General features: G+C 43.9%; 8 protein-coding genes, 1 long non-coding RNA gene and 1 pseudogene across 25 annotated transcripts in view; 6 read left to right on the top strand and 4 right to left on the bottom strand.

Moving 5' to 3' along the window:
* The first annotated feature begins 6,042 nt into the window (after window positions 1–6,042).
* On the top strand, window positions 6,043–11,481 carry LOC135541709 (guanylate cyclase soluble subunit beta-2-like; annotated as a pseudogene).
* Window positions 11,482–29,318: 17,837 nt separating this feature from the next.
* LOC135541708 (putative potassium channel regulatory protein) lies at window positions 29,319–31,289 on the bottom strand. Its single transcript, XM_064968019.1, has 2 exons — window positions 30,061–31,289; window positions 29,319–29,574 (listed from the first exon to the last, which is right to left on the bottom strand). Exons 1-2 carry the CDS (start codon window positions 30,636–30,638, stop codon window positions 29,319–29,321), a joined length of 834 nt encoding a protein of 277 aa, XP_064824091.1. The 5' UTR covers window positions 30,639–31,289.
* A 495-nt stretch (window positions 31,290–31,784) lies between these two features.
* On the top strand, window positions 31,785–46,766 carry LOC135542736 (importin subunit alpha-4-like). Of its 2 annotated transcripts, none has more exons than XM_064969903.1 (16): window positions 31,785–32,002; window positions 34,356–34,400; window positions 36,124–36,213; window positions 36,351–36,380; window positions 36,478–36,626; window positions 38,439–38,524; window positions 38,804–38,890; window positions 38,971–39,140; window positions 39,900–39,944; window positions 40,038–40,169; window positions 43,195–43,323; window positions 43,551–43,655; window positions 43,775–43,846; window positions 43,995–44,157; window positions 44,306–44,400; window positions 44,707–46,766. In XM_064969903.1, the coding sequence occupies exons 1-16, from the start codon at window positions 31,934–31,936 to the stop codon at window positions 44,803–44,805; spliced, it is 1,566 nt and encodes a 521-aa protein (XP_064825975.1). In that variant the 5' UTR covers window positions 31,785–31,933; the 3' UTR covers window positions 44,806–46,766. The 2 variants fall into 2 exon arrangements, with proteins under 2 accessions (XP_064825975.1, XP_064825973.1); XM_064969901.1 differs by having other exon boundaries at window positions 38,439–38,526; window positions 38,800–38,890.
* Window positions 46,767–49,204: 2,438 nt separating this feature from the next.
* On the top strand, window positions 49,205–52,719 carry ebpl (EBP like). The gene is made up of 4 exons (XM_064969904.1): window positions 49,205–49,754; window positions 49,844–49,913; window positions 50,241–50,379; window positions 51,248–52,719. Exons 1-4 carry the CDS (start codon window positions 49,560–49,562, stop codon window positions 51,483–51,485), a joined length of 642 nt encoding a protein of 213 aa, XP_064825976.1. The 5' UTR covers window positions 49,205–49,559; the 3' UTR covers window positions 51,486–52,719.
* On the bottom strand, window positions 52,001–53,981 carry LOC135542738 (ADP-ribosylation factor-like protein 11). The gene is made up of 3 exons (XM_064969905.1): window positions 53,755–53,981; window positions 52,759–52,774; window positions 52,001–52,294 (listed from the first exon to the last, which is right to left on the bottom strand). The coding sequence occupies exons 1-3, from the start codon at window positions 53,979–53,981 to the stop codon at window positions 52,001–52,003; spliced, it is 537 nt and encodes a 178-aa protein (XP_064825977.1).
* A 398-nt stretch (window positions 53,982–54,379) lies between these two features.
* On the top strand, window positions 54,380–63,169 carry LOC135542735 (RCC1 and BTB domain-containing protein 1-like). Of its 11 annotated transcripts, none has more exons than XM_064969891.1 (14): window positions 54,380–54,855; window positions 54,999–55,028; window positions 55,734–55,953; window positions 56,134–56,284; window positions 56,432–56,598; window positions 57,178–57,336; window positions 57,478–57,585; window positions 57,748–57,890; window positions 59,953–60,030; window positions 60,165–60,358; window positions 60,543–60,669; window positions 60,846–60,997; window positions 61,129–61,259; window positions 61,771–63,169. In XM_064969891.1, the coding sequence occupies exons 1-14, from the start codon at window positions 54,773–54,775 to the stop codon at window positions 61,909–61,911; spliced, it is 1,884 nt and encodes a 627-aa protein (XP_064825963.1). In that variant the 5' UTR covers window positions 54,380–54,772; the 3' UTR covers window positions 61,912–63,169. The 11 variants fall into 11 exon arrangements, with proteins under 11 accessions (XP_064825963.1, XP_064825962.1, XP_064825961.1 ...); XM_064969890.1 differs by having other exon boundaries at window positions 55,719–55,953; window positions 60,168–60,358; XM_064969889.1 differs by having other exon boundaries at window positions 55,719–55,953.
* A 575-nt stretch (window positions 63,170–63,744) lies between these two features.
* On the top strand, window positions 63,745–73,544 carry cdadc1 (cytidine and dCMP deaminase domain containing 1). The gene is made up of 10 exons (XM_064969887.1): window positions 63,745–63,999; window positions 65,167–65,270; window positions 67,017–67,194; window positions 68,441–68,803; window positions 69,016–69,243; window positions 69,730–69,779; window positions 69,962–70,131; window positions 70,639–70,828; window positions 71,076–71,133; window positions 72,750–73,544. The coding sequence occupies exons 1-10, from the start codon at window positions 63,876–63,878 to the stop codon at window positions 72,848–72,850; spliced, it is 1,566 nt and encodes a 521-aa protein (XP_064825959.1). The 5' UTR covers window positions 63,745–63,875; the 3' UTR covers window positions 72,851–73,544.
* cab39l (calcium binding protein 39-like) lies at window positions 73,471–79,366 on the bottom strand. Its single transcript, XM_064969888.1, has 8 exons — window positions 79,265–79,366; window positions 78,424–78,588; window positions 78,188–78,306; window positions 77,907–78,075; window positions 77,594–77,653; window positions 76,817–76,882; window positions 76,545–76,688; window positions 73,471–76,378 (listed from the first exon to the last, which is right to left on the bottom strand). Exons 1-8 carry the CDS (start codon window positions 79,364–79,366, stop codon window positions 76,199–76,201), a joined length of 1,005 nt encoding a protein of 334 aa, XP_064825960.1. The 3' UTR covers window positions 73,471–76,198.
* Window positions 78,070–80,254, top strand: LOC135542734 (uncharacterized). Its single transcript, XR_010456125.1, has 2 exons — window positions 78,070–78,156; window positions 79,295–80,254. It is a non-coding gene; the product is annotated as an uncharacterized LOC135542734 (long non-coding RNA).
* A 14,648-nt stretch (window positions 80,255–94,902) lies between these two features.
* LOC135542731 (guanine nucleotide exchange factor DBS-like) overlaps window positions 94,903–121,822 on the bottom strand; it is an 80,136-nt gene continuing 53,216 nt past the window's right edge. Inside the window, exons 5-28 of one of the 6 annotated variants that reach the window (XM_064969880.1) lie at window positions 116,402–116,521; window positions 116,175–116,291; window positions 114,066–114,215; window positions 113,681–113,805; window positions 112,762–112,876; window positions 112,469–112,588; window positions 111,467–111,658; window positions 109,597–109,788; window positions 109,166–109,325; window positions 107,150–107,294; window positions 106,436–106,502; window positions 104,635–104,750; window positions 104,245–104,407; window positions 103,880–104,098; window positions 103,510–103,731; window positions 103,109–103,280; window positions 102,910–102,982; window positions 102,709–102,809; window positions 102,361–102,453; window positions 101,804–101,878; window positions 98,282–98,362; window positions 97,382–97,491; window positions 97,027–97,252; window positions 94,903–96,830 (exon numbers count right to left, since the gene is read on the bottom strand). In XM_064969880.1, coding sequence (XP_064825952.1) covers window positions 96,751–96,830; window positions 97,027–97,252; window positions 97,382–97,491; window positions 98,282–98,362; window positions 101,804–101,878; window positions 102,361–102,453; window positions 102,709–102,809; window positions 102,910–102,982; window positions 103,109–103,280; window positions 103,510–103,731; window positions 103,880–104,098; window positions 104,245–104,407; window positions 104,635–104,750; window positions 106,436–106,502; window positions 107,150–107,294; window positions 109,166–109,325; window positions 109,597–109,788; window positions 111,467–111,658; window positions 112,469–112,588; window positions 112,762–112,876; window positions 113,681–113,805; window positions 114,066–114,215; window positions 116,175–116,291; window positions 116,402–116,521 — 3,234 coding nt within the window. In that variant the 3' untranslated portion in view covers window positions 94,903–96,750. Of the gene's footprint in view, window positions 96,831–97,026; window positions 97,253–97,381; window positions 97,492–98,281; window positions 98,363–101,803; window positions 101,879–101,917; window positions 102,454–102,708; window positions 102,810–102,909; window positions 102,983–103,108; window positions 103,281–103,509; window positions 103,732–103,879; window positions 104,099–104,244; window positions 104,408–104,634; window positions 104,751–106,435; window positions 106,503–107,149; window positions 107,295–109,165; window positions 109,326–109,596; window positions 109,789–111,466; window positions 111,659–112,468; window positions 112,589–112,761; window positions 112,877–113,680; window positions 113,806–114,065; window positions 114,216–116,174; window positions 116,292–116,401; window positions 116,522–121,822 lie in introns of those variants that run through there. The other 5 variants (XM_064969881.1, XM_064969882.1, XM_064969884.1 and 2 more) reach the window with 5 other exon arrangements.

The following is a 121,822-nucleotide window of genomic DNA, read 5'->3' as shown; positions in this document are numbered from 1 at the left end:
GTGTATTTCAGAGGTAAGATTAGATAACATTAGGCTCGGTATCAGTCAAGCAAGACCTGATTAGAAGTTTGTATTTTTGAAAAATTCTATTCTGTTTTTTTATGCCCGCCACAGCACAGAGACAGTTTTAGTTAAAGTGGTAAATGATCTTAGCCAACACAGATGCCAAACAACTTTCTGTCCTTGTACTCTTAGATTTAAGGTGCTGCATTTGACACTGTTGACCATGATGTCCTTCTGGAAAGACTAGAGAGGTGGGTTGGCTTCTCTGGTCCAGTTCTAAATTGTTTTAGGACCTATTTAACCAGTCAAGTGTTTCTTGTAAAATAACTCAAAGAAAATACATATCACATGTGCTTTCCACATGGTTCGATTTTGGGTCCGGTTGTCACGACTCCCACCGAATGTGGCTCCCCTGCCTGTTCAGGCGGCGCTCGGCAGTCGTCGTCACCGGTTTACTAGCCGCCACCGATCCCTTTTTACTTTTCTGTTCGTTTGGTCTTATTGGTTGCACCTGTCCCTTATTTTGTTTCCTGATTTGTCTATTTAAGCCTGTTAGGCCCGCCTATGTTCGTGCAGGATTATTTTCTGTTTTCTGTGCCCTGTGTTGGGTCGGACTATTTTTCTGTCTGTTTATAGCCTATGGTTTTGGGCATTGGTGTGGGAATCCCAATAAAGACGGTTTTCCCCAGTATCCTCTGCTCTCTGCAATTGACTCTGCACCCACCACTCCAGGCGATTGTGACACTGGTACTGTTCAATTTATATATGTTACCCATTGGCAGCATTATCAGAAAGCTCAGGATTGATTTCCACTGCTACGCAGACGATACACAATTTTAGCTCCAAGGATAAATTATTAGACTGTATTAGTGATTTAAATACTTGGATGGCTCACAACTTCCTCCAGCTAAATCATCATAAGATCAAGGTACTTATTGTTGGAGCCAAAGCACAAAGAGAGAATCTTGCCGCACATTTGAATTCATGGGCAATAAAGATAAAACACCAGGTAAAAAACCTAGGTGTTATTTTAGATTCTGAACTAAGTTTCTCATCACACATTTGGAATGTGACCAAAATTCATTTTTACCATCTGAGGAGCATTGCCAAGGTGCGTTCATTTCTCTCTTAGGCTGATCCAGAGAGATTCATCCTTTCTTTTATTACAAGCAGACTTGACTACTGTAATGCTCTCCTGTCTGGTCTACCCAAAAAAAGCCATTGGTCAACTGCAAAACATACAGAATGCTACAGCATGGGTACTGACAAAGACCAGACGGAGAGAACACATTACACTGGTTTTAAGGTCTCTGCACTGGCTGCCTGTGAGTTTTAGAATACATTTTAAGATTATTCCATTGGTTTTTAAATCAATCCATGGTTGTGCACCCCAATACATGTCAGACATGCTTTTAAGTTATTTACCCAGTAAGTCTCTGGCACTGGCCTTTTAACTATCCCAAATCCTAGGACTAAGATGCATGGAGAGACAGCCTTTATGTATTATTCCCCCAGCCTCTGGAATAGCCTGCCAGAGAACCTGAGGGGGGGCAAAACTGTGGACATATTTTAAAATCTATATTTTTAGCTTTGCTATCCTTAGGGTTCTTTCTAGTTGTTCTGTTGGGTGTCATTATTTTTTTCCTGTAAAGCACATTGCATTGCATTCCATGTCTGAAATGTGCTGTATAAATAAAGCTTGATTTGATTTGACCTATTGGTAGATGGGGGGGGGGGGGGGAAGCAGACATAGAATATCCCTTTGAGTATGGTGAAGTTATTAATTACACTTTGGATGCTGTATCAATACACCCATTCACTGAAAATATACAGGCCTCCTTTCTAACTCAGTTGCCAGAGAGAAAAGAAATCTCTCAGGGATCTAACCATGAGGCTAATGGTGACATTAAAATAGTTACATTGTTTAATGGCAGTGATAGGAGAAAACTGATAATGGAACAACAACATTGTAGTTACTCTACTAACCTAAATGACAGAATGAAAAGATGGAAGCCATTACAGAATAAAAATATTCCAAAACATGCATCCTGTTTTGCAATAAGGCAAAAAAGTACAATTGCAAAACATGTGGCAAATACATTAACTTTATGTCTGGAATACAAAGCGTTATGTTTGTAAATGGCTGTGTAACAATGATCAACAACCAACTTGACAGAGCTTGAAGAATTTAAAATAATAATAATGGGATAATGCTGTACAATCCAGGTGTGCAAAGCTATTAGACACTTACCCAGAAAGACTCACAGCTGTAATCACTGTCAAATGTGACTCAGGTGTGAATACTTACGTGAATTAGATATTTCTGTACTTAATTTTCAACATATTTGCAAGAATTTCTAAAAACATGTTTTCACTTTGTCATTATGGGGTTTGGTGTGTAGATGGGTGAGGATTAAAAAAATATTGAATCAATTTTGAATTCAGACAACAGACTTTGACAACAGACTTTCAGCACGCTTATAGGGAAGGACACTCAACAAGCACAGCACTTACACAAATGACTGATGATTGGCTGAGAGAAATTGATGATAAAATGATTGTGTGGGCTGTCTTGTTAGACTTCAGTGCAGCTTTGAGTCTGCTGCTGGAAAAGTGTATGTGTTATGGCTTTACAGCCCCTGCTAAAATGTGGATAAAGAGTTACTTGTCTAACAGAACACAGAGGGTGTTCTTTAATGGAAGCCTCTCAAGCATAATCCAGGTAGAATCATGAATTCCCCAGGGTAGCTGTTTCGGCCCCTTGCTCTTTTCAATCTTTACTAATGACATGCCACTGGCTTTGAGTAAGGCGTGTGTCTATGTATGCGAATGACTCAACACTATACACGTCAGCTTCTACAATGACTGAAATTATTTAACAAAGAGCTGCAGTTAGTTTCGGAATGGGTAGCAAGGAATAAGTTAGTCCTAAATATTTCTAAAACTAAAAGCATTGTATTTGGGACAAATCATTTACTAAAACCTAAACCTCAACTATGTCTTGTAATGAATAATGTGGAAATTGAGCAAGTTGGTGACTAAACTGCTTGGAGTAACCCTGGATTGTAAACTGTCATGGTCAAAACAGTTTACAACAGTAGCTAAAATGGGGAGAAGTCTGTCCATAATAAAGCACTGCTCTGCCTTCATAACTATCAACAGGGCAGGGCCCACATGCCCTAGTTTTGTCGCACGTAGACTACTGTTCAGTAGTGTGGCCAGGTGCCACAAAGAGGGACTTGGGAAAATGACAGTTGGCTCAAAACAGGGCAGCAGGGCTGGCCCTTTAAAGTACACCAGCTAATGGAGATCCCTAATAAATAGAAATACAACAAAACGTGAAATAAGTCAAGGGCTATGAATAATTTCTGAAGGCACTGTATGTTGTGCCCATATAAATGGTAGTAATCATTGAATAGTCGAGACTTGTTTTCTGGTGACAACAGCTACTTTCAAATGAAATAAAACAGAGAATATTTTAGCAAAATATGGTGAACATGACTGAACAAAAAAAATGACTGAACATAAATGTACAACTAAATTTGACTCTCGTAAGTGCTTCCTTATAAACCTGGATCTGAGGTAATTTATGGTAACTAACATCTACAGTATTTTCATAGACCTAGATAGATATTTTATAGACCTAAATATCTATCTTCACTATCTGGAATGGACCTATATTGAATGGAAAGGAATAATGATAAGAAACAAGCGCAGGCCTACTCTATCCCTTTTTGTTAATAACGTCAACACAGAATAGAGTACAGGATTCATTCCATGCCATCCTGTTACAGTGTTCCAGTGATGGTGAATGTTAAGGCTGGCTTCGTCTCCATCAATAATAAATAGTTGAAAGAACAATGTATAAACAGTGCACATTTAGTCAATAAATGAACATTCTTCAATCAAAAAAATGCAATAAGCAATAGGCCTGTAATGCTATTTAATTCACAGGAAGGGTTGAACAGGATATCAAGCACAGGTTATTGTAATTTTTGTTTGTACTTTTTACACCTTTTTCTCCACATTTTCGTGATATCCAATTGGCAGTTACAGTCTTGTCGCATCGCTACAACTCCCGTACCGACTCCAGAGAGGCGAAGGTCGGAAGTCATGCGTCCTCCGAAACAAGCCACACTGCTACTTGACACACTGCTCGCCGGAAGCCAGCCCCACCATTGTGTCGGAGGAAACACCGTACAACTGGCAACCGTGTCAGCGAAACAGCATAGGTTATGAAGGATAGTGAAATGACAAACAAAATAAATAACATTGTTCCATAAGCCACTGTTAAGCATGTCCATGGAGAATGAAGAGACAAGCTTTACACTACGTAGTTTTTTGTGCGACTCTGCGAGAGGCTTGGAGATGAAGTCTGACAGGGTACCAGTGTCCGTCCGGCTCCTGATGACTTCCCTCTCCCTGTTGGTCCAAACAGCTCTGTAGAATGGGGTGATGCCATATTCCTCACTAATTGGTCTCCTGGGACCAGTCCATTTTCTTGATGACCCGATCTCTGTTTCACCGCCTCTTTCACTGTATGGTTTTCCATATTTTCCCTGCCATCAACCTCGATGTTGGCGCATTTGGAGAGATGAGGGTAGAAACTACCTCGGTCTGATGTTGGCTCTGATAGGGACGCGTGAGCAGGAGTGAGTTCTCTCTCCAAGTCTTCATGGTGATCCATGCCCCAGAGTGCGCTTTCACACAACATCCCTGTGTAGAACAAGACAGTAAATGTAGTATGAGTTTATACTGTATGTTCTGCTGTAGTTGAAGTGTTACTCGAATTACAACTGAAAAGCCTCCATGCTCTAAGCTGTATTTTCGCCGTGTTTTAGTATCTCTACCTTATCAGTTACACCATTGTCATTTCATTGCCCTCCATGTGAAATGACTCACGCTGATTACAAAACCCATATAACACAAAAAGCGTTGAGAATGGCTGTGATTTGTTGTCGATCGTAAAAACTCAGTATTTAAATAAATAAACGTTCAAGGTCTTGCCTGCTTCTCCTTTGGCAATGCTGTACTTGATTCAGCTGTAGGCTATTGATTCTTCTCCTCCTGGAGTTACACTAGAGATGGTCTGGGAATGATTTCTCTGCTGTCTCTGGTTATACACCGCGCATAAGCACTTTACCGATGGAGGGGATTTCTTTGGGAAAAGTACATTCAATTAAAGATTAACAGAACATACTGCCAACTGTTATGATCATTGCAAAATAAAAATTGCTGTGATGTAAAAGTAGTTCACGTGTTGATTCACTCCAAATCAATGTTTGTTTGATTCCAAATCATCTTAACATTTGACCCTCCTTGAAGGGTCTGGAAATTTCCGACAAACTGAACATGAACGTTACTTTTTTACAACAATGATCAAAGTAACTTTGCGTCAGTTCACACTTTATTTTAGGGAGCCATTTGTTTTTTGAAAGCATACCAGGATGTATCCGTTTTTACAATTTAGTGTCTAGTTTTGTCTTGTCTTGTGTTACACGTAATATGTTGTGCCACTGGTAAAACATTTATTGGGGGAACAACAGCATTTATAGCGAGTGGGAAAGCATAGGCAGCCCAATCATAATTGTTTCTTTCTTTTTTCTTTCAGAAAAGACAGACGTCTAAACTTTACAACTGTTTATGGTTTTTGCAGGCTATGTTAAGTAATAATTTATTAGAAAAATAAAATAGCTTCCTTTTGCATCCAAAGACTGAAATGCGTTATTTACTTCAAATACACCATATTCCTGTTCATCTCACATGCAGCCTGCAACATTGACCTGGACACTATTTCAGGACCATGGACAAGGACTTCCAACCAATTAAAGTTCAGGCAGCTGTGTGTGTTCTATACTACTGATATACTGACCTACAAAACATTAGAAACACATTCCTACTATTGAGTTGCACCCCCTTTTGCCTTTATAACAGGCTCAATTTGTCGGGGTATGGACTCTACAAGGTGTCGAAAGCGTTCTACAGGGATGCTGGTCCATGTTGACTCCATACTTCCCACAGTGGTGTTAAATTGGCTAGATGTCCTTCTGGGAGTGGACCATTCCTGATACAGATGGTAAACAGTTGAGTGTGAAAAACCCAGCAGCGTTACAGTTCTTGACACAAACCGGTGTGCCTGGCACCTACTACCATCTCCCATTCAGATAAATCTTTTGTCTTGCCCATTCAGCCTCTGAATGGCACACATGCAGAATCCATGTCTCAATTATCTCCAGGCTTAAAACCCCTTCTTTAACTTGTCTCCTCCCCTTCATCTACACTGATTGAAGTGGATTTAACAGATGACATCAATAAAAGAACATGGCTTTCTCCTGGATTCACTTGATCATTTTATGTAATGTTTTGTACACTCATTGTATATTGTATCCATGGGAGGTTGGTGGCACCTTAATTGGGGAAGACAGGCTTGTGGTAATTGCTGGAGCGGAATATAAAATACATCAAACGTGTGGTTTCTATGTGTTTGATGCCATTCCATTCACTCCGTTCCAGACATTATGAGCCGTCCTCCCCTCAACAGCCTCCACTGATTTTATCAACTACCAAGAGAAAGAATACACATTGCGAAAAATAAAATAATTTGAAAAATTGAAGACAGGATTCATGCAACAAGAAGATGGGACTGGATGCCCTGCAATGTCTAATTCTCACCATATGGTGGAAGAATAATTCCATCGTGTGTGTGTGTGTGTGTGTGTGAGTGAGAGAGGAGTTAGGGGTTCTGTACATAGAGAGTACAAACCAGGAGGACGAGGACAGAGAGATACCAGAGAGATGGTGAGTACCAAGATGTCTTTGTTGATTTTAACATCAAGTCATTCTAGTTTTGCCTTTGACAACTATGATATCTCATATCGCTCTCTTCTTGTTCGCTGTTTGTGTTCGCAGTACGGATTCATAAATACCTGTCGGAAATCTCATTGGTCATTGAGAAATTTGGTGAAGAAACATGGGAGAAACTGAGGTCTGGTGTTTTGTGTACTAAGTAAATGTTGATGTAAATTTGAAATGATTCAGGACATGAGTATGCCAATTCTCTCTATCTCTTCAGGACCCTAGCAGAGGTCCAGGACACGTTCATGACTTATGAGATATACGATGATGTCATTACTCTGCGTCTGGTGCAGGAGGCATGTACTATGCTGGGTAAGTACCAGTCTCTAAGTTCTTTAGAATTCTATAACAGTGTTTCATCTTGAACCAGAAACACAGGTCAGTGCTTTTGATACCCTTATATCAGTGGTTAGGAGTGTCTACCTCCTCGGGGAAGGCCAGGTGTTAACAACGTCACTGCTGAGGCCCCCCAAGTGAGGTCAGGTGTTGACAACGTCCCTGCTGAGGCCCTCGAGGTGTGGCACAGGTGACCCAAGTGTGTTCCAGGTGTCCTGTACCTGAGGGGTCACCCCAGAGCCTGTGGACATGACATGGTGTCAGGGTTAGAATTACGTGACAGTCCACAAACCCAAACTAAGCGGAGAGATAGGCACCATTTAGTTTGACGGTTGATGATGATATAGTGATGACAAGGATGATGATGTGGTGGTGTTGTGGCCACAGACATGCCTTCTGAGGTGGTGCTGAAGCTTTTCGGGGAGTACTTCTTCAGCTTCTGTAAGATGGCGGGGTACGACACCATGCTGCGTACGCTAGGGGGGACCTGGTGAAATTCATTGAGATCCTGGATGCTCTTCACAGCTACCTGGCTCTCTCCTACCAGGAGACCTTGTCTTTACGGCCTCTACAATGGGTAATCTATTATGTATTTCAATCCATTAGAGCCCAGATTTAAAATGTAAAAAATATTATGTATGCAATAAATATCCTTCTTCCAGGAGATGAACGCTCCCTCGTTCCGTGTGGAGAAGAACGATGATGGGAGGATGTTGCTTCATTACTACTCGGACAGGAAAGGCCTATATCACATTGTGCCAGGTACGGTAATCATCCATACCTAAAGTGTACCTTTAATCTAAGGAGGTTATCTCTTTTCTCTCTGTGCAGGCATCATTGAGGCGGTGGCCAAAGACTTCTTTGACAGCGAAGTGAGCATGACCATCCTTAACCAAGTCAAAGAAGAGGAGGACGAGCGCATAGGGAAGAAAGAACATGTGGTCTTCCTGGTGTCTCAGAGGAGCTGAGGGTCAAAGAGGGATTTCCGGCCCCAAAGAGAGATCAAGAAGGTAACCAAGGAGGATGAGGAGATTGATAGGAGGGTTGAGACATTTATTTTTAATTTAAATTTGTCATGATTCAAAACAAGAGTCAAGTAGCAGTGTTTAAGTATTATATGTTTATAATTAAATGAAAGTAGAATGAGGTCTAGAGGGTTAAATAATAAGAGCAAAGTAGTCTACACCCAGCAAACACTGTGGCCTCCAGGGGTTCAGTGTGAGATCTCTGGTGTATTCCACTGTTCTGGTAACAGCATCAGGCAGAGGCATTGGAGAGGATGAGAGCCAGGTGTGCCAGTCTGCCCCACTGCCCTGCTGGGAAAAGATCACGCTGGGACATGGTTAGGAGCATTGTCATGTTTGGAAAAGGTTGGGCACTTTCTTTCCTTTAAGTGTTCACTCCAAAATCAAAGTTTGTTGAACGCTATCATGTTGATATGAGTACATCTAATGAGAACGCTTGAGAAGCTTCTGTCACCCCCCCCCCCCTCCACAGACAACCTTCTGAAATCATTCTCACCCTGCTACCCAGATAAACTGTGGATGGAGGAACAAGCATTCTGCAATGCCTTCCCTTTCCACATTGTCTTTGATAAACAGGTAAGGCAACTTGTATATTTCTAAGTTTATGCAAAACAATAATTAAGCAGCTATTAGTCCTATTGGTACATTGTTACCAGTACTCTTCTCTATGTGTGCCCAGCTCAAGGTGAAGCAGACTGGGATTAACATCCAGAAGTTTGTCCCTGGGCTCCAGACGATGGACAGCCGTCTGGATGAGTACTTCAGCATTGTCCATCCACAGGTGACCTTCAACATCGAGAGCATCAGGAAGTTCATCAACAGCCAGTTTGTCCTGAAGACCAGACGGGAGATGGTGCCGCTGGCCTCTCAGCATCAGTCCATGCTCAAACTCAGAGGTTCAATCAAACTCCCCTTCTCTGATCCGATGTCTGATTGTGCAGGTAGGCTCTGCATTGTGTCCATGGTATGACTGAATAACTCCCCTGTACCCAGGTCAGATGATGTGGATGGAGTCTCTGGGCTGTATGGTGTACCTGTGCTCTCCGAAGCTGCGCAGCCTGCAGGAGTTGGAGGAGAGGGGTCTGCACATCTCCGACATCTCCCAGCACGACACCACCCGGGACCTCATCCTGCTTAACCAACAGTGTCTGGCCGAGATGGAGCTGTCCAATCAGCTGGAGCGCAAAAAGGCACATACATCTCTCCTTCTTTGTCCATTTCTCATCTCACTGTTTTCTCATCCTCTTTGTCTATAATTTTGTAATTTCATAGGAGGAGCTGAGGATCCTCTCACGGCACCTCGAGGCGGAGAAGAAGAAGACGAGATTCTGCTCTACGCCATGTTGCCTTGCCACGTAGCCAACCAGCTGAAGGTGGGCAAGAGGGTGGAAGCAGGTACAATGGCAATGTCTGCCAAATTCCATATCTACCTGGTCCTCCAGACAGGGCCAGCATATCTGCTGCCTTTTTATTTTGTTCTACTCTTCAAATGAGCTAGAAGACCTGTGTAATGAAAAGTGTGGCCGTTACAAACATCTCTGCTTCCCCTTTCTCCCTCTATTTCAGGTGAGTTCCAGGTGTGCACCATCCTGTTCAGTGATGTGGTCACCTTCACCAATATCTGCGCTGCCTGCGAGCCCATCCAGATCGTCAACATGCTCAACTCCATGTACTCCAAGTTCGACCGCCTTACCAGCATCCATGACGTGTACAAGGTATACAGAGAGAAAGAGAGAGGTACATAAAGGGGTAAATGAAAGGTTGACTGAAGGAGAGGAGATAAGGGAAGGAAAATTCTTTCAGCTATTGAGATGCAGCCAACCTTTCAATGAGTGCTATGTACGCCTCGGCTCTTCCAGGTGGAGACTATTGGAGACGCCTACATGGTGGTGGGTGGGGTTCCCATTCCAGCTGACAGCCATGCAGAGGGGGTGGCCAACTTTGCCCTGGGTATGCGTATCGCTGCCCGGGAGGTGACCATCGCTATCACTGGGCAACCCATCCAGGTGACTTTATAGTCCAAAATTAGCTGCTCTTTAATGAAACTATGGAATTGTGATTTGAAGTGGCTGTGTGTGTGTGTGTGTGTGTGTGTGTGTGTGTGTGTGTGTGTGTGTGTGTGTGTGTGTGTGTGTGTGTGTACCAGATTCGGGTGGGTCTGCACACAGGTCCAGTGCTAGCTGGTGTGGTAGCGGACAAGATGCCTCGATACTGCCTGTTTGGAGATACGGTCAACACTGCCTCCCGCATGGAGAGTCACAGAGTGCCTGACCACATACACCTCAGCCCCTTCACATACAGGTAGTGCCAACATGGCTCCCATTCAGATTTGCCAATAAAGTTGGCCGAATAACTTAGGTATAGTTAGAGAGAATCAGAACCAATAACTATCTGCAGTACGCTGGAAGATAAGGGCTTTGACATCCTGGAAAGAGGCGAGATCCAGGTGAAGGGGAAAGGCCTGATGACCACCTACTTCCTGCTGCAGAACCTGTGTGTGTCTGAGGACACCATCATGGCCAGAGGGACAGGAGAGCCCTGCGTGTACAGAGACAACCAGCAGGGGGCGGGAGAGCGAGAGAGGTGAGGCAATTTGGGTTTGTTCGAATTGCTAGCTTGTAGGGAGGAAAAAAAGGTTATTAAACAACTAAATGTGTTTATTATTGGACAAATTATACAGCATTCATGACATATCAGAAGATATGAAAGATTAATTTTCATATGATACAGCCAGATAAAGGAGTCCTTCTTGTCCCATTTAGACACAGACGAACCAGACTGTGAGAAAAGAGGAAACGAATGGCCAAACCATGGCATCTGCTTCTTCTTCCAATGACCTCACCAACGAAGACACACCTTTTCTGGGAGACACTACACCATTTCAAAAGGGCCACCTCAACTATGTGAACTTACGATTCTGCCAACTGCTCTAAGTATGTGGAGTTGGACTCCATTTGGAAGCACATCATTTGAAAATCACCATATTTGGTAGTGAGTGGAAACACCAACTTGGCCAACTTGATACTTCACATTTATACATCCGGTGAAATATCTGTCTCATTGTTCTATCTGTGCCTCTACTCTCTCCACCTAGGTAAGCATAGAGCTGAGGAACATCTGTGTGCGCATGGCATTGAGGGTCTCTGACTGTCAGAAGACCTGGGACCTTAGTGATCTGCAGGACTGTTTAAAAGCCATGGAGGACATCAACATGGACCATCCCGTGGCCAATCAGACATCACGCTTGAAGAGATATGCATGAGCTTCCCTGAAATCTGAATAGCTAATATCTCACTTTACTTAATCTCAGGATTGATAGCCTACTGTTTACTTGAATGTATTTTTAAATAATTTATTTGATTTAAAATTATTGGAGGTGCAACTATTTAGGCCTCCTTTGTAAAAAGGAATGTTAGAAGAAATGATACTGGGACAAAAATGTGTGTTATGCAAAGTGTTTTATACACATCCTCCTTAAAGGCCTGAAGTTTCTGTCAGTTTGAAAAACCTACCAGGAATCCCAGTTCCCAACAGTTGTGTACTGTAGACCTGCCCATGGTGGGTTGGCCTTTCCTAAGTCTAATTATGTTTCATTGGGTAAGTTCCCAACAGTTGTGTACTGTAGACCTGCCCATTGTGGGTTGGCCTTTCCTAAGTATAATTATGTTTCATTGCGTAATAAACATTGATTGAATCGTTGTATGAAGTTGTTACTTCACAATATCGTGGATATATGTTTAGATCTGACCTTTAATACAAGGTGTGACTAAAAGGGCTATGTGGATGAATGAGAAGCATGGGGCATGCCCGCACATTACAGCTGTTGTCACGCTATTTATCAAGGATGGCGCTATTTATCAAGGAAGTAGTTCCAATCCATTATCTCAGTATTTTGTGCTCGCCCAGCACTGAAGTACCTGATTCAACTAATTTAATATACATCAAGCCCTATAGCCTTTGTTTAGACTTTGTGGATCCCAGGACCGGGATTGGAGATCACTGCTCTTAAGAAATAGTGGTTCTTAAAAGGCTACAAGTTGTGAAAATGTTTTATAGTTAGACAGGTTTTCTTATAGTACTACATACTCCTACTGTAGCTAGATACTGCATTAAAGTAAGTTAGTCAACAGCCCTATCAAATACAGTTGTGAACACGAGTTCTAATATCTGATCGGCCGTTTCTGGGTGGACTCCATTACACGGGCACATACAGAACTCTAAGCTTGTGACACATCCTGTTCTCAGGGTCTCAGACAGTCCTAGACGACTGAGTCAGGAGTCAGGGCTCGGGTCAGGGCCGACCATGTGGTGCGTGGGTGTCTAGAGCAGTCTGCAGTCTGGCTTTAGAGGTTGTCCCAGGATGTATGGACCCCCATCCCACTCGTTCCACTCTAGCATGTCTCCATTGTTTCCTAGGAGTTCTAGATAAAGTGCAAGATGATTCATTCAATAATTAATTCATCCATTGAGTCATTGTCTGTAATCTGAATTTCATTTATTACCAGTTGTGGCTAATTGAAGACAATGTAGCCTCGCAGGTAGCCTAGTGGTTAAGAGTTTTGGGCCAGTAACCAAAAGATTGCTGGTTTGAATCCCCGAGCCATCAACAGTGCGAACAATGTGCCCTTGAGCAAAGCACTTAACCCTAATTGCTCCTGTAAATCTCTCTGGTTATTAAGAGTGTCTGCTAAATGACGTTAATGTTCTGTGTATGTGTGTTGTCTTTATGTACACTATGTATTTGACTAATAGGTAATGACAACCCTCTGAACTCTGATCTAGTCTTTACTGCAACTCTGGAAGTATTACAAAAAGGATCCTTTCTTTTCAAATGATATTCTCTAAACCCTGCACCTCTATGGAGTGATGTGATGTGTGTATACTGTGTCTATGTCCATTTGAATGGTTCCAGACAGCACCTGTGTGATAGCGGGAGAGCCATGCAGTGACTCACCATTGTGGGAAAACTGTAGGCTCAAGAATCTGTCCCACAGCAGCATAGGACTGTGGAGGTGCTAGACAGTGGGAGGTAGGTAGGTGGTGGTCAGAGGGAATTTCCCCCCTTGGTCTGATATGGGTCTAGGTAGGCCCTGACCGCTGTTTGGACCTGTAACATGGTCTGTTTTGGTAGTTCAGTGTTAGCACTGTAAATCACATAGAGGGTTGTTGAAACGTCCTTGCAGTATCGGTACCGTTATCGAGTCTAGCTGAGTGAAATCCCCGGGAAGAGAGTCACCGACTGACAGACAAGTCACGAGTCACCTTCTCATCTCCTGGGGTGGGAAGGGTGATGTCATGGCTTAGATGTTGGTCGCCATGGTTTCTGCACACAGAGCGTATAGGTGTGTGTGTGTGTGTGTGTGTGTGTGTGTGTGTATAAATGTATGCGTGGGTGGGGAATTGACTAGTGGGTTTTCGTCCATGTCATTCTTGCAGGGTGACTTTGGCATGTGTGAATATGTGACTGATTGGGATCTGCTCTTTACCCCACAGAAGCAGTCCAAGAAATTACGTGCCTGCTTCTTGTGTACCCTCCAGAGAGACTTAATAATGATTTGATTTATAACCCAGAGATGGTCATTTGATCAGCCGCACACCCCAACCCCTCAGGTCTCTCTCCCATTCCTCCATCACTCTTCTAAGGCACCGTTCACAAAGGTACCCAATTCAGATTTGTTTTTCTCACTAATTGGTCTTTTGACTAATCAGAGCAGCTCTGAAAAAGAGCTGATGTGAAAATATCTGGTTTGATTGGTCAAAAGACCAATTAGTGCAAAAAATACCAGAATTGGGTTGTCTCTCAATTCAATTCAAAGGGCTCCATCTCTTCATCTCTCTCTCTCTCTCCCTCCATCTCTCTCTCCATCTCTTTCCATCTCTCTCTCATCTCATCTCTTTCACTCACTCTCTCCCTCCATCTCTCTCTCATCATCTCTCTTTCCACCTCTCTCTTTCATCTAGCTCTCTCTTTCCATCTCTCTCTCTCATCTCTCTCCCTATCTCTAGCTGGAGGGTAGTAAGGCTAGTACAGAGTCAGTGTACACTTTTAGGAAGGAATCACATTCATTCTCATTAGATCTGGATTATTGCAGATTTTAAGGAATAACATTAATTCTCATTAGATCTAGATTATGTCAAATGGAAGGAATCACATTCATTCTCATTAAGTCTTGTTCATGTCATATGGAAGGAATCACATTCATTCTCATTAAGTCTTGATCATGTCATATGGAAGGAATCACATTCATTCTCATTAAGTCTTGATCATGTCATATGGGAGGAATCACATTCATTCTCATTAAGTCTTGATCATGTCATATGGAAGGAATCACATTCATTCTCATTAAGTCTTGATCATGTCAAATGGAAGGAATCACATTCATTCTCATTAGATCTTCATCATGTCAGATGGAAGGAATCACATTCATTCTCATTAGATCTTGATCATGTCATATGGAAGGAATCACATTCATTCTCATTAAGTCTTGATCATGTCAGATGGAAGTGGACGGAGCATGACAGCATCCATAAAACCCAAACCGCCTCCAGGCTTCATGATGACCTCATACAGATACAGAACACCCCGATGCCATCAGTCTGTCAGTCTCACCTTCAGTTATTGAGGGGCAGGGCCGGCTCTAGCCTTTTGCGGGCCGGGCCCTAAGCGAGATTTGGTAAGTATTAGATTTAATTTCTTGCAATTCTACACATTTTGCCATGGGTGTAGAGAAAATGTTGCAGTTTTATAACAGATTACCTGCAATTCTACCCATTTGCCATGGGGCAGAGAGAAAACATAGCATTTTTATGACAAATTTCATGCAATTCTACCCATTTCCCATGGAGTGGAAGGAAATGGTTGCAGTTTTAAAGCAAATTTCCTCCAATTCCACAATTATCACGCTAACATGATTTCTGAGTGAGAATGACTAACAAAATGAATGGGGCCTCCTGGAGGTCAGGGCCCATGGGGACGTGCCCTGTGTCCCCAGTCGGTATTCGGCCATGACTTACTACAAGTTCAGATACCATTCAAATCATTGTTAGCTGACATGACTAATGGAGTGACTGACATACAGTAGCAAGAGGAAAAACTGCTGATGCACAACTACATTTCCAAATTGCACCTGCTGTATTCTAGTATTCTAAGTATATTCAATAGTAAGTGGAGACCCCGGGGGCCCTAAGCAACCGCTTATGTCCCTTATCGCTTAGGACTTTGGCCCTGTTGAGGGGAAACGTCTAATGAACATGAAACAGCTAGAGACGGTACATTTAGATGAGGATTTAGAATAGACTACAAGGGAATCAGTCAAGTTTCACTGGGGGGGTTTTCCGTTTGTGGTAGTGTATTAACAGCAGTAGTTCCTTATGTTTAGTTGAATACACTGCCATTGCCAGCCAGGCAAAACTTTAGAACTCTTATAGCACTTTGTTTTCCCAAAGCAACTGCAAGATCAGATCCCTGCCTTGAAAGAACTCCCAGCCCAGGTTTCTAGGGACTCACTGGTCTCAGTCTTTGTTTAGTCTACTACTGCACAACAGACAAAACACACCACTGGGGACGAGATGATGAGACGATCACTCGTCACTTCACTTCTGACCTCTCAGCTCTCTCAACACTGTCTTTACCAACCGATACTGAGCCTAGTATCTGTGTTGACATGACAACGGTATACGCTTACAAGAGATTTCCATGTCAACGGATGAATATGTGACAAGAAGCCTCAATGTGTATCTCTGTGTTTAAAAATCCAGCAACGGTCGCTTAAGGTCGCTGCAATCATGAACCTTTGTTGCAATCATGATTTTTGTGTGACTTTACAACATATAAGGGTTTCTATGCTGACCCCAAAGACATCTGTGACACAGGAGACCAGACCCTGTCCACCAGTTGGAAAACTCACTCACTGCACTACAATGCCTGTCACACAATCCAAGTTTCCAATCAGAGTGATTGATAACCTTGTCTATACCAATCACCCTGAGGGGCTCATTGTCTCATTCAGCAGATTAAAAGTCAGTGAGATGATACATTTTCTTATCACTCAGTCAGTCTGCAAAGCGATGATATCATCCTATAGAATGAGTGGAATAAATGCTATGACAATATAGGTCCAGTATTCATCACATTAGCTCTACAATATACACTCGTGGCTCATCTTCTGTTTTGATAAGCATTGAATTGCTTCAGAACACCCATATTGATTTGAAAAGCATGTTGAACTGTTGTAAAAGGAACCAATGAAATGTTTGACTGGGGAATAAAAGAGCAGCCATCCAGGGAGATAATCAATGTCAGTTCTCTCAGTCTGAGACGTGATGATGTCACCCTGTTCTGTAGAGTGCAGTGGGAAGGATAAACTGAGGCAGACTGATAGACGGTATTTATCTCTTTAGCTGTTTTTAGACTCATGAATCATTTCAGACTCTGGGGATCAGGGTGAAATACAGGGGCATTCCCATTAAAACCTCAGACCTCAAAAGAACCTTCAAATGCATACACACACACACATACGCAGATGCACACACACACACACAAACACATGTTTTTTTAGGTCAAACTGAGTACATGTGTATGAAGCCCAGCTTGGGACATCATACCAACACTACTACCCTATATTAGCAGATAAACATTATTCCTTCTCTTTGTCTGCCACAGACTGACTGTATTTTCTCTCCCAGTGTGTTTGTCACAAAGGATGCTCATTTAGACATTCACAGTATATACACCAGGGAGGGGTGAGTTAAACTAATTTAGATAACAGTGCTAACTAAACACGCTTAATTGTACCATATATATACTGAACAAAAATATAAACGCAACATGAAAAATATTGGTCCCATGTTTCACGAGCTGAAATAAAAGATCCCAGAAATGTTTCATACGCACAAAAGCTTATTCCTCTCAAACTTTGCCAAGAGAATCCATCCACCTGACAGGTGTGACATATCAAGAAGCTGATTAAACAGCATGATCATTACACAGGTGCCTCTTGTGACCAGATCCTGAGGACCATTTGTTTAAGGTATCTATGACCAACAGATGCCTATCTGTATTCCCAGTCAAGTGAAATCCATAGATTAGGTCCCTCCCCAATTTTTTCTCAATTCACTGATTTCCTCGTATGAACTGTAACTCAGTAAAATTGTTACATGTTGCGTTTACATTTTAGTTCAGTATATTTGGGCGAGGACATTCCTGGGATGCTTTGTGGCTCTGTGTCATCACACCAGGAGCAGTTAATTGTTGGGAATGACCTCATCATAATGCTGAGGTGATTGTGTTCCTGTTTGACTGTCTTACGTTCTTGCGGTCAGGAACGTAAGACAGTCAGTAATGAATTCCGAGGTTGAGGAATAAATGGAGAAATACAGGCTTAAAGCCCCAGACTGCGACACAAATGGAGACAGTCGGAATGAACGGCAGGATGTGTGGGTCATGTTTCATTAGACATTGCAGGTTAGTATGACTCACTGAGACCCCAATAACCACTCATACACACATGGGCACACACACACACACACACACACAACACAACACACATACCACTGATATACAGACAGGGTATTGTGACCTGTTGCTCTTAGGTGACGTGAGACTTAACCAGTAACATGTCTTCCAAGAGGCCCAGACGTCTAACTGATTTTATTTTATATGTGGCTGTTTGCTAACAGTGTCGTATTCTAGGTTTGTAATTTCTGCAAGTCGTAATTGCGGTTGAGAACCGTTTATGTAAGAAGAGACATGGAAGAGTTTGTGGAAAACAATAATTATCGAGGCAGTTTGTAAAATGTAGCGTGAGATAGTTCATCTAACAAGGCCCATCTTTGATGATGTTCTCTCCTTAAAGTAACTGTTCAGTGTTTCCAGATTTCTATGCAATATGACCTAAAATGAACTACAATATGAGTGAAATCGTTTTCCTTTCAAACAATTGTAATGAAGTATGTTAAAAGATTTATGTGTTTGAGTGGTGTGGGCGTACCCCAACAACAGAAATGTGTGGGCGAATACCGATCATTAAAAATATTTACGTGAGTAAACCATTGATTGGCCGGCTCAGCCAATGAGCCAACATGACATCATGTTCTATGAGGAAATAGCAAGCATTTTTTTTAAATGTTCTGTTTGAGATACAAGTTTGAGGTGGAGTTTTTGAAGTGTTTTTCCTCCAATTTATGCTTTGGCCACAAATACGAGTATAGGAAAAGTCAACAACATTATTTGGGTATGAGTTAACAGAATATGAACTTTTATAAGTTTGATTTTCACTCCACAGTTACTAAGGAACTAAGCTAAGGAAACATGGAAACCTTAATGTACTGTAACCAACCAAGCCTTTTGGAAATGTGCTGAGGGCTTATGTCAGCATTCATTTAGTTTTTTGGTTGTAAGTCACAAATTGACGCTGGCCTGTTTTTCCAAAGGAAATATCAAAGGAAATGTGTTCTGTTCTTTCAAAATAAGGATGTTGTTCAGTACTACAAGTCACAGGTCACATACATTTGATCCATCATGAAACAAAATAAAAAAGAATGGAAATAGTTCCACAAATGACTGCCAGTTCTACAAAACATTTACTGTAAAGGTTGTGGGTCAGAAAAACATACCAGTCTTTAGGTATGAGAGAGAAAATACCCCTGTGATGATTTACAGAATACCAGACATTCCATTCACGCTTTCCATTCATTCCTTGGCAGAATGTTGAGGCGACATTAAACACGGGCCCATCGTTACGAATGCACACACACACACACACACACACACACACACACACACACACACACACACACACACACACACACACACACACACACACACACACACACACACACACACACACACACACACACACACACACACACACACACTGGATCACCCTGCATTCTTTCCTAAAACTACAGTAGGCCATTCTTCCTGCCTATATTTGGTAGAGTGAAGAAGGGAATACCCTGTGATGACATCATGACTTTCTCCTGCCAAAGGGGAGCTTACAATCCAGAGGAGGACTTCGTAAAGTGAACTACATCTGTGTGTTTTTCCACCTGACATTCATTTGAATGGTTATCAATTCAAAGTTGCTTTTCCACTTAAATAAACCATGTTGATCTGTTAGTCAGAATGAAGCATGAAGCAGTGTATACTGCAGTATTATAGATTCGCCATGCATCTCAAGAAGACAGGTCATCGACCGTGCAGGGATGTTTTGGTGGGTTATTCTTTTAGCTCTGTCTTGGTCTTGGCAGGCATTTTCCACACTTCAGAGCTCCTAATGTAAACCTTGGTGGGTTTGAAAACAAACAAACAGCAAAGCCAGAGATTATAATCAGGGTGAATGTGGAGTTTAACAGCACTCAGATTCAACTGTTGTTTTTCTGGACACGCCCAATCCCAGAGGAATATAGTGATGCTGGCTCTTTTGTTGTGGGGTGGGTGGTGGGGAGGTTTGGAAAGCGGGGTTGTCTAGGGAAGTTTGTGGCCTGTCTGCCACTTTTTGGGGCACCGGCCAATGGAGCCGACCAAGGGCTGCCTGCCTTTCAATGCCAAAGAGTTTCCCCCTACACTCTGCTACCTGCCCTTTCTCACTTCTTGTCACAGATCTGGCTAAAACAAATAGGTGAATTGCAATATAGCCTCAGCTAGGTGGACCTATCGCTGACTTACTTGAAGGGAAGTGACGGAGAATAGAGGGCATAGGAGGAAAGGGAGCGACTTTCGGGATTGAGATGAGGCCCTGGGCTCTGAAAGTGAAGAGAGAGAGAGAGGGCTGTTATTTCCCTGGCGCCCACGGGACTGAGCGGTGTGAGGGAAGGAGGGAGGAAATGACGCCTGTCCTTTAATTAACTTCTACTACTACTACTTCATCCACTGGAAAGCAGCAGCAGCAGGCTGGCTGGCTGGGTACACAGATCAACAGAATATGGCTATAATAACATTGCTATGAATTTGGTTTATTTGCTATTTAAAAAGTACTTTAAACACATAAATTAACAATCATGTGGATTTTAGAACTGTGTACACTTCTATTGGTTCTATTTCTATATTTGGAGTTCCCAGCCTCTCTAACCGACTCTCAGGATAAAGACTCCCTTTGTTCTCTCACAGACATAAAGAGAGAGCGAGAAAAAATATGCAATTTTTTTAGGAGAATATAAAAAGGAAAGCCTCCCGTAGTTCCTCTCAGACAGCTACTGTCACGGCGCATTACTAGCTTTCCCTGAAGATGAAGACATCGGGCCAGCATCAGAGAGAGAGAGAGAGAGAGAGAAAGAGAGAGAGAGAAAGAGAGAGAGGTGGAGAGAGAGCGTCCACCTACGCCTCCATGTACAGTGAAGGATCCACTCATCCATGGTGTGAGTAGCTCTTCAGAGATATTGTAATAGAATGACTTCAAAGCTGCCTTGATCATATGGTTGCCTTTCCCTAGCCTTGGGGTAAACAAGTTAATTAGCTAACACCAAGTTAATAGGCCATGCCATTGAAGCCATTAAGATTAGTGGGCTTTACACAAGGTGTTAGGCAATGGAGAAATGTGGTAGTACAGTTATGTCGGTGGTTAAGAGACAGACACTTTGGGCTGTGGTGCACCTAAAGTGGTGGACAAGGGGGGCGATGATGACACTGCATGGTGAAGTCATTAAACATGACATCATTGTCTGGACAGCAGCCAGGAGAGATGGTAGGCTTTCATCTCTCTCTCTCTCTCTCTCTCTCTCTCTCTCTCTCTCTCTCTCTCTCTCTCTCTCTCTCTCTCTCTCTGTGCCCATTTCTCTTAAGACAACACAGACTACCTCTGTCAATCAGTCTCTATTTTCTGTCTTTCTTTCTAACTCTTTGTTTTCTCTCTCTTTCTTTCTTTTTACGTGTCTATTTTCGGTGTAGCCATTTACCTATCCAGGCTGCCTGACTGCTTCTACATTCAACAAGGAGTTGGCCCAAACAGAAATGGAAAATACTCTCAGGAAACCAGGCAAGCTACTATTCATACTTCTCCTCAATTCATACAAAGTGGGGTTCACCCCTGAGGGCAGATTGTGACTGTTGGGCCTCTGGACTGTGTTCAGAGTCACGCGATGGTGGCAATGGTCCGCTCCAGAGGCCAGTGGCCCACCTCTATTTATACAGAGCCCTGTTCTGGTGTGACGGCTGCTGTTGTCTGTGGCCGGACTCTCTGAATAACCAGCTTTCTCCTCTGTAGGACCACCATGCTAATAGGGAGCATGGGTTATAGGGGGACAGAGGGGCACTGTGGACTGGGTGCAAATGGAACACGCTAACAGAATGTTAGACTGACTCTCTTTCTCTTTCTGTCTCTTACACTCTCAATAAAGCTTTTTCTTTCTCTTATTATTCTCAACCACACTCTCTCCCTGTCTTTCTTTCACTTTCTGTCTCTGTCTCTTTCTCCCTCTCTCTCTCTCTCTCGCTCACATTCTCTCTCTCTCTCTCTCTCTCTCTCTCTCTCTGTCTCTCACATACTCTCTCTCTCTCTCTCTCTCTCTCTGTCTCTCACATACTCTCTCTCTCTGGCATGTTATCCTTCTTGGATGTCTGCCGACATACAGTATGGTTGCATAGGTTTTGATGTACAAACACACACACACGACTAATGCCACTAACGCGTGCCCAAACTTGCGCCATGTTTCAGATTACTTCGACAGGGTGGAGCGTTGGCTGAACGAGGGAATATTCCAGAAGTCAGAATTTCAGGCATTTGCTGTCGTTTGCTCCGGCACCTTGGTTATGCAGGCAGGGAGCAGCTGCTGTCATTACAGACACTGCACTGTGTGTGTGTGTGTGTGTGTGTGTGTGTGTGTGTGTGTGTGTGTGTGTGTGTGTGTGTGTGTGTGTGTGTGTGTGTGTGTGTGTGTGTGTGTGTGTGTGTGTGTGTGTGTGTGTGTGTGTGTGTGTGTGTGTGTGTGTGTGTGTGTGTGTGTGTGTGTGTGTGTCCTACCAATGGCTTGGGAGAAACACTCTTGCTGCATCAACCAGCCACTCCCACACAGGGAGGAATGGGAATAGGACGATGTTGACCCCAAGCCACTGATCTATGTGTTTTATAGAGTTTTTATTTACGTACATTTCTACATGAAGTAACAGAAAACTAGTACTGAAAAAACTCACCTCATTGGTCCATAAAAATGTACTCATAACAGAATACCTGCAGAATAACTACAGGTTTATAACCATAATTAAAACTAAGGTTTGGCTTGGACTACATAGATATGAGACTACTTTTAAAACCTGACGATGTTCTCAGTATCAACACACAGACACACGTTATTCCCCATATCGCCTCTCACAGCCCCACACTGCACTTGCTGGCCATTCCCCAAACTTAAAGAGTTAAGACCTGGTGACAACTTGTTCTGGCTTTATTTCTGTACATCGCGTTTGTCGGCCATATTTGTTTATGCTGTGGTGTCTGGTGATCACAACCCTGGATCTGGATTCTGTGTCCTGTCTTGTGTTGCATTGACGGGTTGGGCTACTGCTACTGCACAGATACTGTTAAGCCCAGTCCTAAAAGAATCTCTAGAACCTTCTCTCCCTACAGATGTAGGATCTTAAATGGATCAGCCTGTTGCAAGAGAACCTTCCTGTAATGCAGGGGGAATTTAAAACTTGTGGTGTATTTGAGGTTTAAAAAGTCTTCTGAAGTTTGTAATTTCCACTGTTAAATGTCGGTCTTGATTTTCCCTTCTAAAAAATGTATCAACCCCTACAAAAATGTATATTAATTATAATCCACATAATAATTCAAATGTCCTGGTGCTGCAGGATTATTTTCTGGCTCAATTTAAGATCCACGTCTGTAGTTCCACCCTATGGTGTTTGTAGATCTGAGGGAAGTGGATAGTTGTAAGCAACATGGTAAAAGTTACCAAAGTCCATTTGGAAGACTGTAATAAAATCCTTACTTTATTGCTTAAACCTATCCAGCCCCTTCATATCTGAAATCACTAAATGGGAAGGGGCCTATGGCTAGAGGATAGGTCTCAGTATGGAAAGGGATGGGGACTAGTGTAATCGAAGAGGGTAGCAACTAGTCCTTTATAAATAGTCAGGAAGCAAGCACACGTGGAATGATTGCTCAGAAATGCAGACAAACATTTAACCTGATGGGACATGAAGAAAGATAAAGATAGACAGAGAGAGATAAAGATAGACAGAGAGAGGGGTTGAGATGTGCACAGGGGATATAGGACACCTTTTGCTCCTGTGTTGTCTTGTCTCCATGGACTTTAGTCCACCATTTTTACCTCATCAGTTGCCATGTAGATATTGCTTATACAGAAATTAGCTTCATTGTCTTCTTTAGTTTTAATGAACTAATCTATACTGAACAAAAATATAAACAAAACATGTAAAGTGTTGATCCCATTTTTCATGAGCTGAAATAAAAGATCCCTGGATACCTCGAAATTGGGGAGAAAAAGAGAGAGAAAAAATAAATAAAATATATATGTTTTTATTTTTACATCCCTGTTAGTGAGCATTTCTCCTTTACTAAAGATAATCCATTAACCTGACAGGTGCGGCATATCAATAAGATGATTAAACAGCATGATCATTACACAGGTGCACCTTGTGCGGGGGACAATAAAAGACAACTCTAAAATGTGCGGTTTTGTCACACAACACAATGCCACAGATGTCTCGAGATTTGAGGGAGCGTGCAATTGGCATGCTGACTGCAGGAATGTCCACCAGAGCTGTACTGTAGCCAGAGAATGTAATGTTAATTTCTCTACCAACGTTGTTTTAGAGAATTTGGCAGTACAATCAACCGGCCTCACAACCGTTGACCACGTGTAACCACGCCAGCCCAGGACCTCCACATCCGGCTTCATCACTTGCAGGATTGTCTGAGGAGGGGGATGGGGGTGCTGAGTAATATTTCTGTCTGTTTGTGGGGAAAAACTCATTCTGATTGGCTGGGCCTGGCTCCCCAGTGGGTGGACCTGGCTCCCAAGTCGGGAGGGCCTATGCCCTCCCAGGCCACCCATGGCTGCGCCCCTGCCCAGTCATGTGAAATCCATAGATGAGGGCCTCATAAATTTACTTCAATTGACTGTTTTCCTTCTATGAACTGTAACTCAGTAAAATCTTTGAAATTGTTGCATGTTGCGTTTATATTTTTGTTTAGTATATACTATATTCATTCAGGGGATCCCCACTCTACCAATTCCACTGAAACATGGGCTTTCAGTTGTCCCTGTAAACTGGGTAAATTTGAACACCACCGAATGTAGGCTATGTTTGTTGATAGGATCCACTGTCATGTTTTCTTTCACTTATGGGACATCAACTGTTTCTGAGGTTGGCCTTTTGCAGACACTGTGGGTCTTCTGTTGCAATAGCAAACACGTCTGTCATCTCTGATGCCTTTTGTCGATACAGACACATCAGAGAAAGTGATGCAACAGTTTGTCTTTATGCCATGCTGTTACTGTACTTTGGTAACAATGTAGACAATTATTCAGCTGTAGTTGCAAGTGAGGTATAAGACAATTGTAAGAAAACTGGACGAATTTATGATTCAAATTCGTTCCATGTAAGAGTAAATAATATTAAACATGAATACAATCTTCGGTCGCACGAAGACGTCAGGTGTCACAGATTAATGCATGATTTAGTAATAGGCATGATATTTTACAGTATTTTATCCATAGACCTATAATGAAGATTTTGATAAATGAAAAACACCTTTGTAAGACCAATGTTCCATTACATAGGCCTCCGATACATTACATACATTATTTCAAGGATTAAAAGGGTTCATAGACTATAAACTATATAATGCATTCAAAATATTAGCTCATTGCTATTCAAATGAAGACGACAAATTCAGAGTTTTGTTTTCCAACACATTTTTCTTTTCGATAATCAGAATGGGCTATTCCAAGCAGAGTCGATGATCGTTTGTTGAGTAGCCTTACTATGTCTGACTGCAAATATTTTCGAAAACGAATTGTTTCTATTTGGTGTATATTCCTTTCAGAAAGACTTTCAGCCTATAGCTATAGCGTGTACATTAATTGAAAATTGAACTGTAATTAAACAAATTATGTTTTAATTGAACAACTAGCTAGACATGTACTACATGTTATGTAGCCTAAGTAGTGTGACATCAAAATGTAACATTAAAATAAATTATTTCAAATAAATTACTACACTAAGCCTGAAACTAAGCGTGAAAATGTATATAATTTACGACTAAAGACATGCACCTTCAAAATACACTATTTTGCTCTTACAATTTTGATCACAGAAAACGAGAAACAAAGTGATGATATTGAAAATGTGTGCTACATGAAACGAGAAGGATGTGGACAACAATGTAAAAATGTAAAAGATTAAGGCAATTCCACCAACAACACTTTCAACTGCTCATTCATTGTATGAAGCAACTTTAAAACAACATTATCAACGAATGGAATATTTCCATCATCATTGCAATGCAGTGCAGCCAGTATTAGTTGGCGTTGACGCGCGAGATACAATTCCCCACTCTCGGACCTTCGTTTATCCAACCACGCACAATTACGCCCCAAATAGTTCATAATATAGAGTTAAAGAAAAGGCCTGACAGCTCCTGACGACCAGCGGTGGAAAAAGTACTCAATTAGATACCTTAATGGAATATAACTCAAGTAAAAGTGAATATCACCCAGTAAAATACTACTTGAGAAAAAGTCTAAAGGTATTTGGTGTTAAATATACTTAAGTATCAAAAGTAAATGGAATTGCTCAAATGTACTTATTAAGTATCAAAAGTAAAAGTACAAGTATAAATAATTTCGACTTAAGCAAACCAGACGGCACAATCTTCCTTTTTTATTGGATAGCCAGGGGCACACTCCAACACTCAGTCATAATTTACGCATTTGTGTTTAGTGAGTCCGCCAGATCAGAGGCAGTAGGGATGACCAGGGATGTTCTCTTGGTAATTATGTGAATTTGACCATTCTTGTCGAAATGTAACGAATACTTTTGGGTGTCAGGGAAATGTATGGAGTTAAAAGTACATTATTATCTTAAGGAATGTAGTGAAGTAAAAGTAAAAATGTTCATAAATATAAATAGTGCAGTACATATACTGAAAAAAACGTCTTAAGTAGTACTTTCGAGTATTTTTACTTAAGTACTTTAAACCACTGCTGAAGACTATAGTCATCACTTAACCGAACTTCGAAAGGCGACTTCTTAACTCCCCGAGGCGCACGTCTTTGGAAGAGGGCTCGCCGATTAGGGTTTTATAGAGATGGGGGGTGGTGGTCGCGCTCTGTCTATATATAAAGTCGATGGAGGATGCGTTGATCTATTGGTTCGTGTGTATTAGCTCTTGTGTCGGCTGAGGTCAAGTGATCTCCCTTTTTTCTTCAAATGCTTTCGCCCCGCCTCCCTCGCAAAACTAGCGCTATGGGGTAGCCTATAAATAGGCTACTACAGTAGTAACAGTAGTAACAAAAGAATAGAACCTCCTTGAAGCGTGATGACCGGCTGGTTAAACTCACTGGAATATTATGTTGTTTCAATCTGCAGCTTCCTGTGCACATAGGTAAGAGTCTAAACGGGATCATTGGCTATAGGCTACAGTCTCCAGGTGTCATACGCGCAGGTAAGTAGCACGATGTCTACTCATTTATTCTCACTCAGTCGGTCTGTAACATTCTTTTCGTGAGGTCGTTGCGTGACAGTTGTTGTGACCGTTATACTCACTTCAGTCGGTCTGTAACATTTTTTTTGTCAAATCGGTGTGTGCAGTTGTTGTTATGATCGCCGTGTGCGTTCCTCAATAAATACATAGCTTGAAATAGCCTACCTTAAAATATTAATAGATTTCATAAATTACAATTATACTATAGCCTGTACACTTCCTTATTTGTATTTGATTAACAGGTACATACTAATGCTTGATGTGGAGGGTCGACTGTTTACAATAACAATGACCTCGTGTAACAGACAGTAGACTCAGCCACTGGAGAAAAACAACTTTTGAGGCATCAACAACTAGATCAATTTAAAAACGGGTTACATCATCAACTGTAACCAATAAAAGGCGGGACTTCCGTTTCAATTGCGGCGAAGTTCTCCACATCAACTGCTGTTTTATCACTGCCAGACCCTAAGAAAATATGTAATAAGTGATAGAAATAAATATAAATGATTAAAAAAATATATTATTATATTAACAATGCATGGGCTTTGTTAAATGTGCTAAATTAACACTTTTGACTTTTACTTATTTCTGAAAGGATTGTTTGAGTTAGATGAATAATATTTTTATACAAAACACATGTCTCAGCTACCATTACACACTGTAACTAAGTTTCTATGACATACAGACGTTTACAGTTCAACGAGAGTGGCGGAAGTGAAATACCCCGTCAGCAGGGTTAAATATAACAGGCTGCAGGATTCAATGTAACACTCTTCAATTTTAAAAATAAGTGGTAATTGAAAAATGTTATGATTTGAAACTGATGTTTAGATGGAAATACACTAAGTTGACAAAAAAATATTTTGATTACATTTTTTTGGGCATGTCATATTGGCCAAAAACGATTTATCCAAAATTAATATAAGCATTCAAAAAGGTATTATCTTAGTTGTACTGGGAAACGTGATGTAAAGAAGTGAAATGTTATATCATTATGTGAATGTGTCTAAATACCATATAAAATACCAAATTATAAAATGTGTTTAATTTGACCCCCAATTACTCATTTGAGTCTTTTGAAAAAAATACTAGAATAATTATTGTCATCAACTAATCAAAAGATCTATTCTTACAGATACATTATATATGATTAGATACATGGGGAATGTTCCACTGGTCATTAAAAAATGGAGGCATCAAGACTATTCATGTTAGGCCTCAAAACACTTTTATTAGCACATTGAATAACAGCTTTCTAAGTGGTTTCCAATTTGTAGGTGTTACAACTGACCCTGTGCATACTACCACTTGTGCCATAAAGGCCCACACCTCATGGCAGAGGATGCAGCATGCTGTTATTGTTCCATGACCATACTATCCCAACCTCATTGGCTTTTCTTGTCTTGTTTCAGATAGAGGAGAACTCTAGCCATCCTTCATACCCAGCTGATGGGTATGTGTGAATGTGTTAGTGTAGATGTGTCAGGCCTTGCAGTGCTGAAGCAGCACAGAATGGTTTGTGGGTAATACAGGGATACAGGCTGTACTGTGCTGTTGCAGTAACGCCTGGAGAAACATGGAAAAAAAGTTTTGGAAGAGTGAAAGCAAAACACAAATAGTTCCACCTGCTAGGCTATGTCCTGGAGGGCCACGGTGTATGCAGCCTTTTGTTACAACCCAGCTCGAACACACCTGATTCCACTCATTGTGGTTTAAGACCACATTCAATTAAATCAGGTGTGCCGGAGCACAAGCCTGCATACACCATGGCCCTACAGGACCAGACTTGCCCAACCTGTGCTTACACCTATCCTATCCTCTCAGACCTATGATAAGTGTCTAAGGCAAGGGCTTGAGAGTTCAGCCTGGATACAAAGGAGGATGGCTGTGGTGTAATGTGCATGTCTGTGACAACGTGAGCGAAGCCTGGACATCCGAGGCTTGTGACCGCCATTCTGTGACTGGCTGCCTTGCTGTAGCAGCACGTAAATATTGGAGTTCACCACTGCTGAAGCCTCCAGTATTGACGGTGCTGTTGAAGCAAAGCATTGCCGTTCGACATCAGTCTATGGGCTACCTGGTTGAATAAAACAAAGGTTATTTTTTTCATTGTTTTATTTGTGTTCTTGATCAAATACATTCTCAATTCTATTTCAATTTAGAGAATTGTACTTTTGGAAATATACTTTAGGACACAGGAAATTGATGTCAAATAAAATATACTGTATAAATTGAGACTAATGGTGAGGTGAAGCATATTGACATTATGGCCCTCAACATTATTATCCTTTGTCGCCATCTGCTGGTCAATCCAGTCTGACTCGCAGAGAATGGATCCATCTCAATAGTCTGAAGTCCACTGATATTACAGAACTGGACATGGAAAGGGAACCACTTCCGACTTTTGAGATGCACCCTGACACTGAGTTCACTTTTTCTTTCCTTCACCAAGCTGGCTCTGTGTGTCCTGTCTTCTGAGATGTTCTGCTCTGGGGGTTTCACTCAGTACAACGATCTGGGTATTCCTGCTCCTTTCAAACATGTAGCATTCAGTCTTCTCCTCTTGGGAAACTGTTCTTGTGTCAATCAGGCGAAACCCATCCTTCAGAAGGGTGTCTACCAGCAGGCCCAGGACGTTGGTGCTGTTGAGAAGCTTTCTGTCATCCGGCTCAATAGTTACAAACCTGTAAGAGTAAAACGATGCAAGTTTGGTCTTTAAAAATTCTGCATAATATAGTTCTTTGAATAAACATACAAGAGTTATTAAGGATCCAGTGTTTCCCCTAACATTACACAGGTGAGTGCCTATACACCAGGCAGCTACCTGCTCCCCCCGGCTGCTCCCCCAATGGACAATCCCTCAGGGACATTCTACCTGCCCCAATGGACCTTTACCCTGCCCCCACCCCCCAATGGACATGTATTAGTGTTACAGTTGTAAATATGTACACATTTTAATTATTATTTGTATTGTTTCATTCACTAATCTTTTTGACCTGCACTGTTGGAGCTCGGAGCTTAAGAATTTCACTGTACCCAGCAATTACATCTGCAACTCTGTGCATGTGACTAATAAACTCATCATACAATATGGAGCCCTTGAGGAATTGGCCAATGGGAGACACTGAGATGGGTATAATAGCCTACGGGTGAGTGTAACTTCCCCTCACCTGGCAGAGAAGTCATCCCTGGCTAGTTGGTCAGTCCCACAGTGGAACACCATGTCGTGGTGAGAGGGTCTCTGGACCGGTACAGGATGAGGTGTGCTGGAGTTCTGAGGCAGGTGTGGGAAATTCCCATTCAGATTTGGATGTTCCACAAAAATGGATATCCTTCTCGCCAAAGCCTCCAGAGTTTTGTTGTTGGAGCAGAATATTTGGAAGAATCCGTGAGTTTCCTGGACAGAGAAGCGCAACTCTAGAACCTCAACTCTGGATCGATGGCTGTTCCTCTCAACCCAAAGTGCCAAAGGATGCAAACCATAGAACTGTGCTTCTTGAGCCAAGCCATTGTAGTCAGAGAATTCTGCTGGCAAGGTGATTTGACCTGTCCTCATATAATCCAGGATGTATTTAAAGAAAGTCCCATCTCTATCTACAAAAACTTGTCCACTGATAACTTTAAAATCTGCGTCTTTGCCATCCAGGATCCTAGCTATTCTTGAGTCTTGGTGTCTTCTGAGAGTTGACAGAGTAGTGGTGAATGTTTGACCTCCAATATTGAATGTTATTAAGTCCTGGGCACTCATGTTTAGATGACTGACAGTTTAAATCATTGCAGACAAGAATGGGTCTAAGGAGAGGAGTGGTATTCAGTGAACATATCCTGGCAACACCAACCGTAAACAAAACAAATTTCATGCTAGGTGAGTGCAGTCACATAACTTCAGTTGGAGAGGCTGGTGACAGTACAGAATGCTACCACTAGGGGCTAATATGAGCCACAAATTGAAATTGATCATTGAGCCCCAATGGAGTAAATTGAGTAATAAAACACAGGAGGTTGGAGGCACCTTAATTGGGGAGGACGGGCTTGTGGTTATGGCTGGAGCGGAAAAGTATCAAATACATGGTTACCATGTGTTTGATGCCATTCAATTCATTCCATTCCAGCCATAATTATGAGCTGTGCTCCCACCAGCGACCTCAAGTGGTACTAAAGTTACTAAATGGAGTACAGAGAGTTTGGCCCCCCCGGATGGTTGGTTTGGCTCCTGACAGTAGACATTGGTCTAAAGTTACATCTACATTCAACATGGGATTAGCATTATCCTTTTTTTGTTGCATTGTTTTGTATGCTTTAGCTTTGTGTCTCTTTTATTCAGTCTACCCTCCTGTCCGTTTAGTCCAATAAATGACAGTGAGTGGCACTTCATCTGAAAAAAAGAGGATGGGTAATATGTGAGCATATGTTTATGTAGTTTCCTCAAATTCAATGTGATAATGTTTATTTAGTTGTAGGTAATACATTAAAGCAATGCTAAACAAACTGTAATAGTGTTTTGATTGTTTTTCTGTTCAAATATTAGTGTAGCTACATGTGTGTGGATTAACAGTAAAGTCAATTAATTTCTTGTTTAATTTGTGAAGCATTGATCTTCAGTGATTCTTCATAATGAAGTCCTCCCTTTGGGCTCAAATCCAACCTATCTGTCAACAACAGCAAGCCGTGTAAAGTAGCCAGCCATAGCATAGTTGATTAGTAGCCAGCCATAGCATAGTTGATTAGCAAGTCGTTTGGTAATAATGTACAGTATCTTCATTGGAGACAACAAAAACGATATATTGCAGCAATTTAAGGGTATCAACTAGTTTCATTGCACAACAATGTTGCAATGAAGTGGGTTCACCAGGGGTTGCACACATACCAGCCATAGGTTTCCTCCCCTAATTGACAGAATTCCGTGGCTCCTCCCTGACGAGATTATCCCATCGCGGTGTATCACGTCTGGACAGCCACCCTCGGCAAAACAGCAGTACGTTTTCTCTGTTCCCACCGGATCTCCAAGCGCAGGATAGCCAAACATCCCAAACACAGACAGCCATGGCAGAAAACGCCGATTTGGATAACCACCGAATTAAGAGCTTCAAAAATAAGGGGCGCGATGTCGAGGTGAGAATCTAGCTAGGCTAACGTTAGCTGGCTGGCTAACTAGCCGTTAGCAACGAGTGCTTGCGAACACTCGGGGTTACCTAGTTCTCAATTCGGTTTGGTTGCTGCAGTATTCATTATCCATCCGTGTTTAAGTTTTTTTCTATAATGTGTCGCCGATTATGATATTATCCACATTCACTAACTAACTAAAGTGTATCATGCGGAGCGGGCGCGGCTTTCGCAAGGCCTGCTAGTTAGCCATGAAAGTTGCTAACTCTGTGCTTGCTAGCAGCTAGCTAGGTTGTGAGGAACATATTTTTTGGAAATTAACTATTCTGGCATCAACTAAACTAAATGAAAGTAATAGTTATAATTGGTAAAAGGCTCCAGACAACTAACTATCTTGATGTTGGTCATGGGCATGACATTTGATATTTCGAGTTGGCAAGTCAGTCACTGTAACTTAACTGAGCTAGATACGCTTACCAGCTAACCAAACCAGCTAATTATAGCTAGTTGTATGTGTCAAAATGGGCGGATGATGCACATTAACTGTTACAAAACAACTAGCACAACTCAACTTCCACGGCTGCAACAGTTGAGATTCGGCGTTATTAATCAGTTTATAATAATATACCCAGCTAACTAACTCATACGTGAATGAACTGCTTGCAATTCAATGTCCCAGTGACCGCAGGGTGGGTGTTTAACAAACAGTGAGTTAGAGCAGTTGCACCATAGCACATCTGGAACGAAAGCTAATGATGCTACTGTCACCATGCTGATTCAATACACCTCTAGAGTGGCGCAGCGGTCTAAGGCACTGCCTCTCAGTGCTAGAGGCGTCACGACAGACCTTGGTTCGATTCCAGGCTGTATCACAACCTGCCGTGTTTGGTGCACGATTGGCGGGGTAGGCAGTCTTTTGTACATAAGAATTTGTTCTTAACTGACTTGCGTACTTAAATAAAGGTACAATTAAAACCTCATACTCTGATGAGGGACACACATTTAATTCAAAGGGACATGCCATTTCCCTTGTATCTGTATTGATCACACATCCTTAAGATAAATATTCCACTTTTGGGACGACATAACATGTTGACTATCCCATATTCTTATGTATTACAAACACAGTAATCTCGGATGGAGGGCATGATGGATTACTGTCCATCTGGTATGTGCTATATTGAGCGAAGAGGAAACAGAAGTGCGGCATGGTTGTTTTGGGGCCAAGTGCCAGTGTGACTTGCACATGTCTGACGACCCACCAGCCCTGCTGATAAGCTTGCAGCAGCTAAGCCAAGAATACGAAATGGATCACTTGTCAGAGATGAAAGGCCTTGTCCAGATACAGCCCCTAGCCTTTATGCACAGTAACCTATCAGATCTATAGAAGTGCCCCAGGGCAACACACTCACCCTGCTCCTATAGTGCTGAATTCTACTGCATCAGAGAGGACACACACAGCATCTTCAGTGAGATTTAGGCTGTGTTTAGACTTCATGGAATGTTAAAAGCTGTAGGATACAGAAAATGTATCCCTTTCACAAGTTCTCACCTACCTCACCACAGAGGGCCACAGTGACTGCTGTGTATGACGTTGTTACAATACAATACTAATCCCAACATATAACAGGATACTCCACAATCAACATTGGCTATGCAGAATAAGTAGTATTCAAATGTAAAGAAAGGTTGAAGACCTCTGGTGTGTTCTCCAGGAGCTGAGGCAGTCTTCCCTCTCACAGGAAGTCGCCCTCTTGTCCCAGCATGGAATGAGTGTCCCAGAGAAATGCTTGGAATTCCATAAATTTGATCGATCGTTGTTGAGTTTCAGAGGTCTCTGACTTCCTCCTCCCAGCTGGCCAGCTGAGCCACACTCAGGCTTTCTCTCATGGCTGATTCACTATCCTCCCTAAACAGTTCCCACAAAAGGCAGTGTTGACAAACATTGTGTTCCGTCTTCAATAGATGGAGTGTTTCAAACACATACGGAACCACATCTGTTTTTTACTGTAACCTTGAGTTAGGGTGTCAGATCAGGGGCAGGGTTTTGCCAGCAGCAGGGGGTCACACCTTTGATTTGGTGGATAAATGTAAACAGAATCATTGCTTGCATGAGGGAGGTTACACAGCGTTAGTAATATGAACCAGGATGCCCCGACTGGCAATCAAGTTAACATGATCCTCTGCCGCCAGTTGCCAACATGCAGCAGTACACTTGTAATCTAAAGCCCAGTCTGTAAACAAAATGCAGCCAGTTCCAATTGACTAACATTGCATGGGGTTTGTTTGAGTGTATGGGTTGTCTTTTTAAATGCTCCAGTAGTTAGGCTCATCTCTGACTGTGCTCCTCTCTCTCTTACAGACTATGCGAAGACATCGCAATGAAGTGACAGTGGAGCTGAGAAAGGTGAGCCTCAGCATCTCTATTGACTGTTTATAGTTCAGTTGCATCCAGTGGACTAACCCATTAGCCTACTTCTGCTCCTCCCCACACTGAAATTAGAAAGGCTAAATCTCTACACTATCCTCTTGAGTTTCACCCTTCACCTCCCACCCTACCACACCTCTCTGGTCTCTGTTTGTGTCCTGGCCGACTCCACAGATGCCATTCCAGCGCTGCCGTGTCTGTCATGTACCTCTTATTTTGGTATGCGTGGCACAACTGTAAATTGAATTGATACATGCAGGCCCTTTTTCCAACCTGTTAAGTCTCTCTGGGACTTGGATGTTCGGTTGAAGCAGGGTTATAGAATCAATTCACCTTTATTTTGACGGGAAATGTTGCAGTCTCTGTTGATCCAATTGGCCGAGACAGAGCAGCCTGGTCCATACCCCTGCCCCTTATGGGCTGTTCTATCTGCTGAGTCATTTTGTTTCTAAATAGGTGTTTGTGAGGAACCCCCCCCCCCCCCTCTTACGCTCAGGTTGTTGTTGAAGAGTCAGGGTGCCTTGGCTGTATTTAGGTCATCCCTCCCTCGCTCTCCCACCCTGTCAGAGAGGCCAGTCTGGTCTTACCCCTCAGCCTTGGGGAGGGTTTCCCTTTCCTGGCCTGCGAAAGTGCAGAGCTCTGGCCAGGGGCCATTAAGTAGGTTCGTCAGACACACAGGCTTGTCTTGGACGTATGACTCTATAGCAGCTGCTCTGGGTAGAACCATGACCATTCCTCTGCATGTATGACTCTATAGCAGCTGCTCTGGGTAGAACCATGACCATTCCTCTGCATGTATGACTCTATAGCAGCTGCTCTGGGTAGAACCATGACCATTCCTCTGCATGTATGACTATAGCAGCTGCTCTGGGTAGAACCATGACCATTCCTCTGCATGTATGACTCTATAGCAGCTGCTCTGGGTAGAACCATGACCATTCCTCTGCATGTATGACTCTATAGCAGCTGCTCTGGGTAGAACCATGACTATTCCTCTGCATGTATGACTCTATAGCAGCTGCTGTGGGTAGAACCATGCCCATTCCTCTGCATGTATGACTCTATAGCAGTTTCTCTGGGTAGAACCATGACTATTAGAGGGGATGGTGCCAAACTGAACTTAGATCAGCATCTGGGGGGGGTCAGTCTATGTTCCAATCTTATCATTATTGCATCAATTCAGACAATTTAGCGCGGTGTGGATTTTTTCCATATCGCCCAGCTCTACTCTGAGCCCTTGGTCTTTGCACTAAGGCCCCAACATGTCCTCTGAATGCGGCTTGCAGAAGTGTTTCAGGAAGTCTGAGCTGACCAGCAGTTTTGTAGAAACACATCCAGTAGGCCTGTATGATTTGACAACAAGTGTGAGAGAACTTCAGTTTTTTTCTGCTAAAAAGCCATGTCCTACCCTTACAGAAGAGCAAACCACTAATGTAGGATGAGTGACACAGCAGTTCTCTCACATAACAGTATGTGTGCTGCAGAAGAGACCCGTCTGTGCAGAGATGGATGCATTCCTCCCTCGTGCTATCTGCCACTAACATCACTGGGAGGTTATGGGAGCAGTCTTAGCCTGTAGGAGTCAAGCAGGGAATCTATTTGCTCGCTGTGTGGGTGAATGTTTCCAATAGCATTCACTCCTATATTCCTTCTAGGATTCAACACTTTAAAAAAAAAATATATATATATTTTTTCCCCCCAGAACAAACGAGATGAGCACCTTCTGAAGAAGAGGAACGTTCCACAGGAGGAGAGCCTGGAAGACTCAGACATAGACTCAGACTTTAAAGGGGTGAGTCAGTCCTCATTCTCTCTCACACTACGACTTCAAGTTCAGGAATGATAGGAATATGTTTCCTAGCTCTAACCTTGCACCATGTAAACGCGTAGCTACAGCAAATCTCACAACTCTAGTTTTTTGTTTTGCAGCAAAATGTAACACTGGAAGCCATCTTACAGGTAAGCCTGCATTCTGTCGGTGTTGTTGAGGCCCATCCCGTACATACACCTTGAGCTGTTGGAGCTAACCTCGTGTTCTCGCTCTCCTTCCTGTCAGAATGCTGTCAGTGACAACGGACTCATCCAGCTCAGTGCCGTGCAGGCAGCCAGAAAACTCCTGTCCAGTGACAGAAACCCCCCCATCGACGACTTGATTAAGTCCGGCATCCTGCCCATCCTGGTCAAATGCCTAGAGAGGGACGACAAGTAAGTCTGCTTTATGGGGTGGAGGAAGAGACTGTATGGGTCATGGGGCACATTTGCCCTGGAAGAGTAATTAAAAGATGGGGGCGGTAAATTACCCCTGTGTTAATTCTGTGTGATGCCCCCGTTCAAAAGTAGAAGTGCGAAAGGAGAGAAGGCTGAAAACCGGAGTGTGAATGAGTGGGTAGACTAGCCCCATATGTGTCAGACTGCTCTCTCTCCATTCTCTCTCTCCATTGTCTCTCTCTACATTCTCTGTCATGCTCTGGTGTGCCCTCCCTCTCCTCCGCATGGCTGGGCTGATGTGAACACTGTAGCAGGCTACAGACGGATAGGAGAGAAAGTGTGTGTTCCGCTCTGCTGCACTAGTGCTGCCCCACAGCTGACAGCTCTGTCTCTTCAGTGATGGGGGTGGGGAGCGATTAGGGGGGACTCCCCTGGACATGGACTGGTGGGTGGGATGAGACGGGGGGGCAGGGCTTAATGTGCAGGGTGGGGTGTCATGCTTGGACAGGCACAGGGCTGCTGGAGACATGGGGGGATTTATGTGTTGTGTAGAAAGGGGAGGTTGGGTGATGGAGGCAGGAGCTTTGAGGCAACGATTGGTAGATATATACACATACACACCCACTACCGTTCAGAAGTTTGGGGTCACTTAGAAATATACTTGTTTTGAAAGAAAAGCACTTTTTTTGTCCATTTTTAAAATAGCATCAAATTGATCAGAAATACAGTGTAGACATTGTTAATGTTGTAAATGACTATTGTAGCTGGAAATGGCTGATGTTTAATGTAATATTTACATGGGCGTACAGAGGCCTATTATCAGCAACCATCACTCCTGTGTTCCAATGGCACGTTGTGTTAGCTAAACTTGGATGATCACTTTAAAAGTCTAATTGATCATTAAAAAAACTTTTGCAATTGTTAGCACAGCTGAAAACTGTTGTTCTGATTAAAGAAGCAATACAACTGACCTTTAGACTACGTGAGTATCTGGAGCATCAGCATTTGTGGGTTTGATTTACAGAAACAAAGAACTTTCTTCTGAACCTCGTCAGTCTGTTCTTGTTCTGAGAAAAGAAGGCTATTCCATGCGAGAAATTGCCAAGAAACTGAAGATCTCATATAACGCTTTGTACTACTCCATTCACGAACAGTGCAAACTGTCTCCAACCAGAATATAAAGAGGAGTGGGAGGCCCTGGGTCACAACTGAGCAAGAGGACAAGTACGTTCGTGTCTAGTTTGAGAAACTGACGCCTCACAAGTCCTCAACTGGCAGCTTCATTAAATAGTACTCACAAAACACCAGTCTCAACGTCAACAGTGAAGAGGCGACTCTGGGATGCTGGCCTTCTAGGCAGAGTTGCAAAGAAAAAGCCATATCTCAGACTGGCCAATAAAAATTAAATATTAAGATGGGCAAAAGAACACAGATATTGGACAGAGGACCTCTGCCTAGAAGGCCAAAATCCCGGAGTTGCCTCTTCACTGTTGACGTTGAGACTGGTGTTTTGCGGGTACTATTTAATGAAGCTGCCTGTTGAGGACTTGTGAGGCGTCTGTTTCTCAAACTAGACACTAATGTACTTGTCCTCTTGCTCAGTTGTGCACCGGGGCCTCCCACTCCTTTCTATTCATTTACATACATTACATTTAAGTCATTTAGCAGACGCTCTTATCCAGAGCGACTTACAAATTGGATTCTGGTTAGAGGCAGTTTAGAGGCAATATTGGTCGTGTTTTGTTGTCTGGGGACAGCTTCTGTTTGTCTCGTCATATAGCCAGCCTCATTTACTCTCCTCTTCCCCAGTCCCTCTCTCCAGTTTGAGGCTGCCTGGGCGTTGACCAACATAGCATCAGGGACGTCACAACAGACTCAAGCTGTGGTCAAATCTAGTAAGTAGTTTCTAGTTCTTCTGTGGCCCAGTTTCAAACTGACCCATCAGGCATACATAATGGACCGGTCTATTTGAGCCAATCTATCCCTCTGGTTCCTGGTATAGAAACACCTGTTCTCAACTGTCTTCCCCATCTCTCTGTCTCTTGTCTGCCAGACCCTCACTCTCCCTCTGTCTAACTTATGTCTCTTTTTCTACCTGTCTCTAACTGATGTCTCTGTCTGTTGTCTGCAACGTTGTCTAACATATGGGTCTGCCTTTCTCTCTACATGTCCAGATGCTGTGCCTCTATTCCTGCGGCTGCTACAATCTCCTCACCAGAACGTATGTGAACAGGCCGTGTGGGCGCTAGGCAACATCATCGGTGAGTGATGGCTCACACACATGCATACACACACACACTGGCCGATGCCAGTCAATGACACCTGTGTTCTTCCCGTGCAGGCGATGGACCGCAGTGCAGGGATTACGTAATCTCCTTGGGCGTGGTCAAGCCCCTGCTGTCGTTTATTAACCCCTCCATCCCCATCACCTTCCTCCGCAACGTCACCTGGGTCATCGTCAACCTCTGCCGCAACAAGGACCCACCGCCCCCCATGGAGACAGTACAGGAGGTAAGACAGACATTCAATCTAACTGAATTTCGATGATATCCAATTACGATCTTGTCTCATCGCTGCAACGGGATCGGGAGAGGTGAAGGTCGTGTCATGCGTCCTCCGAAACATGACCCGCCAAACCGCGCTTCTTAACACCTGTCCTCTTAACCCAGAAGCCAGCTGCACGAATGTGTTGGAGGAAACACCGTCCAACTGACGACCGAAGTCAGCCTGCAGGCGCCCGGCCCGCCACGAGTCGCTTTGGCGCGATGATCCAAGTAAAGCCCCCCCAGCCAAACCCTCCCCTAACCCTGACGACACTGGGCCAATTGTGCGCCGCCCTAAGGGACCTGTGGTCACGGCCAGTTGTGACACAGCCTGGAATTGAACCCAGGTCTGTAGTGATGCCTCAAGCACTGCGATGCTGCGCCACTCGGGAGGCCAATCTGACTGAATTATGATCTTCACATAGATGTTTGTGTCGTCAATATTAGCTGAACCCTTTGCCCAACAGCTCTGGCTGTGTTCCATGTGTTTGGCTCTGAGGACAATCAGACGATGGGTGGTTTGATTAGGGAAAGTGGTCTGGGACTTTGGGTGCTGCCTAGAATTCTGCTTCCCTGTTCCCAACCATCTAGCCTGGTCCTGGAAGTCTGCAGTGTCTGCCTGCTGAAACAGAAAACACCCTGGGTCCTGTCTGTTGCTCTGCTCAATAGTCGCTTCATTGTACGCCTCCAATCATTATGTCTGACTCTCTCTCCTCTCCTCTTCCAGATTCTACCTGCTCTCTGTGTATTGATATACCACACTGATATAAATGTAAGTATCACCCTACTATCACAACAGCAAAGCTAGTTGCTTTGCCATTCCCTATGGAAATTCCCTAGTTCTAACTCCGTCCTCTCTGGTCAGATCCTAGTGGATACAGTGTGGGCCTTGTCCTATCTCACAGACGGAGGGAACGAACAGATCCAGATGGTAATCGACTCGGGGGTTGTCCCCTTCCTCGTCCCCCTGCTCAGCCACCAAGAGGTCAAAGTTCAGGTATGTTTGCTTCCTTTCCCCTGATTGGAAGTAGGATTAGGGCTTTTACGGTGACCGTATTACCGCCACATCAATGGTCATGAGTCACGTCCACAGTCAAATGCCACGTGACCGTTTAGTCTGGGTAACTAGGCTTCTATAGCTCTGATGCTGCTGCTGATGGTCATTAGTAGTCTACCAAACTTGCTAACTGCCTGGTACTCAGCACTCTATTGTTTCTCTAATCACTCTGAAATCAATGCAAATGTATTTGAAAATCTAATCACACTTCATGAGAGCTCATGTTGGGCAACATTTTAATAGGCTATGCAATTGTGTGAGAAAACAGTGATGGCTTTATTAAAGAGGAGTATCCCATCAGCTTTCTATTGGCTAGGCCTACTATATTTTATTTTTTAAACTTTCCTAATATTAAGCACATTGCTTATATTTACAACAGTAGTATAGCCTACTGGCTGGCATGAAAATAAACCACCGCGTCCTCCATTCACTATATAAGTGCATAGATCGCATTGTTTTTTTCCCTCCCTACACCTGTTCCGAGACAGCATTAAATCAAGAATAGTCTGATGGGTGCCAATATTATTAGCCTATCACTTGTGAGTGATGTATTATCACTTGTGAATGATGCCCAGCGTGTGCAGTAAGACAAACGGCGCATGCCTTGTTTTGCCCGACTTTTTCCAATCACCTCATGTAGACTATCCCATAGGCCTATATGTTTTAAGGTTTGTATCACAACTAAAGTGGCAAAATAACTTCTTAAAATGAAGCACATGAATCCGCTAAACAACCGGTGTAGTGCCTAACTGGCATACATAGGTGGCGCTTGAGTTTCAAGTTTGAGGAATTACATTTTTACCATAGAAATGCACCTTTTTTTAATATTAAAGCATTACACGCAGACTCTCATTTACGTTCACTTTGAGAACAGTGTTTTCCTGCTAATTGATTGCATTTTGGAACATTCATGCTTATTGCCGTGTGCGCGTTGCTGCACTTATGTGATGAAATAGCCTAATAGTTGATCAACATTTTAAGCTAAATGCTCTGATCTGTTGCGTCAGCCTCATGTAAAAAAAAAAATTCCGATGCGAGTGGTTGTATTAATTTGGGCTTTATCGCATTCCACAACAGACCCAGAGTATGTTTAGAATAATTATTTATTTCACAGAAGGACAAACTGACCAACAGAATAAGGATGTTTTTGTACTATGGGGGATAGTAGATTGACATACGCTAGTGCTATTGCTGTTCGTTAGGCCTACTCATCTGGTTGGCTGATGAAAAGTAGGCTAAATCTGGACCGTTCTAACATAAGAGCGACGCGCATCGGTCTTCACTTGTAGCCTACTTCTTAGCTGAGATACCTGTGAGAAGGACCTGATCACGTGACAGGCATTGGCTAATTAATAAGAATTGAAATATGAGAGAACCACGTGAGAGGTGCTTTGGAGTACGGCAGCCGGGAGAAAGGAATTATAATTATTATATTCAGCCCAAGGGCACAACGGCCACTTTAGTTGCAAACGGCATTGATTTTTTTTAGGGGATTAAGGGGATGCTGCTGGGAAATTCGAGGCCCGTTGAGAATATTATCAAGTGCTTGTCAACTTGTGAATGAGAGACTGAGGGTGTGCAGCCTGCACCAGAAACAGTGCTCATGCCATTCATGAGACTTTATTCAAATCATCATTAGTCGCATCATGCAGCCCTACAATGTATTAAAAATGAAAACATATCTCCCAATGTTGGTGTATCAACTAAAGTTGCATAAATAACTCAAACATATAAAGCTGGGTGCATCAAAGCTGGGACCGAGAGACTGAAAAACAGCTTCTATCTCAAGGCCATCAGACTGTTAAACAGCGACCACTAACATTGAGTGGCTGCTGCCAACACACTGACACTGACTCAACTCCAGCCACTTTAATAATGGGAATTGATGGAAGGACAAACTGGGAAATGATGTAAAGATATCACTAGCCACTTTAAACAATGCTACCTTATATAATGTTACTTACCCTACATTATTCATCTCATATGCATACGTATATACTGTACTCTATATCATCGACTGCATCCTTATGTAATACATGTATCACTAGCCACTTTAACTATGCCACTTTGTTTACATACTCATCTCATATGTATATACTGTACTCGATACCATCTACTGTATCTTGCCTATGCTGCTCTGTACCATCACTCATTCATATATCCTTATGTACATATTCTTTATCCCCTTACACTGTGTAGAAGACAGTAGTTTAGGAATTGTTAGTTAGATTACTTGTTGGTTATTACTGCATTGTCGGAACTAGAAGCACAAGCATTTCGCTACACTCGCATTAACATCTGCTAACCATGTGTATGTGACAAATAAAATTTGATTTGATTTTGATTTGAGTACCTGTTTTTTTTGTTTAACTGCTCAACACAGAATAGCCGCATTTGCAAACTTCTTAAATTGTTTGGAGAAAATATCCTTTATTTAATTTTGCTATGTTCAGTTGTATTCTTCATAATATAAAATAATGCCATGGAATTCTAAGTAAATCTTGTCTGCTAAACTAGTGTAGCCCACAGCCAAATGGCATAGCCAGATCAGGACCTATCATAAGGAAACTCGGTATGCTATTCTGTTCTTCTGAAATAGACTACATTTTCTTTAGAGCTGTCTAAACTAAATAGTGGATTTATTGTGAGGGTGTCAGCTATATTACATGTATTTATTAGATGTTCCTATGGTCTACATCGGTGACTTGTAGGCTGTGTGGAAGCCAGGAGATGCTAAACGTGTTTATGTTAACTGTCAATTACCATGTGAATGACAGTTTATTTGCTTGACAATCACCTGCTGAAAGGATTTCATGACCCCTACTGTGATCTAAGGTCCGTTTCCAGTTTTCCCACTAATGGTTGAGGTTAGGCTTGTGGGAAGGGTAATATACCTGGAACTTACTGTACGGAATGTGTGACTTCCTATGACGTCATTAACCACCTATGATGTCATATCCTGTAGACTGCAGCTCTGAGGGCAGTGGGGAACATTGTGACGGGGACAGACGAGCAGACACAGGTGGTGCTCAACTGTGACGTCCTCTCGCACTTCCCCAACCTGCTCACACACCCCAAGGAGAAGATCAACAAGGTAACAGGCACACTTTTAGATGCTATTGGTGGCATATGTATGTTTTGCTGTAACTAAGTCCTGTAGCGTTGAAATGGGATGGACCCCAGTGTCGTTTATTTCCAACAGTATCTATACCTCTGTGTAACAGGCTCAGTCGTACTCATGTGGTCCATGGTGTGCGTGTCTGTGGGTTTCTCTCAGCTGAATGGCTTCCTGTGTGTGTGTGTATCCCTCCCGCCCACTAGGAGGCCGTGTGGTTCCTGTCCAACATCACAGCAGGCAACCAGCAGCAGGTGCAGGCCGTCATCGACGCTGGCCTGCTGCCCATGATCATCCACCAGCTGGCTAAGGTGAGTCACTGAGCCCTTATGTAGCCCTACGAAGCATTATGTAGCCCCTATGTTCTTGTGGAGATCTGTAAGGAACACTACCCTAACCACTGACAACCTCTCTCTGTGTTTGTCTGCAGGGAGACTTTGGCACACAGAAGGAGGCAGCCTGGGCCATCAGCAACTTGACAATAAGTGGAAGAAAAGATCAGGTATGTTCTACCAGGGCTGTTTCCATCAATACCCAATCCATACAGCGTTGCAATTTGTATGGTCCTGATTGGCTGGTTAAGTTTACCCATCTGTAGGCAAAGCAAGGCCCTCATAGGCTGATCTGCTATGTTCTACCCGACCCTATAGGTGGAGTACCTGGTGCAGCAGAATGTGGTTCCTCCGTTCTGCAGCCTGCTGTCTGTGAAGGACTCCCAGGTGGTTCAGGTGGTCCTAGACGGCCTCAAGAACGTCCTCATCATGGCCGGGGACGAGGCCAGCACCATCGCTGAGATCATAGAAGAGTGTGGAGGTCAGTGTGTGTGTTAGAGGGGGGAGTGCTTGTGTGTCAGTTCACCATGTTGCCATTGTATGACAGTGTCGTGTTGCTATTGTGAAGCACACATTCTAGATTGATTCACTGCGATGGTCGTTCATGCTAATTTCTCTCTACCCATTAGGTCTAGAGAAGATCGAGAACCTTCAGCAGCATGAAAACGAGGACATCTACAAACTAGCCTTCGAGATCATCGACCAGTACTTCTCAGGAGACGATGTGAGTACCTCTGCTCTGACAGAAGCCCTACAGTTTGCACACCGTTAGAACCCAGCGCTGTCCTGACAGTGCTGTGCTGGGTGTAGGATGTGTGCTACAGAAACGCAGGGCCTTTTTCCTCCACTTCCTCTGTCAATGGGGTAAGACGGATGAATCGGCTATAGGCCTTGCTACAAAATTCTATATAAAAGCTAATGAAAAATTGACCTATGTTTTCTGTAGTGACAGTGAATCTAGTCTCCACTTTGTGTGTTTGTTCATCTATGGCACCACCCTGATCCATTTATTTTCCTTCTCTCTTTTTAGATTGACGAGGATCCCAGCTTGATCCCCGAAGCCACTCAGGGCGGAACCTTCAACTTTGACCCCGCCACCAACCTGCAAGCAAAGGAGTTCAAGTTTTAAAGGCAAACGGCCACCTAGTAGGTCTAACTCTCAAGCTGCTCTGAATCCTCAAGTCACCTCCTTCCCAACATCAATCACTGACTCACTAACAACAGTTCAAGCACTGAAGGAAGGATCATTGTTATCCATCTCTTTTCAAGCATCTCACAGCGATGCTTATAAATGTTCCAGAAAGAGAGAACGCCTCGTCCGTCATTCCTGCAGTTGCCAAAAAGTTGCTTTTATCCTCTTACTCAGACACGTTCACACACACACACATACACACTGAAGAGACTGAAGTCATCTGTGTGCATGGACCAATGATCTTGTTCTACCAATCATCATCAGCAAAGAAGAGGAATGGTCTCATTTAAAGGCGTGCTCTTCTCTGTAGTCTGGTCTCATGGTCTGGGATCAGAGCACGTTGGACACAGCGACTGAAGACACTCAACCTCCGAGTTAATTGACTCTTTTGAGGAGTAAGGACGGCATCTAGGCTGTCCTTTGTTAAACATTCTAATTGATGACCTCATCAAAGGGCTGTTAATTATTCAGTCCTCATTGAACTACAGTTTTTTTGGAACAGAACACTGAGAATGAATGCTCTCAAACCACTTCTCAGAGTGTAGAGAAGTGAGCAGTCGACAAATTCCCATGTGAACTGAACAGATTTCAACAACCACCCACCACTATAATATTTTTCCTTTTAGTTGTGAAATCATCATGAAAAACAATGGATTTAAAGTACAAAAAATATATATTTAAAATTATGCAACAAGGAAATTCTGAAATTAATAACAAGGAAGACTTTGCAGCATTGATCTATGGATGGCTTGCTGGTGGAAAGGTTTTTGGGTTGAAAGGAGGGGGAAGGGGAGTGGAGTTGAGCTGGAACCAAACGCACCTCTCCTCAGAACCTCTAAACTGGGTTTTGGATCAGTCCCTCTTACCAGGTTCTATCCTCTGAACAAGAAACCCCTCAACAACAAATAAGCCTTAAAAACCAGGCTTCAACTGGGTTTTTCCAAAAGACATCCATCTCCTCTTGCAGGGGAGATATATCGTCGGACATTGAATTTAATGACTCAAGAATTTGAGGAAATATTTTGGATAGATATATTGGTAGAGGGACAGAGAAAGACGATGCAACACTGATTTCATCTGTGTAGATTCCACATCTGCAGTTTCTATTCAGTCTTAAGCACACTTCAGAGTCACCCCTCCCTCTGCTTAGTGTGTGTGGAAAGCAATGTTTGCTTCAATAAGTCAAAGTTATGGTTGCATTGCAATGGTCCATTGACCATAGTTGTTCCATATTTTTCTCTTCTATATGCTACATCTAATTCTACAATTTAAGAGTATTTCCCCAACTGTCTGAAGTTTGGTCTGTACAAAGCAGCTGCATTTTGCCAGTCATCCATCGATCGGTTCACTCTGCGAGGCTGTAATGTTTTTACTATTGAAAGATTAACAGGGAAGCGTGATCGATGACTTGATTGAAAATTCTCTTGTGAACTGGACTTTTGTCTTGATTTCCCTCCAGCATTTATTTGTGAAGGGACTGGGGAAAAAACAAAAATTACATTTGGACTAATGTAGTTATGTTTTGGCTGCTAACTACTGAGAAGGAATGGGGATTATTTCAGGGGAGCGGCCCACGCCTTTTTGGACTAGCCATTCACAACCGATGAACAAAGTCTAGCTGGTGTACAGTCATTGATCTAGATTCTAGAGACATAGAATGAGAGCCACTTTAAAGAATGGAATTTTTGTCTTGTATCAGCAACTGATACAAGCTTATGCTTTTGGGCAAGATTTTTACTTGCTAACGAAACATGTACTAAAGACGAAAAAGCAACAGATAGCATTTTGGCCTCTGTCTTACTTTTTATACATTTTAGAATCCATATCTCTTTAAGGTGGCTCACAATGTTCCTTTCAACTCTTGTGCATATTAAAGAAAATGAGTTGAAATCCATTTAGCTATTTGGTCACTTGTGTTTTTTTTCACTAGGTTAACTGAGAACCATGGCAAATGCATTGTTTATTTGGATCCCCATTTAGTTTTTGCAGAAGCAGCAGCTACTCTTCCTGGGGTCTACAAAACTGATAGACAAGGGCAGTCGCAACAATGTACACTGCTCAAAAAAATAAAGGGAACACTAAAATAACACATCTTAGATCTGAATGAATGAAATCTTATTAAATAGTTTCTTTACATAGTTGAATGTGCTGACAAAATCACACAATTTATCAACCCATGGAGGTCTGGATTTGGAGTCACACTCAAAATTTAAAGTGGAAAACCACATTACAGGCTTATCCAACTTTGATGTAATGTCCTTAAAACAAGTCAAAATGAGGCTCAGTAGTGTGTGTGGCCTCCACGTGCCTGTATGACTTCCCTACAACGCCTGGGCATGCTCCTGATGAGGTGGCGGATGGTCTCCTGAGGGATCTCCTCCCAGACCTGGACTAAAGCATCCGCCAAGTCCTGGACAGTCTGTGGTGCAACGTGGCATTGGTGGATGGAGCAGGACATGATGTCCCAGATGTGCTTAATTGGATTCAGGTCTGGGGAACGGGCGGGCTAGTCCATCAATTCCTTCCTCTTGCAGGAACTGCTGACACACTCCAGCCACATGAGGTCTAGCATTGTCTTGCATTAGGAGGAACCCAGGGCCAACCGCACCAGCATATGGTCTCACAAGGGGTCTGACCGTTTGAGCAGACACATGCACATTTGTGGCCTGCTGGAGGTCATTTTGCAGGGCTCTGGTAGTGCTCCTCCTGCTCCTCGCACAAAGGCGGAGGTAGCGGTCCTGCTGCTGGGTTGTTGCCCTCCTACGGCCTCCTCCACGTCTCCTGATGTACTGGCCTATCTCCTGGTAGCGTCTCCATGCTCTGGACACTACGGTGACAGACACAGCAAACCTTCTTGCCACAGCTCGCATTGATGTGCCATCCTGGCTGAGCTGCACTACCTGAGCCTCTTGTGTGGGTTGTAGACACTGTCTCATGCTACCACTAGAGTGAAAGCACCGCCAGCATTCAAAAGTGACCAAAACATCAGCCAGAAAGCATAAGAACTGAGAAGTGGTCTCTGGTTATCACCTGCAGAACCACTTCTTTATTGGGGGTGTCTTGCTAATTGCCTATAATTTCCACCTGTTGTCTATTCCGTTTGCACAACAGCATGTGAAATGTATTGTCAATCAGTGTTGCTTCCTAAGTGGACAGTTTTATTTCACAGAAGTGTGATTGACTTGGAGTTACATTGTGTTGTTTAAGTGTTCCCTTTATTTTTTTGAGCAGTGTATAATGTATAATACCAGTGGTGGAAGAAGTACATAATTGTCATACTTGAGTAAAAGTAAATAGCTTAATAGAAAATGACTCAAGTAAAGTGAAAGTCACCCAGTAAAATACTTGAGTAAAAGTATGGGTAAAAAGTATAAATTTCACATTCCTTTATATTAAGCAAACCAAACAGCACCATTTTCTTGTTTTTTACATTTACGGATAGCCAGGTGCACACTCCAACACTCAGACAATTTAGAAATTAAGCAGTTGTTTAGTGAGTCGTTCAAATCATAGGCATTAGGGGTGACTAGAGTTGTTCTCTTGATAAGTGTGGGAAATGGAACATTTTCTGTCCTGCTAAGCATTCAAAATGTTACGTACTTTTGGATGTCTGGATAAATGTATGGAGTAAAAAGTACATTATTTTCTTTATGAAAGTAGGGAAGTAAAAGTAGTCAATAGTGAAGTACAGATACCCAAAACTACTTAAGTACTTTACCACTGTAAAATACGATATACAAACAGTATAAAGTTTGACTAATCAAATGTACTATGCTTTATTTATACTATTGTCAATCTGCTGTCCAAGGTCCTGATTTCGGACTTCCTCCTGTTTGATTCTACAATCGGCGTGGCAAGATGGTCGACTGACCGCTCTAACAATTTCTCAAAGGCGAAAGGCGGCAGGCGAGATCAGATGGGAACATTCTCGCCAATGAGAGAGCAGATACCCGTAAGAACTGGCCCAACCGATAGAAAAATCGTCGCAATGTCACGTGCAGGACATCACACTCTTAGTATTACACTCTTAAATATTATGAAACGTATATTTGATCAAATAAGCCTCACCTATAAAAATAGCAATTAACTTGTATCTTCACGAGATTCGACACTAATTGCTGCGTGCCCACAATACAAATACTCCTCACTTGGTATGCTTAAACGCTTATTTTCACGCAGACAGATTTTGGGCGGAGTCGAGACTCGCTTCGCCTCCGGTTCACCAACTTCAGCTCCCCCTTCATTTTCTCTTAGGAGGGCCCAGAAGTGTAGAGATTTATCCGACAGCCAATCATGTACTTCTCACAGCGTGACACTGGGGCAGGGGGAGACGACTACGGAATCCATTTGGGACAAGACCATAGAGAAGGGTAGAGGCCTCTGGTGGCAAAAAAAATATATATTAGGATGGGAAGCGCCATTGAGGGCTTCCACCATTGTAATGAAGTCAACTGGGTGGGACTTCCAACTTCATTGAATGATCCCGCCTGGTGACTCTGTTAGCGTCATGTCCAACCGGACGGATCAGCCAATCATGAAGAAGAAAATGTACTACTTCAAAATTGAGATTGACAGCATCGGCAGGGCAGGCAGACGCAAAATGGCATAGATGAGTCATCTATCTTGCTTTATGGACGAGATAATAGTTGCAAGTTCAAAGAGTAATTTGCATGGTTTGAGTCGAGTTTTCTATGAAAATGGTATCGGCGGCGTTTAAAGAAACCCAATCTTTCTTTACTCCAGTGACGGTTTATTCTCTGCTGGCCTGCGCCACTCAGTTCGTCGTGGGATACACCCTCGCGCAGATATGGGGAAGAAAATGCTCTGGAACTGATAGATGGGTGCTCGTGTGGCTTTTCTACGACGCAATTGTTCACATTACTCTGGTGAGTGTGTGATGTGAGTGAGAAGGCGTTGTCAACAGAAAGTTAATTTGCAGCTCTTAATTGGCTCTTTCTACTTCTTGTTCTTACAGGAAGGACCCTTTGTTTACATGTCACTTGTTGGAACCGTGGCAACTTCAGACAATATTTTTGCTGAACTTTGTAAGTAGGCTACCTTTACTGTGCACTAAAAAACAAATGGATTAAACAAAATGATTTATAGTACTGTTTATTGAACTTTTTTTTATCATGCAAAATATAAATTATTAACAATGGTGCGTGTGTTTGAGATGTGCTTTGGAGCCTGGTTGTGGTGAGACATCTAGTGGATTATAGTATTAAAATTCTCACATTAAACTGAATAATATACAGGAATGGAATATCAATCACTGTTAATGCTGGAGTTGAACAAAAACGTGCACCCTCTGGCCCTGGGGTCCCCCAGGAATATATTGAGATACTGCTCTAACAGATATCCTGTCCATGTAGGGAAGGAGTATGGAAAGGCAGACGAGCGCTGGCTCCACTCTGACCCAACCATCGTCTCCTTGGAGCTGCTGACGGTGGTCCTGGACGGCATCCTGGCGCTGGTGCTTGTCTATGCCATCGTCAAGGACAAACACTACAGGTAGGAACTCTGGTACTAAATATGCTTCATTGTGAGGATTTTCTCTTGCTGTATGCCGTTCATTTCTATATTGGTACCATATTTATTTTATAGAGAACACTAATTACAGTGCCTTGCGAAAGTATTCGACCCCCTTGAACTTTGAATCACCCTGAACACACCATCCCCACTGTCAAACATGGTGGTGGCAGCATCATGGTTTGGGCCTGCTTTTCTTCAGCAGAGACAGGGAAAATGGTTAAAATTGATGGGAAGATGGATGGAGCCAAATACAGGACCATTCTGGAAGAAAACCTGATGGAGTCTGCAAAAGACCTGAGAGTGGGACGGAGATTTGTCTTCCAACAAGACAATGATCCAAAACATAAAGAGGATCTGCAGAGAAGAATGTGAGAAACTCCCCAAAAATAGATGTGCCAAGCTTGTAGCATATCCAAGAAGACTCGAGGCTGTAATTGCTACCAAAGTTGCTTTAAAGTATTGAGTATAGTGTCTTAATACTTATGTAAATGTGATATTTCAGGTATTAATACATTTAATACATGTCAAACCTGCAAAAATGTGAAACTTGTTTTTGCTGTGTCATTATTGGATATTGTGTGTAGATTGCTGAGAACCCCCCCCTCACAATTTAATCAATTTTAGAATGTGGCTTTAACGTAACAAAATGTGGAAAAAGTCAAGGGGTCTGAATACTTTCCTAATTCACTGTACATGGAAAATATAGCCTGGGCGCAAGTTGGTTATCAACCTAAGTAAACGTGTCATTGTTTGTTTTGAATCTCAATGGTCAATGTGTGTTTTTAGCTTGTTTTGTTGTTGCACAGCCTGGCCTTCCGGGTGAATAGTTCTCCATGTTTGTTTTCAGGCACTTTGTCCAGATCACGTTGTGTGTGTGTGAGTTGTACGGAGGCTGGATGACCTTCTGTCCAGACTGGCTGGCAGGCAGCCCCAACCTCAACACAAACCACTGGCTCTACTTATGGATCTACCTGGTCTTCTTTAATGGGGTGTGGGTGGTGGTGCCTGGACTGCTGCTGTGGCAATCATGGCTGTCACTCAAACGACTTCACCCCTCCTACCAAGCCCCGAAGAAGCAGAAATAGACATTATTTTTGTATGTACATAGCAGGCATTGCCACGCCCACTACCCAAAAGCCTGGCTACGCACAAATAATATACCATTTAGCAGACAGACATTAGGTTTAGCATGTTTTATTAGTTTATCATTAATATAAATAGGGATGTATCTGCAAACAAAAATATTAGTTTCCCTAGCTATCTTTCCCCACATCTCCACAGTGTAACAATACCCTCCAGTCTCCCTTAGCAGGCACATTTAACTGCTGTGATGTTAAATCTCAACCATGTTGATCGCACAATCAAAATGCCCAAATATGGATCCTGTGCTTAGTTCATAATTGGATTGAGAATCCTGGCTCTTCCACAATCATTGTTCTGTTATAATCTGCATTTCAAATGGCACCCTATTCACTTTATAGTGTACTACTGCTGAGGTACTTTAATTTTGTTCTAGTTTAAGGTAGTGCACTATATAGTCAGTATCTCCGACTTATCAAGTGTCTCTCACACAGTGATATCTCCACTGACGTGTCTCCTCTCAGCTCTTCTTGATGAGTTTGGCCACAGAGAGGAATGCTTGCTGGAGCCCCATTTCCTTCAGGCCGCTGCATGCCTGGATCTGCCAGGCTCGGTCTTTGTAGCTGGGCAGCTCCAGCTGGTTGGACACCTCTCTGATGTTCATGGTGTTGGGGAGGTCCTTCTTGTTAGCCAGCATCATCAGAGGTATTCCCTTCATGTTGACGTCGAACAGAACATTCTTCATAGCCTTCTGAGAGTCCCCTATACTGGCCCGGTCACTACTGTCCACCACGAACACCATAGCCTTACAGCCCTTGTGGGAGTAAATGAGACACATAGATAACACACAGATGTATAGGACAGCTGGACACACTAAAGACAGAGACGACACACAGTCTGCTGATCCTAGATAAGAACACATACAAAGAACGCATTAAGCTAAGTGCAGGGCCAAAGCATAGGCCTATAGAATAGAGGAATGTATATTATTTTTAGGACAAAGCAAGGGTCTTGCCACCGTTATAATCTACCGGAAAGCAGATATGGGTGTGAACAAGCAAGAAGCCTGAACTAAAAAGATAATGGTGGCAGAAGAATTAGGGGAAGTATGTTTATCTGCATATGGGTTGGACTCATATGTGTATAAATACAGGAGCCGGGGCTCTGGGAAGCGGTGTGTGTTCCGCGGACCACTCCGGCTTGCTATACTTTGTATTAAAAGCCTATTTGATTTCACAAGTTCTTGTAAGCGTTATATTTGAACCGATTTTCCACGACACCCTCCAGGTAGTGTCTAGCTAATGATATTGCAATTTTAGCAAGTCATTAGTTGAGGATAAAAGGTTATTCCATTCCAGTACTCTAGTACTCTAACAACCTGATCATGGGAGATCATGCATCACCGGAGACAGAATGTGCATCTATTTGTTCTAGACTTTAACTGTCACACCTGATTAAACTACACTGAACAAAAATATAAACTCAACATAGTTTTGGTCCCATGTTTCATGAGCTGAAATATAAGATTAAATACATTTTCCATATGCACAAAAAGCCTCATCTCAAATTTTGTGCGCAACTGTGTTTACATCCCTGTTAGTGAATATTTCTTCCTTGCCAAGATAATCCATCCAGCTGACAGGTGTGATATATCAAGAAGCTGATTAAACAGCATGATCATTACACAGATGTACCTTGTGCTGGGGACAATAAGGCCACTAAAATGTGCAGTTGTCACAACAAAATTCCACAGATGTCAAGTTGAGGAAGCATGAAATTGGCATGCTAACTGCATAAATGCCCACCAGAGCTGCTGCCAGGAGTATTGAATGTTAATTTCTCTACCATAAGCTGCCTCCAACGTCATTTTAGAGAAATTGCGTCAAACTGGCCTCACAACCGCAGACCACGTATAACCCCGCCAGCCCAGGACCTCCACATCCGGCTTCACCTGCGGGATCGTCTGAGACCAGCCACCCAGACAGAAGATGAAACTGTCTGTAATACAGCCCTTTTGTGCAGGGAAAAACATTTTTGACTGGCTTGGCCTGGCTCCCCAGTGGATTGGCCTATGCTCTCACAGGCCCACACCCCTGCGTAGTCATGTGAAATCCATAGATTAGGGCCTATTTAATTCAATTGACTGATTTACTGTGATTAATTGTTGTTTATATTTTTTGTTCAGTCTAATAACAGGCATTATGATTAGTGGAATGAGATGTTCGTAGTACTGGGCAAAAACAGAAATAGAATAGTACAGAACCAACAACTCGCCTCCAGTTGGCCCTCATCTCCCCCTGTCTGCCCACATCCCACACGGTCAAGGCCATTTTCTTGTTCAGATCCAGGGTCACCACGTTGAAGCTCAAGGTGGGGGAAGTATCCATCACCAACCCTGCCTTGAGCCTGAAGAGTAGGGTGGACTTCCCAGATGAGCCCAGGCCCATCAGAACAACCGCGGGAGTCCTCTTGATGTCCTTCTTGGATCGAAGCAGCCCCATGACAGACACACTTGGCGAGGCGAGCAGGGTCTGATGTAGAAGGTAAATAGGAAGTATTGCAGTCCCACCTAGGCAGGGGTGTGGGCCAGTGCGTTAAATGGGCCATACTTCCTATTTACCTTCTACATCAGACCCTGCTTTGCCAAGCCAAGTGTGTCTGTCATGGGGCTGCTTCTATCCAAGAGGGACATCAAGAGGACTCCCACGGTTCTGATGGGCCTGGGCTCATCTGGGAAGTCCATCCACAGCTTCTGAACAATGTTGGTTTGTTGGGTCTTCCTCGGTAGTCTCTGATTTACATCAACAAAAGGAGATTCGTTGAAAGCGTCAGGTGTGCTCACTTGCTGCTGCCCTCCGGTGACTAGAGACTCACTCAACGAGAATAAAACTGAGTTTGAGTTTCAGAATATAAACATGGTCACATGAGAACCAGTCTTTTCACATTCTTCTTTTAGCGGTTGTACAAATAGGCTTTCTCATTTTCTCTATACTCTAATGCATCCTCCCTCATTGCGCAGATCTAGGGTTTGATTGGTGAAAGCAGTGGGGTGATTATTACCCCAAGGGAGGAAAGTATGTTTTTTATTATTTTAATTGGGCCTATGTTTTATTATTAAACACCAGCGGGCTGAAAACGGTTATTCTTAACTCCCATTTATTGCGTTAGTAGTTGGCAAGAGAACAATAGACTAGCACCCAGGCTAGGCGCATGTGTCCTAAAATCTTCTCACCCGTGGACTCTGCCCACCGAGTCCGCTGATGACCTAAACCAAGCGCACCTTCTTTAGCCCATGACGTCAGAGTGTCCATCTGGACCAACGATCTGGACCGGGCTCGAGCGCAAAACTATCGCTAAACTCAAAGCTGCTGCCTGGTACGTTTAGCATCCTTACATCAGCGACGACAACAACGAAGTGACAGCTTTATTCTGGTAATCGTGCTTTCAAATCATATTTACTTGAGGTAGGTTTATTAATAGTCGAGCTGTTAATGTGTCTTTCTTGTTTCTCTCCTCAGTTTTCTTGATGATATGGAGCGATGCTTTAGGTACAGTAACATTATAGCTTGCTAGCTATTAGTCAGCGCGGAATCTATCCAGCTAGGTGCTAGGCTAGCTTGCTTTGTAGATAACCAGAGAACGGTAAACAGCAAAGGGAGACTGCCATGGGTGCAGCCTTCAACGTAGTGCATCGCTAGCTTGACCAGTCACTGTTAGGTGACCGTTACCATGTCGCAAGCTAGTTTGCTACCTGGCAAGGTAAGCTAACTACTGTTAGCCAGCTAGGAGGCTAATGGATGCCGCATCTGTTGTGGCTGAGATTCACGATTGTAATCCCAATGGTAAACAGAGTGCATGGCCAGAGATGCGTTGGATCTGCAGTACTTACGTAGTTAGCTAATGTTACCTAGCTAGTCATCCAATTATTTAACCAACTGTATGAGACAGTTAAAAGATCTGGATGGGAACGTTTGCCAAATAAAGTAGCCATTCCATCTCCATCTGCATGTTGTCTGTATAGCCCAATACTATTTAAAACCATGTCGATATCACCGTGAGCATCCAGAGATGGCATTATAAAGTCCTGAAGTCATGTCTAACTTACTGCACAAGCCTTTGAGCAAATGTGAACATATTTATGAATACCTTAATTGAAACCAGGGTGCCTCACCACTGAGGTTTAGACTAAGACACAGTGTTTTGTACGTGTCTGTCTTTTGATGGTTGTCTTGTAACAGTGTTAGCGGGGACAGTGGTGGCCTCACAGCCCCTGCTTCTCCCTCCCCTGTGTCCCCCGTCCTCACTCCGACCCCCCCACCGCGGAGAGCCAGAGTGAGGTACCCAGCCATGGTGGATGTGGGGAAGTGGCCCCTCTTCACCCTGCTGGGGGCTCAGGAGGTCTCCCGCATCAGGCAGGCCTGTGTCTTCGGAACCTCGGCCAACGAAGCCATCTACATCACCCAGGACGATGAGGTGAGACTGGGGGTGTCTCGATTGTATAGAATAACTTTATAGTGTTTATGTAGTGCAGAACTCTCTGGAAAGCAGTGGAAATGGTTACTGAGTGGAGTTTCTTGGCTAAATAAATATACTTACATGTAATGGCATCCTCTCCTTGCCTTCTCTTCATCTTTGTCGCTGATCTCCCTGTAGGTGTTTGTGTTTGGGCTGAACTGCAGTAACTGTCTGGGGACAGGAGACAGTCAGAGCACCATGGTCCCTAAGAAACTAGACTTCCTCCGAGGCAAGAAGGTGGTCAGTCTCAGCTATGGCAGTGGACCACACGTCTTACTGGCCACAGAAGGTATGCTGCCCACTTGCCTTACTTGTTTTTACCACCACCAAATGGCAACGTTGGCACGTTACTAGAACTTTACCAAAAGCCAGTATAATTGTCATAGTGCAGCTTACTTAAATAGCTCCGTTATACTTTGGTGTGCTTGTCTCTCAGGGGGAGAGATGTTTGCCTGGGGACACAATGGATACAGCCAGCTGGGCAACGGGACCACCAACCAGGGGGTGTCACCCATCCTGGTTTCAACCAACCTGCAGAACAAGAAAATAACACAAGTGGCCTGTGGGTCACATCACTCTCTGGCCCTGACACATGATGGAGAGGTGAGGGTAAATTCTTGTTTAAGTCCTGTTACATGCACTTGTAACCCTGAAATAAGCCTGTTTCAAGATGTCAGCGTCTTAATGCTACAGTACTACTGCTAGGTACATAATGTTCAAGAGAATAAAAACACTGATGAACATGAGTGGAGTATTGGTGGAGGTTGTGTGTAGCCTGTCAGTGTGTGGAGTGGACTATGGAACCCTGTCAGGTTCAAGTTTTCTAACCAGGGCTGATCAGTGGTCACTTGTCTTGGCTGTCTGTCTCTTTAAGTGGTTTATGTTTGTCCCAGCAGCAGGTTAGGAAGGTATTATCTCAGTTCACTGTGTCCAGGCTGGCTGCATCTAACCCAGGCCCACTGGCCTGGTCTCACACACGATTGAAGAGCTGATGTCGAAATGACTTATGATTTCCAAAAGTAGCCCTAAATATACATCTTGGATGTGTTGAAATATGTTACTCAGCACTGTAAAGGGGTAGTTACAACATTACCTAATATCATGGTTACCTAGGATCACAGGTCACGAGGTGTGATTGTGTATAGGGTTGACAGTCGGTATGTATATGATTCTATCTGCTAGGTGTTTGCGTGGGGTTATAACAACTGTGGCCAGGTGGGTTCAGGTGCCACAGCCAACCAGCCAACCCCCCGCAGGGTGACCAACTGCCTGCAGGGTAAAGTGGTGATGGGCATCGCCTGTGGACAGACCTCCTCCATGGCTGTGCTCGACAATGGGGAGGTGAGAGACCAAGCCCTTGGGAAGGATGGGTTTATATTGTATAGTTCCCTCCGGTCCAGAGAAAGTCAAAGCAAAATGTTATATAGCAACATGTACATAAAGGAAGATATTGCTGACTACCGTGGCCTGTGTGTGTTGCAGGTGTTTGGCTGGGGCTACAATGGGAATGGCCAGCTGGGAGTGGGCAACAACGGTAACCAGCTGACCCCCTGTCGCCTGGCAGCCCTCCAGGGTCTCTGTGTACTACAAGTAAGACTGGACAGTAGTGTACACTACTACCGCCTGTATGTCTCTGTCTGAATCGTCTACTCATGTCTACTTCAACTCAAACTAATACAAAACAGAATTGAGCCCAGAGCCTTGTTGCTGTCCACTCCCACTGTGTAAAACCCTTAAGGACTTGTCTTGCAGATCGCGTCAGGCTACGCCCACTCCCTGGCTCTAACCGACGAGGGCCTGCTGTATGCCTGGGGGGCTAACACCTACGGACAGCTAGGTACTGGCAACAAGAGCAACCAGCTCAGTCCTGTACACATCATGGCTGAGAAGGAGAGGTAAGGGAGAGAACACACTCACAGGATTGAGATGTAACTCTGATGGCTGCTACTGCCCACTAAAAGCCCCAGTTGATACTGTCATCTTTCAGAGACCCATGGTTAGTTCTGTTTTCTCTTCGTCTTCTCTGTTGTATTCCAGCCAGTGTTTGTCCATACCGTAACACTGCATAGTCCAAACATTGGCTCACACACCAGATCTAGAATAATCTGTTTCTGAGCTTACATTGTCCCTGTCACAATGTAGCAAAACTAGAATGGAGGGGAGAGGAGGGGGCAATTATGTTGTGGGCTGGGGTACAAATGGTTTTGACACTTGACAAGCATGAACTTTTCACTGAAAACATGCAAACCAGTTATTGGGATTTAATTCGGAATAGATCGTGGACATTTGTCATGTTAATTTCTATCTCTGAATGTTGTGTAACATGTCAAAACACTCTTGAATGAGCCTCAGGCTGGCCTTGAGATTAAGCTACAAGACAGAGGGCACAATAAAACCAGCAACCTTCTATGTCCATGGAATACTGTCATGGCTAGACAGGATACAGTTTGTCAAATTGACGTCAAAGTATGATATTTTAGCTAACCCTAACCTAATACTCCTAACCTGCCTGGTTAATTATCTTAACCTGCTGAGTAAGTTCTCCTAACCTGCTGCGAAAAATCAATTCTGACATAAGTTACACTACATGACCAAAAGTATGTGGACATCTTCTCATCGAACATCTCATTCTGAAATCATGGGTATTAATATGGACTTGGTCCCCCCCTTTGCCGCTATAACAGCCTCCACTCTTCTAGGAAGTGTTTCCACTAGATGTTGGAAAATTACTGCTGGGACTTGCTTCCATTCAGCCACAAGCATTAGTGAGGTGGCCGATTAGGCCTTACTCGCAGTCTGTGTTCCAATTCATCCCAAACGTGTTCGATGGGGTTGAGGTCAGGGCTCTGTACAGGCCAGTCAAGTTCTTCCACACCGATTTTTGACGACATTTTTGTATGGAACTCGCTTTGTGCCTGGGGGTATTGTCATGCTGAAACTGGAAAGGGCCTTCCACTAAGTTGGAAGCACAGAATGGTCTATAATGTTGTATTGTAGTGTTAAGATTTCCCATCACTGGAACTAAGGGGCCTAGCCCCAACCATGAAAAAAAGCTCCAGACTATTATTCCTCCTCCACCAAACTTTACAGTTGACACTATCCATTGGGGCAGGTAGCTTTCATCTGGCATCCGCCAAACCCAGATTCGTCCACCTGACTGCCAGACGGTGAAGCGTGATTCATCACTCCAGAGAACGCGTTTCCGCTGCTCCAGAGTCTGACGCTCCAGCTGACGCTTGGCATTGCGCATGGTGATCTTAGGCTTGTGTGTGGCTGTTCGAAATGGAAACTCTTTTTTTTTCTTTTTTTCTTTTTGTTGAATTTGACCCCTTTTTCTCCCCAATTTCGTGGCATCCAATTTATTTTTTAGTAGCTACTATCTTGTCTCATCGCTACAACTCCCGTACGGCCTCGGGAGAGATGAAGGGTGAAAGTGATGCGTCCTCCGATACACAACCCAACCAAGCCGCACTGCTTCTTAACACAGCGCGCATCCAACCCGGAAGCCAGCCGCACCATTGTGTCGGAGGAAACACTGTGCAACTGGCAACCTTGGTTGGCTCGCACTGCGCCCCCGGCCCACCACAGGAGTCGCTGGTGCACAATGAGACATGGACATCCCTACCGGCCAAGCCCTCCCTAACCCGGACGACGCTAGGCCAATTGTGCGTCGCCCCACGGACCTCCCGGTCACGGCCGGTTACGACAGAGCCTGGGCGCGAACCCAGAGTCTCTGATGGCACAGCTGCCGCTGCAGTACAGCGCCCTTAACCACTGTGCCACCCGGGAGGCCCCGGGTGTGGCTGAAATGGCCAAATCCACTAATTCGAAGGGGTGTCCAGATACTTTAGTACATAGTGTATATCCCATATAGTTAAATTCATGGAACAGCAGTGACTTCAGCAGTGTCCTGTCATTCTTCCTTCTCTTTTTGTGTTTCCTGTCTTCGTCTTAAAGGGGAGAGGGAGAGAGGCCCACCGTAGGCAGCAAAAGGACAAGGGAAAACACTGAAGAGGCGTGGCACAGAGAGACAGAGTAGGGAGACGTGTAAAGAAACAATGCACTCAAGAATCACAGAATTTCTTATAGCGGTCAAAAGACACAGGAGAGTACCGTTACTTGGTAGAGTGTGTGTGTGTGTGTAACACACTCCCCCCACCCCACCCCAGCAGGATAGTGGAGATCGCGGCGTGCCACTCCACACACACATCTGCCTGTAAGACCCAGAGCGGCCAGGTGTACATGTGGGGCCAGTGTAGGGGTCAGTCCATCGTGCTGCCACACCTCACACACTTCTCCTGCACTGACGACGTCTTCGCCTGCTTCGCTACGCCGTCTGTCATGTGGAGGCTACTCTCCATGGGTGAGTTAAATTAATCATTTATTAAATGTTATTTAAAGGTGCAGTATGTAACTTGGTTATGTGTTTTTTTTTCTGATCTCTAAGTAGGAGGTTCCCTTAACCAATGGTCTCTCTCACACACACACACACACACACACACACACACACACACGATTCCCAGCTAAGGCGTTGTGTTCTGTTGTAGAGCATGATGACTTCCTGACTGTGGCCCAGTCTCTGAGGAAAGAGTTCGACAGCCCTGAGACGGCCGACCTCAAGTTCAGTGTGGACGGGAAATACATCCACGTACACAAGGCCGTGCTCAAGATCCGGTATGTGAATTTTAGTTTAAAATTGTATTTTATTATACTGCTGAAGCAAGCACACACATTTTCTTTAAGAAATGTAGCTTTTCTAGTTTTAGCCTTTCCAATAGGACCAACCAGAAACAATAAAACCTGTCTATAGATGTAACACGACAACATGTGTCCATCATTGTTTCTGTCAGGTGTGAACACTTCCGCTCCATGTTCCAGTCCCACTGGACAGAGGACATGAAGGAGGTGATTGAGATCGACCAGTTCTCCTACCCTGTCTACCGCTCCTTCTTGGAGTTCCTCTACACTGACAACGTAGACCTGCCCCCAGAGGATGCCATCGGTGAGTTGGACTGAAGCAGGAATCCTGCATAGGATCCATACGGGGCCCCAGACTCAAAACAAATGACTTTATTGGGTTAAAGTCCATCCATAGGAAAGCCGCTGTGTGTACGAACTGTGTCTCTGTTTCAGGCCTGTTGGACCTGGCCACATCCTACTGTGAGAACCGTCTGAAACGTCTGTGTCAACACATCATCAAGAGAGGCATCACCGTGGAGAACGCCTTCTCTCTGCTCTCTGCCGCCGTGCGATACGACGCTGAGGTGAGACACACTGTGACAGTGTCACTACTAAGGGTTAACCGCTCAGATGCTTACTGGTTACCACAAGCTTCTTGAGGCTGCCTTCTACGAGAGACGTTAGCCGTGTCATTATGGACATATTAGTCAGATGACCTCGTATTCCATCTTATACATATTTAGGTACTGTATGCCAGGGGTAAGCAACTAGATTCAGCCGCGGGCCGTTTTTTTTATGCGTAGCGGATGGTTGGGGTGCTGAAACATAATTATAAGTTGTACTCTACAAATTGGATACAACTAAGCCCCAAAATAGATTTGATTTGAAAATAACAAAGATACCGTGATTACCTTACGTTAAGCTGTTTTTTTGTTTGTTGCTGAATTCCTGGTGACTTTACAGTCTTTTCTGACTCAAAACTAAGGGGGCCCCAAAAGATCACATGGGGGGCCCGGTTTTGGGCCGCTTGTTGCTGACCTGCTGTATACTGTACCCGTGTTCATACTGTGACTGGATGTGATCGCTTCCCTGTAGGACCTGGAGGAGTTCTGCTTCAAGTTCTGTGTGAACCACCTGACAGAGGTGACCCAGACTGCAGCCTTCTGGCAGATCGATGGCAACATGCTCAAAGAGTTCATCTGCAGAGCCAGCCGCTGTGGGGCCTTCAAAAACTGACTGACCACTAACCAGCCCCGAAGGAAGGCAGAGGAAAGGGCTAGCATGAACTGGTTTGGCTTGACACTACTTGGCCATGGTAGAAAGGACAAAGAAAGAATTGGTATGAACATGGAAACGGCTAGCTTGAACCGGATCTCTAAATTGCCATATTATTAATCCATTGAGACAATGTCTGGCGTGTTCATCTGGTGAGGTCATCTGGTGACTATGGCTCACCTCCGGTTACACAGCCAAAGAAGCCAAAGCCAGTCCCCGCCTATGCACCTAGTATTCCACGCGGACAGGTGGCACTGTGGGGAGGAAGTTCCTTTACCAGTCAAGACAGTGACATCAGAGTTCATTGTCTGTCACTGCATGTTTACAAACCTGCTAAATGGCATCAGACTGCTCATTTAGCGTCAGTTTAATTGGAGGACCATAGATCTAGCTTAAGATGGACACGGTTACATGCCTGACGATGTCTGATGGCAGGTGATGGCAGTCAACCCCCCCCCCCCCCCCCCCACCAATTTGCAGATTATTATTATTATATATTTTTTTGCATCAAAGTTGTGTACTTTGCTCTACTGTTGAAAGGTTGGATGTAGTTGGCCAGAAATATATTTGACAGGGTTTATGATTCAGAGCCTGTGGATGTTTTGAGGAAATGACAGTTTCAATATGATTTGTAATATGCTGTGTACTGACAAAGTAGAGCAGAGCTTGTCATTTATTCATTCAGGCACGTTCATTCTCGAGACTTGAGATGAACATGGTGATGCAATGCAACAATGAGCAGGAAGTTGGTTTTCAACTCTTCAGTTCTTTTACCAGATAGAAAACAAAACATTTGCACCATATACAACTTGTTACTGTGTGAACTTTTTTTATTCTTACAAAAATAGATATTATCTACATTTTTTACTATTACTTATTTCATTCCTTTGGTTGAGATTACTCCACCCCAGCATTTCCAATCATTCTGCTGCTTTTAATATTGTTTTAATGGTTTAACATTCATTACTACATTCTAATTTACTTTGAAGCGAGTGTTTGTACTGAAATTTAAATTCAATGCATTGTACTCTTAGATGTATTTTTTCAGAAAAAATGTGTTGCTTATGTTTATTTTTGCAATTACATTTATTTTGAAATATTTACAATTATTTAGGATGGAAAGAGTTTATATTGGTGTCACAATTCAACATGTTTATCGACTTGCAAGTCATGAGATGCAACCACTTTGAAATAAACAAAACTACATTATTGTATAAAATGCTGGATGATGCATTAGAAATTACTTCATATTAATGTTTTGAACATTCATATGAGCAACGACAGATAATTACAAACATGTCCTTATGCTGCCATCTAGAGGCCATCACATACATTCTCTAATCCTAGAGACACTTGCCAAATGAATACCATTTTTATTTTAACCTGGAGGGTCAAGCCCTGAATGCTGATTGGCTGACAGCTGTGGTATATCACACGCTATACCACGGGTATGATAACATTTATTTATACTGCTCTAATTACGTTGGTAACCAGTTTATAATAGCAATAAGGCACCTCAGGGGTTTGATGTATGGCCAATGTACCATGGCTAAGGGCTGTGTTCAGGCATTTCGTTGTGTTTAAGAACAGCCCTTAGCCATGGAATATTGGCCATATACCACACCTCCACGGGCCTTATGTTTTAAGATTATTACGTCATGAATGAAATTACATACTTATAGTGGAATGCAGATGGATTCTGACAATTGTTTTTTAATTGCAACCAAGAATGCAGAACATTTACAACAAACAATGCGCTTGACAGTTCTGGGGGTTGGGTGCAAGACAAGCTCCGCCTATTTGTTCGACGTCAGAAGATATAGGAAGAAGCCTAGCTTAGCTGTTCAGAAACCAACAACATCAAATCATCATACGTATTTGCTTAGTCTGGAGACGTTCGCTACATTTTACATTCAATTGATTGAATGGCAACGACGGATACTGTACAGTCGAACCAATATTTGAAACCAACCTGTGCCGCTTCATGCAACTGTAAAGAATATCGCGATGTAAGGGAAGCCAGCACACAAACCGACACCAAAGTACAAGGTGAGACTACTGCGCTGTCAGTTACTGGCGAGTTGACAGCTTGACAGAAAATGCTGCGAATGTTTTTACTGTTCGATATAATATTGCTACTCACACGGAATAATGAGCTTTGAGGTATATTAAAAATAAAGACGTAATTGTGTCACCGTCTAGGCTTTTATTAGTTTGAACCCACACGTCTGTAACCGACCTAGTGACTGTCTAGAAACGTCCAAACGGGATCCTTGGGACGTCCCAACTGTCTGACGTCACCCCATTGATTTATTTTATTTACAAATATCCTCAAACAAAAGAGGAATAGTCACATGCAAACAAGAATACAAACTATTTACATTGCCAGGAATCCTAAACAAACAAATCATATCAATAATACAAATCAAAGTTTGAATTGCCTTTTTGTTTTTCATTTTAGTTAAAGTAGTGCCATATTGTTGAAACTCAAAGTGAAAAAGTTAGGTTTTGAACTAGACCATTTGTGAATATGAAATTTAATTAAATATACTACATCTTTATGTCAGAATTTCTGAAATGAATCATATCAAAACCATTAAATAGTACAACCGGTCCTATCTTTTTGTTGTAACAATTTTGTCACCCCATTGAAGTTGAAACTTAAATGGTAGCGGTTTCGAGTAGTGACGCAGCGTAGCCCAGTGGTTAGAGTGGTGGACTAGTAACCAAAAGGTTGCAAGTTCAAATCCCCAAGCTGACAAGGTACAAATCTGTCGTTCTGCCCCTGAACAGGCAGTTAACCCACTGTTCCTAGGCTGTCATTGAAAATAAGAATTTGTTCTTAACTGACTTGCCTAGTTAAACTGGTTCTGCAAAAAGGTCTTAAGCTTTATGGCACCAGACAGGTGAACTGGGCTTGCTCTGTAATAGTAGGGTTGCTGGATCAAGCATCCATTTGGTTGTTCTCCCCTATGAATGCCAGAGTCACATACATGTTTTGAAGAGAAATGTACTGGCCAATAGTTTCACATTCTATGTGAGTGCTCCAGAGTTGCAGTGGGAAGAGGAAGGAAATGTCTGCCCAATGTTTGCTTTAACCTAAATCATTTCTTTGAGCTCAATGTGTTATCACTTGGGAGCAGCAACGATCTAGTTGACAAAAAACTCACTTGCCTTCCCTGTTTGTAATCCCGTTTTTCTATGGTGTATATTTAGGTCATGGACCCAGGCTGTCCAAGGTTAACCTCTTCACCCTGCTGAGTTTATGGATGGAACTTTTCCCCAAGGAGGAACCAGAAGACATAAACCAGAATGACTTTGTAAGTTTGACCTACAGTGCATTCAGAATGTATTTAGACCCCTTCCCCTTTTCCACATTTTGTTGTTACAGCCTTTCCCCCTCATCAATCTACACACAATACCCCATAATAACAAAGTGAAAACAGGCTAAGAATTTTTGCAAATGTATTAAAAATAAAAAACAGAAATACCTTATTTATATAAGTATTCAGACCCTTTGCTGTGAGACTTGAAATTGAGCTCAGATGCATCTTATTTCCATCAATCATCCATGAGATGTTTCTACAACTTGATTGGAATCTACCTGTGGGAAATTCAATTGATTGGACATGATTTGGAAAAGCACACACCTGTCTATATAAGGTCCCACAGTTGACCGTGCATTTCAGAGCAAAAACCAAGCAATGAGGTCAAAGGAATTGTCCATAGAGCTCAGAGACAGGATTGTGTCGAGGCATAGATCTGTGGAAGGGTACCAAAACATTTCTGCAGCATTGAAGGTCTCCAAGAACACATTGGCCTGCATCATTCTTTAAAAAATCAATATATATTTTTACCTTTCATTTAACTAGGCAAGTCAGTTAAGAACAAATTCTTATTCTCAATGACGGCCTAGGAACAGTGGGTTAACTGCCCTGTTCAGGGGCAGAATGACATTTTTTACCTTGTCAGCTGGATTCGATCTTGCGACCTTTCGGTTACTAGTCCAACGCTCTAACCTTCCGCCCCATTCTTAAATGGAAGAAGTTGGGAATCACCAAGACTCTTCCTAGTGCTGGCCGCTCGGCCAAACTGAGCAATCGGGGGATAAGGACCTTGGCCAGGGATGTGACCAAGAACCCGATGGTCACTCTGACAGAGATCCAGAGTTCCTTTGTGGAGATGGGAGAACCTCCCAGAAGGACAACCATCTCATCAGCACTCCATCAATCAGGCCTTTATGGTAGAGTGGCCAGGCGGAAGCCACTTCTCAGTAAATGGCACATGACAGCCCACTTGGAGTTTGCCAAAAGTCACGTAAAGGACTCTCAGACCATCAGAAACAAGATTTTCTGGTGTGATAAAACCAAGATTGAATTATTTGGCCTGAATGCAAAGCATCACATCTGGATGAAACCTGGCACCATCCCTATGGTGAAGCGTGGATCTGCAGAGCAGAATGTGAGAAACTCCCCGAATACAGGTCTGCCAAGCTTGTAGCGTCATACCCAAGAAGACTTGAGGCTGTCAAAGGTGCTTCTACAAAGGTCTGGAAACTTATGTAAATGTGATATTTCAGTTTTTTATTTTTAATAAATTTTCAAACATTTCTAAAAACCTGCTTTTGCCTTGTCATCATGGGGTATTGTGCGTAGATTGATGAACATTTATTTAAAAATCAATTTTAGAATAAGGCTGTGATGTGGAAAAAGTCAAGGGGTCTTAATACTTTCCGAATGCACTGTGTAGCAGCCATTACATATTGTTGTTAGAACGTTGGGCCAGTAACCGAAAGGTCGCTCGTTTGAATACCCAAGCCAACAAGGTGAATAATCTGTTGATGTGCCCTTGAGCAAGGCACTTAACCCTAATTTGCTCCAGGGGCGCTGTACTACTATGGCTGACCCTGTAAAACAACACATTTCACTGCACCTATCAGGTGTATGTGTCATTTTTAATTTATTTGTATAGATAACATGCAATAAATTACCATATTGAGCATCATCAATTATATGATATGCATCATCACTTTTCTCCCTTATTTCCTGTCTGTTTCTGTGTGTCAGACGCGGGGTACAGGCCTGGTGGTGGTTCGGGACCAGAGGGTGGTGGGTCTCCACTGCTCCGGTCCAGAGCTCCACGTGGGGCAGGTAGCTGTGATCAGACACGGGCCCAGGCTGGCTGCCTCAGACCTCTACTTCTCTAGGAGACCCTGCGCTACCTGCCTCAAGATGCTTATCAATGGTGAGATCTATATATACACTGCTCAAAAAAATAGACGGAACACTAAAATAACATCCTAGATCTGAATGAATTAAATATTCTTATTAAATACTTTTTTCTTTACATAGTTGAATGTGCTGACAACAAAATCACACAATAATGATCAATGGAAATCAAATTTATCAACCCATGGAGGTCTGGATTTGGAGTCACACAATGTGCTCAATTGGATTCAGGTCTGGGGAACGGGCGGGCCAGTCCATAGCATCAATTCCTTCCTCTTGCAGGAACTGCTGACACACTCCAGCCACATGAGGTCGAGCATTGTCTTGCATTAGGAGGAACCCAGGGCCAACCGCACCAGCATATGGTCTCACAAGGGGTCTGAGGATCTCATCTCGGTACCTAATGGCAGTCAGGCTACCTCTGGCGAGCACATGGAGGGCTGTGCGGCCCCCCAAAGAAATGCCACACCATGACTGACCCACCGCCAAACCGGTCATGCTGGAGGACACCTGCACGGTGTTGTGCTGCTAGCACAACCCCCACCTGTGGACGTCGGGCCCTCATACCACCCTCATGGAGTCTGTTTCTGACCGATTGAACAGACACATGCACATTTGTGGCCTGCTGGAGGTCATTTTGCAGGGCTCTGGCAGTGCTCCTCCTGCTCCTCCTTGCACAAAGGCGGAGGTAGCGGTCCTGCTGCTGGGTTGTTGCCCTCCAACGACCTCCTCCACGTCTCCTGATCTACTGGCCTTTCTCCTGGTAGCGCCTCCATGCTCTGGACACTACGCTGACAGACACAGCAAACCTTCTTGCCACAGCTCGCATTGATGTGCCATCCTGGATGAGCTGCACTACCTGAGCCACTTGTGTGGGTTGTAGACTCCGTCTCATGCTACCACTAGAGTGAAAGCACCGCCAGCATTCAAAAGTGACCAAAACATCAGCTCAGAAGCATAGGAACTGAGAAGTGGTCTGTGGTTATCACCTGCAGAACCACTCCTTTATTGGGGGTGTCTTGCTAATTGCCACCTATACATAATTTCCACCTGTTGTCTATTCCGTTTGCACAACAGCATGTGAAATTTATTGTCAATCAGTGTTGCTTCCTAAGTGGACAGTTTGATTTCACAGAAGTGTGATTGACTTGGAGTTACATTGTGTTGTTTAAGTGTTTGAGCAGTGTATATATACACAGAGAGAGAGAGAGAGAGAGAGAGAGATCACTTGTAAAGTCTTGTCTCTTGTCTGTCATCTCCAGCTGGGGTGAGCCGCATCTCCTTCTGGCCTGGTGACCCTGAGATGAGTCTGCTAGCGGTCAGGCCTAATGGGACGGACTCCATTTCCCAGGAGGCCATGCTGGACGCCATTGCATCCGAGAAGCTGAAGTCCAACAGCCGGCCCCACATCAGTGTGGTGGTGCAGCCCGTGGCCCCTGGCCTGCAGCAGTTTGTGGAGGAGACCTCTAGGGGGTGTGACTTCATGGAGAGGGTGTCGGGGGACGACCCCGAATTGGACGCTGGGGACTTCTACTGGAAGCAGAGGAGACGGAACCTGGACACTTTCTCCGAAGAGTTCCTAATCCCACACGAACAGTGCCACCGTGACATTCTCACCAAAATTGGTCTGTAGTACAATCATTCAACCGTACTTGTTAGCTAGCTTGTGTTCACCGGTTAGCTGTATTTGAGCTATATTGGCTAATTCAAGATTGGTAGGTTTGAGGAGCTCCTTTGCTCAAGAGGCCACGTGCCACGCCATCTGTTGTGTAGATCCTGTTAAATGAATGGTAAACATACTGTTTATAGATGGGGATTTGACACTGTCTTGCTACAGGTCTGGAGAACTTTTGCATGGAGCCGTACTTCTCCAACCTGCGTCAGAACATGAGGGAGCTGGTTGGGGTTCTGGCCTCAGTAGCTGCTAGTGTGCCTCTTCTCCAGCATGGCTTCTACAGGAAGGACTCCCAGCCTGCAACCTCAGAGCAGCCCCAGCCTCAGGGGGTGTCCCAGGAGATTGCCAGACACTGCATCGTACAGGCCAGACTGTTGGCCTACAGAACAGGTACCTGAATTATCTGTTTAGTAGTCTATATACTAGCCAGATTACTCATTCAAACTAGGAAGTCATTTTGTAAAGGTGACATGTCACCACATTTTGTGAGGAATCACATAAAGGAGTTCCAAGCAATTAAAAATTGCAGGAGAGAAGACTAATTGTAATGACGAGACTATTGTTATGACATAACGTCCCACGGATGACTGCACGTTTGTTGGAGAGATGTGTTGCCCTGGGGGGGGTGTGTATCGGGTGTCCGATGAACAGAAAGTATCCCAAAAGACATTCTAGTTTCATTAGTGGTTAGCGACAGCAGCTATGAAAAGGAGTTCTCTGATTGGTTGGTCAGCCGATCACTCAAGAAATCAGCATTTTTATTTTTTGAAAGGGTTATATTATTTGTTCATGTTTTAAGGCTAACAGGACAAGCTGTGATGGGTGGTTCAACCTGTCTGAAGGTTTCTGACTGTTACTTGTTTGTTGCTATTCCAGAGGACCCTAAGGTTGGGGTTGGTGCTGTCATTTGGGCAGAAGGGAAATCGGTGAGTAAACCATTGAAAATACCGTTGTATTTTCTAAGCTCATAACTATACATGAATATTATGTATTTTGCCTCTGTAATATAATGACAAAAATAAAGTGGAAATGCTGGTAACAAAGATTTCAATGTGAAAAATGAATAAGGTCAAACTGCCATTCACTGTGTTGTGCTCAACTGTTTTAGGGTGGTTGTGATGGCACGGGGCGGTTGTACCTGGTGGGTTGTGGGTACAACGCCTACCCAGTGGGCTCAGAGTACGGACAGTACCCCCAGATGGACACCAAACAGCAGGACCGCCAGAGGAGGAAGTACCGCTACATCATCCACGCTGAGCAGAACGCACTCACCTTCAGGTCAGGAGGAGAGGGAAGACATGGGCTCCATCTCAATACTCTTAAGTGACTTCCTCCCTTATATCCACCCTTCCTCTCCACTGATATGAGAGGACAGGGTACAGATGTAGGAGCTTAATTGCAGCAACAGGAAATGTGAATTATGTGGATTATAATTCATGGACATTTTTGTAGGTTTTGATAAATTTTTCGTATTGACATTTTTAAAGTGGAATTGGCAAACTTCAGAAGCCTTTTTAAACCTCATACACTACACATTTTACATTTCTTGCATTGCAGGAAAGTTTTTCTGCAAAAGAGTGATCAAATTAAGATCCTACATCTGTAGATGAAGGAAATGCAGGGAATGTGTACATGGGTATATTTGCTCTCGACCTGTCTAGTCCTTACAGGTCAGCGGAGAGGAAGCAAGAAGGTACATCCGAGAAGTCGGACTAGGGGGCAGGAATTAGTAGCCGGGCATGAGGATTTATGATGTAAATAAATGTGATTGACTGTCGTTTCTAGGAGTGAAGAGATCCGTGAGGAGGAGAACACCATGTTGTTTGTGACTAAGTGTCCGTGTGATGAGTGTGTCCCTCTGATCCGAGGAGCTGGGATCAAGCAGATCTACACCACTGACTTGGACAGCGGCAAAGACAAGGGAGACATCTCCTACCTCAGATTCCACAGCCTACAAGGAGTCCTGAAGTTCATTGTGAGTACCTACATTGATTGACTGATTAATAGTTTTTCTATGGGTGTAGCAGCATCTCAATAGTCTATTCCTGCCATTTTTTTCATTGGTACTGATGAGGGAAAAAACTGGATGGATTCCTCGTAGATGCTTTCCTTTCAGCTTTTACCTATCCTTGTGTTTTCCTTGTTAGGCTATTGAGGTATACTTATTATAGTGCTTTCTACAGATGCAATTTTCTTAGTGTGTTTACATGTTTTCGTCACAGTGGCAGAAGTCCTCTCTGGCCAGGAGAGCCTCTGAACATGCTGGTCCTCATCTAGCCAGTGAGTTGTCCTTCTCTGTACCATTAGTTAGCATGATATTTGTCACTTTGTAGAGAGTGATGTCACGTCTTCTCCTCCTCCTCTAATAAACTCAGCAAAAAAAATAGTCTCTTTTTCAGGACCCTGTCTTTCAAAGATAATTCGTAAAAATCCAAATAACTTCGCAGATCCCATGCTTGTTCAATTAATGAACATGCAACTGTGGAACGGTCGTTAAGACACTAACAGCTTACAGACGGTAGGCAATTAAGGTCACAGTTATGAAAACGTAGGACACTAAAGAGGCCTTTCTACTGACTCTGAAAAACACAAAAAAAAAAGATGCCCAGGGTCCCTGCTCATCTACGTGAACGTGCCATAGGAATGCTGCAAGGAGGCATGAGAACTGCAGATGTGGCCAGGGCAAAGAATTGCAATGTCCGTACCGTGAGACACCTAACACAGCGCTACAGGGAGACAGGACGGACAGCTGATCGTCCTCGCAGTGGCAGACCATGTGTAACAACACCTGCACAGGATCGGTACATCCGAACATCACACCTGCGGGACAGGTACAGGATGGCAACAACGACTGCCCAAGTTACACCAGGGACAATCCCTCCATCAATGCTCAGATTGTCCGTTATAGGCCGGACTCAGGGCTTGTAGGCCTGTTGTAAGGCAGGTCCTCACCAGACATCACAAGCAACAAGCCTATGGGCACAAACCCACCGTTGCTGGACCAGACAGGACTGACAAAAAGTCACGGTTTGTCTCACCAAGGGTGATGGTCGGATTCACATTTATCGTCGAAGGAATGAGCGTTACACAGAGGCCTATACTCTGGAGCGGGATCAATTTGGAGGTGAAGGGTCCATCATGGTCTGGGGCGGTGTGTCACAGCATCATCGGACTGAGCTTGTTGTCATTGCAGGCAATCTCAACGCTGTGTGTTACAGGGAAGACATCCTCCTCCCTCATGTGGTACCCTTCCTGCAGGCTCATCCTGACATGACCCTCCAGCATGACAATGCCATACTGCTCGTTCTGTGAGTGATTTCCTGCAAGACAGGAATGTAAGTGTTCTGCCATGGCCAGTGAAGAGCCCGGATCTCAATCCCAATGAGCACGTCTGGGATCTGTTGGATCGGAGGGTGAGGGCTAGGGTCATTCTCCCTAGAAATGTCTGGTAACTTGCAGGGGGCTTGGTGGAAGAGGGGGGTAACATCTCACAGCAAGAACTGGCAAATCTGGTGCAGTTCATGAGGAGATTCACTGCAGTACTTAATGCAGCTGGTGGCCACACCAGATACTGACTGTTACTTCTGATTTTGACCCTCCCCTCCCTTTGTTCAGGGACACATTATTCCATGTCTGTGGAACTTGTTCAGACTGTCTCAGTTGTTAAATCTTATTATGTTAATACAAATATTTACACGTTAAGTTTTCTGAAAATAAACGCAGTTGACAGTGAGGACGTTTCTTTTTTTTGCTGAGTTTATATTGCTGGTCACACATATAATGTGCATGCCTCCACCTAATCACCACAATACTGATGACGGATCAGCCCTTCTAACCGTCTCTGATTTGACTCTGCGATGTGTCCCACCTCTGACCATGTCTTGTTATGTTTACAGATGGATGTGTGGGGAAGCATGGGAGACAGCCTGAACAGGCCCTTCAATCCAATAAGAGGTTACGGTTAGCAACAAATCCAGACCTTTCCCCTGTTTGTTGAACAATGGTACCTGTAGCTTTCAGTCTGGTTTCACCAGGCTACGGTCCCCAGGCTCTTGTTGGCATTGGAAACATTTAATTTATCCAATCGCATATTGATCAGTGATTCAAGGAAGGATGCATTTTAACAATGTTGGAAATTCAAAGGCCTCTTCATACTCTCCAATAATGGACAGTTTCAAGGAGTAAACTCCGTGATTTTTAATGGACTGACTGTATATTCAAAGGAAATGGTACTACGTAGATATTTAAAAAAACTTTTTTTTTTTAAAGTAATTCTAAGGCAAGTGAACTCTAAAAGCGTGTTTCCTAATTATTTGTCTGAAGAGTTTACTATGAAGGTTACTGTTGATTGTAGCTTTAAGTTTGCTATAGTTCTTCCAGACTTGAAGAATCCAAGACCCATCCCAGCCAGTGCAGGCTACCGCCACTATATTGCACTTTGCCTCAAAGGATACTAACTCCCAGACCCGTGCAACTGTGCTTTGTCTGTTTTTTTGTTACATGGTTGGCTCCTACATCCTTGAATTGTTTCATCCTGTTTTGCCAAACTGTTTTTAACTGATAACAATAAGCATCTAACAGCAACAAAAAAAACTATATAAAATGACAAACCGGGAAAACTATGTATGCATTTCTTTTATTGGTGTTGTGGTGCAGTAGTATCAATGTGATAAAAAAAAAATTAAATCCCATGGTTGAAAAGGGTCAATATTACTTTAGTACAGTATGTTAAGTAAATATGTTTTGGCTTAGGTGTAAGTTCCTTCTGATACAGCCTGAATCTTTTAAGTCTCTTTTGTTTAACATTTTAATCCAACAATGTCAGTTTGCCATTCGAAGCCCCGTTTATACCTGGCGTTAACATGGGTCCTGTGTCTTGATCTTGTCCATATTCTGATTGTGACCATTTCTAGACCCGTGTAGAATATTACAATTATTGATGGTGATTCTTCCTGACTACCTCCAGAGGCCATCGAGGACTAATTGTATCTTGATATCTTACAAGTGGAAACAGATCTGGATTGTCAAACCATTTTAAATAGTCCCTCAAATCATTGATTCAAGGGATCAATATGTCTTAACATTGGGAATCTCATCATTTGAATACAGGGAGGGACTAGGGTTCAAAATATAACTTGAGAAAGGTCATTGGCATGGCAAGACTTGAACCTGTGACCTTGTGGTCCTAGTCCACAGCACCAGCAGGAGGGAGGGCACCATCTAGAACAGAAGTATATGTTCAACATTCTGCTGCCCTGGGAGCCTACCTTTATCAGATGGACTTCGTGGAAATATTTTTTTTTGTTACACCATCTGCCCTCTTGACAGAATTCTTGAAGGATTGGGTGTACATTTTATAAAGATGTTCATTCCGTTAGTCATTTTAGAATGTCAGTAGATATGTACTAAAACATTTAAGTAGGTTGGACAATAAAAGCTGCATTTGGATTCAAACTGGCAACACCATCTGTCGCAACCTGTTCTAACACCCTCCCACAAGCACTCCACCTCCCTGAAACACGTCTTTACTTGTAAACTCCACCCAGTGACATGTCACACAGCTCTGCCCACTGAACTTTCATCTAATCAATTTGTCCCCGGCTACCTCGAGAGGTGGTCGGGAAGATCTGTTCACAATTAATTATTGTCTACACTGGTCTAGAAATGTGGTCAAGATTGCATGTTAGCACCAGATATAGAACAGGGCCAGAATGACTGAGTTTCACCAAAACGACAAGGGCATTGAGGATACTATCCCTTGTGTGTCAAGTCCAATCTAACACTTGAAAAAAAAAGTATTTGGCAATTTAAAGAACAATCACTTGTCTGTGGCATGGTGCCCATCACATGCATTATTCAATATTACATTGAAGAGCCATATTAATTAGTTCATATTTTCAATTTAGATGTAAGCTCAACCACCACGATTAAAATATGCATTGGCTCAATTTGTCTGAGGTTATTTTAATTTAGATTTCCCCCAAAACAAGCTACATGTCAAAAAATATATATATTCAGAGCAAGATGCTTCTTCTACCTTATCCAGTTTACTGGAATGTTAACTTTCCTGGACAATCATAGTCCTGAGTTTTGGCCTCCTGGTTCCTAGTTTTATGATGCGATCAATGAGCTGCAATAAGTTTATAATAAAATATTATTTCAACTGCACAACTCAAATATAGTGAGTTCAAGGTTCATTGCTTAATCACGACTAATATGTTCAACCAGACCATATTTTTCAAAATAAGAATTAAGCTCCTCCTAGAAAAGTATTTAAAATACAAAAAAGGGAAAACAAAAGGCACCTATGTACCCCTACTGCTAATGTGTTCCAACCATCCCCCTCCACCATCTAAATAAGAAAACAAGTTAAAGAAATCACTATTGTACAGAAAAAAATCTGGATTTCTGTCACCTGCAATGGCACTTACTTATGGGTTAAAACCAGCTATTATACACAAGACAAACTTTTTTAATCATCACGATAGAATCCTGTTGAACAGGAAACTACTTCATCAGCTTAAAATAAACCAAACAAGGAATCGCTCCTTTAGCGTTGAATGATACAGAAAGTGCTACCAGCCATCTGTGGAGAATCAATTATCAAAACTATTGATAAGTCATATTCTATATGAAGGTTAGCAGTAAAATAATGGTCCTGCTGATCACCAGACATCTAATATGTTCCTTGTAAGATCAAATTTAGAGTTGTCATGTCAGAGGACCTACTACAGCGTTGAAACATAACTTAAGTGTAAATAGTGGAAGTACAACCACAGGAGTAAGACTAGCAGGGAATATGAGTCTGCAGTGGAGTTCTACGGAACATTTGAGAATACCATTTCGATCCTCTAATAGAGAAATAGCAATTCCTTCTATGATTCTGGATACTTCAGTTGTATTGTGGTGAGATTAGGAGAGTATTAGAAAGAAGTCAGAACTATCTAGCTGGCTCGTGCCTGCAAGTGGCAATGAAAAGAGAACATGTGCGGAAAAATATTTGCACAATTAAAGTGATGACCAGTGGTCTCCACAGCTCACTCAGCCAATCACCTAGAGGTCTCTAAGCATTGGTTCCCCCCAAGAGAGGAAATCCCCTTCCTGTTTTGGAACACTACACACTAATAAGAAAAGGGTTCATTTAAAAGTAAAAACAATGAAAAAAAATCTGATTACGAACTATTCTCTGCAAAGTTTAAGGAACCAAGAAAAAGACACAATGTCTTCGATATTAAGAAATTGAATCATTATTGTCAATGTATTTTTTGTCGACAATAAAAAGTAAAGGTTAGGGTAAAGGTCATAGCTAAGGGGAAGGGTTTTGGGGACTAATGGGGGTAAGGTTTTAAGAGGCGGGTTTCTTTAGGTCTCGGATCTGTTTGATTAGGTAGGTCTTCTCGTCGTTGAATTGCTCGTCGTCCATGCGGTCCTTCTGGAAGTTGCTAAGGAAGTCGATGAGTTTGGGCTGGTTCTTCAGCAGGATGTCTATGATGGGCTGTGTCTTGTTGGGGTTCGCCACAAACACCTGGGTGGAGGGGTTAGCCTGTCAGCTCTGTACATTACATTGATATCGGCAATTACATTCTAGTAAGAACCCAATGGTAATGCCATGGAATGTTTGGGGCCAACATGGATGCCAGTTTGCCAGACCTTGTATATGAACGGTTCAGGGAACGGCTTTTGTTTCCTACCTTGAAGACGTGGAAGGCCTCAAATTGTATGTTAGGGCTCTTATCCCTCAGTAGGTTCATCATCAGCTTCAGGTTCTCAGGCTTGCTGATGTACCGGGTCATTACTGTGAAGTTATGCCTGTCCAACAGAAGCTCTCCCAACAACTACATAAACACACACAAAGACCAGAGTATGCAAATGTTTACTACGAAGCAAGATAATCAACACCATAATAACATGCAACGTTTTAGTCTATAAATAATCCATGTAAAATGTGAATAATAGAACACACCTTTAATGACTGTCTCTTTGTCACATAGTTATCAGAGTGTAATAACTTCTCATACTGGTCAAAGATCTGCAAAGATATAAAGGAACAGGCTGAGGGGTGGCTGCATCTCAACAGTCAAAAGTGGCTCAAAATAAATTCACAAATAAAAAAAATGTTCATAGAATTTCAGATAGTTAAATGAGATGGAATGTCTGTTGAAGTTGATATATTCTCTAACATCTCTGTCAGGTCTGAAAGGACCCTTATCAGGGGTGCTGTTTGGGCCAGTGTGTGTGTGTGTGTGTGATAAGCCTCCAGCGGCCTTTGGCATGAAAGCAGCCTTCTATAAACTAGTGCGGCCCAGTGTAGGGTAGTGTCTGGCCTGTAACCCGAGCAGCCTCCAGCCGGACTGTCTGCTCTCCCCTGGGGTCTTCCCTGAGCCCCACACTACAACCAACACACAAGGTGGTCTTATGCAAGCGGGGAAAGCCAGTGACCACAGATGCCTGGAGTGTATGTGGCTAGTGTGTCAAGGGTGGTATAAATGCACTCATTCATTGTAGAGCATGGGTCATCAATCAACATGTTTTGTTTATCGGCACACACGCACTTCAGTGGATTCATCTGGTAAGTGGAAATGAGAGTAGGAGTGTGTGACGTCATAATTGCATTCACCCTTTCCTTTGTGAATTCTATCAAGAGGGCAGATGGTGTAACAACAAAAAGTATTTTCTTTCCATGAAGTCCATCTGATAAAGGTAGGCTCCCAGGGCAGCAGAATGTTGAATATATACTTACTGCGTCATAATTCTGTTCTAGATATTCAGCTACCAGGACCTTGTGTCTTGTGAGCAGGTCCTGTGAATGGGGGAGGAAATGTGCTCACTTTAATTCACACAAAAACAAACATTGTATATTGCATATCATCTGCTGCATCGAATCATTTCTGATCTATACAATTTGTCAACTCTCAAACAAATGGGCATGGACAGATACAACAGTAATGTAAAGATTAGCATATCATCTCGGCCCATCCTAGTCTTATTAACATGGGTTTAATACAAGGTTTTTCCAGGACCCAAAGATGCTTTCAAATCTTGTGTAATCTGACCTTGAAGGTGGCGAAAGCGTCTGAGGCGATGTCGAAGGTCTCCATCTCTACGTAATTGAAGAAGTCCTGGAAGTGTTCTGAGTGGAGAACCAGCTTGGCCAGTGGCTCGTGTCTGATACACTCCCTCAGCATGATGCCACAGTTCAGCGCAGACCCAGGGGTTTCATACCTGCAGGAAGAGGGACACATGCAGACATCACTGAGTATCATACCAATGGCTGTGGTCAGACGTGGTACATGAAGAGAGTGTGTGAGTATGTGTGTGTGTGAGAGAAAGTCACCCTTTTTGCAGCACAAACAGCACCTCTTGGTGAGAGCAGAAGTACTCGACGGTGGGGCTGCGGGTGCCGATCTGCCTCCGCAGGATGTTGTTGAAGATCTGACACACGTCCTTCTTCCCCTGGGGACATGCAATGGAAAACGTTTAAAAAGGAAAGCCTCCTTGTTTCAGACTGTTTTCTTCCATTTGGTGCCTAATGAACACGACCCTGATGGTCCGGCTTTGGCTTAGTCTCACCTCAAAGTCGATGACCTGCAGGTTTTCCACCAGGGAGATGAGCAGGCCGCTGTTGTAGAGCTCCTGGGCCAACTGGGCCACCGTCTCTGTGTGAGGCTCCTTGTCACCGGTCCCATATAGTATCTCCTTCATGGCCACAAGACACTTAGACACCTCCTCTGATGCCTGGGACAGGGACACCAGTTAGACACACAGGCACAGTATATACTTCTAACAGTATTGCTGCTAACAATGTTATGCTGTTTATAAAAAAACTGCCATGGTATTATACTTGAGTTGCCCACAAGAGGGAGACATTTAATCGACTACCTATGGAGGTTCAGCTCTGTATACACTTGTCTCAGCCTCAGGCCCAATCAAAAGACACATTATTATTAACTTTCTCTGGATATCAGCATTGCATATGACAGGAGTGGAATGTATTGAGATCACTATAGCCTGGCTGTGTGTGGAAGCAGCCTGGTTAGAGCTGAAGCAGTTCCAGCCCAGAGCCAGGTTACTGGGAGTTCTGTCTGTGAGTTCTCTCTAACAGTCCCATGGTGGAGAGGGCCTTTACAGCTGGGTGTCAATGAAGGAACGGCCAGGCAGCGATGCTACTTTCACAGCCCAGTGTCAGCTAGAGGCGCACCGTAATAATAACCACACCAACTGACAGATCGGATCAAATAGAAGAGGTACACCGAGGCCCCAACAGCAATGTTACACAACACCTGCTTGCGGGCCTTTTCTAAGGGAAGTACGTACTGGTTTGTGTGGTGAGGACTATAAGGACTTGTGTTGTAAGGATTTGTTTAGTGAGGATTCGTGGTGTAAGGACTCATGTTATGAAGATGCGTCACACCTTTTCTGTTTTCTTGTCTTGTTTGACCAGGATGGCCATGTTCTCCTTCAGAGTCCGGACGATGTCGGCGGGATTCTTGTGGGATTTACCGAACAGCGGCATGGTGGCTGGGCCTCTCCTTGGTTCTCTCCTGGCAGCCTTAAAAACACACACATTATATACCCTATCTATCGATAGCATATAAATTACACAACTGGGTGGTTTGAGCCCTGAATGCTGATTGGCTGACAGCCACGGTATATCAGGCCGTATACCACAGGTACGACAACATTTATTTTTACTGCTCTAATTACGTTGGTAGCCAGTTTATAACAGCAACAAGGCACCTCAGGGGTTTGTGATATATGGCCAGTATACCACAGCTAAGGTCTGTATCCGTGTTGCGTCATGCATAGGAACAGCCCTTAGTCCTGGTATATTGGCCGTATACCACACCCCCTCAGGCCTTATTGCTGATTTATACCGTCCGTCGGATTGAAACTCAGTTTTTTCATGCTACAAAAAAATTACTATCAGAGGCAGATAATTTATTTAAAAGTCCCAATTCAGAAAACATTTATTGGAAGATGTAATGCTTCTCATTTCCTCAGATCAAAACCGTGTCCTATCCTTCGGGAGAATACATACACACACACTACCGTTCAAAAGTTTGGGGTCACTTAGAAATGTCCTTGTTTTGAAAGAGAACACATTTTTTGTCCATTAAAATGACATAAAATTGATCAGAAATACAGTGTAGACATTGTTAATGTTGTGAATGACTATTGTAGCTGGAAACTGCTGATATTTAATGGAATATCTACATAGGCGTACAGAGGCCCATTATCAGCAACCATCACTCCTGTGTTTCAATAGCATGTTGTGTTTGCTAATCCAAGTTTATCATTTTAATAGGCTAATTGATCATTAGAAAACCATTTTGCAATTATGTTAGCACAGCTGAAAACTGTTGTTCTGATTAAAGAAGCAATAAAACTGGCCTTCTTTAGACTGGGTGAGTATCTGGAGTTTGATTACAGGCTCAAAATGGCTAGAATCAAATAATTGTCTTCTGAAGCTCATCAGTCTATACTTGTTCTGAGAAACGAAGGCTATCCCATGTTTACAAACACCACGGGAACAAGTGTCCGTACCCATTCAATGCAGTGATCACAATATAGTGGCTATATCCAGGAAAGCCAAAGTTCCAACAGCTGGGCCTAAAATAGTGTATGAAATTGCTTCTTCCAATTATTGATAGAAACACACTTGTTAAGAAACTGACTTAAGGCTCCATGGTATGATGAGGAATTGAAAATCCCTATGGTTGAACGAGATGGTGCAAAAGGAGTGGCTAATAAGTCTGGCTGCACATCTGACTGGCTGCCTTACTGCAAATGAAGAATGTGACTAAACTCAACAAAAAGAAGAAGAAACTGTATTATGAAGTCAAGATCAAAAATATAAAGAATGATGGAATAACTAAATTAATTTATGGGCAGAAAGACAAATGCAACTCCATCTTTCATCGAATCAGATGGCTTAGTCATCGCAAAACCATTTAATTTAGCCAATTATTTTTAATCATTACTTCATTGGCAAAGTGGGCAAACTTAGGTAGGAAATGCCAACAACGAACAGTGAGCCATCATATTCTTGCATAAAAAAAACAAATAATGAAAGAAAAGCATTGGAAGTTTGAATTTTGTAAAGTTAGTGTGGGAGAGGTGAATTTTTTTAAATCGAACAATAGTGACAAACCACATGGCATTGACAACTTCGATGGAAAGCTACTGAGCATGGTAGAGGACTCTATAGCCACTCCTATCTGTCACATCTTTAATCTGAGCCTAGAGGAAAGTCTCCGTTCTCAGGCCTGGAGGGAAACAAAATAATTCCGCTACCCAACAGTGGTAAAGCGGTCTTTACTTGTTCAAAGAGCAGACCTATAAGCTTGCTGCCAGCTCTTAGCAAACTGTTGGAAAAAAATTGTGTTTGACCAAAAACTATGCTATTTTTCTGTAAACAAAATAACAACAGACTTTCAGCATGCTTATAGAGAAGGAAACTCAACATGTACTGCACTGACAAATGAGAATATGAAGATTGTGGGAGCTGTACTGTTAGATTTCAGTGCTGCCTTTGATATTATTGACCATAAACTGTTGTTGCACCTCAGCTCAGCTTTCAACCTCCTCTCTAAATCCACGATATGGCAATCTAATATAAAACAAGGCTTTTCTTTAATGGAAGCTTCTCTAATGTCAAACATGTAAAGTGTGGTGTACCGCAGGGCAGTTCTCTAGGCCCTCTTTTTTTGAAAATCCCAAATTGTTTGCATAGTTAATTTACACAAGCTCTGACACACACACTTACCCCACCAGACATGCCACCAGGGGTCTTTTCACTGTCCCCAAATCCAAGAAAACGTACAGTGTTATATATAGCCATTATTGCATGGAACTCCATGCCATCTCATATTGCTCAAGTAAACAGCAAACCCATTTCAGAAAAAAATAGACAAAGCAACACCTCACAGCACAACGCCTCTCCCTTATTTGACCTAGACAGTTTGTGTATGCATTGATATGAAGGCTACGGCCTTATAATTAAAAAAAAAAGTAGTTCTGTCCTTGAGCTGTTCTTGTCTATTAATGTTCTGTATTATGTCATGTTTCAAGTTGTGTGGCCCCCAGGAAGATTAGCTGCTGCTTTTGTAACAGCTAATGGGGATGCTAATGAAATCCCAAAATACCACTGCGGTCCAACTCATCCCAAACCATCTCAATTGGGTTGAGGTCAGGTGATTATGGAGGCCAGGTTATCTGATGCAGCACTCCATCATTCTCCTTCTTGGTCAAATATCCCTTACACAGCCCGGAGGTGTGTTGGGTCATTGTCCTGTTGAAAAACAAATGACAGTCCCACTAAGTGCAAACCAGATGGAATGGCATATTGCTGCAGAATGCTGTTGTAGCCATGCTTGCTAAGTGTCACCAGAAAAGCACCACCACACCTTCTCCTCCATGATTCATGGTGGGAGCCACACATGCGGAGATCATCCGTTCACCTACTCTGCGTCTCACAAAGTCAGAGCGGTTGGAACCAAAAATCTCAACATTTGGACCCAGATTTCCACTGGTCTATTTTCCATTGCTCGTGTTTCTTGGACCAAGCAAGTCTCTTATTGGTGTCCTTTAGCAGTGGTTTCTTTGCAGAAATCCAACCATAAAGGCCTGATTCACGCAGTCTCCTCTGAACAGTTGATGTTGAGATGTGTCTGCTACTTGAACTCTGAAGCATTTATTTGGGCTGCAATCTGAATTGCAGTTATCTCTAATGAACTTGTCCTCTGCAGCAGAGGTAACTGTGGGTCTTCCTTTCCTGTGGCGGTCCTCATGAGAGCCAGTTTCATCATAGCGCTTGATGGTTTATGCGACTGTAATGGAAGAAACTTTCAAAGTTCTTGAAATGTTCCGAATTGACTGACCTTCATGTCTTAAAGTAATGACTGACTGTCGTTTCTCGTTGCTTATTTGAGCTGTTCTTGCCATAATATGGACTTGGTCTTTTATCTATCTTCTGTATACCCAACCTACCTTGTTACAACACAACTGATTGGCTCAAACACATTAAGAAAATCCACAAATTAGCTTTTAACAAGGCACACGTGTTAATTGAAATGCATTCCAGGTGCCTACCTCGTGAAGCTGGTTGAGAGAATGACAAGAGTGTGTTAGCTATGATCCCTTATTGATGCCACTTGTTAAATCCACTTCAATCAATATAGATGAAGGGGAGGAGACAGGTTAAAGAAGGATTTTTAAGCCTTGGGACAATTGAGACAGATTGTCTATGTTTGCCATTCAGAGGGTGAATGGGAAAGACAAAAGATTGAAGTGCCATTGAACGGGGTACGGTAGTAGGTGCCAGGCACAGTGGTTTGTGTCAAGAACTGCAACGCTGCCGGGTTTTTCCACACAACAGTTTCCTGTGTGTTTCAAGAATATTCCACCACACAAAGGACATCCAGCTAACTTGACACAACTGTGGGAAACATTGGCGTCAACATGGACCAGCATCCCTATGGAAAGCTTTCGACACCTTGTAGAGTGCCCCGAAGAATTGCCCCGAAGAACTGAGGTGCAAGCCAATATTAGGAAGGTGTTCTTAATGTTTTGTACACTCAGTGTATATCACACATTATAAACTGGGTGGTTCGAGACCTGAATGCTGAAAACTGTGGTATATCACAGGTATGACAAATCATATTTTTACTGCTCTAATTATGTTGGTATTCAGTTTATAATAGCAACAAGGCACCTCGGGGGTTTGTGGTATATGATCAATAAACCACGGCTAAGGGTTGTATCCAGGCACTCCACATTGCGTTTTGCATAAGAACAGCTTTTAGCCGTGGTATATACCATACCCCCTCAAGCCTTATTGCTTAATTATACTATATAAGGCATTTCTCCCCTTAATTGACATGGGGTGCATCTCAATAGTCTGAAGTATCTTCTAATCTTCTCTCGTTTATCTACATTGATGTGAAATAATCAAACAAAAGCCTGCATCCCCTGTGGGTGTCCCAGACCAGAACTGAAGAACATTAGTAGTGATGGAGGAGAGGAGACAAGGAGAAGAAGGCAATTGTATTGAGATACACCCACAGAAAGAAGAGTGCAGTCTTCCCCCTGGGATCTCGCAGTGATTTATGAAAGGGCATAAGCAATACCCGCTTACGCTGAGTCAGACTACACTCTGCACACCTCACTGCATTCAGCATGGTTGTCATGACAACAAAACAAAGGCAGCCAGACGACAGATAATAGGTGTGTGCGTGTGCGTTTCATCACTCAAGAGGATGTCTCAACAATGTGCGTCCGAAATACTGAAATAGCCTACTCATGGCCAGTGCAAAGTTAGGACAACTCCGTTTGAGATTTAGGATTCCAATGGTTCGCCATGTTGGCACCTAGCGTTTTAACACAGTTTACATTCTAGCAAGAATCTTACAACATTATTGTCATGGAGTGTTTGACGCCAACATGAAGGATAACCTAGCTGCTGAAACAAACTCTCAGAGAGAGAGAGAGCAAGAGAGTGTGAGGGAGAGGGTGGGGGTGAGTATAACTTGTGACTGTTAATCCTTAGTGCTGAGCGTGACGGTATTACCTCCATTCCTCCCAGAACAGAACAGGCAGACTGATGCCAGGAGCTTGTCACTTTGATCACAGTCCACAGCAGGAGACTAGTCAGTGGACTGCATCGCTCACAGCCTTGCACATCATGTAGAGCAGATGGGATTCCCTGTTCCTGTTTCTTCATGCAAGAGAATGTCTGTTCTACACTATCCATTTCTATCTGGATGTTTGGTATGCTTGTAGTCACCCCTGAAAAAGCCCCAGTGCACAACGCAGGACAGTGAACCCAAGAAAATCATTTTCCTATCCCACTCACTGACTACAAGCAAGAAAGGAGCCCCCTCTCTAACCAACCCCGCTCTCCCCACCCAGACCTGTTCAGAAAACTGCATTTCCCATGAAGCTGTGAAGTAAACACAGTATAAGTAGTATCTTTGTCTCTGTATTGTTGGAAAAAGACCCGTAAAGTAAGCATTTCACTGTTACACCGGTTGTTTACGAAGCATGTGATAAATAACATTTGATTTGATTAATGCAACTTTAATAAACAACCCATCAATCAGAATTAAACAAGAATGAGGCTAAATGTCTCTGGACAGGCAACTGCATGAGTCCATAATGGAAGGGATAATCCTGATTCAGCCACAACATGCTCAACCAGGAAATAAAAGGCTGCTAGCCTACTTCATAAACATACCACGAAGCCATAATGGAAGGGATAATCCTGATTCAGACACGCCACAACATGCTCAACCAGGAAATAAAAGGCTGCTAGCCTACTTCATAAACATACCACGAAGCCATAATGGAAGGGATAATCCTGATTCAGACACGCCACAACATGCTCCACCAGGAAATAAAAGGCTGCTAGCCTACTTCATAAACATATAATCCATTCAGCCACAACATGCTCAACCAGGAAATAAAAGCCATAATGGAAGGGATAATCCTGATTCAGACACGCCACAACATGCTCAACCAGGAAATAAAAATCCTGGCTGCTAGCCTACTTCATAAACATACCACGAAGCCATAATGGAAGGGATAATCCTGATTCAGACACGCCACAACATGCTCAACCAGGAAATAAAAGGCTGCTAGCCTACTTCATAAACATACCACGAAGCCATAATGGAAGGGATAATCCTGATTCAGACACAACATGCTCAACCAGGAAATAAAAGGCTGCTAGCCTACTTCATAAACATACCACGAAGCCATAATGGAAGGGATAATCCTGATTCAGACACAACATGCTCAACCAGGAAATAAAAGGCTGCTAGCCTACTTCATAAACATACCACGAAGCCATAATGGAAGGGATAATCCTGATTCAGACACGCTCACAAAATAAAAGGCATGCTCAACCAGGAAATAAAAGGCTGCTAGCCTACTTCATAAACATACCTGATTCGAAGCCATAATGGAAGGGATAATCCTGATTCAGACACAACATGCTCAACCAGGAAATAAAAGGCTGCTAGCCTACTTCATAAACATACCACGAAGCCATAATGGAAGGGATAATCCTGATTCAGACACGCCACAACATGCTCAACCAGGAAATAAAAGGCTGCTAGCCTACTTCATAAACATACCACGAAGCCATAATGGAAGGGATAATCCTGATTCAGACACGCCACAACATGCTCAACCAGGAAATAAAAGGCTGCTAGCCTACTTCATAAACATACCACGAAGCCATAATGGAAGGGATAATCCTGATTCAGACACGCCACAACATGCTCAACCAGGAAATAAAAGAAATAAAAGGCTGCTAGCCTACTTCATAAACATACCACGAAGCCATAATGGAAGGGATAATCCTGATTCAGACACGCCACAACATGCTCAACCAGGAAATAAAAGGCTGCTAGCCTACTTTATAAACATACCACGAAGCCATAATGGAAGGGATAATCCTGATTCAGACACGCCACAACATGCTCAACCAGGAAATAAAAGGCTGCTTGCCTACTTCATAAACATACCACGAAGCCTACGGATATGAGGAGCGATTGGATGAAACCAAGGGGCCTGGATGTAGCCTAGGCCCAGTTGAACACAATTCACAGACTTGGGTTCATTATTGGACATCAAGTAACAGACTAGGGGCCTACAGTATGTAATAGTTTACAAATAAACTGATTTTCCCTGGATGTGTGTTTTGTCCTATATTTATATTTGATTTATTTTTAATTCCAGCCCCTGTGCCCGCAGGAGGCCTTTTGGTAGGCCGTCATTGTAAATAAGAATTTGTTCTAAACTGACTCGCCTAGCTAAATAAAGGTTAAATAAATACATTTGTAAAAATAAGGAGGAATGCTTTTAGCCTTTCCTAAAGGGAGTGGTTGTATTTCTTGTCATGGGCCTAGAACAGCAAGGTTGTTGTCCTGTACTGACACTAGAGCTGGGACGATAAACTGAAAATGATCCACACTGACCACTTATCGTGAACATTTTGCTGATATCGGTCATTACATAAATAACCTATAGGGTGCTACTAGAGAAATGGGAATTATGAAATTACATAAGTTTGTTAATATGGGTTATTGTTTATAGGACAAATGATAGCTACAACATTCAAAGTAGTTGTAGTAGTTTTAAGGGTAATGAAAAATAATAACTGTGGTACACATTAAATGCTATAAACGTATCGTTAAATGTATTGTTATCGTGATAATTCAATGAATTTAGATTGATATGGATTTTTGCCAATATCGCCCAGCGCTAACCGACACCCTGGTATTACAATTAAATAAACTAACCTCATCTAACTGACACCCTGGTATTACAATTAAATAAACTAACCTCATCTAACTGACACCCTGGTATTACAATTAAATAAACTAACCTCATCTAACCGACACCCTGGTATTACAATTAAATAAACTAACCTCATCTAACTGACACCCTGGTATTACAATTAAATAAACTAACCTCATCTAACCGACACCCTGGTATTACAATTAAATAAACTAACCTCATCTAACTGACACCCTGGTATTACAATTAAATAACCTCATCTAACCTCATCTAACTGACACCAATTAAATAAACTAACCTCATCTAACTGACACCCTGGTATTACAATTAAATAAACTAACCTCATCTAACTGACACCCTGGTATTACAATTAAATAAACTTACCTCATCTAACCGACACCTTGGTATTACAATAGGCATATTAAATAAACAAACCTCATCTAACCGACACCCTGGTATTACAATTAAATAAACTTACCTCATCTAACCGACACCCTGGTATTAAAATAGGCATATTAAATAAACTAACCTCATCTAACCAACACCCTGGTATTACAATTGTCACAAATAAACTAACCTCATCTAACCAACACCCTGGTATTACAATTGTCACACCCTGACCATAGTTTGCTTTGTATGTCTCTATGTTTTGGTTGGTCAGGGTGTGATCTGAGTGGGCATTCTATGTTGGATGTCTTGTTTGTCTATTTCTATGTCTGGCCTGATATGGTTCTCAATCAGAGGCAGGCGTTAGTCATTGTCTCTGATTGGGAACCATATTTAGGTAGCCTGGGTTTCACTGTGTGTTTGTGGGTGATTGTTCCTGTCTCTGTGTCTGCACCAGATAGGACTGTTTAGGTTTTCGCACATTTATTGTTTTGTTAGTTATTTCATGTCTAGTTCCTTTTATTAAAGAACATGAATAACCACCACGCTGCATTTTGGTCCGCTTCTCCTTCACCAGAGGAAAACCCTTACAACAATAGGCATATTAAACAAACCTCATCTAACCGACACCCTGGTATTACAATTAAATAAACTTACCTCATCTAACCGACACCCTGGTATTACAATAGGCATATTAATAAACTAACCTCATCTAACCGACACCTTGGTATTACAATAGGCATATTAAATAAACTAACCTCATCTAACCGACACCCTGGTATTACAATAGGCATATTAATAAACTAACCTCATCTAACCGACACCCTGGTATTACAAATAAATAAACTAACCTCATCTAACCGACACCCTGGAATTACAATTAAATAAACTTACCTCATCTAACCGACACCCTGGTATTACAATAGGCATATTAAATAAACTAACCTCATCTAACCGACACCCTGGTATTACAATAGGCATATTAAATAAACTAAACTCATCCAACCGACACCCTGGTATTACAATAGGCATATTAAATAAACTAACCTCATCGAACCGACACCCTGGTATTAAAATAGGCATATTAAATAAACTAACCTCATCTAACCGACACCCTGGTATTACAATAGGCGTACCAAATAAACTAACCTCATGTAACCGACACCCTGGTATTAAAATAGGCATATTAAATAAACTAACCTCATCTAACCGACACCCTGGTATTACAATAGGCGTACTGGTAATAGCATAAATAAACTAACCTCATCTAACCGACACCCTGGTATTACAAATAAACTAACCTCATCTAACCGACACCCTGGTATTACAATAGGCATATTAAATAAACTAACTTTATCTAACCGACACCCTGGTATTACAATAGGCATATTAATAAACTAACCTCATCTAACCGACACCCTGGTATTACAAATAAATAAACTAACCTCATCTAACCGACACACTGGTATTACAATAGGCATATTAAATAAACTAACCTCATCTAACCGACACCCTGGTATTACAATAGGCATATTAAATAAACTAACCTCATCTAACCGATACCCTGGTATTACAATAGTCATATTAAATAAACTACCCTCATCTAACCGACACCCTGGTATTACAATAGGCATATTAAATAAACTAACTTTATCTAACCGACACCCTGGTATTACTAACCTCATCTAACCGACACCTTGGTATTACAATAGGCATATTAATAAACTAACCTCATCTAACCGACACCCTGGTATTACAATATATTAATAAACTAACCTCATCTAACCGGTATTACAATAGGCATATTAAAAACTCATCTAACCGACACCCTGTTACAATTAAATAAACTAACCTCATCTAACCGACATATTACAATAGGCATATAAATAAACTAACCTCATCTAACCGACACCCTGGTATTACAATAGGCATATTAAATAAACTAACCTCATCTAACCGACACCCTGGTATTACAATTAAATAAACTTACCTCATCTAACTGACACCCTGGTATTACAATTAAATAAACTAACCTCATCTAACCGACACCCTGGTATTACAATAGGCATATTAAATAAACTAACCTCATCTAACCGACACCCTGTATTACAATAGGCATATTAATAAACTAACCTTAACCGACAATATTACAATAGGCATATTAATAAACTAACCTCATCTAACCGACACCCTGGTATTACAATAGGCATATTAAATAAACTAACCTCATCTAACCGACACCCTGGTATTACAATAGGCATATTAATAAACTAACCTCATCTAACCGACACCCTGGTATTACAATAGGCATATTAAATAAACTAACCTCATCTAACCGATAAATACAAAATAACTAACTCATCTAACCGACACCCTTACAATAGGCATATTACAATTAAATAAACTAACCTCATCTAACCACCCTGACACCTTCTAACCGGTATTACAATAGGCATATTAAATAAACTAACCTCATCTAACCGATCAACCGACCTGGTATTACCTGGTATTACAATAGGCATATTAAATAAACTAACCTCATCTAACCGACACCCTGGTATTACAATAGGCATATTAAATAAACTAACCTCATCTAACCGACACCCTGGTATTACAATAGGCATATTAAATAAACTAACCTCATCTAACCGACACCCTGGTATTACAATAGGCATATTAATAAACTAACCTCATCTGTATTACAATAGATATTAATAAACACCCAATAGGTATTAATAAACAATACAATAGGCATATTAAATAAACTAACCTCATCTAACCGACACCCTGGCATTACAATAGGCATATTAATAAACTAACCTCATCTAACCGACACCATGGTATTACAAATAAATAAACTAACCTCATCTAACCGTATTACAATAGGCATATTAAATAAAAACTAACCACCTTGGTATTACATATTAAATAAACTAACCGACACCCTGGTACTACAATAGGCATATTAAATAAACTAACCTAATCTAACCGACACCCTGGTATTACAATAGGCATATTAAATAAACTAACCTCATCTAACTGACACCCTGGTATTACAATAGGCATATTAATAAACTAACCTAACCGACACCCTGGTATTACAATAGGCATATTAAATAAATAAATCTAACCGACACCCTGGTATTACAATCTAAATAAACTAACCTCATCTAACCGACACCCTGGTATTACAATAGGCATATAAATAAACTAACCTCATCTAACCGACACCCTGGTATTAAATAAACTACAATAGGCATATTAAATAAACTAACCTCATCTAACCAATAGGCATATTAAATAAACTAACCTGACAATAGGCATATTAAATAAACCTGGTATTACAATAGGCATATTAAATAAACTAACCTCATCTAACTCATCTAACCGACACCCCTGGTATTGGTATTAAATAAACAACCTATCTAACCGACACCCTGGTATTACAATAGGCATATAAATAAACTAACCTCATCTAACCGACACCCTGGTATTACAATAGGCATACAATAGGGTATTACAATATAAACTAATCTAACCGAATTACAATAGGCATATTAAATAAACTAACTCATCTAACCGACACCCTGGTATTACAATAGGCATATTAAATAAACTAACCTCATCTAACCGACACCCAATAGGCATATTAAACTAACCTCATCTAACCGACACCTAGGCATATTAATAAACTAACCTAACCGACACCCTGGTATTACAATAGGCATATTAAATAAACTAACCTACCTCATCTAACCGACACCCTGGTATTACAATAGGCATATTAAATAAACTAACCTCATCTAACCGACACCCTGGTATTACAATAGGCATATTAATAAACTAACCTGGTATTATCATATTAAATAAACTAACCTCATCTAACCGACACCCTGGTATTACAATTAAATAAACTTACCTCATCTAACCGACACCCTGGTATTACAATTAAATAAACTTACCTCATCTAACCGACACCCTGGTATTACAATAGACATATTAAATAAACTAACCTCATCTAACCGACACCCTGGTATTACAATAGGCATATTAATGAGCTAACCGACACCCTGGTATTACAATAGTCATATTAAATAAACTAACCGACACCCTGGTATTACATAGCATATTACATTATCCTCATCTAACAATACCCTGGTATTACATAGCATATTACTTTAACCTCATCTAACCGACACCCTGGTATTACATAGCATATTACATTAACCTCATCTAACAATACCCTGGTATTACATAGCATATTACATTAACCTCATCTCACCAAATATCTAGCATTGGTTGATTAGATGTGAAAATGGAAAATAGTTGATCTACAGCCAGATAGGTTAGCTGACAATGTCACAAAAATAATGCACACTCTTTTTGACTCTATGCATACAAGCTGGACTCTACCCACACAGACACTCCAACACATACACACTCACAGGCACACCGTCGCCACACACACACACACACACACTCATCACATATCATCTATCCTGTTAACAAGTCACTTTACCCCTACCTATAAGTACATATCTACCTCGAATCCCTCGTACCCCTGCACATCGGCTCGGTACTGGTACCCCATGTATATAGCCAAGCCATCATTGCTCATTTATTCCTTGTGTCACAATTGTTTCTATTCTGCATTGTTGGGAAGGCCCCGTAAGCATTTCACTGTTAGTCTACACCTGTTGTTTACTATGCATGTGACAATAAAAATATAAGTTTACATGTCAACAATCCATTGATTCAAAGTCAACCCCGCCTGTTTTGCTCCATGGTTGCGAATGCATCAATTTTTTTGCTAAACAAGCTATAGGGAGTCATTTATAAATCATGAGAATGGTTACGGTAGTAGGAGAGAAACTGATGCAGGAGAGAGGAGAGGTCCTGCCCTTCACAGGGCCTGACATGATTCCATCTCCATCAGTCAAGATGGAGTCCAGTCCCAGAGCTCCATGAACAAACACACACAACCTCATCACAGACGCAAGGCAGAAAGAATACAGACGGAACAACTCAGAACTCTCAGACTGAATGCAAACGGAACCCAGACAAAACAGACTGATAGAACACTCCAATGGGTTGTTCTATTTCAGGAGATGTTCTGCAGCCATTTTGCCTGTTATCTTTATCATCAACCCACCATCATCATTCTGGCCTCTAATCACCCCTAACCACAGATAACCACCCCTAACCACAGATAACCACCCCTAACCACAGATAACCACCCCTAACCACAGATCGGGTCAGATATTTTCCAACCCCTAATGGTGAAGGCTATGATTGAGGGTAGGGTAAGCTGGTCCTAGATCTGTGGTTAGAGCCAACACACAGTACATGGCGCTGCCGCTGAAATAAAACTCCCATAAGGCCTAGAGTTACCTAAAGTGGTACTGAGCATCATGACAGTCCCTGCACTGACTACATCACTGATGACATAAGCCTATGCAGCTTGTCAGACATGTTATAGGGTACTCTTTAAAAAATGGTGAGACACAATCTAACCTATGTGAGGTGCAGTCTGGGTGACAGTTGTTTATGCCTGGTCTAAGATTGTGAATGTTGGTAGCCAATCTGACACTTTCAAAACATACATTTACATCACACATCCTGTCTAATGACACGGACTGTCTGATTTAAAAATATGAAGGCACAAATAATTATGCATTAAAGCTGGAGAACACCAAACTCGTCTGGCTGGATAAATACATAAATTAATGAATAATAACAAAACAAGGAGCCAAACTACAAATGTAACATGGTAGGTCAAGGTCCAATGTCTTTAAATTAAGTAATTATTTATAAGAAGAACATTTCGATGAAGTTGTTACTGTAGGCCTAATAGAGAATGACAGCTGGCGAGACAGAATAGCAGCCTATGCGACGGCCTCTCTCTGTCTTCACTGTTCATTGGTGTTCCTATCCTACTGAACGGAAAGCAAAGCTCTGCTAGCGCTAAAGCAAAACAAACCCTGTACAAACAAAGCCAGACTTGACACATTCGATGCGTGACATTACGCTTACGCACTCTACTTGTCCTGAGTTAAAGGACCATAAAACATGTTTAGGGAAAAGCGTTCCCGGATGAAGGCGTCACAGGACATGTAGATTAATGTAGACACGCAGAAATAAAACAAATAAGACATGTGCGAATATGTCAACTATGGGATACACCCGTTTGGGCTTTTAAACTCCCTTTAACAGAATGGATGTCACATGCATAAAACGGACCGTTTTAGCAGCTAATGGTTTTACAGAGAAACAGCTAAACAGATGGGCAATGGCTGCATTTAATTAAAGTAGCAAGATTGTTTCAAACTTGAATCGATTGAATACAATGTTAAGGGCAACATCAATTTGAAACATTTGAACAATAATCGTGGGGTAAAATTGCCTAACTTTACCTTGCTAGCTATCTCGTAATGATCTAATAAATTACGGATACTTACGGTGCAAGAGTCTATTTAGTATTTTTTTCTCTCGGATGTCTTTACTGCTGTCTCGATTCTCAATGTAACCGAGCAGCTTTTTCTGGTCACGCCAGCGGTGTGTGCTGGGCAAAACGTCAGAGGAATATGTGTATGTGCGAATTAATATGTACGGAATCTTTTAAGAAGGCAGTGCAGAATTCCATTTGGTCTGATTCGATATGAGCCACAGTCCCGGGATAGGCGGCGCACACTGAATATTTATCTACCAGCCCATTGGTCCTTTCCCCTGTGACGTTGAGGGATTTTCATATCCGGATCACAATTGTTTTTTAGATTTCATGGATAATAGCAGCTATGCTCTAGAAAAACATGCTCGAACAATGTTTTGATTATGTCTGTGTTTTTTTTGCGTACAAATGATTTATAAATGGGAAAAAGTCAATTTGACCCATAATAAACCGGTGAAACAAGATGGCCCTACTGTAGGTCTATCAGTTACAGCTCACAAAACAGTATTCACCAAACCTCCGTGAACGCTGGAAATCACGCTTCTAGAGCTGAGCAAATAGAGGTGAATAATAATATTTTCTAGTAATATACACTCAATTAAATATTTCATAAAATATTTTTTGGTAGAAGCCTAACTTGAGTTGTGCGTGGTGTTTATTCATATACTGTACTGTTTTTATTTTGTGTTATGTCAAAATCACAAAAAGATTGAAAATATGAAACAATTTCAAATGTATAGATTTTCAAACATGTCTCGGCTGTGAGAGTGAAACTCGACATTAAAATAAGACAGCAGCTGCAACGTTAAATGATTTAAAACAAACTAACGACCACACATTGAGCAATGATTGACGACATCATTTAATGATATCTGATGGTTTTATAATGAGTAAATCAAACAGTCATTGGATTAAAGCAAAGGATGTTTGTCTTTATTCAGCGGCTTTAATAATACACCTCAGAGATACATATTTACACATATACACAGATATGAATGCATATCATTAATTATATAACATCTGTATCAATACTTGTTACCGTAGGAAAATAAAGAACAAAATAATGCGGCAATGTGCTGCATAACAATGTGACACACAGGAACAACATTGTAATCTCACTGGGTGCAAATAGAAAAAGATATACAGTAGAACAATAAGTTATAAAAACTGTTATAACTAAAAGGGTTATAACCGAAACATTTTAAAACCTAACCTATTGCGCGTGCTGAAATTTGAGACAACCATCATTGTTTCAGCACACGACGTCTATTTATATTCCATCTTCGGTTTTCAGTGTACAGACTGCATTCTCAAATGAGCAAAAGGATGACATTTCTATTAATATATGTCGTCTCAGGAGTTGAGAAATTACCATGGAAACATGCTCTGCCAACCAATTAATAAAATATCTTTGATATACTTAGACCCACAAAAACATATCCATGGTCTTCATACACAACATACACATTAAATGAAAAATACGAGGTATAGGATAATAATATCTGTACACATCTTTCTCAAATAAATTAACTTGATACACGTTGATTAATGCATACAAATATTTCCTTTTAAGTTTATACTATCTGGTACAGTACACAGTTATTTCAACACCAATTGACCTGACATGAATCTTTTTATGGGAATCTCAATCCTCAGGGGATTTCTGTGTAGTGTATAGGATTTCACTTTGAGCCAAGAGAAAATGATTCAGAAGAACATCCTGAGCACTGTTATTGTTGAAGTATCTATGATATCTGATGGTCCTGTAATATTGCCCCTGCCTAAAGGAACACCTGGTAGTTTAAAGCCCAGCTCTCTCAGATCACTGGGAACAAAGCCAAGAGTTCACTAATAGCCCAGACAGCACAGGTTGAGGAAGGAGAAACAGGGAGGGAGAGGGACTGGAAATGTACTGGAGGGCCTCTGGACAAAGCCATAGATATACACAGTTGACCAAACTCAAAAAGTAATTAATGACAATTCCATTCTAATTTTGCATTCTTGCTAGAATGTGATTGTCTCGACACTTTTACAGTTTAGTTTGTCTTGGCGGATCCAGTAGAAACATATGAAATATAAATCCATCATCTATTTTTAAAGTCACTCAGGAGAGGACTGAGGACATACTGAGGAGGTTGACTGCCTGACACAGAGAAACATTATGACACAACTGGTTACCAGAGTCCACAGGAGAGAGACTGAGGCGTCTGTTTGTTTGTCTGTTGAAGTGTTGAGTTCAGTAGAGGAGCTCCTGGCTCCATATCACTGTCACCTTGTTGGAGTGGGAGGAGCGGGACCGCGCTAGGCTAACAAAGCCTGCCTGTGTGTGTGAATGGAGCGGGTGTGTCCTTCCTTGTTCATCTCTGTCAAACAGGTAGGGGAGAGGCCTGAACTTCCTGTTCTCAATGTGTGCTAGCCCTCAATCACAGTAAAATGCTAGGACACTACCTCTTATCCCTGAGAGTAGAGTATGTTCAAAGGAAAGCAGTCCTTCATTACAGATAAGCAGCTATTCGACTGCTTTCTGCTACATTCCAGGCAGCCTCCACTTCAGTATGAGAGTGAAGTATCTATGGACTGTAATGAAAACTAAAGTGTGCAAGCATTTCACTGTAAAGGCTACACCAGTTGTATTCAGCGCATGTGATAAATACAATTTGATTTGAACAGTAGTAGAGAGGAAAAGTGCACGTGTCGTTTGAACAGCCAACCACTGGGTGGCGCTATAGCTGTGTCTCAGGGCTTAGAGGGGCGGGACTTTAGGGCTTGATGTCAGAGAAACTTGTGTAGGTTTCACTGCAGCTGGAGGAGGTGCTGAGGTTGCCAGTTACACTGCCCTCTGTAACACAACAAAACACACACAAGTTAGTTTCCATTAGAGTCCACAGATACTTCTAAAACAAACTAAAATACAGACACACTCCTGTCACTTTTCAAAATAGCTATTTGGGTAGCAAGATACAGTTCCCTCTTGCACAAACCGAGAGAGAGAGACTGAAGAGAAAGAGGCAGACAGACAGATGGAGCCAGTGTACCTGAGCTGCAGAGGGACTGCGAGGACTTGAACTCTGTGATGAGGGTGAGAAGGTTGGCTGCTGCTACCCAGCCATCTTTGTTGCTCCCCAAGTTTCTAACAAACCACTGTCCGTCATCTCCCTCTTTAATGAGCTGCACCATGTCTCCACTCTTTACTGACAGGTCCTGAGGCCCTCCTTTCTCCTTCTCATAGTCCGCCACCACTGTGAACCTGTCGCCGACAGCCTTGGGTCACAGGGTAAAGGGCAAAGTTCATATGTTTGCATCCAGTGTGTCATGTTACTATGTGTGTTGCTAGGGAATAACAAGTAACTTTCATAACATGTTGTAGACATGTTGGCGACCATGACTCACCAGCTTCCTGCCTCCCTCATCCTCAGGGTCAGAGTTCATGGGGTCCTCGGCGCTGGAGTACCCATCCTGCACTTCTGGCACGTCCATGGAGAAAGAGGCCTTGTTCCAACCTAGGGGGAGGAGGGAAAGAGAGAAGGAGAGTAGGAAAGAGAGAAGGAGAGTAGGAAAGAGAGAAGGAGAGTAGGAAAGAGAGAAGGAGAGTAGGAAAGAGAGAAGGAGAGTAGGAAAGAGAGAAGGAGAGTAGGAAAGAGAGAAGGAGAGTAGGAAAGAGAGAAGGAGAGTAGGAAAAAGAGAAGGAGAGTAATAGAATTCAGCAAACTCGATTTGATATCTAGATTAAGATTTAGCAGTGGCACCAAAAATTCCAAGACACATCCAAGATAGACTGCAATTTAGAGAATGTTATTGTCATGGAATGTTTGATCCCAACATGGAGGATAGTTTGTCAAACTAGAGAAAGGGAGTGAAACTCAAGAGGAAAGGAAGAGTGGACACTAACACAATCATTCACAAGACAAGGTGATATGTACAGTGATAGGTGACGTGTGTGGTGAGAACTTGATGCAAACACATCCATTGACAGAGTACACTGTACATCCTCAAACAGAACCACAAGAACCAGATTAGAACCCAAAGAACATGATTGAATAACCAAGAAGAACAGACGTGGAGTCTTAGCATCCAGTGAGACCTAGATCAATGCATTGTGATCCGTCAGAAACACAGACACACAGCAACCAACACGATAACACATGCTACAGAGAGAGACACACAGTTTGCCCTTCCAGCAAACAAACAACCCAAATCAGTAGGCATTCTGTATGTGGAAGAAGCAGAGCAGGGTCCAGGCCAACCATACAGTGCAGCAGCGTGTTTCTCCCAGGCATGTTGTCACACTACCTCTCCTTTTGGCCTGTAAGAGACTAGAGGTGCTGAGCCACTTGGCCCTGCTCAGAGTGATGTGAGGAGTCTGACCAGGCTCTGAGGAGAAGAAGCAGTAGCAGTCAGCAACGTCGTCCAGATGAACGCTGTGTCTGACACTCAGGTGGCTTTGAAGTACACAGGTGTAGGTTGACTCATCCATCAAACTGTCTTACAACAAGGCATGTCATAGATTTTTCACTTGTTTAAATCAAGACATTGTTGTATGCATCTTCTGTGTCAACGATTGTCAGATTTGAATGATCTTTTCTGGGTCATCTCCATTTTGCAGTCCCTCGTCAGTCCAGTGTCTTTAGCTAGACAGTACCAATGCACTCAGCGGGCCCCGGTGGCTGAATGTCTTACATTGATCTACCACAATTCATTCCCTCTCCAGTTTACTCTGCTTGCATGATGGTCACACAGAGATATATTGTGGGATGATGGGGAGTTGACATGGTGCTGAGATGACTACAGTGACGGAGGCTCAGGGTGGCTGGATGACTACAGTGAGGGAGGGTCAGGATGGCTGGATGACTACAGCGAGGGAGGGTCAGGATGGCTGGATGACTACAGTGACGGAGGCTCAGGATGGCTGGATGACTACAGTGAGGGAGGCTCAGGATGGCTGGATGACTACAGTGACGGAGGCTCAGGATGGATGACTACAGTGACGGAGGCTCAGGATGGATGACTACTGTGAGGGAGGGTCAGGATGGCTGGATGACTACTGTGAGGGATGGTCAGGATGGATGGATGACTACTGTGAGGGATGGTCAGGATGGATGGATGACTACTGTGAGGGAGGGTCAGGATGGATGGATGACTACTGTGACGCAGGGTCAGGGTGGCTGGATGACTACAGTGAGGCAGGGTCAGGGTGGCTGGATGACTACAGTGAGGGAGGGTCAGGATGGCTGGATGACTACAGTGAGGGAGGGTCAGGATGGCTGGATGACTACAGTGACGGAGGCTCAGGATGGATGACTACAGTGACGGAGGCTCAGGATGGATGACTACAGTGACGGAGGCTCAGGATGGATAACTACAGTAACGGAAGCTCAGGATGGATGACTACAGTGAGGCAGGGTCAGGATGGCTGGATGACAACAGTGAGGGAGGGTCAGGGTGGCTGGATGACTACTGTGAGGGAGGGTCAGGATGGATGACTACTGTGAGGGACGGTCAGGATGGATGGATGACTACAGTGAAGGAGGCTCAGGGTGGCTGGATGACTACAGCGAGGGAGGGTCAGGATGGCTGGATGACTACAGTGAGGGAGGGTCAGGATGGCTGGATGACTACAGTGACGGAGGCTCAGGATGGATGACTACAGTGACGGAGGCTCAGGATGGATGACTACAGTGACGGAGGCTCAGGATGGATGACTACAGTAACGGTGGCTCAGGATGGATGACTACAGTGAGGCAGGGTCAGGATGGCTGGATGACAACAGTGAGGGAGGGTCAGGATGACTACAGTGACGGAGGCTCAGGGTGGCTGGATGACTACAGTGAGGGAGGGTCAGGATGGCTGGATGACTACAGTGAGGGAGGGTCAGGATGGCTGGATGACTACAGTGACGGAGGCTTGGGATGGCTGGATGACTACAGTGACGGAGGCTCAGGATGGATGACTACAGTGAGGCAGGGTCAGGATGGCTGGATGACAACAGTGAGGGAGGGTCAGGGTGGCTGGATGACTACAGTGACGGAGGCTCAGGATGGCTGGATGACTACAGTGAGGGAGAGTCAGGATGGCTGGATGACTACAGTGACGGAGGGTTAGGATGGCTGGATGACTACAGTGACGGAGGCTCAGGATGGATGACTACAGTGACGGAGGCTCAGGATGGATGACTACAGTGAGGCAGGGTCAGGATGGCTCGATGACAACAGTGAGGGAGGGTCAGGGTGGCTGGATGACTACAGTGACGGAGGCTCAGGATGGCTGGATGTCTACTGTGAGGGAGGGTCAGGATGGATGGATGACTACAGTGAGGGAGGGTCAGGATGGATGGATGACTACTGTGAGGGAGGGTCAGGATGGATGGATGACTACTGTGACGGAGGCTCAGGGTGGCTGGATGACTACAGTGAGGCAGGGTCAGGGTGGCTGGATGACTACAGTGAGGCAGGGTCAGGATGGCTGGATGACTACAGTGAGGGAGGCTCAGGATGGATGACTACAGTGACGGAGGCTCAGGATGGATGACTACAGTAACGGAGGTTCAGGATGGATGACTACAGTGAGGCAGGGTCAGGATGGCTGGATGACAACAGTGAGGGAGGGTCAGGGTGGCTGGATGACTACTGTGAGGGAGGGTCAGGATGGATGGATGACTACTGTGAGGGACGGTCAGGATGGATGGATGACTACAGTGAAGGAGGCTCAGGGTGGCTGGATGACTACAGTGACGGAGGCTCAGGATGGGTGGATGACTACAGTGACGGAGGCTCAGGGTGGCTGGATGACTACAGCGAGGGAGGGTCAGGATGGCTGGATGACTACAGTGACGGAGGCTCAGGATGGATGACTACAGTGACGGAGGCTCAGGATGGATGACTACAGTAACGGAGGCTCAGGATGGATGACTACAGTGAGGCAGGGTCAGGATGGCTGGATGACTACAGTGACGGAGGCTCAGGGTGGCTGGATGACTACAGTGAGGGAGGGTCAGGGTGGCTGGATGACTACAGTGAGGGAGGGTCAGGATGGCTGGATGACTACAGTGACGGAGCGTCAGGATGGCTGGATGACTACAGTGACGGAGGCTCAGGATGGCTGGATGACTACAGTGACGGAGGCTCAGGATGGATGACTACAGTGACGGAGGCTCAGGATGGATGACTACAGTGAGGCAGGGTCAGGATGGCTGGATGACAACAGTGAGGGAGGGTCAGTGTGGCTGGATGACAACAGTGAGGGAGGGTCAGGGTGGCTGGATGACTACAGTGATGGAGGCTCAGGATGGCTGGATGACTACAGTGACGGAGGGTCAGGATGGCTGGATGACTACAGTGACGGAGGGTCAGGATGGCTGGATGACTACAGTGACGGAGGGTCAGGATGGATGACTACTGTGAGGGAGGGTCAGGGTGGATGACTACTGTGAGGGAGAGTCAGGATGGATGGATGACTACAGTGAGGGAGGGTCAGGATGGATGGATGACTACAGTGAGGGAGGGTCAGGATGGATGGATGACTACAGTGAGGCAGGGTCGGGATGGATGACTACTGTGAGGGAGGGTCAGGATGGATGGATGACTACTGTGAGGGAGGGTCAGGATGGATGACTACTGTGAGGGAGGGTCAGGATGGATGGATGACTACAGTGAGGGAGGGTCAGGATGGATGGATGACTACTGTGAGGCAGGGTCAGGATGGATGACTACTGTGAGGGAGGGTCAGGATGGATGGATGACTACAGTGACGGAGGGTCAGGATGGATGACTACACTACAGAGTCAAACACAGGTATGACATGGATTAGATAGAATACCTTTACACCCAAAGGGAGTTGGGTCACTCTTAATCTCGTGGCTTTTGGCCTTATGGTCAGGGCTAAGGGGGGATCCTGTTGGCCGAAGAAGAGAGATAGAAGAGAAGGAAACAGAGAGAAATGATAAAGAGAGCAATAGAAAAACAGCCGTGAGAGGGAAGAGCTTCCTGAAACTGACTAGAATAATTAGCTACTTGCTAATACTATTGGAGACATCTAAATAATGAGGCTGGGGACAGGACTACTAAAACAGACACTCATTCTAATATTTGATGTATTAACCACAAACTACACTGTAGTATACCTGGTTGAGAGAATACCATTGGTAATGTTAGACTTTTACCAGCAGGGTGAAGAAATTCTGCAAAGGAAAGCAAGCCAAAATATCAGTCTTCAAAAGCCCTGATGCAGTAGTCTACTGGAAAGGACGTGTCCTGTCTAAATCATATTAGGGGGGTAGGTGAAGAGAGCTTGGGGTTGACTTCAAAATGGAGAACATATCTTTGCCATATATGATGACGACAACATGGGGGATGCCTCCAGGACACTAGTGTTACCTTTCTGACTCTTCAGATTGCTGAAGCCTTGAAGGGTAAAACGCTTTTTAGCCACTGATGCCCTGTCAGTGGTGGGACTGGTGACGGTCTCCTCTACAACCATGGTAGAGAAAGAGGGACAGGAAGGAGAGACAGAGTAAAGTGGTTTGAAGAGGAAAAGAAGAGAAAGAAAGCTCAGATTAACGGAGGAACAAGGAAGGAGGAAGTAGGAAAAGATTCAAGGGCGGCTTGGGTACCTGACCAGACGAGGGGGGTCACTAAAACGGCAACAGAAGTTTGCTTCCTTGTCATGAGCATTTGATAGAAGTAAAACACATTTTCTTTAATCAACAAAATAGGGCAACTCACCTTTGTGTTTTGGGGAGGAGGGGGAGTTGGGGTCAGAGTTGACAGCGTCTGTCTTCTTCTCTTCTCCCTTCTTCACACTCTTCTGACAGTTCCTAAATGGACTAAGAGGGAGAAACAAACAGGTGAAAAAGAGAAGAACCAACCATGTTGATTCCTTCTCTGTAACTGGCTCTAGCCATGGTTCTCTCTGTACAATCTGACCTGAGACAGATAGGTGGGCTGTTGCTGGTTGGACTGGGAGACATTGTGTCTGACGCCTTCTTTTGACTAGATTCTGGAACAAATCATCACACTTACTAACAGAACACAGACACAACAACAGAGAATTTAGCATCCAGATGTGTATCAACTCTGGAATGTGTGTGCGTGTGTCTGTAATGCCGCAGATCCCCTATCTTACCCCTGCAGGCCTTCAGCTGGCCAGTCAGAACCTTCCTGATCTCGTTCAACCAAGATGTTTTGATCTCAGGTGTCGCAGCCTGGACGATAAACACCTCCTCTCTGGAATTACACCAGATCTCAAACTTCTTGTTGTCACCCTTGGCGCTCTCCGTGATGCCCACCGCACTCATCTGTTAGAGAGAACCGAAGAATATTACACTTCTATATCACTGTTGAACCCATAACATACTATAGATCCAAGTAAAAATCCAAGGAGAAACAGACAGCCAGACAGACTGGCAGACAGACTGCCAGAAAGTCAGTCAGGACATTGAGGAAGTGTTTGAAGCTGTACGAGGGGGCTTTCTCGTAACCCTCCCCCAGACAGTGAGCCAGCCAGCCGGACATAACCAGACTCACGTTGAGGGAGTGTTTAAAGCTGTAGGACGGGGCTTTCTCGTAACCCTCCCCATTCTCCTCCCGTCTCTTACAGAAGAGCAGGGCTTTTTCATGCAGGAACAGGTGTCTCTGCATGGGCTTAAAGCGGGCCAGGTCCTTGACCTTAGCGTGACCTTTCTTGTGTTCCGTCCACACGCTGAACGACCCCTGCATCAGCAGCCTGCCCAACTCCGTCAGGCTACCCTGGGGATCAATAAATTAACACAACCAATCACAAGTAGGAAAGATAACTGAGCGTTGTCTGTGGTACAGAAGATGTTACACGGTTGGGTAACGTTTTCCTCTCTACCCTAAAGCACGAGGAAAATAAAGGGTGTCGTGTTTAGCTGACCTCATATCCTGTGATGGCGATGAGGTGCATTGAGTCGTTGACGGCCTTCAGGATCCCCAGGATGGAGGACAGCGCCTCCTGCAGGTCCTCTGAACCCTCACAGCCCTTACTGTACTTCAGTAACTCCTTCAGTATCAGCTGGTATTTGGTTATCCTCTGGACTGGCTTGAGGAGGTACGAGTCCAACCCCAGTTTGTGTTCCAACTTTCTCTGGCACTCCTTTGTAAAAACAAACAATCACACATCAACACGTTTTTTTTTTTTTTTTTTTTTTTTTTTTTTTTTTTTACAAGCTTACAGTATACTGAGCTTGATGATCCTATCCAAGATACACTGAGGGCCCTGAAAGAAAGGTGAAAGGTTACCTGGAAGAAGGCGCAGTCAGAGCACTGTCTCCACAAGCTCTCGGATCGAGGTTTGTTCTGACAGTACTTCTCATAGATCTGCAGGTCGCCCATCCTCTCCAGGAAACAGCGTCCCACCAGCTCAGGGACGTCTGTGTAGGTCTCCAGCTCCCTGAGGAATGTCCTGATGAGAGACACAGACAGACAGCGGGACACAGGTTAGTACTACCAAGGTTGGGGAGCAGTCGGGGACTTGAGGTAATGTTAACCAAATGAAATATTGTTAAAATTGGTCCCTATAAATCGACATGGTTGAATGAATGTGCCTCTTCTGTCACAACTGTTCACAATGACAGGACATTACTCAGTAAACATTATGTAACATGGGTGTTGCAGTGGAGTAAAAGTCACCTCTTGTGGAACTGGTAGATCTCTGGCATGTTGCCAAACAGGACATCCTTCCTGTTGAGCAGAGCACTAGGGAGGAGGTGAGCCATGGCTGGGTTGTCCATCTCTGCAGCATAACCCTGGAATAACAACACATACTAAAATGGTAACAATTTAAAAAAAAACAATTTTCAACAAAAACACACACATACATACACACATACACTGCTCAAAAAAATAAAGGGAACACTTAAACAACACAATGTAATTCCAAGTCAACCACACTTATGTGAAATCAAACTGTCCACTTAGGAAGCAACACTGATTGACAATACATTTCACATGCTGTTGTGCAAATGGAATAGACAACAGGTGGAAATTATAGGCAATTAGCAAGACACCCCCAATAAAGGAGTGGTTCGGCAGGTGATAACCACAGACCACTTCTCAGTTCCTATGCTTCCTGGCTGATGTTTTGGTCACTTTTGAATGCTGGCGGTGCTTTCACTCTAGTGGTAGCATGAGACGGAGTCTACAACCCACACAAGTGGCTCAGGTAGTGCAGCTCATCCAGGATGGCACATCAATGCGAGCTGTGACAAGAAGGTTTGCTGTGTCTGTCAGCGTAGTGTCCAGAGCATGGAGGCGCTACCAGGAGACAGGCCAGTACATCAGGAGACGTGGAAGAGGCCGTAGGACGGCAACAACCCAGCAGCAGGACCGCTACCTCCGCCTTTGTGCAAGGAGGAGCAGGAGGAGCACTGCCAGAGCCTTGGAAAATGACCTCCAGCAGGCCACAAATGTGCATGTGTCTGCTCAAACGGTCAGAAACAGACTCCGTGAGGGTGGTATGAGGGCCTGACGTCCACAGGTGGGGGTTGTGCTTACAGCCCAACACCGTGCAGGACGTTTGGCATTTACCTGAGAACACCAAGATTGGCAAATTCGCCACTGGCGCCCTGTGCTCTTCACAGATGTAAGCAGGTTCACACTGAGCACATGTGACAGACGTGACAGTTTGGAGACGCCGTGGAGAACGGTCTGCTGCCTGCAACATCCTCCAGCATGACCGGTTTGGCGGTGGGTCAGTCATGGTGTGGGGTGGCATTTCTTTGGGGGGCCGCACAGCCAGAGGTAGCCTGACTGCCATTAGGTACCGAGATGAGATCCTCAGACCCCTTGTGAGACCATATGCTGGTGTGGTTGGACCTGGGTTCCTCCTAATGCAAGACAATGCTAGACCTCATGTGGCTGGAGTGTGTCAGCAGTTCCTGCACGAGGAAGGCATTGATGCTATGGACTGGCCCACCCGTTCCCCAGACCTGAATCCAATTGAGCACATCTGGGACATCATGTCCCGTTCCATCCACCAATGCCACGTTGCACCACAGACTGTCCAGGAGTTGGCGGATGCTTTAGTCCAGGTCTGGGAGGAGATCCCTCAGGAGACCATCCTCCACCTCATCAGGAGCATGCCCAGGCGTTGTAGGGAGGCCATACAGGCACGTAGAGGCCACACACACTACTGAGCCTCATTTTGACTTGTTTTAAGGACATTACATCAAAGTTGGATCAGCCTGTAGTGTGGTTTTCCAGACCTCCATGGGTTGATAAATTTGATTTCCATTGATAATTTTTGTGTGATTTGTTGTCAGCACATTCAACTATGTAAAGAAAAAAGTATTTAATAAGAATATTTCATTCATTCAGATCTAGGATGTGTTATTTTAGTGTTCCCTTTATATATATATATATATATATATAAAACTACATTTAGGACAGTAAGTGGAGTAGTGGCGACCTCTAGTGGTCAGAAGTGACACACCTGCAGTACACAGAGAAGCTCCTCTACGTACGCCCTCTCAGTCTCCAACAGCTCGTTCATTACATGTCTGTAGGAACAAAACAACAACATTCTATTTAACATCAACATATTGTATTATTATTTTGATAAACTATACCAAGTATGAAATATCTAACTATCTTTCTAACCATCTCTTTTCAATTGTGTTTCACAAGAGGATGAATTGATATTGTTTTTAAAAATATATTTTTCACCTCCTTTTTCTCCCCAATTTAGATCTTGTCTCATCGCTGAAACTCCCCAATGGACTCAGGAGATGCGAAGGTCGTGTCATGAGTCTTCTGAAACATGACCCGCCAAAGCGTGCTTCTTAACACCTGTCCTCTTAACCCGGAAGCCAGCTGCACCAATGTGTTGGAGGAAACACCGTCCAACTGACGACCGAAGTCAGCCTGCAGGCGCCCGGCCCGCCACGAGTCGCTTTAGCGCGATGATCCGAGTAAAGCCCCCCCGGCCAAACCCTCCCCTAACCCAGACGACACTGGGCAAATTGTGCGCCACCCTATGGGACTCCCGGTCACGGCCGGTTGTGACACAGCCTGGGATCGATCCGGGGCTGTAGTGACGCTTCAAGTGCAGTAGACCCCTGAGCCACTCGGGAGGCCGTTCATTGATTCATTTTAAGGCATTTCAGGCTATAGTATGACATCATTGACCTTTGACCCCTGACCCTACCGTCGGAGCACAGCCAGATTCTCCTCCTCCTCAGACAGAGAACCGTGTCTGCTGCCGTCGTTCTGCACCTGGACCTCCACTATTCTGCAGTTTTCTACGTTCAAGATGTTGTCGTCTGCATTCCTTGACTCTTGACTCCTGTGAGCTACAAGAAACAGAAAGACGGGATAAGAACTACTCATCTGAACTTCAAACAACCAACAAAAAAGTCATTACAATCAATCAATTGTCGGGGAATGAGATATTGTTGAACCTTTTAGGGATAGGGGGCAGCATTTTCACTTTTGGATGAATAGCATGCCCAGAGTGAACTGCCTCCTACTCTGTCCCAGATGCTAATATATGCATATTATTATTGGATAGAAAACACTCTGAAGTTTCTAAAACTGTTTGAACGGTGTCTTTGAGTATAACAGAACTCATATGGCAGGTGAAAACCTGAGAAAAATCCAACCAGGAAGTGGGACATCTGAGGTTTGTAGTTTTGAAAGCTTGGCTTACCGAATACACATTGAGATATGGATGAGGTTGCACTTCCTAGGGATACCACTAGATGTCAACCATCTTTAAAAACTGGTTTGAGGATTCTACTATAAAGGAGGGGCTCATGAGACCTCTTTGAGTCAGTGGTCTAGCAGAGAGCCTTGGTCTCATGACGCGCGCCCCCGACAGAGTTCCAGTGCTTTTCTGAAGACAAAGGAATTCTCTGTTTGGAACATTATTGATGTTTTATGTTAAAAACATCCTAAAGATTGATTCCATACATCGTTTGACATGTTTCTAAAGGACTGTAACGGAACTTCCTCTGGTTGTTTTGGGTTCTGAGCACCGTTCTCAGATTATTGGTTTTCCATAAAGTTTTTTTGAAATCTGACACAGCGGTTGCATTAAGGAGAAGTCTATCTTTAATTCTGTGAATGAATAACACTTGTATCTTTTATCAATGTTTATTATGAGTATTTCTGCAAAATCACCGGATGTTTTGGAATCAAAACATTACTGCACGTAAGGTGCTAATGTAAACTAAGATATTTGAATATAAATATGCACATTATCGAACAAAACATACATGTATTGTGTAACATGATTAAGTAATATTAATTTGATCTATATTTCTGCTTTTTGTGACTCCTATCTTTGGCTGGAAAAATGGCTGTGTGTTTTGATCTAACATAATCATATGTTGTGCTTTAGCTGTAAAGCATTTTTGAAATCAGACACGATGGGTAGATTAACAAGATGTTTATCTTTCATTTGCTGTATTGGACTTGTTAATGTGAGAAAGTTACATATTTCCAGAGAGACAGGGAGGGAAAGGTAGAGTCAGAACCAGAGAGACAGGGAGGGAAAGGTAGAGTCAGAACCAGAGAGACAGGGAGGGAAAGGTAGAGTCAGAACCAGAGAGACAGGGAGGGAAAGGTAGAGTCAGAACCAGAGAGACAGGGAGGGAAAGGTAGAGTCATAACCAGAGAGACAGGGAGGGAAAGGTAGAGTCATAACCAGAGAGACAGTAAGGGAAAGGTAGAGTCATAACCAGAGAGACAGGGAGGGAAAGGTAGAGTCAGAACCAGAGAGACAGTAAGGGAAAGGTAGAGTCATAACCAGAGAGACAGTAAGGGAAAGGTAGAGTCATAACCAGAGAGACAGGGAGGGAAAGGTAGAGTCAGAACCAGAGAGACAGGGAGGGAAAGGTAGAGTCAGAACCAGAGAGACAGTGAGGGAAAGGTAGAATCAGAACCAGAGAGACAGGGAGGGAAAGGTAGAGTCATAACCAGAGAGACAGTGAGGGAAAGGTAGAGTCAGAACCAGAGAGACAGGGAGGGAAAGGTAGAGTCATAACCAGAGAGACGGAGGGAAAGGTAGAGTCAGAACCAGAGAGACAGGGAGGGAAAGGTAGAGTCAGAACCAGAGAGACAGGGAGGGAAAGGTAGAGTCAGAACCAGAGAGATAGTAATGGAAAGGTAGAGTCAGATAGTGACGACCAGTGTGACATGTGGCACAGAATGTGGTATTCACCAGGAGGGGACATGGGGAACTTGATGATGGCTTCAGGCCTGGGAGCCACTGGCTGAACGGGCCGTGTCTGTTTGGCTGCCAGCTTCTTCAGACTGACCCTCCTCTTCTCAAACATCTCCTGCATGGACACCTGCTTTTGAAACACCTTCTCCACCTGCTCCTGTTAACACACACAGAGGGGAGGGAGGGTTAGATGCTGACATTTAGAGGGTGTAGCTCAATAGTAAAATATGTCTTCCTCTCCTCGTCTCTATTCAATCGTTTGATTATACTTGGGGCCAGGAGTTTTTCCTGACCACATGGAGAGGGGAGGAAAAACCTGGAAAAACATCGACCTCCTGGTCACGTCTCGTGTTCAAAACAACTGGCCCACCAAATCTAATGTTTTCTCATGTAATGTATATCTGGTGCCTCTATGGGGCGCCACCTACCCTGAGCTCTGGGTTGAGGATGGAGTCATAGTCCCTCCAGATGGCGTTGAGGTCGGTGATCTGGTGTTGGACGGCCGTGTCCAGGTACTTCTCCAGCTCCTGCAGCGCGGCCTCCGCCCCGTCCTGAGACTGACATCTATCTACCGGCTGGGAGGCAAGGAGGTAGATCCCTTCCTCACACCACCTCGATGCCTAGGGAGGGAGGGAGGGAGGGAGGGAGGGAGGGAGGGAGGGAGGGAGGGAGGGAGGGAGGGATGGATTCACAGGTCAGAGGGAGAATGAATCCTTACCTGGCTGAACTCAAACCCTAACTTTTATACCTTGACACTTGTCAAACATCTGAAAGATTCCATCAGCTCTCACCTACTAGAGGGCTACATTGACCAATCACCCGGTTACTGATCCCCATCGAAACCAGGGTTTGCCAGTGTTTCCATGACCCTACTTCTCCCCCCCAGCCCTCACCTTCTCCAGACAGTGGTGCAGCTCCATGGCCCTACTTCTCCCCTCACCTTCTCCAGACAGTGGTGCAGCTCAATGGCCCTACTTCTCCCCTCACCTTCTCCAGACAGTGGTGCAGCTCCATTGCCCTACTTCTCCCCTCACCTTCTTCAGACAGTGGTGCAGCTCCATGGCCCTACTTCTCCCCTCACCTTCTCCAGACAGTGGTGCAGCTCCACGGCCCTACTTCTCCCCTCACCTTCTTCAGACAGTGGTGCAGCTCCATGGCCCTACTTCTCCCCTCACCTTCTTCAGACAGTGGTGCAGCTCCATGGCCTTCCCCTCACCTTCTTCAGACAGTGGTGCAGCTCCATGGCCCTACTTCTCCCCTCACCTTCTTCAGACAGTGGTGCAGCTCCATTGCCCTACTTCTCCCCTCACCTTCTTCAGACAGTGGTGCAGCTCCATGGCCCTACTTCTCCCCTCACCTTCTTCAGACAGTGGTGCAGCCCATGGCCCACCTCCCCTCACCTTCTTCAGACAGTGGTGCAGCTCCATGGCCCTACTTCTCCCCTCACCTTCTTCAGACAGTGGTGCAGCTCCTCCCCTCACCCTAGACAGTTCTCCCCCTCACCTTCTCCAGACAGTGGTGCAGCTCCATGGCCCTACTTCTCCCCTCACCTTCTCCAGACAGTGGTGCAGCTCCATGGCCCTACTTCTCCCCTCACCTTCTCCAGACAGTGGTGCAGCTCCAATGGCCCTACTTCTCCCCTCACCTTCTCCAGACAGTGGTGCAGCTCCATGGCCCTACTTCTCCCCTCACCTTCTCCAGACAGTGGTGCAGCTCAATGGCCCTACTTCTCCCCTCACCTTCCCAGACAGTGGTGCCTCCATGGCCCTACTTCTCCCCTCACCTTCTCCAGACAGTGGTGCAGCTCCATGGCCCTACTTCTCCCCTCACCTTCTCCAGACAGTGGTGCAGCTCCATGGCCCTACTTCTCCCACCTCACCTTCTCCAGACAGTGGTGCAGCTCCATGGCCCTACTTCTCCCCTCACCTTCTCCAGACAGTGGTGCAGCTCCATGGCCCTACTTCTCCCCTCACCTTCTCACCTTCTCCAGACAGTGGTGCAGCTCCATGGCCCTACTTCTCCCCTCACCTTCTTCAGACAGTGGTGCAGCTCCATGGCCCTACTTCTCCCCTCACCTTCTCCAGACAGTGGTGCAGCTCCATGGCCCTACTTCTCCCCTCACCTTCTCCAGACAGTGGTGCAGCTCCATGGCCCTACTTCTCCCCTCACCTTCTTCAGACAGTGGTGCAGCCCTCACCTTCTCCAGACAGTGGTGCAGCTCCATGGCCCTCTTCTCCCCTCACCTTCTCCAGACAGTGGTGCAGCTCCATGGCCCTATTTCTCCCCTCCAGCCCTCACCTTCTCCAGACAGTGGTGCAGCTCCATGGCCCTCAGGAGGAGGACCTTCTTGGTCTTGAGGAAGGAGGTGACCTCATCACACACGGCCCTCAGCTCACTGCACTTTGGCAGGATGGAGTCCTCAGCATAGTGAGCACTCTCAATCAGCCCATCCCCCTCAGCGGCCAGGGACAGAGCCCAGTCCAACACATCCTGGAGAGAGAGAGAGACACAGGCAGGTGAGAACACACACACACACACACACGACTATTGCACAGTAAAACAAAGAAATATGAACAAAGCAGTCATAATGGAAAGCCATTAAATCCATGTTACTTCCTAGTTGCCTCATGTTACTTCCTAGATGCATAACAGCCAAGTCCTCATTTTACACAACGTATACAGTCTGTAAAGATTTCACTGTGGATGTTCTGGGCCTTATTGCAGGCATTGTGGTTTCAGTTCATGTCCATATATGTGATGGGAAAGTAGAACGAGGGAGCAGGCTGTTTCTGTGGTGCAGAACCAGAACCAGCACCATCCACTCTACCACCACACAACACACACAATCTGTCTCTCTCTCCCTCCTTAAGTCCCCTTGAATGAAGCAGCACAAGACATATGATGTCATTTCTCCAAGAAAATAATAGCAGCACATATAGCAGGTGTTGTACATGTTTAGATACACAGTCATATCCATGGCAACAGGCCATGTTTTCTAGTCAAACGGGGACTACAGCAGTAATGTATGTGTGAACCAACCAATAGGAGGTATGGTCCACTGCACGTGAGTCTCATCTGTAAAGTCAATACTGTCACTGAGATGAATGGGGTCTATATATAATGTACTGGGGTACAACTAGAGCGGAAACAGGATACGACCCATGTCAGCTGGGGAAATCTCATCATTCAAGTTTCTACATTCATTTCACTCATCGTGTTTTGGATCTGCTAGACAAGTTGATGAGCTATGGGGAGGATGATGTGTGCAATTGGGATGAAGTGTGTGTGTTCGTGTCTTACGCAGGCTTTCTCCTCCTGGCTGTTGAGTTCTCGTAGGATGTGTTCTGCATGGGCGGGACTGATGCCAACCTCCGAGAACGCCTCTACCCGCTCTGACACCACATCCAGCTGGGCACGCACCTGAACACCCATAGTGAGGGACAGGTAGAGTCAGAACACACACATATGACTGACTGACAGACAGACAGACAGACAGACAGACAGACAGACAGACAGACACGCACACTACAAATTGACAAACAGTGACTGGGACTACATCTCCCATGATGCTCTTGTATCCCTGTTCCCCTCACCTCACGGAAGTAGTATTCAAAATGGCGGAGCTGCAGACACTGTTCCAGCTTGGTCTGGTGTCTCTCCCAGAAATCATCAAATGCCGTCTCTGTCTCATCCAGCTGGCCCAGCAGTCTACACACGGATGGAGGAAGAACGGTAGACGAATGAAGGGATGGAGAGAGAGAGATGGATGGAGGGAGAGAAACATGGAAAGGGAATGAAGGATAGAGAGGAGAACCTGAGTCAAAGAAAAAAAGCTAACAATGGTATGTCAGCTTGGATCTCAAAGTATCACTAAGTGAAACCAGAAGTACCTATTCATTGAAACCAAACCAAGTCCTGTGTTTAATCAAATCCCTTACATAACCTACTCCTCCAAGAGCAGAGCACTTTACAGTATAACCAACATAATGTTTTGGGTTATGAAACACTGCAGTTTTCTTTCCTTTGTTCTCCCAATTCTGCTCAGCAGCTGTGAGTGCTGCCACTATGCATCCTATCCCCGTACTCCAAAAATACACCAGAATGGCACGGGGGCAGATTTCACTGCAGCGCGGCATAACACAGCCTAGAAGGTTCAGGGTCATGATGGGAGATGAGAGAGTAGAGTTCTAGGTAACTTCTAGCAAGACACACACCAGCATTGATACTAGAGAACATGAATCTTGACTGTTCCATAACCAGTTTGACCTCAGGATCTCTCTGTCTTATTTCCTATCTCTGTTGCTCCTACTGTACCCTGTCCCTTTCTCAACCTATTTCATTAGCATTAAAGGGACAGTTCACCTTAAAATTGATATGGTGCTAAACTTTTCCATTAATTTAAGATTGAGGCAAACATACAGATTTAGTATGATCTAAACAACACAACTTTAGACTACTTCTTAGGTGTGAGAGTACCTCTAAGCTTGACCCTTGACCCCTGTCCCCTCTGACCTCTGCACGGTGGCCAGGTTCTCCAGTTCGTCCTGGTTCATTGTATAGTCGGGTTCTCTCTGCAGGGGCTCGTTGATGCTCTCCAGGAGCCGGCCTCCCTGGCCCAGGGCCACACACAGGTCCTCCTGGGAGAGACAGGACATGGACACATCAGTTAGAGGGATCTACCATTGGAAAGTACAGAGTATACAGTCCCAGCTACAGCCAAAGTCTGTTCTGCAGTATATCTTTCCCCTGAGAAACACAAACATCAGGAACAAATCAGAAACTGAATGTTTAACCGTGCCTTGAATTAAAAATGAATTGACCTCAACACTATCACTTAAAACATGGAGGTTTTGGTAATAGTCTGTATATTAATGACTTGGTCTCTCTGTGCCCTTACCTTCATCTGTCCCTTCTTCTCGGTGTGTGTGGCCAGCAGGTTGGACGTGGCCTGGGCGTCGTTGGGTAGCTCGGTCTCGGCCAGCTCCGTCCCAAACGACTGCAGGGTCTGAGCCGTGGTCTTCACCATCAGAGCAAAGGCCTCGATAGCCTGAGGACCGGACAAACACAACCCAATTGTGCCATCACTGGTTAGAAACACACACACATCCTATTGAGATGGGGTGGACTAATGGGACAGTTTAGAATGAATTCAGTTCAGTGAGCAGATATCAAGTTGGGATTGGACCCTATGTAGTCTGTCAGGGGTCTGGTGAGAAGGGTATGATAGTAGGGTACTCACGGTGCGGTGTGAGATCCAGGTATCATGTTGGGATTGGGCCCTATGTAGTCTGTCAGGGGTCTGGTGAGAAGGGTATGGTAGTAGGGTACTCACGGTGCGGTGTGAGATCCAGGTATCATGTTGGGATTGGGCCCTATGTAGTCTGTCAGGGGTCTGGTGAGAAGGGTATGGTAGTAGGGTACTCACGGTGCGGTGTGAGATCCAGGTATCATGTTGGGATTGGGCCCTATGTAGACTGTCAGGGGTCTGGTGAGAAGGGTATGGTAGTAGGGTACTCACGGTGCGGTGTGAGATCCAGGTATCATGTTGGGATTGGGCCCTATGTAGTCTGTCAGGGGTCTGGTGTGAAGGGTATGGTAGTAGGGTACTCACGGTGCGGTTTGAGATCCAGGTATCATGTTGGGATTGGGCCCTATGTAGTCTGTCAGGGGTCTGGTGAGAAGGGTATGGTAGTAGGGTACTCACGGTGCGGTGTGAGATCCAGGTATCATGTTGGGATTGGGCCCTATGTAGACTGTCAGGGGTCTGGTGAGAAGGGTATGGTAGTAGGGTACTCACGGTGCGGTGTGAGATCCAGGTATCATGTTGGGATTGGGCCCTATATAGTCTGTCAGGGGTCTGGTGAGAAGGGTATGGTAGTAGGGTACTCACGGTGCGGTGTGAGATCCAGGTATCATGTTGGGATTGGGCCCTATGTAGTCTGTCAGGGGTCTGGTGAGAAGGGTATGGTAGTAGGGTACTCACGGTGCGGTTTGAGATCCAGGTATCATGTTGGGATTGGGCCCTATATAGTCTGTCAGGGGTCTGGTGAGAAGGGTATGGTAGTAGGGTACTCACGGTGCGGTGTGAGATCCAGGTATCATGTTGGGATTGGGCCCTATGTAGTCTGTCAGGGGTCTGGTGAGAAGGGTATGGTAGTAGGGTACTCACGGTGCGGTGTGAGATCCAGGTATCATGTTGGGATTGGGCCCTATGTAGTCTGTCAGGGGTCTGATGAGAAGGGTATGGTAGTAGGGTACTCACGGTGCGGTGTGAGATCCAGGTATCATGTTGGGATTGGGCCCTATATAGTCTGTCAGGGGTCTGGTGAGAAGGGTATGGTAGTAGGGTACTCACGGTGCGGTGTGAGATCCAGGTATCATGTTGGGATTGGGCCCTATGTAGTCTGTCAGGGGTCTGGTGAGAAGGGTATGGTAGTAGGGTACTCACGGTGCGGTGTGAGATCCAGGTATCATGTTGGGATTGGGCCCTATATAGTCTGTCAGGGGTCTGGTGAGAAGGGTATGGTAGTAGGGTACTCACGGTGCGGTGTGAGATCCAGGTATCATGTTGGGATTGGGCCCTATGTAGTCTGTCAGGGGTCTGGTGAGAAGGGTATGGTAGTAGGGTACTCACGGTGCGGTGTGAGATCCAGGTATCATGTTGGGATTGGGCCCTATGTAGTCTGTCAGGGGTCTGGTGAGAAGGGTATGGTAGTAGGGTACTCACGGTGCGGTGTGAGATCCAGGTATCATGTTGGGATTGGGCCCTATATAGTCTGTCAGGGGTCTGGTGAGAAGGGTATGGTAGTAGGGTACTCACGGTGCGGTGTGAGATCCAGGTATCATGTTGGGATTGGGCCCTATGTAGTCTGTCAGGGGTCTGGTGAGAAGGGTATGGTAGTAGGGTACTCACGGTGCGGTGTGAGATCCAGGTATCATGTTGGGATTGGGCCCTATGTAGTCTGTCAGGGGTCTGGTGAGAAGGGTATGGTAGTAGGGTACTCACGGTGCGGTGTGATATCCAGGTATCATGGCAGTAATCCTGGGTTCCTCCCAGCTCCTGGGGCAGCTGAGTCCGGTCGATGTAGGCATGGAGCTCAGTCACAGAGCTCAGCATCACCACCTGAGACACAGGGAGGAGAGTCAACACACATGAACCTACATATGAGACGCATACAAAGGTCCACTAACGTCCTCACATCAGACGAGCACATGCATATTAAAAAAACATACCGGCACCTTCATCTTGAATTCATCCCTGTTGAACTTGAAGAAGATGTCAGAGAGCGTCCGCTGGAATAAGGTGGAGGGCCGCAAGACCAGAACCAGCTGTAAATGCACTGGGAATGAGCCCTGTGGAACACACACATTCATTACTTTGTGTTGTTGTTGTTGGGGGATAAACCTTCAAGTCTTATGGACTTGAATGGAATTCATTGATACAAATTAACTGAACATACACACACATGCCTTACTGGAAAGAGTGGTAAATCAGGGCAGTGGTTCATCTTGGTAAGCAATCCAGTGATCTTGTGTTTTAGCTTATTGTCCTGCTGAAAGGTGAAATTTTCTCTCAGTGTCTGATGGAACGCAGACTGAATCAGGTTTTCCTCTAGGATTTTGCCTGTGCTGAGCTCTATTCAGTTTATTTTTATCCTACAAAACTCCCTAGTCCTTGCCGATGACAAGCATACCAATAACATGATGCAGCCACCACCATGGTTGAAAATATGAACTGTGGTAGTCAGTGTTGTGTTGGATTTTCCCCACATTTTTTGCAGTTTTACTTTTGTACCTTAATGCAAACAGGATGCATGTTTTGGAATATTTGTATTCTGTACAGGCTTCCTTCTTTTCACTTTGTCATTTAGATTAGTATTGTGGAGTAACTACAATGTTGTTGATCCATCCTCAGTTTCCTCCTATCACAGCCATCATACTCTAACTGTTTTAAAGTCACCATTGGCCTCATGGTCAAATCCTGGAGCGTTTTCCTTCCTCTCCGGCAACTGTGTTAGTGACTGGGTGTATCGATACACCATCCAAAGTGTAATTAATAACTTCACCATACTCAAAGGGATATTTAAATGTCTGCTTTGTCCATTTTTAGCCATCTACCAATAGGTGCCCTTCTTTGCGAGGCATTGGAAAACCTCCATGGTCTTTGTGGTTGAATCTGTGTTGGAAATTCACTGCTCGACTGAGGAACCTTACAGATAATGTTATGTGTGGGGTACAGAGATGAGGTAGTCATTCATGTTAAACACTATTATTACACACAGTGAGTCCAGGCAACTTATTATGTGACTTATTCTGCACATTTTTACTCCTGAACTTATTTAGCCTTGTCGTAGCAAAGGGGTTGAATCCTTAAATACTTGTAAATATTTCTAAAAACATCATTCCATTTTGACATTATGGGGTATTGTGTGTAGGCCAGTGACACAACATATAAATGTAATCCATTTTAAATTCAGGCTGTAACACAAAAACATGTGGAGAAAGTCGAGAGGCGTGAACACTTTCTGAAGGCCCTGTAAGCCAGATTGTTAGTGGCTTGTTGTAACATGAGTTGTGAATTACTCTGCTCTACAGGGATGGTCTTCAATCGATAACGCAAGACTAGCTAGAGTAGGACAACCTTCCTCAGCCTTGGGCACACAAACAACACTACCCACTGTAGAACCTACATCCCCACAGTGATGCAGCATCACCACACTCTACTGCTGCTGGCTACAGCTGACATATATAGCAGGCTGAGTGGGCATAACACTGATCCCTGGAGGAGTGGAGGGGGGAGGGATAGCGCTTCAACCAACATCACTGGAGGTGCAGCCAAAAATATATAGTGCATGTTATAAAACAGGTGCATCTCTCGCTTGTTTTAGAATAGGTACTTTTATTGAATTCTTTGGGTTGAAAATACTGAGAAGAGATTTCACCAGAAAACCCAGAATCCACACAGCAACTGACAGCCTGAATGTAGCCTATTGTCTGATTGGATGAGCCAGAGTCACACACACACACACACACACACACACACACACACACACACACACACACACACACACACACACACACACACACACACACACACACACACGTATTTACTTGGACAGTGATGATAAAAGTGCATTTGCAGTTTATTTTGGTGGTGTTTATGGGCATAAAATTACACCCCCCAAAATGCTAACCTCCCCTGTTATTGGTAATGGTGAGTGGCATGATCTCATTAACGTAGAAGTGTTCAGAAACATATTCTATTCTTATTTACAGTAAAAGTTACCAAAAAAAGGACAATACGTTATTTACCATTAATTTCTATTGGCACAACAACCTGAAACACAGACAAAACAAACAGCAAATGCACCCAAGTTTACTGAGCTTCAAGCTTGATGTAGTCACTGTGTGCTAGGAATATGGGACCAAATACTACATTTAACTAAATCCAAATACTTATGACACCTTCAAATTGTGGGACTTTAATTTCTAAACAGTGAAACAGACACAGGGTCTTCAGAAAGTATTCACACCCCTGGACTTATTCCACATGTTGTTGTGTTACAGCCTGAATTTCTCTCACTCCTTATCCAGATACAAGATGGAATCGCTGTCAAAAAGTTATTCTACAAAGTATTCACTGAGGGGTGTGAATAATTCTGTAAATTAGATATTTCTGCATTTCATTTTTGAAGAAATGTGCAACATTTTCTAAAAACCCATTTTCACTTTGTCATTATGGGGTATTATTGCGTGTCGGTGGGAGAGAAAACAACATGATTTGATCCATGTTTAATTCCGGCTGTAACAACAACATGTGGAATAAGTCCAGGGGTGTGAATACTTTCTGAAGGCCCTGTATGTATGGAAATACCCTCAAATAAAAGGTGACGTTCTGTACTGTCGCCTCATATTAAACATTTGATCTCAAATCCAAAATGCTGGAGTATAGAGACAAGTTCAAAGTTTTAGCCTAACTGTTCAAATAAATAGGTTTGTAACCACAGTAAAACCTCTGCAAATCCCAATTCCAATTAGCAGCATAAGGCTCTATTTCAGCAGTATGATGTCATCTCATATTGCCAAACGGCTGCTTCCCAGAGACTAGCCCACTACATCCACAAACAGCTGCTTACCTACCCTGCAAGACCACGTTGCCATGGAAACTGCACTCATTGGGAGAAAAAGACGAGGTTCCACACAGTGACGGTTTCCACGTCTGTCACACAGCCAGTCTATTTTTTATTAATGAATTGCATCTAGTAAATAAAGGACTGCACTTTCTCACTGAAAAAAAAATATGTGTCAATGACCAGGTTTTGAACCTGGATCTCAAGACTGCTTTAGCCCACTGAGCTAAAGACCTAGGCATCTGTTTGGGGAGCTAACACATCTTCAGGTGTCAGGCAAGGTCACTCAAATCTGAATGTATTACTGAACTACCACCAAAAAAATCAATGAAGAGATCCTGAGAGATAAAACGTGTTCATCTTCATTACCTCACTCTCATTATTTATCTCCTAATCAATGATCCAGCGCACGGTCACACTGTCTGTCCTGCACACGACACTCAAACAAATGACTTGATCTGTTTGGGACTGATGGCTGTATGGGACTGGAGCAAGCCTGCTGTGATTAGAGCTTGACTGTTATTAGGCTCCTCCTCTCAGTAGATTTGAAACCTATTTGCACATAATATGGCCCTTTCCTATCACAGTGACCCATCAATATTTTTGGAGAGCTTGGAGTTTGCTGACACTAAAATCATAAAAGCACTTTAACAGCGGGCGGGCGGACGTTAAAAACCATTCAATGAGAACATGGAAGGAGGGGCTGCTTCTTGACCTTCAAACTGTGATTTCCATAACAATACCATTCCATGTAGTCTGACTCTGGTGTAGCCAATGAAAGCTCATGTTAAACCCAGCTACACAGTATAGGATATACTGCAGGAAGTAATAATGGAGCACACATCAGTTGGGGGGGAACTCACCCTATCCACCGCTAACGTGTAGCAGCACCCACTTAGATGATAGGTGGTGGCCATGTAACAGAACACTCAAACCACACATCAGCTAGCGGTTACCGTGGAACAGCTGATTTTGTCATTTATTCTGGACATGTTTTTCGATCTCCAATGTCATTCTGTAGGGAGTACCATAGAGACAGAACATTGATCAGGATAACCTTGACATATGTCAGCTACAGAGGAAGATGCAGAGTAAGATCCAGCCTACACCATAACAAACACATTCATGAGATATGCCATCACACACACACACACACCCTCCTGTCACTGGGAAGCCCCATACAAACAGATACATACACAAGCACACACAGACCAATATATCCTTTCTACAGGAAGTCTCTCCCCCATCACACCCAGCTGAGTAGCATGACACCACTATCTCTCCCCCATCACACCCAGCTGAGTAGCATGACACCACTATCTCTCCCCCATCCCCCATCACACCCAGCTGAGCTGAGCCTGACACCACTATCTCTCCCCCATCACACCCAGCTGAGTAGCTGAGGAGCCTGACACCACTATCTCTCCCCCATCACACCCAGCTGAGTAGCCTGACACCACTATCTCTCCCCCATCACACCCAGCTGAGTAGCATGACACCACTATCTCTCCCCCACCACACCCAGCTGAGTAGCCTGACACCACTATCTCTCCCCCATCACACCCAGCTGAGTAGCCTGACACCACTATCTCTCCCCCATCACACCCAGCTGAGTAGCCTGACACCACTATCTCTCCCCCATCACACCCAGCTGAGTAGCCTGACACCACTATCTCTTCCCCACCACACCCAGCTGAGTAGCATGACACCACTATCTCTCCCCCATCACACCCAGCTGAGTAGCCTGACACCACTATCTCTCCCCCACCACACCCAGCTGAGTAGCCTGACACCACTATCTCTCCCCATCACACCCAGCTGAGTAGCCTGACACCACTATCTCTCCCCCATCACACCCAGCTGAGTAGCACACCCTCTCCCCATCACACCCAGCTGAGTAGCCTGACACCACTATCTCTCCCCCATCACACCCAGCTGAGTAGCCTGACACCACTATCTCTTCCCCATCACACCCAGCTGAGTAGCCTGACACCACTATCTCTCCCCCATCACACCCAGCTGAGTAGCCTGACACCACTATCTCTCCCCCACCACACCCAGCTGAGTAGCCTGACACCACTATCTCTCCCCCATCACACCCAGCTGAGTAGCCTGACACCACTATCTCCCCCATCACACCCAGCTGAGTAGCCTGACACCACTATCTCTCCCCCACCACACCCAGCTGAGTAGCCTGACACCACTATCTCTCCCCCATCACACCCAGCTGAGTAGCCTGACACCACTATCTCTCCCCCATCACACCCAGCTGAGGAGCCTGACACCACTATCTCTTCCCCACCACACCCAGCTGAGTAGCCTGACACCACTATCTCTCCCCCATCACACCCAGCTGAGTAGCCTGACACCACTATCTCTTCCCCACCACACCCAGCTGAGTAGCCTGACACCACTATCTCTCCCCCATCACACCCAGCTGAGTAGCCTGACACCACTATCTCTCCCCATCACACCCAGCTGAGGAGCCTGACACCACTATCTCTTCCCCACCACACCCAGCTGA

The sequence above is a fragment of the Oncorhynchus masou genome, chromosome 6 (assembly GCF_036934945.1).
Source record: "Oncorhynchus masou masou isolate Uvic2021 chromosome 6, UVic_Omas_1.1, whole genome shotgun sequence".
Lineage (NCBI taxonomy): Eukaryota > Metazoa > Chordata > Actinopteri > Salmoniformes > Salmonidae > Oncorhynchus > Oncorhynchus masou.
This window is presented reverse-complemented; position numbering and strand designations above follow the sequence as displayed.

Bases quoted from the DNA above. Each gene is read 5' to 3' on its own strand.
- LOC135542735 (XM_064969889.1), top strand. From the start codon at position 54,773: ATGACGTCAGAGTGTCCATCTGGACCAACGATCTGGACCGGGCTCGAG. The intron at 55,954-56,133 runs GTGAGACTGGGG...ATCTCCCTGTAG, and splicing joins ACATCACCCAGGACGATGAG to GTGTTTGTGTTTGGGCTGAA. The intron at 61,260-61,770 runs GTGAGACACACT...GCTTCCCTGTAG, and splicing joins CCGTGCGATACGACGCTGAG to GACCTGGAGGAGTTCTGCTT.
- cdadc1 (XM_064969887.1), top strand. From the start codon at position 63,876: ATGGCAACGACGGATACTGTACAGTCGAACCAATATTTGAAACCAACC. The intron at 69,244-69,729 runs GTACCTGAATTA...TTGCTATTCCAG, and splicing joins ACTGTTGGCCTACAGAACAG to AGGACCCTAAGGTTGGGGTT. The intron at 69,780-69,961 runs GTGAGTAAACCA...CAACTGTTTTAG, and splicing joins TTTGGGCAGAAGGGAAATCG to GGTGGTTGTGATGGCACGGG.
- ebpl (XM_064969904.1), top strand. From the start codon at position 49,560: ATGAAAATGGTATCGGCGGCGTTTAAAGAAACCCAATCTTTCTTTACT. The intron at 49,755-49,843 runs GTGAGTGTGTGA...TTGTTCTTACAG, and splicing joins CAATTGTTCACATTACTCTG to GAAGGACCCTTTGTTTACAT. The intron at 50,380-51,247 runs GTAGGAACTCTG...GTTTGTTTTCAG, and splicing joins GTCAAGGACAAACACTACAG to GCACTTTGTCCAGATCACGT.
- LOC135542738 (XM_064969905.1), bottom strand. From the start codon at position 53,981: ATGGGGCTGCTTCGATCCAAGAAGGACATCAAGAGGACTCCCGCGGTT.
- cab39l (XM_064969888.1), bottom strand. From the start codon at position 79,366: ATGCCGCTGTTCGGTAAATCCCACAAGAATCCCGCCGACATCGTCCGG. The intron at 78,076-78,187 runs GTGACTTTCTCT...CTCTTCCTGCAG, and splicing joins CTGTTTGTGCTGCAAAAAGG to GTATGAAACCCCTGGGTCTG. The intron at 76,883-77,593 runs GTAAGTATATAT...ATATCTTTGCAG, and splicing joins TAGAACAGAATTATGACGCA to ATCTTTGACCAGTATGAGAA.
- LOC135542736 (XM_064969901.1), top strand. From the start codon at position 31,934: ATGGCAGAAAACGCCGATTTGGATAACCACCGAATTAAGAGCTTCAAA. The intron at 32,003-34,355 runs GTGAGAATCTAG...TCTCTCTTACAG, and splicing joins ATAAGGGGCGCGATGTCGAG to ACTATGCGAAGACATCGCAA. The intron at 34,401-36,123 runs GTGAGCCTCAGC...TTTTCCCCCCAG, and splicing joins TGACAGTGGAGCTGAGAAAG to AACAAACGAGATGAGCACCT.
- LOC135541708 (XM_064968019.1), bottom strand. From the start codon at position 30,638: ATGAGTGCCCAGGACTTAATAACATTCAATATTGGAGGTCAAACATTC. The intron at 29,575-30,060 runs GTGAGGGGAAGT...TTACTCTTACAG, and splicing joins AGGGATGACTTCTCTGCCAG to GTTTGTAACTATTGAGCCGG.